The sequence below is a fragment of the Medicago sativa genome, chromosome 8, assembly GCF_051527215.1.
Source record: "Medicago sativa cultivar Bolivia chromosome 8, Bolivia_mono, whole genome shotgun sequence".
Classification (NCBI taxonomy): domain Eukaryota; kingdom Viridiplantae; phylum Streptophyta; class Magnoliopsida; order Fabales; family Fabaceae; genus Medicago; species Medicago sativa.
The window spans coordinates 29,636,350-29,780,528 of record NC_140756.1 but is presented as its reverse complement, the minus strand read 5'-3'; the positions used below and the strand labels follow the sequence as shown (position 1 = coordinate 29,780,528).

Sequence of the window (144,179 nt, the reverse complement as noted above, 5' to 3'; positions counted from 1 at the left end):
CCACCATGCATCTTCGGAAGACAACATACATCCCAACTTACCAAATGAGCTTTACGCCTCTGATCCGAGTCTCCCCACACAAAACCTCTTTGAATTTTTTCAGTCTCATCACATATGATTTTAGGGATCTTAGCATACTGCATGTGATAGTAAGGAATGGAGCTGATGACATATTTTGAAAGAGTGATTCTACCTGCCAAGCTTAAACATTGTTGCTTCCAACCACTTAACTTGTTTTGAATTTTGTTGATAATATGATTGAAATGACCTCTTGAAGTTCTACCTGGTTCTATGTTCGCCCCAAGATATTTACCCAAACTGTTAACCTGGTTAAACCCTGTATGTTGAATAATATCTTCCTGAAGTTGGTTGTCAACATTCTTGGAAAAATACACCTGAGTTTTTTGTCTATTAATTTTTTGCCCCGAAGATTGACAAAACATATCAATGCAATGTAAAACACAATGAGCCTGCTCAATGGATGCTTCTGCAAAAAGAAGAAGATCATCAGCAAAAAGTAAATGAGAAATCGGGGGACCATACCTGCCAGCACGCATAGGTTTCCAGTAATCAGCTTCCACCTGATCAACTATAATATGAGAGAGCCTTTCCATGCAAATGACAAATAAATAAGGGGAAAGAGGATCCCCTTGTCTAATACCTCTAGATGGGTAAAAAGATTCAGTTTTGTCACCATTCCACATTATTTTATAAGATGGAGTAGATATACAATGATGTATGATCTTGATTAGCTTAGGGGGAAACTTACACTCCTTAAGACACTCCTCCACAAAGTTCCAATTAAGACGATCATAAGCTTTTTCTAAGTCAATTTTGATAGCCATGAACGCCTTATTACCTTTCATTTTGGACATAGAATGCACCATCTCTTGAGCTACAATAATATTATGATGGATGCTACGACCCGGAATAAAACTAGATTGAAAAGGTGAGATAATATTATCAAGCAAAGGCTTAATCCTGTTAACAATAACTTTAGAAATAATTTTATAAATAACATTGCACAAAGAAATAGGTCTAAATTGAGAAACAAAATCAGGCTTATCAACTTTAGGTATCATAACAATCAGTGTATTATTAATAGAAGAGATGAGAGAAGGATTTATCCAAACCTGACTAACAAAATTGTATAATGAGCCTGCAATGGAATCCCAACATTTTTGAAAAAACAAAGCAGGGTATCCATCTTCTCCAGGTGCTTTGAGCGGACCCATATTAATAGTCTTTAATATATTTAATTATCTATTAGTGAAAGTTACAAATAAAACTGGTCTTTAATATATTCAATGAAATAATTCAGACAATATCTTATATACCAACATTTGTCTTTATAGTAACAAAAAATATAGTCAAAGTATATTATACGAATAATGCACATAGTTAAATTGAGTCACTCACTATGAGACAGAGTGAGTAATAAAGCGTAAACCCAAGGAACCAAGAATCCAGATTTAAAAATAGATGGACAACGGCCTTGTTTTAGAAAATAATATCATTTTATTTTATCGACGCTTTTGATAAATAATATTTAATTGTTATAATTTTTTAAATATAGAAAATAACTAATAAAAAACTGGTCATCGTCTCATAAGTCCTAAATCAACTAACAAAAAATGCCTAAATTGTTAGGACAGACGCCTTGACTAGGTTCGAACCCCGACACCTCAATTTTGCATGTGTGAGTTTTTTGTGGTGGCCGGGGTTCAAACCTCGAACCTTACATATATTATGCATTGTCCTTACCAATTGAGCTAAGCTCACAGGGACGGCATGTGTGAGTTTATGATATATTTATCATTTCGTCCATCTATAAAAAAACAATTCATTTATTTATTATTCAAGGGCCTTGTTTTTTTTTTTTTTTAGGAATTCAAGAGTCTTGTTATACGGTGCGAAGAATCATTTAATTTGTTGAATTCAACGAATCATGGTGTGACCTTTTTTTTTTTGACAGTTAATAGTGAAAAATTTAAAAAATATACTGATGGGATTCAGCCGAGTACACACGCCGTGGACTCAGGAGCGGAGCTATACGTTGCAGCCAGGGGCTGCAAGTGCACCCCCTCAACTCTTTATTCCTATACCAATTTTTTGCACCAACATCGTGACACTGCATGCTAGCTAGTTGTCCAACCTATAAAGCTTTGTTGAGCACATATTTTATATTATTATGAAAATAGTATAAAATAAAATCAAGAAATTGGCTCCTAAGCCAAACTCATGCCATGCAATTATTTGTTTTATATATTAATGTTACGGTCCAGTTAATTCTTTAGTGTCAACCTTCTAATTTATAGGAGAATGAGTCATGATCTAAAGTTTATCTAGAGTTCGACTAGGAGGTAAGTAACATCTGACCAAAATTTATTTCACTCAAAAATCAAAGACGAACTCTCCCAAACGATTTCACTTTAATCTAAATATATTCAAACATAAATCATTTTACATTAAACTAACTTCTAATAAGAATCAATTACACAAAATCAATTCATTCAGAATTAATTTTTGCCGCCCTAGCACCAAACACATGTTGAACCCCCTGGTCCAGGGTCTTGGCAACGCCACTGGCCGTGGTGGTTTAACGAATTTTCTTTTACCTATTCGACACTTTTCCTTTTCTATTCTAAGAAGGAAATCATTGCATCGTACGGGAAAACACTTAAACGAAAAAAATGACTAAAGAGGTAAATATTAACGGTTGTTTGAGATGTTCAATTTTGCCCTCGTCCTATTTCTATATTACCACACTAGTACACTACCAATGAATAATAAGTGGGTTTTTATGTTCGTCAAATTTCGTTAAAGGGCAAGTTGCACTGCGTAGCCATGTTCTTTTCTTTTTTTAAGGATGTTCTTTTCTTTTTGGAATGTCATTAATCAACATTTTTTTTTTTGGACAAGGTGTCATTAATCAACATAAATAATAAAATTAATATTTTGATTAAAACGGGATGCACTGCCTCTTTCAAGCGTCCCCTTGTTTTTGGGTGTACCACATTTCAAATTTTAATTTCCCACATTTCTTTGCCAAATTGCTACTTATATCTTGCACTAAGAGCATCCACAATGGTGGGTGCTTCACCTATTTAGCACCGAAATTAATAAGCCCCTCCATTGTGGAGAGAAAATGTTTAGTGCTTATAGAGAAGGGTGACTAATATAAGCACCCCCTCTCTTTAATTTTTGTGGGTCATACGTAATAAATTTTACACAAAAGAATAAACTTTGTTGAAATACAATGACATTGAGTTATTAATATGATCTATTTATTAACTTTTTTTCTGAGATGCTGAGTTGGAGAAATTGGGTGCTTATTAAATATTAAGTAATATCATTGAAAATTAAAAAATAGATGATGTGTACATGCATGACCCACTTAAACACCCAAAATGGAGTGCTCTGTTATAGATGGTCTAAAACACATATATAAAGAAACAATTTTATTTGCCCCTTTTGATTCAAAAAAAAAATAATTATTTGCCCCTTAAATATAATTACAACTCAATAAATGTGGGCATTAACTGAAAACCAAAAATAAAGACACAACATTTATTTTTCGAAAATGAGTTTATTACCATGTGAATAAATTTAGGAATGATTTTGGGCATTGAATCCTATAAATAAATAAACCCTTTCCACTCACTTTCACATCACTAACATCACTTCCTCTCCCTCTCTTTGAAGGTTGTTTTCTCTTACATAGAAAAATGACCAAAACTCTAGCATTTTTGCTACTCCTGCTCCAACTAACCTCTTTCAGTGCATTTGCTGAAGACCTTTTTAATTCATTTAATGATATTTTCGATTTTGATGGCTTTGACCCTTTAAGTGCATTTTCTAAAGAGTCTGAAACTCTTCACAAACCATCACATGATCATTCCCTTCACCACAATTCTCCGGTGTCTTCCCCTCACCACCACATTTACTCACCATCACCTTCTCCCTACCCTCATCACCAATCACCTACTCCCTCACCCCACCACCAACATCACTCATCATCACCCGCTCCCTCCCGTCAACACCAATCGCCTCCTTCTTCCCCCCACCATCACTCACTATCACCTGCTCCCTCTCTTCCCCAGCAATCTCCTGCTCCCTCCCCTCACCACCAATCTCCCGCTCCTTCACCTCACCACCACCATCACTCACCATCACCCTCTCCTTCCCCTCACCACCACAATCGCTCCCCATCACCTTCTCCCTTTCCTCACCACCAATCTCCCGCTCCCTCCCCTCACCACCAATCTCCCGTTCCTTCTCCTCACCACCGCCATCACTCACCATCACCCTCTCCTTCCCCTCACCACCACAATCGCTCCCCATCACCTTATCCCTCTCCTCACCACCAATCTCCCGCTCCCTCCCCTCACCACCAATCTCCCGCTCCTTCTCCTCACCACCACCATCACTCACCATCACCCTCTCCTTCCCCTCACCACCACAATCGCTCCCCATCACCTTCTCCCTCTCCTTACCACCAATCTCCCGCTCCGTCCCCTCGCCACCAATTTACCATTGTACCTGCAAAACCCCCAACCCGTCACCACCCTCCCGCTCACTCACCATCGCCATTGCGTCCCTCTCCCGTCCCTAGAAGCGTCATGGTTGTTCGAGGTGTTGTTTATGTCAAATCTTGCAAGTATAGTGGTCTTGACACCCTCAAGGAAGCTACACCGCTTCCTGGTTTGTTTCTAGGCTTTATACTTAAACAACATTTATTTATGCATATGTAGTTTTATGTTTTTGTCTTTTATATTTTACGTAGTGTTTATTTTTTTTAAAATTATATACAATATTTGTTTTTTGTTAAATAGTATATACATTATTTGTTGGTCTTGTTTCATTGGTATGTCAAACTTATGCATCTTTTGTTTTGAAATTGAAGGTGCCGTTGTGAAGCTCGAATGCAACAACACCAAGTACAAGTTGGATGAGACTGATAAAGACGGTCACTTTTCTCTCGTAGGCCCAAAGATCATTACCATTTATACTGCTAAGCAGTGCAACGTTGTTTTGGTCAGTGCACCACATGGCCTAAAACCCTCAAATCTCAATGGTGGTATCAATGGTGCTATTCTTAAGCCAAAGAGACGATTTGTATCTAAGGGTGTTCCCTTTATTCTCTTCGGCACTCTACCACTTGCTTTTGAGCCCAGCTGCCCTCGTTAAGAAAATAATCATTTAAAAATTCCAAGTTTACATAGACCGTTGCATTTTAGATTTGTAGGTTTTGATTTCGCGTTCATGTTAAAATAAAGTGTTAAGAGCTTAAACTATCAATTTTGAAAAGAAAAAAAAGAAAGAGAGCTTGATATAAGATTATGTGTGATTGATGGTTCTTGTAATAATTGAGTACTAAAATAAAGATGTTTATCACCTTTATTTAATTACTTTATTGCAATGATATGTTTATCCTTCGGGTCATGTTAACTTGTGTCCTAAGGCTTGTCAAAAAAAAAAACTTGTGTCCTAAAGGCACGTGTTAAAGAACCTAAAAAGAGTAATTTTGCATTGGAAAACATAATATTTTAACTTTTAAAAAATTGACTACACGACTTTTGATATGTCCATTTCTATAATGAGTTCCTTAACATGTGCCCTTGAAGGCACAAGTTAACATTTGCCTTATCTTTTTATCATGAAAATTGTCACATTTCTCGACATAATAAGTTCTAGATTTTTGCATCCATGAATAAATACTATCTTGCATAGATATGGGCATCATACCTAGTAAAATATGGACACAAGTACACGGATACGACAATTCTCTAAAAACTAAGGTACTCGTGCGTCGTATAACAACGTAACTACAAAAAATAAATACAAAAATTGTTTAATAAATATTCCATTATTATTCTTATTTAATTTAATGGGCAACTTTGGTGCCTTTGGTACTCATATATAAGCATCGGTATCCACTATGCTTGGTTAAAGTCCACATAACAATTAAAAGAAACAAAACTAAAAGAAAAAATAGGAAATGTTCGCTCAAATTAAACTGCTCTTACAAATTACATACTCAAGTAATTTTTCCAAGGATATTTATTTTTATAGATGTATTGACAATGTAAAATAGTTTTTCCACTTACATTCATCCAATGAGCATCTTGGAGTTAGTTGCATGACATTATATAATGATGGTTTTTTATAAAATTATTTTGCATTGCAAGTGCATTCAATTGAACTCTAACATTATCTTTAAAAAATCACTACATTTTATTTTATTTTTAAAAATCTCATATGAAAACACAAAGATTTCTCAATTTGGCTCCCTATATACTCAAAATTTGTCAAAATACACCAACGAAAACTTATGGTAAAATGTAGCATTTTAAAAGAAGATTGAGCAATCATCTAAAATAATTGCATTTTTTTTATTAAAACTTGTAAGATGTCTCTTAAAGATTCAAATTAAAAATCAACACGTCAGACCACACAAAAGCCCCACAATCAAACTCCAACCACAGCTAATTGCATTTTAGCTTAAAAAAAAATACATTTGATCACACTATTTAAAAGCTATAGAGTATTGGTCCCTTATTTTTAAAAAAAAAAAACATTTTTTTTTTGTTTTCCTATATTTTACGATTTTTGTAATTATGATCTCTCATTTCATTTTAGGATCATTTTTTGATGACATAGGCTATTCGCTTATGACATAACAACAATTATTTTGCTGACGTGGATATTCAATGTGGCCTCACAAATACTACCGCGTCATAAATAAATATGACACATCTTCAAAAATAATTCAAATATGACACATTCTCTGTGATGCAACTCTCACTGCGCATCAGCCTGCAACAGTGGAAGCAACCCCTCTGGTTGCTCCAAAAACTCACGCCAAATCTCAACACTTATAGCTCTTAGTTAGCCATGAAATTCACAGAAGAATTCGACTCCCTCATAAAATGCTTTAACTGGACGCTCCAGCTCCTTTGCAATAAATCCTACACATTACTGATAATTGCCACATAATGATGTCAATGATTCACCATGGTTGAAACTAACTGAACAACCAGAGTCGAGTTAGAGTAGCAAATCACATCCCTATATCCTCTTTCCCAAGCTGCTTTCAAGCCATGATATAGAGCTAACAACTCTACGTGTATGATTGTGGAAATACCAACATTTCCAACAAACCCATATAGCCAACTACCATCATTCCTACGAAGAACGCCACAAAAACTAGATATTCTGGGATTTCCAAAACTGCTGCCATCAACATTGAAGACAACTGCCATACTCTCCTCTATATGCCAAGTCACATAACGATCTCTTATATCCATGGATAATGCCAGAGAGAAAACAGAACAAAGAAGGGTTGTCAGAGTGTAAATTTTTACCTTCTAGGAGAAAATAGAAATTATCTCATTCTCAATACAAAGTGAGTTTCGTGAGCACCAAATCGACCAAAGAGCAGTAGAGAATAATTGATTATTTGCGCTAAACACGCCTTGTCTGAGTCAGGTGAATATAGAATTCCCTAAATAGAAGTTAATTTTGTCAAATTTGAGAGCAAGCTAAAAATGCTTAACAAACAGACAATCCTGAAAATAATGCATGATACTTTCACCACTATTGAGGCACCTCGGACAATTATTAGGGTGTAGGATACCTCTGTTTTGCAGCAACAACCTTGTAGGAACAACATCATGGAAAATCGTCAAATATAGAAATTTAATCTTTTCATAAGCAGCTAAACGTCAAATCTACTTCCACGATCCGACCTCATCCTCGCTTGCGTTCCACTTCATAAGCCACTTATACCCAGATTTCACCGAATAAATACCTTCCAGATTACCCTTCTACGTAAAGCCATCCTGAATCCGATCATTGAAACACATTGGGGTGCCACAGATAGCCTCGGCTACAGGGGAAGGAAGTTGGGTATATAAATGACCTAACACCCAAGTATCATCTTGAATCACTTCAGGTATTGTCAAGTGGACATCATGAATATCAACATATAAAACATGTTCGCACAGTTTCCCAAATTTAGTCCATGGCGCATACCAAAAGGAAGAACCCACAGTGATGCCTATGCTTTCATGATAGATTGCCACACAGTGACCTTGGGTTATGACCATATCAAGAAAGAACTTATCACCAACATACTTGTGTCGAATCAGAGAGACCCACAACTTATGAGTTAAATTGAATGTCCCAAACCAGCCCTCCCAGGATAGTCGTATTTTAAACCACCAACTTCCCGCGGCCTAGTGATCTTATCCCATCCCACAATATGGACACCCTTATCCAAAGAGAAATTTCCATCGAGTGATTGCAATCTTCCAGAACAGAAAATTGAACTTCGATTTGAAATTTTTAGGGTTTAAAATTGGTTAAAAACGAGTGAACGGGGAAAGTCAAAATTGGTTTGAAACCCGTCAAAAAATTGGGGAATAGCTTGGGGAGAAATTTGAAAAATCAAATAAAGAGTAAGTACGGCGATGTATGAAGACTAAATTTGGCAATGGAATGTCTTCACTGGTGGACTTTCAATGTTTTTTTTTTTTTTGAATAAAGGTGGACTTTCAATGCTGTTACTCAGTTCCCGTAAAAATGATTAATGGGGAAATTGCTTGATTTTGAAAATTTACAAGGGTGTAACTAGATTATTAAACGGTGTTACTAGGAAAAAAATATTCTCATTAAATAGAATAATATTTAATTATTGATTTTTTCGCAAATCTTTTTTAAAAAATTATGTATAATGACCCATTCACCCAAACCCAAAACAACCCGCTTGGATCGGTTGGAGTTTAATAATAAAACGAATTAAGTGTTTGGCCAAACACATTATTCAAACAAAGTGGAAAACAAACAAAGTGGAAAACAAAGAAAGTGGCCAGAATAGAAACCCACCCCACTTATTCACCTTGAAAAAGGTGAATTTTAGTCACTAGGCTACTTGACCAAAAAAAAAACCCTAACATTCAATACTCTCTTTTCACTCTTTTCTGCAACGGTGACGCGAAGGCAACTGCAAGGCGGTGAACAGACAACAGAGTAGTAAGATGACTGGCAGCTCCGTTCCTGTGAGTGTCGTTAAATTCTGTATGTGTATGATATGAACGTATTTTTTATGTGTCTGAATATCTTGTATTGTATGAATTTCTTTTGATCAATTTCTTTATTTTTTGATCAATATTTCTTGTATTGCATGAATTTATTTTATTGTATTGTTTCTCTTAGTTTGTTATAGCAGCCATACTGCGGTACCCGTTCTACAAAGAAATCTCTTCATTTTATTCTAGAAAATGTTTCAAAGTCTAATTTGATTATTTTCTTTGATGTGGTGGTCATATTATTTGCTCTACCTGTTAATTCTAAACTGGGAACAAGTGTTTCAAGTGCTTATTAGCTCAAGAAGGAATTTTGCATATATGTATAAAGCCATTGAGAATATATTGCAATCTATGGAAATTTATGTTCGAATGAAAAACACGGTTGAACAAGCATGATGAATGCATCCGTGAGCCATGTTGCTTCTCTGTTGATTTGATTATGAATGTCTTTTTCCCTGTTATGCCATAATAAAATTTGTAAGTGATTTTGTTTTCTTTCTGTTGATTTTATCATTGATTAGTATGTTCGAAATTGCGCTGTAGATGCAAATATTCATAAAGATCATGTATGATGGGAAGAGCTTCCCCTTGATGGTTAAAAGTTCAGACACCATACTCGATGTGAAGAAGAAAATTCAAGACAAGGAAGGGATCCCAGTGCACGAGCAACTTCTGTTCTTTGACGGTAAGCTAATAGAGGACCGCCAAACCCTTGCCAATTACAGCATCCAAGCGAAGTCAACCATTGAAATGACTTTGCGTTCTCCTCGAATTTACCTCATGCTCTGCGGCTTGGCGGACTAGATGACCACCACACCTCATTTTCTGCTACCGTTGGCGACCCTATAAGTAGAGAAATAACATTATTGATAACTTAAGAGTGTTTGACTTTTGCATTTCTTAATAAGGATTTGACTTTTGTTCTTTATGTTTTATCTGGAGCTGTATAATGATCTTTTTTACTCGGGATGGTTTTCAGCAATTAAGGTAACATATTTACTTTTCAACACTAGCTCAAATCGCACAATAATTCATTTTGTTTTGTCTTGAGTATGATTCAATTGAGAAGAAAGTGGTGAATTGAATCCATTCCCTGTACTTCAAATAAGAGTGGTGAATGGATAAGAGGGTAGATTTATTTGTGATTCTCTGAGTGAAATAAATTTACATAACCTAAGTAGTCAAAGCATTTACATAACCTGAGTAGTGAAAAGCAAATTGTTAGTGATAGTACATGAAGAGAGAAAGTCTGATTCTAGTGTTTGATTGTATTTAAAGTAGGTGAGTAAAATGAAATACTCTGCAGCATGTGAATGAAGAAATATTTTGATTGTTTTGATTTTATTTTCTATAAAAAAAATATTCTAATTTGTGGTTTTAGTTTGTCAAAAACAAATTAATTGGTTTGTAGGTAACAAGCTTTGCCTAAAGAAAAAAGCAATAAGATTTTATATGTGCTTGCAGCCGTGGTTTTGTGATGACGGTCTTTGTATTATATGGCACATGACTTAACAAGCAAGAATAATATTTGTATGTGAGAATGAAAGTAATAAAGAATAGTCATTTGACTAAAATGTGAAGCTAAGATAAAATCATAGGTTAAGGTTTTATCAAGGAGCAAGTGGAAGAAATAGAATAAATTGGTAGATGAGAGTTTTTGGGGTTAATTTTTTATTGATAATACAAAATCCTCCTCATGTGGGACTCAAAATTTGTATTCGGGAAGAGTTTTGGAAGGTTTATACGAATTTTTTAAATTCAATCTTGGTTGTTATACTATTCTTAATTCTTAAATTTAAAAGGCTTAATTGCACTTTTCCCCCTATCTTTTGCTAATTGTGCGATTTTGCACCCCATCTTTTTTTTATGAGCGATTTTGCACCCCATCTTTTGCCAATTGTGTTTTGTTCAAAATCATCATTAAAAGTGGGGAAAAGGAGCAAAACATAGGGTGCAAAATCGCTCAAGAAGAAGAAGAAGGAGTGAAAAATCGCACAATTAGCAAAAAGATAGGAGACAAAAGTGCAATTGAACACAAATATGGTGTGTAAAATCAAAAAGGGGGCAAAAGGATGGGGTCAAAATCGCTCAAAAAAAAGAGGGGGTGCAAAATCGCACAATTAGCAAAAGATAGGGGGAAAGTGCAATTAAGCCAATTTAAAAATAAAGTAATCATAAACATCAGTTTATCATTCTCTAAAAAATGTAAAAGATTTCTATATTTTTCTGTATATTTCACACCCCTTAAATCCTTCATTCATCTCCTCTCCAAACATCCAAACAAAGCTTAAAAAAGTTTAGCTTGTTAGTCATTTTCACACATGTTTGGGTGAGCTTAGTCTCGTAGCTGCAGTCAGATAATGATCTTTGTAGGCCACATGCTCATGGATAATAGGATTTTGGGCTCAAGGTCTAATTTTTCTATAAATACCATTTGTAAAACTTCATACTAGATACTCCCTCCGTTTCAAAATGAGTGTCGCTTTAACCAATTGCACACAAATTAAGGAATGAAATGAAATAATTATTAGACATAACACTTTTACTAAACTGCCTTTACTTTACAAGAAAAAGACAAACTTTTTTTTTGAAGGAAAAGAAAAAGACAAACTTAAAGTTGCATTGAAAATTGTGTGAGAGAAAAGTTGAAGTATTTATTGAGGGTAAAGTTGGAAGAAAAAAATTAAAGTTGTATTGAAAATGTAAAGTGACATTCATTTTAAAACAAATTTTTTTGGCTAAAGTGATACTTATTTTGAAACGGATGGAGTATTTTGTAATTTAAATGTATCTTTTCTACTTCACTCATTTTGAAACGGAGAGAGTATTTTGCAATTTAAATGTATATTTTCTGCTTCTAACTTTTACAGCATTTTAGTTCTCAAAAATACTTTGTCACACTTAATACTATTTATAGGAGGTAAGAAATCCACAATCGAGAGAGAAAATTCGTTCATTGACGTAATCGTTTGAAGAAAAAAAAATCATATTGTTGAAAGGTATTAGTAAAATTCTAATAACTTTCTGGTTTGACAACAAAATCATTGTGTAATTTAAATAGTAATCAGGACTGGTTTAACTGTGAAGATATTCAAGGTGGATTCAAAATAAGACGTGAATAGCATAAAATTTAATAAGTTAAAATCAAATCAAATTGAATAGTCTTCTAATTTTTCTTCTCAACTCTTTAGTAAAGTAATTCACCAATGATCATGTTTTTTATTTAATATCAATATAATTTTCTTCTCCACTCTTGAAAAACATAAATATACATAATAATTTTTCTATTCGACTGTTTATATTCTGAAAACATTGAATGCTTCTTTCCTCATCCGATTGTTGATAACACCACAATACATTTTCCATATAGCAACGGCGAAAAACCGTCGCTAAAGGTCCAAGAATTGTTGGTATCCTTATTTATTAATTTTGTTAGGTCTACAACAATTTAACCTAATATTTTCTCGCTAATTTGCTGTATTAGGTTAGCAGTAATTTAACCTAACAAATTTCATCTAAAAAAATGCATCGCACCAATTTCATTCCTATCCTTTTGCCTTTTTATTTTTGACAATATTTTTTACACTTATTTAATGCTAAAAAAATGCATTGCACCAATTTCATGCGTTTTTTTTTATGAGCTTTTCATTCCTATCCTGTTGTGTCATCGTTTGTATATATTTATTGTTTCTGTAGACTTTTTTTTTTTGACAAGTTGTTGTACACTTATTTAATACGTTTACAAACAGAATGCCCTAATTTCCATGCAAACTCGGCTACCCTAATTTTTGCAACAACTAAACCTAGAAAATTCCCTCCAAATGATTCACATTAATTGCTAAGTGCTAACCCTAATTATGTACTATTTCCTTCCACACTTCTTCAATTTGAAATTCAAAAAATTTTGTTAGGAACCATGAATTGCATTAAATTACATCTATTGCTATACCCTTTGGAAAATACATAGCTCTTCAACCAAGCACACATCTTCAAAATAATTAATCCATTGTATAAGATCTCTTCTATTTGGTTGGATATGATATGTATTTGGTTGGAAAAATATATTATTACTTTTAGTAAATATCAAAGTGTAATTATTCTTTTTAGAGTTGTACGTGTAATTTAGAAATTGTATTAATTGAAGTGACTTTGTTTTTCATGTTAGTAGAAATTTAAGACAATTATTACAAGTCAATTTTTGATGTTTAACTATAAAAGTAATAAATAAAATTGACCCGTGCAACAATATAATATTGTATTCTTTTTATGTTTTTCTTTATAATTTTTAAAAAAAATGAGAAGATAATGCCCCAATAATATATTGTGATAAAATGAAATAACATTCTTTAATTGATTAGTTTTTCAAAACTAAAATGTAAAATTTGATAAGATTCAAGTGTCATTGAAGGACATGGTAAAACAAATTTGATCGAAATATTGTATCTCTAATATCCTAATTTGCGTTTATTAATCAATCCATGATCTTACGGAATAAAGATTATTCATTGGTCTCTATTATAGTCGACAAGACCCGTGCGTCACACGGGTCAAAAGTCTAGTAAGTCATAAATCCTATACTAACATATGCTTGTTGCCGTCAAATAAAATTCGCTATACCAACGACAAAATGTCGTCCCAATAGCTTATACCAACGGTAAATTTAGGATCATATCTAATAGTTTTACCCACCACGTATATCCACTTGATCAAAATGAGGTACGTGACAATTTAGTCCTCATTATTTAAAAAGAAAATAATTTAAACAGAAAAAGTAAAAGGAATATTGGGGAAAATGTATTTGAAGGAAAAACTAGGGGTGTTCACGGGTCAGGGATAACCCGTTCATCCAACCTTACATGCACTTTACCTAGACTTATTCAAGTTTAGGTCCAATCCAAACCAACCCATCAAACCCGAAGTTGATTGGTCCGGATAACAATGGTACGATTTCAAATTCATGTCCCGCGATACCAAGAGATTAAAAAATGTTAAATTTTAATGCTTTTTAATATTTCTAAAGACTTTTATTTGGTAATAATCTTGTAGTGTTTCAATTAAATTCAAATGTTAACTTTTTTCGGGGGTAAGAAGAAAAGGGTTCACGTAGAAGAATAAGAAGAAAAGAAAAAAGATAAGTGTTGGAAAAATGTAGCGCCTTTGTTTAGCCCTACGCTTCTTTTCAGTTATGTGGGGTATTGACAAGGGTTGTTCTTGGCTTTTCAAAAAGGTGATTTGCCAGGGGTTTGACAGGCCAGCTCCTGGCAAATTTTCCAGGGATTTGTGTCCTGGAAAATATCCCTGTGAAATCAACTTATTTCTTGTAGTGAAAGAGGGCCGAACCCTCAAACATTAATTTTTCTTTTTTTAAGGAAAGCTTATATCATTTCATTACTTAAAATGTGTTCAATACAATTTGGTATTTCTACCAGAATCTGAAAACTAGTCGAAGATGTGGCCTCCTTGCTAATCTATGGGCTGCCTTATTTGCTTATCTCCTTACAAAGTCAACACTAGAGTTGACATAATATTGTTCAAAGATAGTTTTACAATTATGGATAATCATCCAAAATTCTGCAACATCCTGACGTGCAGATGAAAAATTATCCCCCACTTTTTTGGCATCAAGCTCAAAATCGATAGGTCCCAAGTGTAATTGATGAACCCATTCCATAGCTGATAACAATCCAAGAGCTTCGCAAACATGTACCTCACATACTGGAGTAAACCATTCAGTTTTTGCCAAAACGAAAGTGCCTGTATCATCCCTTATACAGACTCCTATTCCCACTCTATTAGAAAGCTGTGAGAAAGAAGCATCAATATTGCACTTAAATCTTCCTTCAGCTGGTTTGATCCATTTAACATTTCCTTCTTGTCGCGGTTGTGCACAAGATGTATTACGAAACCTACGTGCATCTTGCCAATCATGAAGCATAGCTTTTGCTCTCTCCAACATAGACTTTAGTATCAATTACCTCATTCCACACTTCGTTGTTTCTTTGTTTCCATATACTCCACAACACACAACAAAATAAATCCGCATCTTCATTAGATAAATCCTGTAATGCTTTGAAAATAATATTCTTGTTATCCATATCTTGTTGTAGCAAAATAGAAATAGAAGAAAAGAAAGGAAGCATACTCCAAACATTTAAGCTACTTGGGCATTGAAAAAATAAATGAAGTGTATCCCTGAAGGTGAGAAAAACTAAAGAAGGGGGGTTGAATTGTGTTTTGAAAAATTCTTCGTTTCTCCTAAACAACTGAATACACTGATCAGAAGCTAAGTGAGACAGCTTCTGAAGTGATGATCAGAATCTAAATGCAGCGGAATAAATCAGAGAGAGAGAGAAGAAGAACGACACAAAGCAATTATACTGGTTCCTTCCACAATCCGGAAGTAGTCCAGTCCCCCTTGCACTTCCAAGGAGATTTCACTAAGAGTAATATCTGATTACAATTGCTCAAGCACACAAGCAAGAGACTTCCTTTGCTCAAGCACACAAGCAAGAGACTTCCTTTGCTCAAGAACACAATCAAGAGACTTCCTGCTCAAGCACAATTGCAAGAGACTTCCTAAATAAACAAAATTACACAGAAAATTGTTTAAGGTTGAACACTTGATATACAATCAGAGGTGCTCACAATACAAATCAGATACAGACTCAATGGACTTAAGAATTTCTAAGATATGACTTTAAGACACAGAAATTCTAAGTGAATGCAGAACAATTTCAGCAGAGGTTTGGCACTTGTAAAATGTTGTGAGTCTTTCGTTCAGCGTTCTTGCATTACCAAATCTCTAGTGAAGGTGAGAAAAACACAAGAAGGGGGGTTGAATTGTGTTTTAGAAAAATTCTTCGTTTCTCCTAAAAACTGAACACACTGATCAGAAGCTAAGTGAGACAGCTTCTGAAGTGATAATCAGAATCTAAATGCAGCGGAATAAAACAGAGAGAAAGAGAGAAGAAGAACGACACAAAGCAATTATACTGGTTCCTTCCACAAACCGGAAGTAGTCCAGTCCCCCTTGCACTTCCAAGGAGATTTCACTATGAGTAATATCTGATTACAAATGCTCAAGCACACAAGCAAGAGACTTCCAATGCTCAAGCACACAAGCAAGAGACTTCCAATGCTCAAGAACACAATCAAGAGACTTCCTGCTCAAGCACAACTGCAAGAGACTTCTTAACTAAACAAAATTACACAGAAAATTGTTTAAGGTTGAACACTTGATATACAATCAGAGGTGCTCACAATACAAATCAGATACAGACTCAATGGACTTAAGAATTTCTAAGATATGACTTGAGACACAGAAATTCTAAGTGAATGCAGAACAATTTCAGCAGAGGTTTGGTACTTGTGAAAATCTTGTGAGTCTTTCGTTCAGCGTTCTTGCATTACCAAATCTCTAGGTCTTCACTCCTTTATATAGAGGTGTGAAAGAGACGTTGTGAAATTGCCAGCGCACCAAAGAGTCGTTGTTGAAGCTTGATCTTTCACCAATGATATATTGCCTGATTTGGTTGTTGTCCTATGAAGAACAAATTTGAAATCCATTCCTTATCCAAAGGAACATCTATGCAGGCGAAACCGTATTCTGGAGCTGTTTTCTTGTCCTGTAGCGTGGACACAAAACAGAGTAGTGGAGAACGTGGTTGTACAATTCGTACAAAGTACAATGTCAACGCTTTCGTCCAAATTGCAAACACACGCCTTCAAACACCTTTGAAATGACCGTTGCAAACTCCACTAATCCTTTGTTTGTGTTTTCGAATCCAATAGACAGCTTTTGCATTGATAATTCTTCAATTCTTGATTCTTTGCAAATCCAGTTGATATTCAGCTTCTGGTGAAATGGCTTCTGATGAGGCAGCTTCTGATGATGCAGCTTCTGATGATATGACTTCTGCAGCTTCTGATGACGCAGCTTCTGATGATGTGGCTTCTGGACCTCTTGTCTTCAGAAGCACTATTCTTCAGGAGCAGCTTACTTCAGGAGCGCTATTTCTTCAGGAGCAGCTTGACTTCAGGAGCGCTTTTTCTCTTCAGTAGCAAGTTGCCTTCAGGAGCGTCCAAGCTTCAAATTTTTGTTGTTTCCATAGCTCTTTATTTGCTCATTCAGAACCAATGATGATGTAACTTTATAATTATGGTCCTGTACACTTGAACAAATATTAGCTAGTCCAATTTACAATTTTTAATACCTTGTTATCATCAAAACCCTTTAAGGTTCATTGTTAAACACATTTTGTTCCAACAATCTCCCCCTTTTTGATGATGACAAACAAAAGTATTTAAAATTGATCAATTGTTGTTAATCTAATTAACAAGTTGACTTTGGGGTTCTGAGGTTTGTAAGCTCAAACTCTCCCTGAGTCTGATAGTTTTTAAGGTGAGGTTTGTAAGCTCCCCCTAAGTTCTATCCAGGTTAATTAAATTCATTTTTCGCGCAATAAAATTATCAGAGCTTAAAAACAAAATTGAATCATTGAAAGAATTAACTTAGATAAGAAGAATGGTTCAATTAATTTTACTTGAATTTTGATACTCCTTCGTTCGTTCATAGCTTATACCAATAAGGTAAGAAAAAATGATAGAAGTTTTTCAAAAATTTCAAATGCCATTAATGGGGCTCAGAGCCTTTAAATACTTGTCACATATACTCCCCCTTTTGTCATTATCAAAAAAAATTAAAATAAGCATAAAAGACAAAAAGATTTGAGAAAAACTCAAACAAAAGAGAGTATACAAGAAATTAATCAGATCAAAAATAAATGAACATGAATATCTAAAATATCAGAAGCAGCTAAACAGTCAGAATCAGTAAGCATTCAGAAGCAAAGAGAATTAAAACAGAATGGTTTCAGAAGCAAGGACTAGGAATTTAAAACAAACAACAAACAAAAAGAAAAACACAAGGGTGTGCAACTAAGGGTTGGTTTGATGTTGTTTCTTCATCTCCTCCATTTCTTCAATCTTCTTCTGCAACAGTTCTTCAAGCTGTTGTTGCCTCTGGAGAAGAGCCTGTTCCCTTTCCTTAGCTTCTTGCTGCTGCTGTGCCATCTGTTTCTTTAGAAGCTTACACAACCTGGCTTCTCTGGTCAAGTAGTCCGTTTCTGAGAAGAAAGGCTGGTTTGCCAGGAGCAGTGTAGAACTTCTTACTCTGAGACTCTGATTCAGATGCTCCATTAACTTCCTGACAGAAGCTTCCTTGCTTCTGATGCACTTAGCCCTTATGCTTTCAATTAGCTCAGTTGCCCGGTTCTGAAGAGATGCCCAGGAGTCATCATATGCACTTGTGAGATCAATTGTCCTTCGTTGATCCACAAGATTATGCAACTGACTCAGGATTGAGAGAAGCTCAGAATTAATATATCCAGATTCCAGGATGTTTGAGGGTGGTTGTTCAAGGATTTCAAGATCAGAATCACTGATTTCCAAATCTTGAACAGGGTTAGGAACTGGAATGGTAAAGTGTGTTTGTGTGTTTGAAGATGAAGGCTGGTCAGAGGCAATGTGAGTGGTAGAGGTTGAGGCTTGAACATTGACTAGAGAGATGTCAACATCCATGGGAGTTGGTTCTGGGGAGTGTTCAGGTAAAGGTTGAAATTCAGTTTCAGTTGGTGGTTGTTGTGGTGAAGATGATGTTTGAGTGTTGAGTTGGGGGTCAATGGTAGCTGTTGGTGATTGTGGAGGTGTTGTGGGTTTATGTGGTTCAGGTGTTTGTTGATGGGGGTTTTCTGAAACAACATTTTCAGAAGCAGCTGCTTCTGGAGTTGCTTCAGAGGCCTTTTCTGAGGTAAATTTGTCTATGGGTAACTCACCTGAGTAGTGGAGAGCAAGATTGTCTAAGACAGAAGTGTCTTCTATTGGTTCAGGTGCTGATGGTGAAGAGGGTGAAATGGGGAGAGAGGTGACTGGAATCTGAATTACCTGATCTGCAGGGCCAGCTTCAGAAGTGATCTTTTGTGGATCAGCAGCTTGAGGAACTACTTCTGAAGTTCCCTCTTCTGGAGCATTTTCAAAAATGAGCATCATATCGTCTTCCTCATTGTCTTCAGTAGGCTTACCAGCAATGGCTCTTACTTCAGCCAATTTATCTTTGTAGAACCTATCACAATCTTCCAATCCCAAGGCCTTGAGCTTTTCATCTCTTTGATGAATGTATTGTGCTTTTTGTTCCTTTCTGTCTGATATAAGATCAGAAGCACGTTCATCTGCCATCCTTTTCCTTATTGGAGTCATCTCAACCATAGGACTCACAAGTTGAAGGGGAGCCTTCTTCTTCTTCAGCTTGGGATCAGCCTCTTCTTTCTCCATTTCTTCAAGAGCTTCCTCCAGCTGCTCTTGGGTGATTACCAAATCTGCCTTACCTTTTCTTCTTTTCTGAGGAATAGAGGCAGCACCAACCTTCTGCATCTTTCCTTTTTCCTTGATAGAAACAGGTTTAGCAGCTTCTGACTCAGTACTAGTTCTGGCCTTCTTTCCTTTAGTAGGAGCAGCATCAGATTCAGAACTAGTTCTGGCCCTTTTCCCTTTAGGTGCATCAGAAACAGCAGCTTCTGACACAGCAACTGCTTTGGCCTTCTTGCCTTTCCCTTTAGCAAGAGCAGCTTCCTCCTGAGACCTCGCATCTTCCTCGAAGACGTACTCAGCTACTAATCTAGCTAAGTGTTCAGGATTACTTTCCTTAACTATGGAAGGAAAGTCCCTGATAATCTCAGATTCTTCTGTGGTCAACTCCAACCATTTCTCATCTTTAGGAGCTGTCTTGAAAAAGTGCATTGAATGCAAAGTCTTGCTACTGATAGTCTTCTCTGCAGTAGAAACTTCGAAGCATTTATCAGAAGCATCCCTTGTTCTTCTCAACAAATCCAGCACCTTCCCTTGATAAAAGATCTCAGAGAGCAATCTTCCATAGGGCACTTGTTTCCTTCCTTTGACTGTGCTTTCATTAATAGCCCAGCAGAGATGATCCAATACATATCTTGGAAAGTTTATCTTTTCCAGATTGGTCATGAAGTAGATTGCTAGCTTCTGTTGGTTGTTGGGTTGATCAGACCCACCTGCTCTTTGAAAGAAGCAATCGTTGCTGAATTTCACCAACATTCTATTGTGAATCTCCATTTCAGAAGGCTTAGCATCTTTGTTACCACCCAGAAGAGTGTTGTAGTAGTTTTGCAGCAGGACATCATCCTTCTTAACAATTTCTTGAAACCTCCCTTCTGCATCCATTCTACAAGCTTTAGCAACAATCTCCTCTGTGATGATTACGGGAATACCCATCACTTCAGACCTTATCTCAAGGCTACTGAAGGAAGTGGGATTCAACTCAATCTCCTTCTTTCCTTTCTTCGACCCAGCTGGTTTATCTGGTGCCTTCACAGACTTTCTATTGACAATTTCAGCCCTTAACCAGAAATCTTTGACCAAGTTCACATATGTTGGCCCATTTAGCATGTTGAAGTAGCCAGACAGTTTCTGAGTTTCTACGTAGCCTTCCATGTCCACTTCGTACTTCTTGAGTGAAGTGAAGTCCACTGGTGATTCTACTTGGACGATTAAGGATTTCCATGGAATATCCATAGTCTTCTCTTTGTAGATGGACCCAGATTCTGATACGCTTTGCTTGTTTGATGTAGATTCTGAAACTTTTGAGCTTGATGATGCCATTTGATGATTTACGAAGATTTGAAGAAGATGAAGATTTTAGGGTTCTAAGGTTGAGAGAATGCGCTTACTTCGCAAGAGGTTTGAGAGCAAATGTGTTTGTTGTGAGTGAGTAGTGTGTGAATTGACAAATTGTTAAAAGTAAAACGATTGCAATTCAAAAGAGACAAACAAACATAACATTAATGACAAAATTGGGGGCGCGTGAAAAGTACTTTCAAAGCTTTTAAATCATCATTGCCCTTTTAGTTATACACCAACACATACAGGCCACGTAAGAAGTTCACAGAGTAACTACCAAGTTAGTGGGCCAGAAGTTACTTTTTAAAAGGTAACTTCCAACGTTTCCACTAATTCAACTATTCAGAAGCAACAAATCCAGCTTCTGGACTTCAGATGCTGACGTCATCATCAGAAGCGAGTTTTCCTCAGAACCTCAATAAAGAGCTTCTGATGGACTACCGCTTCTGAACTAACTTCAGAACCTAAAATCCTATTCAGGAGCAAGCAAGCATTTAATCAGATACAAAGTGCATGTTCAAATTTTTCTTTATAAAATCAAATCTTTCAACAGTTAAAGGCTTAGTAAATATATCAGCCCATTGATTTTCAGTATCAATGAATTGTATATCTAAAATTCCTTTTTGAACATAATCTCTGATAAAATGGTGTTTGATTTCAATGTGCTTCGCTCTTGAATGCAAAATTGGATTTTTAGACAAACAAATAGCAGCAGTATTATCACAATAAATGGGAATACTGTTAGCAGTTATCTGATAATCTTCCAACTGATGTTTCATCCAAAGTAGTTGTGTACAACAACTTGCAGCTGAAATGTATTCTGCTTCTGCTGTAGACATAGCAATAGTTGTTTGTCTTTTGCTAGCCCAGGATATAAGATTATCACCCAGAAATTGACAATTGCCACTGGTTGACTTTCTTTCAATCCTATCACCAGCATAATCAGCATCACAGAATCCAATTAGCTTATAATCTAAGGATTTCCTATAAAGGAGTCCAAGATTGGTCGTTCCTTTCAAATACCTGAAGATTCTCTTGACAGCAGTCATATGAGATTCTCTAGGATCTGATTGGAATCTTGCACACAAGCATACACTGAATAAAATATCTGGCCTAGATGCAGTGAGGTATAACAAAGAACCAATCATACCTCTATACAGCTTCTGATCTACTTTAGCTCCTTCATCTTCTTTGCTTAAGGTGCACGTAGGGTGCATTGGAGTGTTCATCACTTTACAATCTTCAAGTTTGAACTTCTTCAGAAGCTCCTTTGTGTACTTTGATTGATGAACATAGACTCCATCTTTGCATTGATTGATTTGAATGCCCAGGAAGAACTTCAGCTCTCCCATCATGCTCATTTCAAATTCATCCTGCATTAACTCAGAAAATTCCTTGCAAAGAGATGCATTAGTAGAACCAAATATTATATCATCAACATATATTTGCACAACAAGAATATCTTTCTCAAGGGTCCTTCTGAAGAGTGTAGTATCAACCTGTCCTCTTTTAAAATCATTTTTGATTAAGAAATTACTTAGTCTATCATACCAAGCTCTGGGAGCTTGTTTCAAGCCATATAGTGATTTCTTCAGTTTAAAAACATGGTCAGGATATTTAATATCCTCAAATCCAGGAGGTTGCTTGACATACACTTCTTCTTCTATGACACCATTTAGAAATGCACTCTTGACATCCATTTGATATAATATTATGCCATGATTAACTGCATAGGAAAGAAGTAACCTGATTGCTTCCAATCTTGCAACTGGAGCAAACGTTTCAGTGTAATCAATGCCTTCTTGTTGACTATACCCTTGTGCAACAAGTCTGGCTTTGTTTCTTGTTACTTCACCTTGCTCATTCAGCTTGTTTCTGAATACCCATTTTGTTCCAATAATGTTCTTGTGCTGAGGTTTGGGTACCAGATCCCACACATCATTTCTTTGAAATTGATTCAACTCTTCTTGCATAGCTAGGATCCATCCATCATCTGAAAGTGCTTCATCAACTGTTGTAGGTTCAATCATTGAGATTAGTCCAATCATTGACTCTTCTTGTCTGAAATGTGATCTTGTTCTTCTTGGACTATCTTTGTTTCCAATGATTAGCTCTTCAGGATGTGAAGACTTGTGTTTGAATGTGTTTCTGGGAGGATCTGCTTGATGTGAGCCATCTTGTGCTTCATCAGAAGCAGCTTCATCTTGTGCTTCTGATGTGGGTTCAGCTTCTGAACTATCTTCAGATTCAGCTATCTGATCAGGTTCTGGAGTAGCTTCAGGAACCTGTATCTCTGCAGAACTTTCACCTTGCTTTGAAGTTTTATCTTCAAGCTCCTTGTCATCAAATTTAACGTGCATAGATTCTTCAACACAAAGTGTTTCTGAATTATACACTCTGTATGCCTTTGACCTTTCAGAGTAACCTAAAAAGATTCCTCTTTGGGCCTTGGCATCAAATTTCTTTAGGTAGAGCTTGTTGTTCAGAATGTAACATGTACATCCAAATTGATGAAAGTAAGAGATATTGGGTTTTCTTCCTTTAAAGAGTTCATATGCTGTTTTCTCCAAAATAGGTCTAATATAGATCCTGTTTTGAACATAGCATGCTGTATTCACTGCTTCTGCCCAAAAATGTTTTGGTAAATTGTTTTCATGAATCATGGTTCTGGCCATTTCTTGTAAGGTTCTATTCTTTCTCTCTACAACCCCATTTTTTTGTGGTGTTCTAGGAGAAGAGAACTCATGGAAAATTCCATGTTTTTCACAAAAAGCTTCAAATGGCTCATTTTCAAATTCTCCACCATGATCACTTCTGACTTTCAAAATTTTTGATTCTTTTTCAGATTGAATTTGAGTGCAGAAGCTACTGAATACATCACACGCAACATCTTTACTCTTTATGAATTTCACCCAAGTCCATCTGCTGTAATCATCAACAATGACTAATCCATATCTACTTCCATATAGGGATGCAGTACTCACTGGTCCAAATAAATCAATATGGAGTAATTCTAAAGGTCTTGAGGTTGAAACAATGTCTTTGGTTTTAAAAGATGATTTCACAATTTTCCCTCTCTGACATGCACCACAGAGTGCATCTGAATGATAGTCAATGTCTGGTAGCCCTTTCACAAGTTGTAACTTACTAAGCTTAGAGATTAACCTCCAGTTAGCATGTCCCAACCTTCTGTGCCACATCCATTTCTTATCATTCACTGATAGTAGGCACATCACCTTCTGATCAGCCAGTTCAGAAAAATTGATTTTATAGACATTGTCAACTCTCTTTCCTTTGAACACAATGGATTTGTCTTCCTTGTTGATTACTGTACAGTTGGGTTTTTCAAAAAGCACATCATAACCATTATCACAAAATTGACTAATGCTCAAAAGGTTATGTTCAAGACCATCTACCAACCATACATTATTAATTGAGGTAGAGGAGTTACCAATAGTTCCTGTACCTATGATCTTGCCTGACTGGTTGCCTCCAAATTTCACATTTCCTCCCTCTTTCATTGTTAGGCTGAGGAACATGGACTTGTCTCCTGTCATGTGTCTTGAGCAACCACTGTCTAGGTACCATGATCTTTGCTTTGGCACTGCTCTTAGACATACCTGCATCATTGACATTTTTAGATTTAGGTACCCATTGTTCTATGGGTCCTGGAAGGTTAGTACTTAAGGCTTTACTCTTCACTTCTTGTACCTTGTGCTGTGAGTTGGGTTGCTTCTGATTAACCATCACCTTAGGTTTTGGTACTTCAGAAGCAGTAACTGTCTTCTTCTGAAACTTAGACTTCAGAACCCCAGATTTTGGTTTCACCAGACTCTGAGGAATAGGTTCTGATCTTTTCAGGATCCTAACCTTTGAAGTTTTGGAATCAGATTTGATCATAGCCTTTGACTTAGAGTTCTTTGGCTTTGAAGTAATCTTAGCCTTAGAACTAGAAGCTTCAGGTTCTGATTGAACAACAGTTTCCAACTCAGCCCCTTCTGGTACAAAGAATGTTTTCAGACCTTCCTTGATGCATTCACAACAAGACTTTAGATTGGTTTTCTCCAGTTTCACTTCTGGAAAGCCAATTCCTCTGCCATTGTTCTTGTAAATGCTATAAATCATAGAAGCCACTCTGCTTCTGTCAATGCCAGATATAATAAAATCTTCAAGAGCAATTTCATGGTTACTTAAAGGTTTTTCATTACACTTTTCTTGTAGCTTCTGACATAAGAACCTGAGCTGATCTTCATATGTTTTACACATGAAGTCAAAGCCCCTAAGTCCTTGTTCAGAAGCTTTCAGATCCAATAAAGTTGATTTTTGCTGTTGTACCAAATCAGCATATTTTTCTTTTAAATCCTTCAACTCATTGGTTCTTACTTCAAAATGTGTAAGAAGTTCTTTAAGTGACTCAACAAGTTCATCTCTGGGAATTTTGGAATATACCTCGTTTTCATCTTCTGAGTCTGAATCTGACCCAGCTTCTGAAGTTGCTGTTGCTACCAACCCAACAGCTACCTTTGCATCTTCATCAGCTTCCTCTTTATCAGATCCAGATTCACTACCCAAATCATCCCAGGTTGCCATTAAACTCTGCTTAATCTGCTTCTTGAATTTGCTTGGTTTGAATGTAGACCTCTTTGACTTGTCCTTTGACTTTTCTCTTTGAAGATCAGGGCATTCAGCAATGAAGTGACCTGGCTTCTTACAGTTGAAGCATCCCTTCTGATCTTCTTTCCTTGAGCTTCTGGAGTTACCCCTTCTGGAGAGAAACTTTCTGTTCTTCTTGGCCAGATATTGAAGTCTGTTTGAGAGCATGGCCATTTCTGCAGCATCTGGTTCAGAATCTGAACTTGACTGTTCTTCCTCTTCAGATTCAACCACTTTGAGAGCTTTTGATGACTTGCCTTTGGATGGAAGAGCTATTGATTTACTATTCTTAGTAGACTCATGTTCATTAAGACTTAACTCATGAACTTTGAGAGAACTAACAAGATCTTCGACACTTAAAGTGTTTAAATCTTTAGCTTCCTCAATGGCAGTCACCTTCGGTCTCCATCTGGCAGGTAAGCTTCTGAGAATCTTGCTTACATGATCAGAAGCAACATAGCTCTTCTTTAGAATCTGTAGACCAGAAACTAAGGTTTGAAACCTTGAGTACATCTCCTCAATAGTTTCATCATCCTTCATTTTGAATAACTCATACTGATGTACAAGCAGGAGAGCCTTTGCTTCTTTGACCTTCTTGCTCCCTTCATAATTTGAACAGAGAGAAGCAAACATAGCTTTAGCAGTGGATTTGTCACTCATCTTCATGTATTCTGCTTTGGGTATGGCAGTGACAAGAGCTCCTCTGATAATATGATGCTTCTTGTAAAGTTTCCTCAGTTCTGGAGTATGTTTCTTTCTATCCACAGCAGCTCCTTCTTCATCAAGGACTAAATCACCAACACCATCTTCCAGAATATCCCATAATTCTTCATCTAGGCTCATGATGTAACTGTAAAAGTTGGTCTTCCACCAAGAGAACTCTTCAGCATCTCCATTGAACTTTGGAACTTTTCCAATACTGGTTTTCTTACTATCACTATAATCATGTGAAACATTTTTATAGCTAGTATCACTAGAACCAGAACCATTAGGAGGAGGAGTAGTCATGTTTTTCTCAGATCTTTGACTGTTGCACGGTTAAGTGTTACACAACAGACCAAGACTCTAGATACCAATTGAAGGTGAGAAAAACACAAGAAGGGGGGTTGAATTGTGTTTTAGAAAAATTCTTCGTTTCTCCTAAAAACTGAACACACTGATCAGAAGCTAAGTGAGACAGCTTCTGAAGTGATAATCAGAATCTAAATGCAGCGGAATAAAACAGAGAGAAAGAGAGAAGAAGAACGACACAAAGCAATTATACTGGTTCCTTCCACAAACCGGAAGTAGTCCAGTCCCCCTTGCACTTCCAAGGAGATTTCACTATGAGTAATATCTGATTACAAATGCTCAAGCACACAAGCAAGAGACTTCCAATGCTCAAGCACACAAGCAAGAGACTTCCAATGCTCAAGAACACAATCAAGAGACTTCCTGCTCAAGCACAACTGCAAGAGACTTCTTAACTAAACAAAATTACACAGAAAATTGTTTAAGGTTGAACACTTGATATACAATCAGAGGTGCTCACAATACAAATCAGATACAGACTCAATGGACTTAAGAATTTCTAAGATATGACTTGAGACACAGAAATTCTAAGTGAATGCAGAACAATTTCAGCAGAGGTTTGGTACTTGTGAAAATCTTGTGAGTCTTTCGTTCAGCGTTCTTGCATTACCAAATCTCTAGGTCTTCACTCCTTTATATAGAGGTGTGAAAGAGACGTTGTGAAATTGCCAGCGCACCAAAGAGTCGTTGTTGAAGCTTGATCTTTCACCAATGATATATTGCCTGATTTGGTTGTTGTCCTATGAAGAACAAATTTGAAATCCATTCCTTATCCAAAGGAACATCTATGCAGGCGAAACCGTATTCTGGAGTTGTTTTCTTGTCCTGTAGCGTGGACACAAAACAGAGTAGTGGAGAACGTGGTTGTACAATTCGTACAAAGTACAATGTCAACGCTTTCGTCCAAATTGCAAACACACGCCTTCAAACACCTTTGAAATGACCGTTGCAAACTCCACTAATCCTTTGTTTGTGTTTTCGAATCCAATAGACAGCTTTTGCATTGATAATTCTTCAATTCTTGATTCTTTGCAAATCCAGTTGATATTCAGCTTCTGGTGAAATGGCTTCTGATGAGGCAGCTTCTGATGATGCAGCTTCTGATGATATGACTTCTGCAGCTTCTGATGACGCAGCTTCTGATGATGTGGCTTCTGGACCTCTTGTCTTCAGAAGCACTATTCTTCAGGAGCAGCTTACTTCAGGAGCGCTATTTCTTCAGGAGCAGCTTGACTTCAGGAGCGCTTTTTCTCTTCAGTAGCAAGTTGCCTTCAGGAGCGTCCAAGCTTCAAATTTTTGTTGTTTCCATAGCTCTTTATTTGCTCATTCAGAACCAATGATGATGTAACTTTATAATTATGGTCCTGTACACTTGAACAAATATTAGCTAGTCCAATTTACAATTTTTAATACCTTGTTATCATCAAAACCCTTTAAGGTTCATTGTTAAACACATTTTGTTCCAACATCTAGGTCTTCACTCCTTTATATAGAGGTGTGAAAGAGACGTTGTGAAATTGCCAGCACACCAAAGAGTCGTTGTTGAAGCTTGATCTTTCCCCAATGATCTTTTGCCTGATTTGGTTGTTGTCCTATGAAGAACCAATTTGAAATCCATTCCTTATCCAAAGGAACATCTATGCAGGCGAAGCTGTATTCTGGAGCTGTTTTCTTGTCTTGTAGCGTGGACACAAAACAGAGTAGTGGAGAACGTGGTTGTACAATTCGTACAAAGTACAATGTCAACGCTTTCGTCCAAATTGCAAGCACATGCCTTCAAACACCTTTGAAATGACCGTTGCAATGTTCCACTAATTTTCTGCTGTGTTTTCGAATCCAATAGACAGCTTTTGCAATGTAGATTCTTCAATCTTTGAATCTTTTGCAAATCTAGTTGATCTTCAGCTTCTTGTGAAATGACTTCTGATGAGGCAGCTTCTGATGATGCAGCTTCTGATGAAGCAACTACTGCAGCTTCTGATGGTGCAGCTTCTTCAGCTTCTGATTTCTGATAAAGTGGCTTCTGGACCTCTTGTCTTCAGGAGCACTATTCTTCAGAAGCGCTATTTCTTCAGGATCAGCTTGACTTCAGGAGCGTATTGCCTTCAGAATCACCTAAGCTTCATTTTCTTTTGCTCTTTATTTGCTCATTCAGAACCAATTAATGATGTAACTTTTTAACTGTGGTCCTGTACACTCGAACAAATATTAGCTAGTCCAATTTACAATTTTTAATACCTTGTTATCATCAAAACTCTTTAAGGTTCATTGTTAAACATATTTTGTTCCAACAATCTACCCCTTTTTGATGATGACAAACAATAGTATTTAAAAATTGATCAATTGTTGTTAATCTAATTAACAAGTTGACCTTGGGGTTCTGAGGTTTGTAAGCTCAGAGTCTGAGGTTTGTAAGCTCTAACTCCCCCTGAGTCTGATAGTCTTTAAGGTGAGGTTTGTAAGCTCCCCCTAAGTTCTATCCAGGTTAATTAAATTCATTTTTCGCACAATAATATCAGAGCTTAAAAAAAATAATTGAAAGAATTGACTTATAGATAAGAAGAATGGTTCAATTAATTGTTATTTGAAATTTGATACTCCCCCTTTTTGATACACCGATAAAAAGAGATAGAAGTTTTCAAAATTTTCAACCATTAATTAATGGGGCTCAGAGCCTTTAAATACTATCACATATACTCCCCCTTTTGTCATTAGCAAAAAGACATAAACAAAAAGAAGAGATGAGAAAAACATAAGATTAAAGGTTCAGAGCATAATTTAAATCATTTTAAAGCATATCAACCATCTTCAAAGATTAACTGAACAAGCATAACAAGCATTATTATCAAAGCAAATAATAACACACAAGGTATAAACAGTTAATGATAATCAGAAGCAGGAAGAACGGAAATATCAGAAGCTTATAATATCAGAAGCAAAAAGAATTAAATCAGAAGCAGAATTGAACAAAGAATGTTAAAAAAAAAGACAGAAAAAAAAAAGCTAAAAGTGTGCAACTAAGGGTTTGGCTTATTTCTCTAAAATCTTTTTCAGAAGCTCTTGAACATCAGCATACTTCTTGTCCATATCTCTTCTGTAGTTGTCTTCTCTGATCTTGGCTTCTTGCATGTCAGCTTCCAACTTTGATATCTTCAGCTTCTGCTCTAATAGCTCTGTTTCCAGCCTCTCTTTTTCTTCTTTCAGCACTTTGTTCTCCTGAGCTAGAGCCAGGTTAGGTGCATTAATCTTCTCTAGGATCTCAGAAGGAATACTCAGATGCAGTTCATTAGGCAGGAATTCATCAGGTGCTTTGCCTCTGATACTGAGTGGAGTCTTCACCCAAGTACCAAGAACTTCAACATCTCCAGTATTCTCTTCTATGCCATTCAACCAATCTTCCAGCTTCTGCTTGGCTTGCTCTTGAGCCTCAATACAGGAGTCATGCAGCGCTGAAATTAGGTTGACGACCCTTTCCTTGATCCTTCTCCATTGCTTCTGATAGCTTATTGTATGAACCAGATCATTTCTGCTTGCTATCAGTCTGAGAACTTCAGAAGCAATATCTTCCCACACATCCTTTAGAACTTGAGAATCCAGGTATATGGTGGGAGGTGAAGGTTGTTTAGAGGGTTTTGGAGGGGCTAGGTGAATAATTGGTAGATTTGGTGATGATTGGTCATTTGTAGTTACGGATTGGCTGGTTGATGGTTGGTCAGGAGTGGGGTCAACTACCATATCAGAGGCATGATCATTTTGATCATCCTCAGAGGTTAGCTCAGGAACAATGTGTTCAGTAGCGGCAGTTTCAGGTTCAGGTTCAGGAGTGGGTTTAGTAACTGGTTGTTCAGGAACAGAATGTTCAGGAACGGTCTTTTGAGGAGTGACTTGTTCAGGAACAGATAGTTCAGGAACAGTTGGTTGTTGTTGTGGGGTTGATGAGGTTGTAGGGGGTGAAGATTGAGGGGGTGAAAAGGCTTTTACTGGTGAAGGTTTTTGTTGAGGGGGGTTTTCTGAAACAACGTTATCAGAAGCAGCTGCTTCTGGAGTTGTCTCAGAGGCTTTCTCTGAGGTTGTCTCAACATTTTCTGGTATAATCATGTTGAGGGGTTGAATGTTAAGAGGTTGAGGGTTAAGGCGAAAGATATTGTTGATGACTCTATCTCTCTGCACAGCCAATTTAGTCAACTTCTCATTGATTATATGACCAACTGGTTCATAAGTGTTTGACTGAGATGGCTTTGTGTTGGTATTGGCTGATGTTGACTGGCGTTTTACTGGTTTTCTAACAAGTTGAGCTAAGGGTACATCATCATCAGAATCTGAAGATGATGATGAGGATTTTGAAGAATATGAAGGAGAGTCACTGGATATCTCATGTACTACAGGTTCTGAGTGTGTGAAAATATTACCTGTAGTAGAGGGTTCTGAACAATCAGCTGACTTCCTTTGATCATCTTCAGCTTTGTCAGGAATATTAAGAAGTTCTGATGCTTCGGTTATTACCCTCTCTTGAAGCTCAGAAGCAATCTCCATAGCTTTTCCAATAACTTCTGACACATTAGTAGCAGCTTCAGTCTTCTTAGAAACATGAGGAAAGTTCTTGGTCCTCCTTACTGCTTGCTTCCTTTTCTTCTTTGGTATTGCAGGTTGATCAAGAGTAACGCCAACATCCATGATCATCCTGGAATCCATGTCTTCAATAGCTTCTTCAATTGATGGTACTGATGATCCACCAATCTTGAGCTTGTCAGAAGCAACTCTTGCCTTCTTAACAGTCCTTTCAACCTCCAGATATTCTTCTGCAGTTATTTTCCTATTTGTCCTTCTGCCTTTTGCTAGAGGCACAGCACCACCAAACATTTCTTCAGGTACTTCATCCAACCTGATTATCTTGTTGGTTGCCTCATAGTGTTCCTTGATGTATCTCATCTGCACTTCAATAGGATCCTGTTTGCAGATGGGTGGAAAATCTCTCATAAGATCAGATACAACAAGAGATTCACTTAGATCAGTTTTAAGCTTGGTGACCTTGGTGATCAGCTTCATATTCTTGAGAGTTTGAGCATTTATGAATGCTCCAGTCTTTGTATCCAGCAACTGATCTGTGTAGCCTTGAGTTCTGTTCAAACAATCCAAGATACCTCCTTGATAGAAAATCTCTGATAAGAGTCTTCCATAAGGAACCAAAGGTTTATCCAGTAGCTGACTCTGTTTTAGACATTCTATGAGGTACTTGAACATGTATTTGGGCACGTTCACCTTTTCCTTCTTGATGAAGTGCTGGAGAAGGACCTTCTGAGCCAAATTTGGTTTCACACTGTCACCACATGGAAACAGGTTCTCATGCTGAATCTTCAGAAGCATCTTAGTTTCCATGCTCAATTCAGCATATTTCTTCTCCTTCTCAGAATTGTATATCACCAAGTTGGCTTGCTTTTTCCAAATGCGTTTTTCAGCAGCACTTGAAAGATCAATTCCAGAGTAATATCCAGAAGCTTCAGCCTTAAGAACAGACTCAATGTGCCATTGTGCAATTCTCACTGGAATACCGCAGATGCTTGATCTGATTTCATCTTCAACAAACGGCGCAAGACCCATTTCTTCTCTTGATTTTCCTTCCAGTTCTGGATAGAGCAGAACCATATGACTTTCTTCAGCTATGGATGCAGCTTTGTTATAAATTTTTGCTCTAACCCAGAAGTTCCTGACCAATGCTTCATATGTTGGTCCATTCAACATTTTGAAGTAATGCAAGAGTCCTTGCTCTTCATAGAAATCCCTAATCCAACACTTATGAAAAGTCAGAGAACTGAAATCCACTGGATTCTCTATCTGAACTTGTAGTTCCCATTCTTTCAATTTCATGCTTCTTCCTTTGTAGTCATATTCAGGGACCATCCGTGAAGACGATACTGAAACTTCTCGTTGCGAGCTTGATGATGCCATTTGATGATGATTGAAGAAGATTTAGAGAATTTAGGGTTCTAAGGTTTTTGCGCTTACTTCGCAAGAGGTTTGAGAGCAAAATGTGTTTTTTGTGAGTGAGTAGTGTGTGAATTGACAAAGTGCTAAAAGTAAAACGATTGCAATTCAAAAGAGACAAACAAACACAGCATTAATGACAAAATTGGGGGCGCGTGAAAAGTACTTTCAAAGCTATTAAATCATCATTGCCCATTTAGTTATACACCAACACATACAGGCCACGTAAGAAGTTCACAGAGTAACTACCAAGTTAGTGGGCCAGAAGTTACTTTTAAAAAGTAACTCCCAACGTTTCCACTAATTCAACTATTTGAAAGCAATAAATCCAGCTTCTGGACTTCAGATTCTGACGTCATCATCAGAAGCGAGTTTTCCTCAGAACCTCAATAAAGAGCTTCTGATGGACTACTGCTTCTGAACTAACTTCAGAACCTAAAATCCTATTCAGGAGCAAGCAAACATCTAATCAGACACGTAGTGCATGTTCAAATTTTTCTTTATAAAATCAAATCTTTCAACAGTTAAAGGCTTAGTAAATATATCAGCCCATTGATTTTCAGTATCAATGAATTGTATATCTAAAATTCCTTTTTGAACATAATCTCTGATAAAATGGTGTTTGATTTCAATGTGCTTAGCTCTTGAATGCAAAATTGGATTTTTAGACAAACAAATAGCAGCAGTATTATCACAATAAATGGGAATACTGTTAGCAGTTATCTGATAATCTTCCAACTGATGTTTCATCCAAAGTAGTTGTGTACAACAACTTGCAGCTGAAATGTATTCTGCTTCTGCTGTAGACATAGCAATAGTTGTTTGTCTTTTGCTAGCCCAGGATATAAGATTATCACCCAGAAATTGACAGTTGCCACTGGTTGACTTTCTTTCAATCCTATCACCAGCATAATCAGCATCACAGAATCCAATTAGCTTATAATCTAAGGATTTCCTATAAAGGAGTCCAAGATTAGTTGTTCCCTTCAAATACTTGAAGATTCTCTTGACAGCAGTCATATGAGATTCTCTAGGATCTGATTGGAATCTTGCACACAAGCATACACTGAATAAAATATCTGGCCTAGATGCAGTGAGGTATAACAAAGAACCAATCATACCTCTATACAGCTTCTGATCTACTTTAGCTCCTTCATCTTCTTTGCTTAAGGTGCACGTAGGGTGCATTGGAGTGTTCATCACTTTACAATCTTCAAGTTTGAACTTCTTCAGAAGCTCCTTTGTGTACTTTGATTGATGAACATAGACTCCATCTTTGCATTGATTGATTTGAATGCCAAGGAAGAACTTCAGCTCTCCCATCATGCTCATTTCAAATTCATCCTGCATTAACTCATAAAATTCCTTGCAAAGAGATGCATTAGTAGAACCAAATATTATATCATCAACATATATTTGCACAACAAGAATATCTTTCCCAAGGGTCCTTCTGAAGAGTGTAGTGTCAACCTGTCCTCTTTTAAAATCATTCTTGATTAAGAAATTACTTAGTCTATCATACCAAGCTCTGGGAGCTTGTTTCAAGCCATATAGTGATTTCTTCAGTTTAAAAACATGGTCAGGATATTTAATATCCTCAAATCCAGGAGGTTGCTTGACATACACTTCTTCTTCTATGACACCATTGAGAAATGCACTCTTGACATCCATCTGATATAATATTATGCCATGATTAACTGCATAGGAAAGAAGTAACCTGATTGCTTCCAATCTTGCAACTGGAGCAAACGTTTCAGTGTAATCAATGCCTTCTTGTTGACTATACCCTTGTGCAACAAGCCTGGCTTTGTTTCTTGTTACTTCACCTTGCTCATTCAGCTTGTTTCTGAATACCCATTTTGTTCCAATAATGTTCTTGTGCTGAGGTTTGGGTACCAGATCCCACACATCATTTCTTTGAAATTGATTCAACTCTTCTTGCATAGCTAGGATCCATCCATCATCTGACAGTGCTTCATCAACTGTTGTAGGTTCAATCATTGAGATTAGTCCAATCATTGACTCTTCTTGTCTGAAATGTGATCTTGTTCTTCTTGGACTATCTTTGTTTCCAATGATTAGCTCCTCAGGATGTGAAGACTTGTGTTTGAATGTGTTTCTGAGAGGATCTGCTTGATGTGAGCCATCTTGTGCTTCATCAGAAGCAGCTTCATCTTGCGCTTCTGATGTGGGTTCAGCTTCTGGACTCTCTTCAGACTCAGCTATCTGATCAGGTTCTGGAGTAGCTTCAGGAACCTGTATCTCTGCAAAACTTTCATCTTGCTTTGAAGTTTTATCTTCAAGCTCCTTGTCATTAAATTTAACGTGCATAGATTCTTCAACACAGAGTGTTTCTGAATTATACACTCTGTATGCCTTTGACCTTTCAGAGTAACCTAAAAAGATTCCTCTTTGGGCCTTGGCATCAAATTTCTTTAGGTAGAGCTTGTTGTTCAGAATGTAACATGTACATCCAAATTGATGAAAGTAAGAGATATTGGGTTTTCTTCCTTTAAAGAGTTCATATGCTGTTTTCTCCAAAATAGGTCTAATATAGATCCTGTTTTGAACATAGCATGCTGTATTCACTGCTTCTGCCCAAAAATGTTTTGGTAAATTGTTTTCATGAATCATGGTCCTGGCCATTTCTTGTAAAGTTCTATTCTTTCTCTCTACAACCCCATTTTGTTGTGGTGTTCTAGGAGAAGAGAATTCATGGAAAATTCCATGTTTTTCACAAAAAGCTTCAAATGGCTCATTTTCAAATTCTCCACCATGATCACTTCTAACTTTCAAAATTTTTGATTCTTTTTCAGATTGAATTTGAGTGCATAAGCTACTGAATACATCACACGCAACATCTTTACTCTTTATGAATTTCACCTAAGTCCATCTGCTGTAATCATCAACAATGACTAATCCATATTTACTTCCATATAAGGATGCAGTACTCACTGGTCCAAATAAATCAATATGGAGTAATTCTAGAGGTCTTGAGGTTGAAACAATGTCTTTGGTTTTAAAAGATGATTTCACAATTTTCCCTCTCTGACATGCACCACAGAGTGCATCTGAATGATAGTCAATGTCTGGTAGCCCTTTCACAAGTTGTAACTTACTAAGCTTAGAGATTAACCTCCAGTTAGCATGTCCCAACCTTCTGTGCCATATCCATTTCTTATCATTCACTGATAGTAGGCAAATCACCTTCTGATCAGCCAGTTCAGAAAAATTGATTTTATAGACATTGTCAACTCTCTTTCCTTTGAACACAATGGATTTGTCTTCCTTGTTGATTACTGTACAGTTGGGTTTTTCAAAAAGCACATCATAACCATTATCACAAAATTGACTAATGCTCAAAAGGTTATGTTCAAGACCATCTACCAACCATACATTATTAATTGAGGTAGAGGAATTACCAATAGTTCCTGTACCTATGATCTTGCCTGACTGGTTGCCTCCAAATTTCACATTTCCTCCCTCTTTCATTGTTAGGCTGAGGAACATGGACTTGTCTCCTGTCATGTGTCTTGAGCAACCGCTGTCTAGGTACCATGATCTTTGCTTTGGCACTGCTCTTAGACATACCTCGTTTTCATCTTCTGAGTCTGAATCTGATCCAACTTCTGAAGTTGCTGTTGCTACCAACCCAACAGCTACCTTTGCATCTTCATCAGCTTCCTCTTTATCAGATCCGGATTCACTACCCAAATCATCCCAGGTTGCCATTAAACTCTGCTTAATCTGCTTCTTGAATTTGCTTGGTTTGAATGTAGACCTCTTTGACTTGTCCTTTGACTTTTCTCTTTGAAGATCAGGGCATTCAGCAATGAAGTGTCCCGGCTTCTTACAGTTGAAGCATCCCTTCTGATCTTCTTTCCTTGAGCTTCTGGAGTTACCCCTTTTGGCGAGAAACTTTCCGTTCTTCTTGGCCAGATATTGAAGTCTGTTTGAGAGCATGGCCATTTCAGCAGCATCTGGTTCAGAATCTGAACTTGACTGTTCTTCCTCTTCAGATTCAACCACTTTGAGAGCTTTTGATGACTTGCCTTTGGATGGAAGAGCTATTGATTTACTCTTCTTAGTAGACTCATGTTCATTAAGACTTAACTCATGAACTTTGAGAGAACTAACAAGATCTTCGACACTTAAAGTGTTTAAATCTTTAGCTTCCTCAATGGCAGTCACCTTCGGTCTCCATCTGGCAGGTAAGCTTATGAGAATCTTGCTTACATGATCAGAAGCAACATAGCTCTTCTTTAGAATCTGTAGCCCAGAAACTAAGGTTTGAAACCTTGAGTACATCTCCTCAATAGTTTCATCATCCTTCATCTTGAATAACTCATACTGATGTACAAGCAGAAGAGCCTTTGCTTCTTTGACCTTCTTGCTCCCTTCATAATTTGAACAGAGAGAAGCAAACATAGCTTTAGCAGTGGATTTGTCACTCATCTTCATGTACTCTGCTTTGGGTATGGCAGTGACAAGAGCTCCTCTGATAATATGATGCTTCTTGTAGAGTTTCCTCAGTTCTGGAGTATGTTTCTTTCTATCCACAGCAGCTCCTTCTTCATCAAGGACTAAATCACCAACACCATCTTCCAGAATATCCCATAATTTTTCATCTAGGCTCATGATGTAACTGTAAAAATTGGTCTTCCACCAAGAGAACTCTTCAGCATCTCCATTGAACTTTGGAACTTTTCCAACACTGGTTTTCTTACTATCACTATAATCATGTGAGACATTTTTATAGCTAGTATCACCAGAACCATTAGGAGGAGGAGTAGACATGTTTTTCTCAGATCTTTGACTGTTGCACGGTTAAGTGTTACACAACAAACCAAGGTTCTAGATACCAATTGAAGGTGAGAAAAACACAAGAAGGGGGGTTGAATTGTGTTTTGAAAAATTCTTCGTTTCTCCTAAACAACTGAATACAGTGATCAGAAGCTAAGTGAGACAGCTTCTGATGTGATGATCAGAATCTAAATGCAGCGGAATAATTCAGAGAGAGAGAAGAAGAACGACACAAAGCAATTATACTGGTTCCTTCCACAATCCGGAAGTAGTCCAGTCCCCCTTGCACTTCCAAGGAGATTTCACTAAGAGTAATATCTGATTACAATTGCTCAAGCACACAAGCAAGAGACTTCCTTTGCTCAAGAACACAATCAAGAGACTTCCTGCTCAAGCACAATTGCAAGAGACTTCCTAACTAAACAAAATTACACAGAAAATTGTTTAAGGTTGAACACTTGATATACAATCAGAGGTGCTCACAATACAAATCAGATACAGACTCAATGGACTTAAGAATTTCTAAGATATGACTTTAAGACACAGAAATTCTAAGTGAATGCAGAACAATTTCAGCAGAGGTTTGGCACTTGTAAAATGTTGTGAGTCTTTCGTTCAGCGTTCTTGCATTACCAAATCTCTAGGTCTTCACTCCTTTATATAGAGGTGTGAAAGAGACGTTGTGAAATTACCAGCACACCAAAGAGTCGTTGTTGAAGCTTGATCTTTCACCAATGATCTTTTGCCTGATTTGGTTGTTGTCCTATGAAGAACCAATTTGAAATCCATTCCTTATCTAAAGGAACATCTATGCAGGCGAAGCTGTATTCTGGAGCTGTTTTCTTGTCTTGTAGCGTGGACACAAAACAGAGTAGTGGAGAACGTGGTTGTACAATTCGTACAAAGTACAATGTCAATGCTTTCGTCCAAATTGCAAGCACATGCCTTCAAATACCTTTGAAATGACCGTTGCAATGTTCCACTAATTTTCTGCTGTGTTTTCGAATCCAATAGACAGCTTTTGCAATGTAGATTCTTCAATCTTTGAATCTTTTGCAAATCTAGTTGATCTTCAGCTTCTGGTGAAATGACTTCTGATGAGGCAGCTTCTGATGATGCAGCTTCTGATGAAGCAACTACTGCAACTTCTGATGGTGCAGCTTCTTCAGCTTCTGATTTCTGATAAAGTGGCTTCTAGACCTCTTGTCTTCAGGAGCACTATTCTTCAGAAGCGCTATTTCTTCAGGATCAGCTTGACTTCAGGAGCGTATTGCCTTCAGAATCACCTAAGCTTCATTTTCTTTTGCTCTTTATTTGCTCATTCAGAACCAATTAATGATGTAACTTTTTAACTGTGGTCCTGTACACTCGAACAAATATTAGCTAGTCCAATTTACAATTTTTAATACCTTGTTATCATCAAAACTCTTTAAGGTTCATTGTTAAACATATTTTGTTCCAACAATCCCCACTTCCCACCGTACACAGTATACAATCCATAGGACATGTGACTACTTTATCTTTTAGACGTACACGAGTTGGTAAGCAATTCCTACAGATTCGCCACATAAAGTTTTTTACCTTTGGGGGAATCCTGAGCTTCCAGATTAGATTCCAAGAGCCTTGTACCTTGAAATGAGATGTGTCAAGTAACTCTTGCACACAAAAACGGTATGCACTACGAACAGAGTATTCACCATGATTTTCTTTTTTCCAGATGAGTCGATCTTCCGTCACTGATGGGTAGAGCTGTGTGTTCACTATATTTTCAACTACCTGGTAATCAAAGATTGACTGTAGGAAAGGTAGATTCCATTCCTTGCGGTCATGTAGCATGCAATCTGAGACTCTTAGATCAGCTAGAGGAAAATCTCCATTAGCATGTGGAATAAGTGTAATATCATTTGTAAACCACTTGTTATACCAAACTGAGATATCCTCACCATCACCTATCCTCCATCTGCTTCCAACTTTGAGAATAAATTTAGAATTACATATGCTTCACCATACAAAAGCTAGGCTTATGTCCCAAAATTGACCCAAAGAAATTGCACCTAGGATAGTATTTTGCCTTATAAAGTCGAGCACCAATGAACCAGGATTTGTCGTAAGTCTCCAGCCCAGTTTTCCTAACATGGCTTGATTAAAGGTAGGTAGATTTCAATTTCATCACAAAGAGAGACAGGGAGAGTGAACAAACTCATAAAATAGGTAGGGATAGATTGAAGCACGGATTTCATGAGAACTTCACGACCGGCTTTTGATAGACTTTTACTACTCCATGAATTGATCTTCTTCCAAATTCTATCTTTGATAAAGCTGAAAGTGGATTTTTTGCTCCTTCCTATCATAGAAGGAAGCCCCAAATATTTGTCAGTACCTAGAACAACCTGCACGCCCAAAATGCTTGCAATATTATTATGATATATAGTTAAAACATTTCTACTACAATAAATCTCCGATTTTTGGAGGTTTACTGCTGATAAATGCCAAGAAGTGTTAAATTCATGTTATATTTTAAGCACTTTTTGTTGCTTGCTTTGCAAGTAATTGAAGGAAAAGTCGAGAAATAAGCGTTAAATGCCTTATTACGCTTTACTTATCATTACTCTATCCTTTTGTGCAGAAATTAGCCTCAAGACAGAGCTTAAAGACCAAAACCATGAAAAAACACTATTTGGGTAGAAGCTGATCCAGGAGAGATGCAGCTCGCACTCAAACTCGCAACTGCTAGTAGCAGATGCGAGAAACTCGCAACTGCTAGCTCCCTTACACGCAACTGCGAGTTAGGGCGGTTTGACCTCCTCATTTATGTCGTGGCAGCTTACCATTGGTCCAGAGAAGCAACTCGCATCTGCGAGTGATGTAGCTCGCATCTACGAGTTCAGGCAGGGCAGAGGCAATAAAACACCCACTTGCTATTCCTTGAAGAAATATATGTTGGGATCTTAGCTAGATATTTTCTTAGGTTTTAGCTTTAGATATTTTAGAGAGAAGTAAGGTAGATCATATAGAGTGAGAGTGGTTTTGGGAGTTGGATGCTTACTCCTTAGTTGAGACATCACAAGGTGTAATGGTTCCTTCCTTTTCAAGCCATCCTTGCAAGGCTTCCATGATGATGTGTAGCTAAATACTCTTTGTTGGGAAGAGAGGTACTTGATCTTGCTAAACATGTAATCCTTTTGATCTTGCAATATATGGTTCTAGCAATTTATATTCAATATTGTTGTTACTCTTGTGTTAATGCTTTCAATGAGATTCAAGATGCTTTGGACACAAACTCTTGAATCTTGAGCTAGAGTAGCAATATATCTTAGGTTAACTTACTTGACATCTTTGTTAATCTTGTGATAATCACCATAATCAAGAGTTAAATGCTTTCGGATACTTAATCAGGCTGGACACGGTCGATTAGGTTATTCGATCGACTTTGTTATCGTTTAATGGATTTGGACACGAATGTTTAAACGATACCTTAGAGCTAATTATATCGCTTTGGACACGAAGGATAATTTAGAATTGATTGTGATAATGTTGTTTATAAAGCTAGAATTCGTATGGATCATTAGGTTACGTGTGACGCTTGGTTAAGGAACGCTACTCCTAACAAGTTTCAATCCTTATTAATCTCAACTTTTACTTTTGCAATTTAGTTTACCTAGAGTAAAAATTCAAACAAATATGTACTCTTAATACTTGGAATGATAATTGATATTGAAATGTCCTTGATAACGCACTATTCCCTGTGGAGACGATACAAAAATACTTATCTTGTTTGATGCAAAACTACATTCATCAACTGCCTGATTAGAAGCTCAATCATATATAGATAAAATGACTTGCATTTTATTTGTTAAATCCACATTGACTCTAAAAAAGAGGAAACAATCATCAGCAAACAAGAGGTGAAATATAATTGGTGCATTATTAAGGGCAGAGCCAAGTGCACTTGAGGGTGTGCAGCTGCCCTGAGATCTTAAATTTTATATTAATTATATTGTTTTATTATATTTTGCATACCCAGGAATTTTTGGGTTGCACTTGCATTGCACCGCATGTCCTTCGGTTCTTACCTAACAGTAAAGTTTTGCACCTCACCAACTGCCCGATTATCCTTTTCATTTCACATTCTGATACATGTTATCATTTACATTATGTATAAATCTTAAGGCTAAAATGTAGAACTTGGGAAGGGAATCAAACACAATTTCTACAAGTAGCAAATAATACATCTATACTATATATAAAGAAAACTACCCCTTTCAGCACATTTTTGGGTTGGAATTTTCTTTCCAAAAATACCCTTAATTTTAAATACAAATAGCCAATTATAAAATAACACGTGGATTAATAGTCAATGTCACTAATCGTCATCGTTAACCTTCTTTTACCACCTTTAACCACAAATCAAACTCACAAAAAGTTTAAAAATTATATTTGCATTCTTTATGTCTCTTCTCATGAATTCATCATAGTACATCTCATCACCTCTAAAAAATTAGAAAGTTTCAAGGCTCAAGAACTTGATTAATGCTTCTGAAGCACCAATGAATGGAATATCTTTAAGGTCCACTTCATGAATTGAATATCTTTCTATTATATCCTTCGAGCAATTTACTTTCCGCCAACATTACAATTCAAGCTTTATTTTTACTTTTTTTTTAGAAGAATGAATGAATCAGAATTTGAGAAAATCAGAGGTGGACAATAATCACTTATGCAAAAAAAAAAAAAAATCCAAAGTTTACGTTTTTTCCTGCTTTATTTCTCACAACTCTATGAGTTTTTTTAATTATTTTTTAAATAAAAATAATAGCCGATGAGGATTGGACTATAAATCTTCTAAAAAAAGATTAGTAACAAACGTGAGCAAAAAACATTATTAAAGATTGGACTTTAAATCCTCTAAAAAACCATTAGTAACAAACGTGAACAAAATATTAGGATTCAAAATCTTTTAGAAAAAGATTTGTTAGTACTATATTAAATGCACAATAAATCCTCTAAAAAAAAGATTAGTAACAAACGTGAGCAAAAAATATTGTTTAAGATTGGACTTTAAATCCTCTAAAAAAAAGATTAGTAACAAACATGAGCAAAAAATAATGTTAAAGATTAGACTTTAAATCCTCTAATAAAAGATTAGTAACAAATGTGAGCAAAAAAAAATATTAGTAACAAACATGAGCAAAAAATAATGTTAAAAATTGGACTTTAAATCCTCTGTTAAAAATATTAGTAACAAACGTGAGCAAAATATGTTGAGTTCATAAATAATTGGTATATGCCTTGACAATATTTTGTTTATAAATCAAATATCAATAATTTTCATTAACATTTTAAAATTTAAATCAAAATTATAAAAATAAACATAATAAAATAATCACATGCGTTAGCGCAGTAGAAAGAGCGGACAGACGGGCACGATAGTGCCCGTCTTTCCGCTAGTTACCAGTAAGCCAAATTCACCCAAATTGAAAGTTATGTGTTTGATCTTTGAAAACACAATATATAACTACTCAATAATTCATATTTTTTTTAAGTATATGATCAATTGATACCCCAAAGTCAAATTTAATATATGACACATTCGATAATTCTTTACCACATGATCATATTACAAATTTCTTTGTTGAATTGAAAGCTGTTAAAAAATTTGACATTAAATATTGTTTGATATGTCAACGACTTATATCAAATGATATCCGAGTAATGTCAAATTTTGCACACATAATCCATGTGATAATAACTTTCAATGCAACGATGAATTTTATAATATGGTTATGTGGTAAAGAATTATGTGAAGTGTCGTGTATTAAGTTTGACACCGTTGTGTCGATCATAACCTTATTTCGAATACTTTTTTTTTTCTTTCAGTCTCTCTCTTTTTTTTTTTTTAATATTTTGTATGTTTTAAAATGGTATAGTTTTTACCTTTTCAACGTGATTTTTAATTATTTCTTTTCTCCCCTTTAATTTTTACCTCTAAAATGATAGTTGCATTGATTTTAATAATAACATGAGTTTTATTTAAGTGTTGGTTCGTGTTAAAATGATTAGTTGTGTTGATATTATTTTTTTTTATTCAACTTAGTTGCGCTGATTTTAATGATGGAATAAGAAGAAAAATCACTACTTTAAAACTTGGTCTCTCTCTCTCTCACACACAAATATATATAAAATTATTAATGAGGTCAAAATTTTGCACCCCCTGATCCAGGGTCCTGGATCCGCCACTAATTATTACAAATTTTGACACAATTAATTTCACCCATCGCTTCAGCTTTTTGAATAAGCTCAGAAAAAATGGCCTCCTTGAATTCATCTATTACAAAAGGTGCTGTCAACAAAGTGTTGTCTTCCAAAGTGTTACCGCTGCGGTGTTTTTGGTCATTTCCATGTGTTTCTAGGAAAGAATGTATGTCAAAAAAACAATTTTCTATTTTTTTTAACCATCGTAAGTTTGATCGGGCAGGATAACGACTTTAACCAAAACCAATTTAACCCAGTCCATAAACAAACAAAAACAAAGGGGCCAGAATAGAAAACCTAACATTCAAATTCACTATTGTCTTCTGTCTTCCCTGCGACGGCCGTGAAGAAAGGACTGAGTAGCAAGATGACAAGCAGCTCCGTTTCGGTATGTGATTAATATGAATTTCTTGTATTGTTTCCCTAGATTTTGATATAGCGCCCATACTGCGCTACCTGCTGTGCTAAGCCATTAAGAATAAATTACGTATGTCTTTTTGATTTGATCATGAATTTCTTTTGCCCTGTTATGCTATAATATATCTCTTTTACCCTTGATTTGGATTTTGTATTCTTTTTTCATTGATTAATGCGTTGGCAATTGCGGCACAGATGCAAATATTCATAAAGATCATGTATGGAAACAAGAGGTTCCCCCTCATGGTTAAGATTTCAGACACGATACTCGATGTGAAGAAGAAAATTCAAGACCAGAAAGGGATCCCAGTGCACCAGCAGCATCTATTCTTTGACGGTAAGCCAACAAAGGACCGCCAGACTCTTGCCAATTACAACATCCAGGAGAACTCAACCGTTGACATTGGAAATTTCGCTAGAAGACAATCATTATTTGACCTCATATTCCGCGGACTCGCAGACTAGATGACCACCACACCTCATCGGCTACCCTATAAGTAGATAAATAAAACATTATTGATAACTTAAGAGTGTTTGACTTTTGCATTTCTTAGTAAGGATTTGACTTTTGTTCTTTGTGTTTTGTCTGGAGCTGTATAATGATCTTTTTCAGCAATTAAGGAAACCTATTTACCTTTCAACACTAGCTGAAATCGCACAATAATTCTTTTTGTTTTGTCTTGAGTATGATTCAATTGAAAAGAGAGTGGTGAATTGAATCCATTCCCTGTACTTCAAATAAGAGTGGTGAATGGATAAGAGGGTAGATTTATTTGTGATTCTCTGAGTGAAATAAATTTACATAACCTAAGTAGTGAAAGTATTTACATAACCTGAGTAGTGAAAAGCAACTTGTTAGTGATAGTACATGAAGAGAGAAAGTCTGATTCTAGTGTTTGATTGTATTTAAAGTTGGTGAGTGGAATGAAATACTCTGCAGCATGTGAATGAAGAAATATTTTTATTGTTTTGATTTATTTTCTATAAAAAAATATTCTAATTTGTGATTTTAGTTTGTCAAAAACAAATTAACTGGTTTGTAATAACGAGCTTTGCCTAAAGAAAAAAGCAAATATTTTGAATGTGCTTGCACCCGTGGTTTTGTGAGGACGGTCTTTGTATTATATGGCACATGACTTATCAAGCAAGAATAATATTTGTATGTGAGAATGAAAGTAATAAAGAATAGTCATTTGACTAAAATGTGAACCTGAGATAAAATCATAGGTTAAGGTTTTGTCAAGGAGCAAGTAGAAGAAATAGAATAAATTTATAGGTGAGGGTTTTTGAAGTTAATTTTTTATTGATAATACAAAATCCTCCTCACGTGGGACTCAAAACACCACAAGAAAGCACTAAAATTCCGAGGCACAAAATTCCTTGGAAATCGTCAAAATCTCCTCGGAATACCAACTTTTTCCGAGGAACTCATGTCCTGGAAAAATATTTGGTTGCAATCCAAATACCGAGGAAATTTCCGAGGAACTTTTGTTTCCGAGGAAACATGTCCTCGGAATTAAGATGTGACGGCAGAAACCCAGACTGACGCACATGCTGTGGCTGACATAGAAGTGACTAGCATTTCCGAGGAACTTTGTCCTCGGAATGTATTATATTTAAAAAAATATTAAAATTATAATTATTTTCCTGTGTTTCAAAATTTTAAATTTTAAAAAGCACCAAATATTTTAAAATTTCAAAAAAGCGCCAAGTTTTAAATTTCGAATTTCAAAAAAAGCGCCAAATATTTTAAAATTTAAAAAACCAAAACCTTCCGACGAAAAAGTTCCTTGGTATTCATTTTAATTAAAAACGAAATTTAATTAAAAAAAGTAAATAAATTAATTTTGAAATGAATGAATTAATTTTTTTTTTAAACATCTATATTTTATTAAGCTGATCTAGGTGTAAGGCACAAATTAGAACGCACGGAACAATAACAAAAACAGCAGGTTCCGAGACAAACACGGAAAGCCCCTAAAAAACTAAACATACAAAAAGAGACTGCTGCTCTAACAACTAACAAAGCTTGTCAATAGAAACTGCGCCAAACAGCAAAAACAAGCCTATTACAGTGGTTTTAGCAGCGAAGTTGTTAATGTATATTGTTAGGATTACAAATATGTTGACAAGAGACATTGTTATTTGATTGCAAAGAGAAACATATCAAATACAAATACTAATACAAAAACAACTTAATTAGTTCTAACTAGCATTAATCCTAACTAACATATGCAGAGTCTCAAAGCAGTAGCACCAAATCATCAAACTTATGATGATTCAAAAAGAGAAAAGCTCATACCAATGTTATGAAATCTACTCCTCCAACACAGCGGTTAATTTCTTCTGATGAACATGAATCCTAAAGATGCATTCCTTTATCCTTTTTGACATCTGAAGGGATACAAGAGAGAATTAAATCTTTTAACATTTCATCAAGCCTTAAAATAAACACTACAAATAAACAGCATCACGGTAAAGCAACGTAACAACTTAACAAATAATATGCAAAAATTTAATTGAATGCAATGGTTTCATGCCAACCAATTTGTGAATCCAGTATAGTTACAAAATCACAGCAAAATGTATGAAAAAGAATGATTTATACCTTCATGCATTTTCTGAGTCCTCATCATCATCATCATCACCACCATCTTTTGAGGAAAGAGATTCATTATTTCCAGAGTCTTGTTGAGGCAAGAGTCGGCGGCGTCTAAGGTCCCGTCTATCAACCCTCCTTTCCATCGTTTCTACCAACTCTCTGTTACGCCGAATTTCTTGCATGAAAAAGTCTTGTTGTTGTTTTAACTGAGTCCTCATCTCTTCAAGCTCTTTTTGACTTTGAGTCCTCACTTGTTCAAGCTCTTGATTTCGAGTCTGCATCTCTTGACTCAATTGTTGTATCAGTGTCACCATTTCAGGGGTCATCTCCACATTACGAGAACCACCTTCTCCATCAATAGATCGTTCATAAATACATCTATTGTGTACCAAGTTGGAGGACATGGTTCCAGCACCATAATATTTGCTACTTTTTCCACGTCCGACTGTTTCCTTCCAAATGGTTTGTGCAGTAGAATGATCAAGTGAACGCATTGTACCCGTCGGAGATGAGCCATCAGATTGAGATAATACCTTTTTAACCCTCTCATCAAACCCCTCCTGTATGGTAAATGAATAAACCAGACATCAAATTGGATTACTAATTAGATAATTAACTAATCATCAACTAATATATACATGAGTTCTAATATTATTGAGTGTGGGTTAGTGTTTTCTGGTCTATCTGGGCTGCTAGCTAGATACAGGAGGATCTTTTCTGGTTAGGAGCAAGAGATTTCAACATTTTTTTTGAAGAAGCGTATTCATTAATAGCCACGCACCAGAAGTGCAAACGGTAAGAAAAATACAAAGGGGCCAAGACAGACTATACCAAACTAATGCCAACAAGAGCACAATATGGAATATAACAGTCCCAGCAAAAAGAAATAAAAGCCCCTGATACAATAAACAGCCAGAACCGCAAAAAACTCCCTCCCAGCCGAAATAGACTTAGCGGAACAGGCACAACATATGTGTGTTATTGCATATATAAACTATTATAAAATTGTAAATTTACCTGAGTGATTTTAGCACGAGAATCAACATATTCACGTTTGCCTTTTTTCATGTACCGTTCTTTGTGCAATTCATTAATAAATGGAAGTCGCCCGAGGGTGCGTTTCTAATTTAGCACGACATAAAATTAATTATAAGTGGTCAAAAATAAAGTTAGTTAGAATTTGTGAGTAACTAAATATATACAAATATATAAAATTAAGAATTAAATGTATTTTTACCATGCGTTGACTGGTTGTATAAGCACTTGCAGAACCACCTGCGTGCAGGCAACCTCCCTTCTCTGACGCTCGGTTAACTTTTCCAATTTGTGAACGTTTTTTAAATGTTGGATCTGTAGCCCAATGATCTACTAAGCGAGGCCAAATGTCTACTCCTATAAACTTTGGAAACCAATCAGGTTTTTTAGCATGCTTTCGTCTAAATGTTGACATCATATCTGAGAAACGGTTTTGAGCTCGGTAATGAAAATTCTTCTTAACCTGAGCATCATAGCGAGACTCCCAAACACATTTTTTCTGCAAAACATCCAATCTGTAATCGATTTATTATCGAGCCTATTGATCGAGGGTAAGTATTAACAAATTAATTTTATATTTATATTTTGACTTAACTTTTATTAATTTTTGAATTTAACAATTTAATTCATATATTTCAAATTTTTATTTAGGTTGGAGCCCAATGCGGTCGTAGCCAAATACATTTTTACCAAATGTGTTTCCTCCATAGTCCAAAGTAAACGCCTTTGTCTTCTCCATACAATGAGGGCAAGCAAGTCTACCATGAGTACTCCAACCAGACAACATCCCATATGCGGGAAAGTCGTTGATAGTCCACATCAAAGCCGCCCTCATATTGAAATTCTCCCTCTTTGCAATATCATATGTCAATTGACCAATCCACAACCTCTTTAGATCATCAATCAAGGGTTGTAAAAACACATCAATGCCATCAAGTGGACTCGATGGTCCCGGTATAATACAAGTCAAGAACATGTAAGGTTTTGACATACACATCTCAGGAGGGAGGTTATACGGGGTAACAATAATTGGCCAACAAGAATAAGGCGTTGCAGATGCTTGGATATATGGTGTAAAGCCATCAGAGCATAATCCCAATCTCACATTTCGTGGATCTTATGCAAAATCATGATGAACACGGTCAAAATGCTTCCATGCCTCAGCGTCACAAGGATGCCGCATCTCAGGTGGATTTGACTTATTGTAGTAATGCCAGGTCATTTTACCAGCAGTTTGCATTGATGCATACAACCTTTGCAGTCTTGGTATTATTGGCAGGTAAAACATTGACTTAACCGGGATTCGTTTGTGATTACGGTGAACATCATCATTGCGAACAACATACCTCGGTTCATTGCAAAATTTACACTCCTCTAGTGCACCATCATTTGTACCGAATTCATTATCATAGAACAACATGCACCCATTACTACAACAATCAATCCTTTTAGATTCTAATCCCAACTTCGACACTAATCTCTTGGCCTCATAATAACTTTTCGGAAGATTGTCTTTGATGGGAGTAGCATCCAAAAGCATATTCACAAAATGCTCCAAGCACTTATCAGGTACATTCCAATTTGACTTGGCAGCTAAAAGTCTCGCGCACATGGATAATTTAGAGTCATTTGATCCTTCAAACAACGGTTCATTTATCTTTTCCAACAGGTTGTAAAAATCTTGTGCTTTCTTGTTCGGGGGTAGCTCCTCTTCAACCGGCTCATCATAAGACATGTTCACTCCAAGAGCGTCACCAATCATATCATCCATCATGTCAAACTGTTCAACATTCTCTGTATGTGTTCCATGATAACACGCAAAATACATTGTCTAAATAATTTAATTTTTATTTATTTTAGGGTCGTTTATTATGTTTTGTATGTCTTCTGGTTAGTATTTCGTTGTGTTTCAGGTAACAAGGGTGTTAAAAGTAAAAGAATCAAGAAGGAGGTGAAAAGAGCAACTTGAGTTAGTGATGACATCATGCTGATGTCACACCCAACCCAAGACAGATCAGCCAAGAAACATTCCCCTAAATTGTGCAGCAAAACATTCCATTTTTTCAGCTTTCTTGTCTGCTGCTCCAAAAGAAGAAAAAAAAAAGACTTGGACTCTATAAAAAGAACAAGGAACGCACAAGAAAAAAAGGAGAGCTTCATGTTGTTTAGCTCCTAGTTTATGATTCAGCTCTAGCTTTTACAAATTGGAGAATACAATTTGTTGTTTATTGTAATTTAAAGCTTTGAGTACTTTGTTCATTTGCAATTTCAATTCAACCGTATAAGCACATATAATTTCCATTACCATTGTTGTCATTCCCTTCATTTCAAGTGCTGCTACTTAATATTCCAATCCCAATTACTCTATATGTGTGTGCTGTGCATATCTACTTTAATGGAGAATTGTTATTGTCCTATTATCCACATATTTTCATTGCTTGAATCACTGTTCGGTTTCAATTCCATTTAATAATTGCTTGCTGCCTGCTGCCTGGTGTGCGCCGTACTCTCTCTCTCTCTCTATATATTTCTCCATTTACTTGGGTACTATATATTTTCTGTTTGGCTACTGTAGGTACAAGCATCTCACCGTGTTTGTGCCTAGTTATTATTTGTTTGTTTGTTTAGTCCATTATTTTGCAGTACGGTACTAAAATATGCAGTCTGCATAGAATTGTTCGAGGGAATTTATACTCAATTAAAGTGGCCAGATTTTAACAGGTATAAATTATTTGCTTTTAGTATGAATAAATTAACACCTTGTATGTTTAATATAACTATGTGTGAGTAGATTTTTATAGAGTCCGGAATGTGATGAACGTCGTATCAATGGTACTCTGTTAAATTGTATGATTATAAATTGTAACAGGAATTATTTTTAAGTCTGAAAATTCTGATTTTTAACGATTAATATTTACAGCGAAAGTTGAAATAAAGGGATACCGATTTCATATCGAAAGAGTGAAACCTGTATCTGACCGTAGAATTTTTAGGAATTGATTTTGAAATACAGCGAAAGCGTTTTCTTTAATTAATTTAGAAATTTCTAATTTTCAAAAAGGCTATTTTAAACTTATGGTCGTACACGCGAAAGCTGGCGCTTGTGAGTTTAAAATACGGTACCGGACGCGCGAAAGCCGACGATACCTTTGAATTAAAATTTCAACTAAAAATAACTTTTCGCGCGTAAATTGATTAGTTTTCAAACGGAGTTTTGAAGTTGTAAGGCGTACACGCGAAAGCGGTCGAATAGATTACAAATTCAAAATTCGGTGTCGTACACGCGAAAGCTGGCGACCCCTTTAATTTAATTCTTTTTACGCGCGAAAATATTGTCCTGTTACAATAATAAAATATAACTTAACGAGTACTCACGGTCGACGCGAATTATATTCCGGGCTCTCGTCATTAAAATTAATTAAAACTGTTATTTTCCCAATATTGCAACCAAATTAATTAGCATCGCCTTAGATAAACAACGTGACAATAGATAACGGTACTTGACATTGGTCTCTGTGGGATTCGACATCTTTTATACTAAAACCGATATTTCCGTGCACTTGCGGAGGATACCAAGTTTTTGGCGCCGCTGCCGGGGACCAATTTAGGCAATATTGTAACTCCGTTGTCACACCGTATAGACTAAGGCATTTTTTTTATTTGTTTTTCTTTTTAAAAAAAAAAAAAACTTTGCATGCGAAAAACTCGAAGTGCTGGAAATCTAGTCGGCTACATTGACGAAATCGAGCGCTACTTTCGAGCTAGACGCCGATTGTTCTCTCATACCCCGTCGCAGTCTGAGACTCAATCAGAAATGGGAGACAACAACAACGATAACCGGCCACTGAAAGAATTCGCTGTGCCCTCTGATGAGGAGCCTCATACGAGCATTGTACGTCCCGCGATTGCGGCGAACAATTTCGAACTCAAACCTTCTCTGCTGCAAATAGTACAGCAGAACCAATTTTCCGGAAACCCGACGGAGGATCCGAACTTGCACCTTTCTGTCTTCGTACAGTTCTCAGATACGCTAAAGGCGAATGGCGTCGACCCTGAAGCCATTCGTTTACGCCTATTCCCATTCTCCCTAAGGGACCGAGCCAGAGCGTGGCTACAATCCCTACCGTCCAATTCCATTACAACATGGAATGAGCTTAAGAAGGCGTTCCTAGCTAGATACTTTCCGCCAAGCAAAACAGCTCAACTCAGGAACCAAATCACCTGCTTTAGGCAGACAGATGGTGAATCGCTTTTCGAAGCATGGGAGAGATACAAGGAATTAATGAGAGCTTGCCCACACCATGGACTAGAAAAGTGGCTCATAATTCATACCTTCTACAATGGTCTATTGTATAACACAAGAATGACCCTTGATGCCGCTGCAGGAGGTGCTCTCATGAACAAACCATTTAATGACGCCTATGCCCTTATTGAAGACATGGCGCAAAATCATTACTAGTGGGGGAGCGAACGCGCTCAAGGGGATAAAACACAACCCAAAGCAGGAATGTACGAAGTTAGCAACCTTGACCACATGAATGCTAGAGTAGATGTGTTGTACCATAAGCTTGACAACCTGTCCCTCACGCCACCAGCTACTGCTGCTGCTGTAACTCCAAATTGTGAAATTTGTGGAGTCCTTGGACACATCGCTGCCGAGTGTCAACTGCTAGCTGAAACTAATCACGTAAACTATGCGCAAGGTAACCCGTACTCTAACATGTACAACCCTGGATTGAGAAACCACCCTAACTTTTCCTACAAGAATAACAATCCTACCTTTGCGCCCAGTCCTGCACCAACAAATCCACCTGGTTTTCAAGGCCAAAGAGGAGCCCCTGTTGCTCCTGCTGCTCCAAAAATGTCAAACCTGGAACTTATGATGGAAAACTTCGTTTTGGCTCAAACTCAGCAAAATAAAGAGTTCATGAATCAAAACATTCATACCAATGAACTGATTAAGCAGATGGCTAACAAAGTTGATGCTATGGCCACCCATAACAAAATGCTAGAAACGCAGATATCCCAAGTGGCCCAACAACAGGCAACTACAACTGCCCCAGCCGAAACATTTCCAGGCCAACCGCAACCAAACCCCAAGGGACACGCTAACGCTATAACGCTGCGAAGCGGGACAGAGTTAGAAGATCCCATTGCTGTGAGAGTTAGAGCCGAAAACAAAGGGAAAGGTATAGTCCCTGACAAAAACATTGAGAGTGAACCCGTTGACCATGGGCAAACATCCAAGCCTAAGGTGGTAGTGGAGAATGAAAAGGAAAAACCTTATGAACCCCCTCCTCCATACAAACCTCCAATCCCTTACCCTCAAAGACTCACAAAATCTAAAACAGAAGGTCAGTTTAAGAAGTTCGTAGAGCTTCTAAAGACGCTTCACCTCAGTATTCCTTTCTCAGAGGCGATAACTCAAATGCCTTCCTATGCTAAGTATTTAAAGGAAATACTGACTAACAAGAGGAAGATCGATGAAGATGGTACTGTAGCACTCACTGAGGAGTGCAGCGCCATCATCCAAAATAAGATGCCGCCAAAGCTAAAAGATCCAGGGAGTTTTTCAATTCCTTGCGTCATCGGTAACCATATCATCGATAAAGCTTTGTGTGATTTAGGTGCTAGCGTGAGTCTGATACCCCTGTCTATTTGTAAGAGGCTAAATCTAGGAGAGTTGAAACCAACCAAAATGTCCTTACAATTAGCTGACCGTTCCATAAAATACCCAGTTGGAATACTGGAAGACGTTCCTTTAAGAATCGGTCAGTTGTACATTCCCACTGACTTTGTTGTCATGGACATAAGTGAAGACTCTCACACCCAAATGCTCCTAGGAAGACCCTTTCTAGCCACTGCTGGTGCTATTATTGATGTAAAGAGAGGAAAGCTTACCTTTGAGGTTGGCGAAGAAAAGATTGAGTTCATACTGTCTAAATTCATGAAATGCCCTGCCATAAATGACACATGTTGCTTTGTTGACATAATTGATGAATGCATCAAGGAACTGTCATCGGAAGCTCCACCAACTGAGATGATGGTTGCGACTTCGACAGAGGAAGTAAAGGAAAACGAGGATGAGATTTCTCAACTACTAGAATGCCTCAACCTTACTCCTGACCCGATGCCTGAACCAGAGCAACCAAAGATAGAGCTCAAAGAACTTCCCCAAAGCCTTAGATATGAGTTTTTAGACAGTGAATTGAATCACCCAGTAATTTCTCAACTACTAGAATGCCTCAACCTTACTCCTGACCCGATGCCTGAACCAGAGCAACCAAAGATAGAGCTCAAAGAACTTCCCCAAAGCCTTAGATATGAGTTTTTAGACAGTGAATTGAATCACCCAGTAATAGTTAATGCTGACCTAGGAAAAGAGGAAACAAAGAAACTCCTTGATGTATTAAGAAGATATCCCAAAGCAATAGGTTACACAATTAATGATCTTACGGGAATCAGTCCCTCTGTATGTATGCACATGATTATGCTGGAAGAGGATTCTAAAACCTCTAGAGAGCATCAGAGGAGATTAAATCCTAACATGAGCGAAGTGGTAAAGAAAGAAATAATAAAGCTTCTTGATGCCGGGATTATCTATCCTATATCTGATAGCAAGTGGGTTAGTCCGGTGCACGTGGTGCCAAAGAAAGGTGGCATGACTGTGGTGCAGAATGATAAAGGAGACTCAGTCGCCAAACGCACAGTAACAGGATGGAGAATGTGCATTGATTATAGAAAGTTAAACAAAGCAACCAGAAAAGATCATTTTCCTCTCCCGTTCATAGACCAGATGCTTGAGCGTTTAGCTAAGCACTCATATTTTTGCTACCTGGACGGTTATTCGGGATTCTTTCAAATACCAATCCACCCGGATGACCAAGAGAAAACTACTTTCACATGCCCCTATGGTACATTTGCCTATCGGCGAATGCCTTTCGGACTGTGCAACGCACCTGCAACTTTTCAGAGATGCATGATGGCAATCTTTGCCGACTTCCTAGAAGACATTATGGAAGTTTTCATGGATGATTTTTCTGTTTGCGGTTCGAGTTTTGAAAACTGTTTAGCCAACTTGGAGAAAGTATTGGAGAGGTGTGTAAAGGTCAACCTCGTGTTAAACTGGGAAAAGTGCCACTTTATGGTAAATGAAGGCATAGTCCTTGGCCATGTGGTGTCCAACAGAGGGATCGAGGTTGACAAAGCAAAAATTGAAGTTATTGAGAATTTACAACCTCCCACAACTGTAAGAGAGGTCCGAAGCTTTTTGGGACACGCTGGTTTCTACCGGCGGTTCATCAAAGACTTCTCAAAAATCACCAAGCCATTGACTGGCCTTCTTATGAAAGATGCTGAGTTCATTTTTGATGAACAATGCCTTGAGTCTTTCCAACTGCTGAAACGTGCATTGATCTCTGCCCCAATAATGCAACCTCCGGATTGGAGCCAACCCTTCCAGTTTAGTAACAAATGTTTGTTCAAGTGATATTCCAAAAGTTCAAAAGGAGGAGTGACTTTTGATTTCAAAGGCGAAGTGTACGGCAGTTAAAGATAGGTAGTCACAACTCCCAGATATCATAACTGTAAGGTTCATGGCCAAATTTTATTTTTCCAATTTACTTATATAGAGTGTTCCATGCATTTACATTTCTAGAACTTGCAATTTTTCTCTACTGTTGATTGATCTTTGTCATTAGCACACTGAGGCAAAAGTGCTTGGTCATGTGAGCTTTTTTGAAGCCTACCCTGATTTTAATTGTTATATTTTATCCTTTTCTTAGCCAAATTGAGCCGGTAGGTTTAAAACTTTTTGTTCGGTGACAAACTACATTACAAGCTTAGAGACTTTTAGGACTTGTCCCATATTGTTTTTCTGAGTTAGGCATTGTAAAATGTTGCTAAACAATAAGTTTAGGGTTGCTATTAATTAAGTTTGGGGTGGGGGTACTAGAGAACAAAGAAAGAACATTATCATAAAAAAATACACACAAATGGTGTATCAAAAAAAAAATAGAATGAAAAAAAGGGACAAAACATTGAAAATCCGAGTAACTTTAAACTCGATTGTCCCAAAAGTTACAAGTATTCTCTAGTACCTTTGCAAGTATTGTTGTTCCAAAAGGTGATTGAATGATGGATTGAATTTTGTGCTTAACTTCCGTAGGAATGCCTAACTCAAATCTTGTGTAGCCTACTTATCCAAATATTATCCCACCTTCACCTAAGCCCCGTTATAACCCTTAAAGACCTCAAAGTGTGCATTGATATTGATTTTGATTGACGTTTAGAAACTTTTCAAGCATATGGTAATATGTAGATTGCATGTCGACTGTGTGTGAACCATTTTTATATTGTTGCGTGGAGTTGTGAATTGGTGGATGTGTACAAGTCAAACTAGCTCATCTTTAGCTAGTATGGTGTTGAACTTTTGGGTACTATCACTTGATCAGGTAATTGTTATCTTACTGTCGAATGTCAGCTTTGCAAGTAAATTGCTTGAGGACAAGCAATGATTCAAGTGTAGGGGAGTTTGATAACACGCAAAATACATTGTCTAAATAATTTAATTTTTATTTATTTTAGGGTCGTTTATTATGTTTTGTATGTCTTCTGGTTAGTATTTCGTTGTGTTTCAGGTAACAAGGGTGTTAAAAGTAAAAGAATCAAGAAGGAGGTGAAAAGAGCAACTTGAGTTAGTGATGACATCATGCTGATGTCACACCCAACCCAAGACAGATCAGCCAAGAAACATTCCCCTAAATTGTGCAGCAAAACATTCCATTTTTTCAGCTTTCTTGTCTGCTGCTCCAAAAGAAAAAAAAAAAGACTTGGACTCTATAAAAAGAACAAGGAACGCACAAGAAAAAAAGGAGAGCTTCATGTTGTTTAGCTCCTAGTTTATGATTCAGCTCTAGCTTTTACAAATTGGAGAATACAATTTGTTGTTTATTGTAATTTAAAGCTTTGAGTACTTTGTTCATTTGCAATTTCAATTCAACCGTATAAGCACATATAATTTCCATTACCATTGTTGTCATTCCCTTCATTTCAAGTGCTGCTACTTAATATTCCAATCCCAATTACTCTATATGTGTGTGCTGTGCATATCTACTTTAATGGAGAATTGTTATTGTCCTATTATCCATATATTTTCATTGCTTGAATCACTGTTCGGTTTCAATTCCATTTAATAATTGCTTGCTGCCTGCTGCCTGGTGTGCGCCGTACTCTCTCTCTCTCTCTCTATATATATTTCTCCATTTACTTGGGTACTATATATTTTCTGTTTGGCTACTGTAGGTACAAGCATCTCACCGTGTTTGTGCCTAGTTATTATTTGTTTGTTTGTTTAGTCCATTATTTTGCAGTACGGTACTAAAATATGCAGTCTGCATAAAATTGTTCGAGGGAATTTATACTCAATTAAAGTGGCCAGATTTTAACAGGTATAAATTATTTGCTTTTAGTATGAATAAATTAACACCTTGTATGTTTAATATAACTATGTGTGAGTAGATTTTTATAGAGTCCGGAATGTGATGAACGTCGTATCAATGGTACTCTGTTAAATTGTATGATTATAAATTGTAACAGGAATTATTTTTAAGTCTGAAAATTCTGATTTTTAACGATTAATATTTACAGCGAAAGTTGAAATAAAGGGATACCGATTTCATATCGAAAGAGTGAAACCTGTATCTGACCGTAGAATTTTTAGGAATTGATTTTGAAATACAGCGAAAGCGTTTTCTTTAATTAATTTAGAAATTTCTAATTTTCAAAAAGGCTATTTTAAACTTATGGTCGTACACGCGAAAGCTGGCGCTTGTGAGTTTAAAATACGGTACCGGACGCGCGAAAGCCGACGATACCTTTAAATTAAAATTTCTACTAAAAATAACTTTTCGCGCGTAAATTGATTAGTTTTCAAACGGAGTTTTGAAGTTGTAAGGCGTACACGCGAAAGCGGTCGAATAGATTACAAATTCAAAATTCGGTGTCGTACACGCGAAAGCTGGCGACCCCTTTAATTTAATTCTTTTTACGCGCGAAAATATTGTCCTGTTACAATAATAAAATATAACTTAACGAGTACTCACGGTCGACGCGAATTATATTCCGGGCTCTCGTCATTAAAATTAATTAAAACTGTTATTTTCCCAATATTGCAACCAAATTAATTAGCATCGCCTTAGATAAACAACGTGACAATAGATAACGGTACTTGACATTGGTCTCTGTGGGATTCGACATCTTTTATACTAAAACCGATATTTCCGTGCACTTGCGGAGGATACCATTCCACTGCATGAAGCATGTGTGTTCACATTGAACCCAGTATTAATAGGCGGCATTTGTTCACCATGATTAGTCCACACCCAATAGGAATCCATAAAGCCAACTTTTTTTAAATGTTTGATGACATCTTCTCCGCTCTGTATCAATCTACACGTACAATTAAGACACGGACATCTTATCCCTCCCTCCCTCTCATAAATGTCTTGTGACATGGCGAAAGCAACAAATCCATGAATTCCTTCCTCAAACTGCGGTTTAAGTTTGGTTCTCCCCGGAAATGTTCTATCGTACATCCAACTTCGGTAGTAATAATATTGATCCATCTTCTGCACTGTTAACATTTGGTTAAATTCTATTTAAAAAATAAAACTATTTATGCATTTCTTAAAACAAAAACTAATATTTATGCATATTAATTTTTTTATACCAATATCCATGCATATTTAATCAATAAAGTTATATATAAATAAATTTAAAATTTAAAATACATATGTAATAATATTAAATTAATTTAAGAAACTAACCTGATCAAGTTGTAATCCGATGAAAAATATCCAGAAAAATCAACAGCGGCAACAACGACAACATGCACGTCTAACGACAAAAAAACTATCAAATTAGTTATTTACAATTTACATGAATCACACACATTATATGTCACATGTATATAATAAAATTTATGAACTAAGATTTTTGTTACTAAGATTTTTACTAACTAGCATTTTTATTACTACCTATTTACCAACTAACAATTTCTGTAATTAAGTAACGACGTTTTTATTACTAACAAATTTTTTTCACAACATTTTAATCACTAACTAACATTTTTATTAACTAATATTTTTATTAATTTTTTAAAGAAGCTAATATTTTAAAACTACTTAACTTTTTACTAACATTTTTTTTACCAACACAATTTCTTTTTACAAATTAACATTTTTACTACTAATTAACCTTACATTTAAAAAACTAAAAATAAATAAATTAAGCAATAAATAGAAAAAATTAAGCATCAACAAGAAATTGACAGTGAGATTACAAATAACTATGATCAAAAGTATATAACTAATTAATGATAGTGAGATTATAAATAAATTGATAAATTAACATTGTACAAAAAAACTAAATCAACAACATACATAAAATAAAAATACATTTGTAAAACTTACCAATAACAATGATTTGATGCTAAATTTCAGATGATTTAAGTGAAAATGATTTTTAGAGAATGAAGAAGTTCTTGAAAAAGTTTAGAATCCTTGTTTATAGATGAAAGCATTACAAGAAACGGTTTGTATGGAGGATGGGGACTACACGCTTTGAAAAGAGGGAGGTAGGTAATATAATTAAAAATTTGTTGTAAAAATTACTGAGGGAAATTATTACAAGCTAGCTGCCTCCTAGTAAAATCCTTGTTTAATACATTACAACGGTCATACACGCTTTGAAAAGAATTTAATAATGACAACATGTTTTCCGAGGAACATTTTCCTCGGTATTTAACTTGGAAAAGCGCGTTTGCAGGAGGTGGGGGCAGGGATTCTGACTTGTACATACCGAGGAAAAAGTTCCTCGGAAATCCTTAATTTTAGCAAGAAACCATTGTTCCTCGGATATTTTTGGTCGGAATACACAAGCTTTCTTGTAGTGAAAATTGTATTGGAGAAGGGTTTTGGAAGGTTTATATGAATTTTTTAAATTCAATCTTGGTTGTTATACTATTCTTAAATTTAAAAATAAAGTAATCATAAACACCAGTTTATCATTCTCTAAAAAATGTAAAAGATTTCTATATTTTTCTGTATATTTCACACCCCTAAAATCTTTCATTCATCTCCTCTCCAAACATCCAAACAAAGCTTAAAAAAGTTTAGCTTGTTAGTCATTTTCACACATTTTTATCTACAAGTTCTTATATAAAGTGGCTTAATTGTGCATCTTGAATAAAACTTTAATTCACTTTTAATCATGAGTCATGCAAATGTCTCAACATTTTCAGAAATCGTGGAAGATTCTTTGAACAATGAAAATGATACACAAAGTGGTGAAGATTCTATGAATACAGAAGATGGTGAAGATTCTATGAATACAGAAGATGGTGAAGACTTGGCTGATATCACGTCTTTACCACATGGAAGAGCACCACTTGATATAGATTTTCGAGCCGATTGTGGATTCGATTTGAACAAGTTTCCCGACGAAGAAGATGACAGTACAATGAAAATGAAGTCAAAGGGGAAGTTAGGAAATTATTGAAGGCGTGGCTTCAAAAGTTTTATGAAAGATACAAAATATAAACGAGATGAAGGCGAAGCTTGAGAGACCCACTATCTTGTTTGGTGTTGATTATATGTAACTGAGGACTCATTGTTGGGAAGGCGTGTCTCTTTTCTTTTTGAATCAATATGAATAAAGCCTTAATTAATTATCGAATAAAAAGGGAGTACTCATTGCTAGATATTTTGGAATTTTATTTTATGGACGTTCATTCATGCAAGGATATGCCAAGTTGATAAACAATGCTATTTCAACAGTGACGTGAACATCAAACACCACTAAATAACACTTCAAATTTTAACATATGAAGATAAAACTTAATTATTTAAATATTGAAGAACATAAACTTCTGGTGTGCTCTGTCCGGCTGTGCTTTGCTGTTGTTGGAAGCCTGCTGTGTCTGGTTGTGGTGTGTTTGATTGGGTGCGCAGCGAGAGTAGCTTTTGGGGGAGGGGAGCGGTCTTTTCATGCTGTTTTATGGCATAGGTGATGAAGCTGTGATATTCATGTGGCTTCCTATAGCATGTATAGTGCAGCATCATTATTTGGTGTGTTGATTGTATTCTTTTTTGGGTGGTTTTTTAGGGGTTTTTGTTCGAGCCCGTATCTAATGGCAACCTATTTCCCCTTGTATGTTTTTTTTTCCCACCCGAGCTTATTAGTGCACCTCACACGGGCTTGTTGGTTAAAAATATTGAAGAACATCTTGCACCAATGAGATATCACAGGACCGAACCACCGGTAATTCGTTTCGGCTTTCTAATGCAGCTTTCTTCATATGTCGAGTCTCATAGTCGTGACTACCACCTACTTTCATGATTTCTATCATGCAAGATTACAATGATAAAAATATACGATTTGCTCGAATAGTGTCAAATGCATCATATGATTTCACAACTGCACCCACAAGCTCCTCAATAGATTTAGGCAACTCCATATGTTGTAAGGACTGAATTCAACTAAAAAAACCAAGAATTAAAACATTTATATCAGGTTAGTTTGCTGGTTGACGCATCAAACGGATATTAAACTCATCTTCTGAAGCTACTCGACCAAATTCTGCATCATCACAACTGATATGTACTTTTGCACTATCCTCCTCAATAAATATTGGTTGACCTCTTTCTTCTATTGTCCATTTTTCCTTGATGGAAAACATGACTTTCTCAAGGAAGCATGTCCTGATGGTTTCTTTATTAACCGAGATTAATGACTTGGTCTCAAGTGCACCCGTGGGTATATTTACACTAGACCTTTTAGCAGCCTCCATTTTTATGAAAGGAAATATACCTATTTTTCCAGAGAATGTTTCATTTCCTTGCGCATCAAACCTCGGTCTAGCTTGCGCAGCTAAAAATATGACTTTTTGATTCTCCCTGATGCCAGTTTGAGTGAGCTAATTTAGCTTTTTCAAAGAAATAATTTTTAGACTTTTTGGTCATATAAAACCACTTCTCATCGATGTGAATGATGTTATACATTCCTTTAAAACCTGGATCATGTGATAAACCATAGCTATTAAACATTGATATGCAAATTTGCAGTCTATTTCTCTTGTTTTCTTCGGTTAGAGATGGTTTAATTGCATTTGAGTGGCTTCTTATTCTTTTTGCCTTAAGAAGTCTTCTCAACGTGCCAATACTCACATTCAATGCAGCAAAAAGAGATGGCATATTTGTTCTTTAATTCAAAAGAATACCACGTATTTGATTAAGGTCTACTTGAATTTTCTTGCGTCCACACTTTCCTACCCTTTTATTTGACACGACAACATGAACTCATTTATTATCAGCAAGTTTCCAGATATGTTGCACAATGCGCATATTAACGGGAAATTGTGACGCCGCAATTTTGGTCGTACCTAGTTTTGGTTTTCCATTTACACTCTTTTCTAATAAAGCCTCATATATGATCCTTCTCTCAGAATCGGACAACATAATTCTTTTTTTTCGCACATTCGGTAGTTCTGAATTTGTTGCACTGTTACTATCTTCTGTATCAAGAGGAACCATAGACTACATCACATTATAATCATAGATTAAATAATGAAATTAAAATAGTAACAAAATATGTAAATATGATAGTACCAAATTCTGAACTAGTAATATCTTCCTGCTCGTTTTTACCAGTTTTAACTCTGTGTCCTTCAAGTGGTTGTCTATCTAAATCTAAATATTGATATTAATTAGGATTAAAATACTTACTCATATAAAGGCTATATGTCCAGCAAGAAACAAAAAAAAAAATATGAAAAATTATAGATGTAACATACCAATGTTGTTCCCAGTGGTGGTTTCATACAAATTTTGGTGCATACTAGTATTATCAATGTTATTTTGTCAAAAAAAAAAAAAAAAGTTATCAATATTATTTTCTTCAAGCGGTTGGCTGTCCACATCTAAACATGGATAGAAAATATGAACAAAAAAAATAACACTGTAAAAATATTTTCTTATATTATAGATTATGTCCACAAAGAAATAAAATTAACAGTGAAAAATTACACAAGTAACATACCAATATTGTATCCAGCGGTGTTTGCATTCAAATCTGAATGAGGTGGTTGCATATTTATATCAAATATACATTCATCTCCAAATGATAACACGGGAGAGTTTGGAATATTTTTTTTGAATCAGCAATAATATATATGAAGGAGAACTGTCCACAAAACATGGAAAGAACTCACAGTACAATTACAAGGGGAGCGCTACAGCTGCCCCAACACCCCAAAAAAGAAAAACCTGCCAGCCTAAACAGAACAACACGGCAACAGCAGCACCTAAACCCCACAAAACAAATACAACTGAGCAATCCAACACCTATAAGCACCCCCTATCTTATCTAGAAAGACACTCTCTTGGGTTCCAACACCACTCATAAAATAAACAAGTCGGTATTTTCACCCTATTCATACACCAATGCCAAGATATGACCTTGACTTGTTCCACCATTTCGTCAATCCCCGAAATTACATTATTAAAAATTCGACCATTCCGCATCTTCCAAACAATCCAAATCACTGCATTCCAAATCACCAACAACCCTTTTCTTGATTTCTTAGGGTACAAAGCACTTGTTGAGATCAATTACAAAATTTTCTGCAATATTGACATTTAAATCTGGCAAATGGTGCATTTCATTTCCATTTTGTTTATGATTTGAGGCCATATTGATGTGTGGTTTTTTCAGTCTAAACATGTACATACATATATATAGGGCTGGCAATGAACTGAACCAACTCGAATATAGTTCGGAATTCGACTCGACAATTAACTCATTGAGCTTGGTTCATGAACCAAATGAGCTGAACTTGAGTTGAAAATTAAGTTCGTTAAATAAATGAGCCGAACGTGAGTTATATGTAGTTCGACACGATTGGTTCATGAGTTGGCTCGATAATATATATATATATATATATATATATATATATATATATATATATAATAGTTTAGAAGTGAATAGAGTATTTTGAGGATATTCTCAATTTTAATTCCTGAATTTTATTGGATTTTGTCTCTCTTATATGCACTAGTTTGTTGGCTGGTAGTACGTTCTAATAATAATTTTAAGTCTTTTTTAATTAAATAATAAATTACATACCAACATAAACAGGAAATATGTCCAACAACTAACAATAATAAAATAAGAGTTGTCTCATTTGATAATAAAAAATGGTAAAAAAAAGTTCCACAGGTTAAGAACATATGCAGTCAATAGTTTAAGCTTTTAGAAGTTAAAATAGTCCCACATCGGTGGGTTTAAAAGAATAGATATGAGATTAGCTATATAAAAAGCAGGAAGTGTGTAGTAGAGTTTCATAGTAGTAACACTCTACAGTAACTTGCTATGTTACATGCAAAGTGCTGTTTTACCTTGGGTACCCAAGGACAAATCTGTGTGCTATAGCCTTTAATTTATTTATTAAAAATTGGCATTTTAATTATTTGATTTGAATTGACGAGTTGAACCTAACGAGTCGAGCCGAACTGTTTGTGAATTTTAAACGAGCCGAACTCGAACTCAATAAAAGGTTCGTATCGAACTCGAGTCGAGTTTCGAGCCGAACCAATTCTTATCGAGTCGAGCTCAGGCGAGTTCGGTTCGACTCGACTCATTTCCAACCCTACATATACACACACACACACACACACACACACACACACACACACACACACACATATATGGAGGGTGTATCAAGTGAGAGGACTTTTATAATGAGAGGATGAGAGGATTGAATAAAAACCCTTGGATTAAGTTTAATGGTTGTGATTAATTTGCTCATTGAAAATCATGTTGTACGTTATCCTTTTACCATCTTTTCATTTCAGCCTTTCCACGACTCTTCAGTTCTCCCCTCAGCCCAAAACGCCATCGCCTTCATTTTCTTGTGCCCTTCTGCTCTGCAACTTCTTCTTCAAGACCACAACCGTTTCTACCCACAAAGGCGTTTAAATCCTCATCTTTATACTATAATTTCATATATTTTATCTCTACAATTTCTGGAATTTTTAACGTAAAACTAATTTTTTGTTTCATGCCCCAATTTTTCTTACCATCGATTTCAATTCTAAACCATCAAATTGCTTAAATATATTCTCTACCTTTTTATCCTTGTGGTACCATTGCTAAAACCTCTAACTTATATTAAACCCAATTGCAGAAATCCCTAACATGTATTGAAAACAACACTTTGAATTAAAGGTATGAAATTGATGTTCATTTGGCAAGTGAAATTGGGAGCAAAAGGAATTTTTTATTCTTGAGGAACAACTATTACACGGGCATGAGTATAGATGATGTAGGGAGATAAGAGCATGGGAGCCTAGGAGGAAGATAACAAATTTATTAACTACAGACAGAACATGAGATTTTTCCAATGAGCAAATTAATCACAACCATTAAACTTAATCCAAAGGTTCTTATTCAATCCTCTCATCCTCTCATTATAAAAGTCCTCTCACTTGATACACCCTCTATATATATATATATATATATATATATATATATACATATATATATATATATATATATATATATATATATATACACACACACACACATATATATATATATATATACACATATATATATATATATATATACACATATATATATTATATATATATATATATGTGTGTGTATATATATCTATATATGTGTATATATATATCTATATATATGTATGTATATATACATATATATACATAGATATATACATACATATATATACATAGATATATACATACATATATATACATATATATATATATATATATATATATACACTGAAATTATTTGGCAATTGAAATATTTATAGGGAACACAAATTTTCAGCCAATTCATTTTGGTGGCAATTCATTTAAACTTTGGTGGCAATTATTTTTAGCCAATTCATTTTAGAATGCATAGTGAAAAAACAATTATTTTTAGGCAATTATTTTAGAATTCATTTTAGCCAATTGATTTATGATTTGTTTTTAGAGAGAAATTCAATTGATTTTTGGTAAATTTTAATGGCAATGAACTGAAGAGAAACAGGTACAGTAAACCGAGAGAAGTGTCTCGTTTGGATCGCATGGAGGATGGAGAGAGAAAGTGGTTTATGTCGTAAGTGTCTTAAATAAGCTTTTAGGGTAATAGTCACTTTGGTCCCTGAATGTGCATCAAGTAGTCACAATAGTCCTTAAATATTGTATCAAAATTTTAAAATAGTCTCTGATTGTCCACTTTGTTAGTCAAAATAGTCCATAAAGCTTAAATAATCCCTTAATACTCACAATAACCATTTTGATATAGAGACTAAAATGACAATAAGTAAGTATGTATAAGGACTAATATGACAATAAGTAAGTCTACTGAAGGACTAATATGACAATATTAACGAAATATTTTAATATCAAGGACTATTTTGACTAACAAAGTGCACAATCAGAGACTATTTTGCAATTTCGACACATCGAGGGACTATTGTGACTACTCGTCACTCATTCAGGGACCAAAGTGACTATTTCCCCTAAGTTTTGAGTAAATGGCAACTTTAATCCCTGACTCTGCGCCTCGCTGTCACAAAGGTCCCTGACTCAGAATTAACTGCAGAGTAGTCACTGAATGTGCACTTCTGTTATCAGGTTAGTCTTTGGCTTTAAAAACTTATGTTAACGGATGAGATGACAATTGTTTTATGCTAATTTCTTTTTTGGGATTAAATTGTTTCCAGTAATTTTGAATGACAAGGAAAATGGGCTCCCTTGTTCTTGTCTTCCATTACTTCTCCAAAACGGCTGTCTCCCATCCTCACCATGTGTGGCTGGGTAGGCAGCATATATATAAAGGAATGGTGAACAAAGTTGTCCGTATAGAGACAAAAAAAAACATACGCAGAAAAGGAGAAGGATGCATAATAAATGTGGTACAGTAGTAAAGATTGTGAGATGATGATGAATAAGTGTTTGGAGATAATGGTTATATTTGAGGAATAGCTTTTGCTTATTTTAAATGCTTATACGTGTCTAATAAAATAATATTCTGTCTTAACCTTCCGACTCTATGAGAAAAGAGGTTGGCAATCCGGAGTCTGATTGAGAGGTAAGTAAAATTTAGTGACAAATTTTTATTCAGCCAATGTTCAAACTTGGGTTCTTCCTAGCAGTTCGTCTTTTACTAGGGCTCATCATCCAGTTGACCACAATAATTTGGATCATGTTTCCTTCTATTTTTGAGCTTCCATATATGTGTGGCAGGAACAACTATATTATTGTTACTACTTCCCTAAACTTTGATGTAACTAGCAACCATACTACAACCTTCTTATAGTTCTTATAGCGTATTGGGGGCCGAATGATGTCCCCTGTTAAGTAGATTTATATTGGTTATACTTTTGACTGCAAAACATAGCCTTTCTTAAAAATATTTTGTTTTGTTCTAGTAATGGTTTAGGATGTAATTTGATGAGTTTCTTTTTTTTGCAATTCAGTGTGATAACGGTCATGTTGTTTGCTCTACGTGTGGTCCTAAGCTTGATAACAAGTGTCACAACTGCTCCAAATACGTTAGCTTAAAACGTTGTATAGCCTTTAACAATCTGTTGCGATCTCTGGGAACACCATGCCCGAATGAAAAATACGGTTGCAAAGAGATAATAAGTTATGGTGGAAACAACCATGAAAAAGAATGCATCTATGTGCCATGTCACTGCCCCTTTTCCAGCTGTGACTTTGTTGCCTCGTCTGAAATGTTGTTCAACCATTTCAGCCATACACACAAAGATTCTCTAGTCGAATTTTCTTATGGTAACTCCTTCATTGTGCCCTTGAAGTCTAATGATGAAATTGTTGTTCTTCAAGAGGAAAATGATGAAAAACTGTTTATTCTCAATAATAGTACTATGTTGTTAGGAAATGCAGTCAATATTAGTTGCATTGATCATAAATCTTCCAAGTCAAGGTATAGTTATGATATATTAGTTCGATCCAAGAGAGACAAAGTGAAATTACAATCTTTTGCGAAGTACGTCCAACAGGCCACTGCAACTCTTTTATCCGAGTTCCTTGTGATTCCAATTGGTTCTTCTGAACCTTTCAAGCTAGAAATTTGCATAACCCCCATGGTACTTCATATCTTTTCTCTGCTTTTCTTTTCCAATTAAAGTTTTGTTATTTTCTTTTATGTTTTGAATTTATATTCTATCATTTTATCTCAAATTCATCATATTTACAAATGCCAAAGCTAAGGTTGTTAGTTTTTTCTATTTTTGGATTAATTCTTGAAATAGCAGTATCAAGTTTTCTTTTATTGATTTGATGGTAATTGTTGTGCAGATGCAAATTTTTGTAAAGGATATGACTGGAGAAATGATACCTCTCGTGGTTGAGAGTTCAGACACAATAGCCGATGTGAAGGAGAAGATGCTTGACATAAATGGGATACCAGTGCAGGACCAAATTCTGTTCTATGGCGGTGAGCTTACTAACGACCTGAGTACCCTTGCCGATTATGACATCGAAGAGAATTCAACCCTCGTCTACTTCATCCGCCAAATTAGGGACTAGATGTTCACTCTCGAACACTACATCCAGAAGCAGGCAACCATCCACCTCATTGGGCGGCGACAACCCTTATCATGAAGATAGTCTCCCAATAAGTAGAGAAATTATACATTATTGCTAAAATAGAGTCTTTGGCTTTTGCATTTTTTATTAAGGATATGTCTGTTGTTATTTTTGTTTTATCTAGACCTGTATGATGATTTTCAGGAAATTAAGAAACATATTTACTTTTTAACAATAGCTGAAATGGTCTAGTAATTCTCACAGTCACTACTTTTCTTTGAAATAAAAGATTTATATGATTCTCAGAGTGAGACAAATTTACAGAACCTGAGCTTGAGACAAATTTGCATAACCTGAGCTAGAGTCAAGTCTGATTGTTAGTGATAGTACATAAAGAGGGAAGAACCATACCGAGGAAATAGTTAACAATGATGAAATTTAGTAAACCAAGCAGCTCTGCTAAATGCAATGTGGTACAGAAATTTATAGGTTAGTTAATTCATTCATTCATGCAAGAGTATGTACGCCAAAAATTGATTTAGAGGTTGGTTTGCCTATGAGCTATCTAAACAAAGGAGTACTCAAACGAGTGGCTTGTTTGTCCGTTGGTTGAAATTGAAACATCAACACCAGTAGTACTAGTACTTTCAGGGTCCCTATGAAACTAAGTTCCAATAAGGGTGGAGTCCTAAAAACCTTATTCAGAGTTGTAGGGGTGAAAAGGTGTATGTAAACATCAACGACAAATCACCAATACATAATTTTTTATTTTTTTTTGAAAATTAACTAATCAATAATACTTTTAATCATATGAAAACATCAATATTAATTCTCGTAGCTATACAATGTTCAGTAAAAAATTCTCATAGCCGTATTTGTCCTCAAACTAAATTGGGACAGAATGGGTAATCTGAGGGGCAACCCGAACCTGTTCCTTGTTTCAATTGTGCCCTTTTCGTCTCACTTATTTTCGTCCATATTTTTTTTTTTTTACCAGATCAAACCCTGTACATTGCGTTTGAGACATGAGGGGTTGGAAAACTGAGTCGGATTTTGTACACGCCTAAAGAGTTGTCACTGATGTAGACTTTAGGAATCTAAATTTAACATGATAGATTGTACACACAAGTTGCAAAAGAAAACATGTTTTGTGTTTGAAGTTTCAGAGAGTTGCGGGGAGCGGTGGTTCCTATTTTGAAAGTAGGTGAGTGAAATACTCTGCAGGATGTGAATGAAAAAATATATATGTTGATTGTTTTGATTTTATTTTGTATCAAAAAAATATTCTATCTCTAAGTAGTGGCTTTGACAAATTAATGGGTTTGTAAGTAAGAGATTTGCCTAAAAGTACCAGCAAGATTTTAAATGCGCATGCACCTGTGTGTTCATGAGGACAGACTTTATATCATACAACACGGCGCAGGGCATATCGAGTGAGAATGACATTTGTATGTGAGAATGAAAATAATGAATAATGGTCATTTGATTAAAATGTGAAGCTGAGATTAGAACATAGGTTAAGTGAATCATTTGCAATTCACATGTACCTTTCTCATGCGCATTCTCTTTCCCCCAACAGTTCACGTCCCCATTCACGCGTTATCTATCTTCGTTCCTCTCTTCATGTCTCAAAGATAACCATCTCAATGACGGTGTCCATCAACGCCGGTGATTTCAGCCATCACTATGTGTCCTCTCCTTGACGTTTCTTAGTTAGTCCGCTCATCATCCTCCCTTTTGTCATTCTTGTTCGCCGGCTTGAGCATCGGGTCGCCTCGTTACATATGTCATTCAAACTCGATATTCCCTATATTATTCAAAAATAATTCGAGTTATTTTACCCTTCAAAAATGTGAATCGAAATAAACAGGAGGTTTGAACCATAGAATGATTCGTATTATTTTTTCCTACGAAAAAAATAGTTCGTATCATTTTGTACATTGAATGACATGATTCGAATCATAGTAATAGAAGTGGATGATTTCTGAAAAATAATATATGATTTGAATCTTGTTGGTATGATACGAATCATACTTAAAAGAAAAATTGTTTTCAGATGTTTGCTTATAAGTGACTAATTTTTATCCAATTTTATTTAATATTAATAAGGGACAAATAATTGTTTTATTTTATTTTGACAGAGTGAACACAACCGCGTGATGTTTGTTTTTATAAGTTGGCGTTGAAATTGATTAATTAGTGTTTTGGATTACAGGAATGCTATATGTCACGAAGACATATGCTCCCGAAAAATTCACGAAAAGTTATTTTCATCCTTCTTTCTTAAAAGTATTATAAAATAATAGAGCCACAAGTCCAGCATAGCTTCTAATATCAATTGATACTCTTCTGAACTAGACACAACTATTCTACCATGATTGGTTGGGACTGTGGCACTTGATTGTAAACTTTGTGATGAAAAGTTGGTGAAGAGGCAATTTTTGTCGCTACTGATGAATGTTATGGAAAGGGTGAAGGTTGTAGAAGAAAAAAGAGTGCTAAATAACAGAGTGATGAAAGTGGTAGAAAAAAGGGACATAAAAAAACGCAAGAGTGCCCATACCATATCAATCGGGATGCTCTCGGGAAGCATTTTTTCGGGACATGTAGCATTTTTCTTTGGATTAAATTAAATAGAAAAGTAGAACACTAGTTTTTTGAATGGATTTTTGTCAAAAAAAAAAAAAAAGTTTTTTGAATGGATTGATGGTTGAAAACGCACGACAATTTTCTCAATGGATTGATAGTTTAAAATGAGTTAGGTGTCACAATTTAAAATTAATGAAAAAGCATTTAGTTGTGAATTAAGTGACGATTAATTTTCTGAAGTCTATATTAGACTCAAATTAGTATATTATATTTATTCTCGTTGTTTATTCAAAAAAATATTCTCATTTTTATTTATATTCAAAAAATTATTCAAAAAAGTATTCTCATTTTTAATTTGGATCCCTAACAAAATAATATTGGGTTTTGTGAGGTTTCGGTTTTAATTTGGATTGTTTTTAATTGATTTAAAGTAGAGGTGTTCAAAACTGAACCAATTCAATAGAAAAACTGCAAACCGGACCGATCCAAACCGAAACTGCAAAAAACGCATTTGATTCGGATGTATTCAGATCAATTTTTTACTCAACCGCATGGTTTGGTTCGGTTTGCGGTTTTGATTTTACCAACCGAATCATTCCTAACCAAATCACAATATAGGAAAAACACTAATAAAATATATATCACCTAGATCGGTGCTCATATAAACTCAATAGAAACTTTAATAAAATGACATATTTTTCTCTAGTTAAGTTGCTTCTCTGCTTTTTCTTTCAAAAATGTATTTACGTGCTACTTGAACTCTGAGAGAATGATACAAAATTTAGTCTTTTGTATTTCTTACAAAGTTGGATTACTTTTTGTCCACGTTTTCATTTGGTCTACGTAGTTGAGAACATTGTTAGATGAAAATAAAATTGTAATGTTGGATGAAATTTAAAACATTACCAAAAATATGTTGTGTTTTAGCTTTTTAATTTGATGTATTTGAAACAAAAAAAATTATTGTTTAAAAAACTGCACCACGGATCTAATCCAAACCGCATTGGTTTTGATTTAGTTTGGTTCGAATTTTATTTTAAAAGTCACAACCAAACCATACTAAATCGCGAACATCTCTAGTTTAAAAAGGACCACCGAAGACCAAAACGACAAAACTTCAAGTCAACAATTTCTCTCTCTCTCTCTGAGTGTTTTGTTCAACGTAATTTTAAGCAGCGACTTGATTAATAATTTTTCTACTAGAACAAATTGATTTGGATTATATAAAGTTGTAATGGTTTTTTAATAAATTTAGATTAGTCTTCGCTCAAAAAATTTTGATTAGTCAAAACGTGTAATGGAGCGTCTGATGATTTCCAAACCTAAATTGCTGGATTGCTCAAAATGTTTTCATCGCTTAACTATTCCCGTCTTTCAGGTATGCATTTGCTTTTCTTTTTTCTTTCATAAATAAATGATTTATTACAAGAGCCATATATGCAATATGTTTCAAGTTCTGTATTCAATAATCAATAGTGTCTGCTATACACTTCGCCCTTAAGAAGAGGTCTAGGCAATGGTAGTGAGTGATATTGAAAGAAGAGAGCATACAAGTCATTTTAATATTTGAGGGAGTGGTTCCATTCCATACCTCCCGATTTGGGGGAATAAAAATTGGGGGAAATAATTAATGGAAAAGGATGGAATACATTCCTCAATGTTCATTCCATTCCATTCCATCTTTATTTTTTAAATCCAAACAAAGGAATGTTATATCATTTAATCTCATTCCGTTCCATCCCATACCACCAATCCAAACACAACCTTAGCGAGAAACGGAGATAGATGCTTTACAAATGAGGTCTAGTAGTGAAGAGAGTGAGCATGACGATGATGAATAAGTTGTTAGAGATAGCGATTCTACTTAAGGAATCACTTTTGTTTATTTTAAAAGCATCCATAGGTTATTTTAATCCTAAGAGACTGACACTTATATGCTTTACTTGGGTTCGAATATTAGTTACAATGAAATTTGATTAACAATTGTGAATGTCTTTAATTTTGTATATCCTTCTTTCTACTGTTGGGTTTTTATATGTGTATCGTATGAACATCTTGTATTGTTGCCCTAAACTTTGATATAACAATCATACCGCTACTAGCTATACCGCTATAATGTTTTGGAGGCTATTTGCAATCCGTCATTGAGTACATACTTTTGAGAATAATATATTGAGAATGATTACCTTTATGGTGGTTATACTTTTGATTTCATAACTTGCTATCAAGCCTTACAAAGAAATCTCTTATTTTATTTTATTCTAACAAATGGTTCAAAGTCTAATTTGATGATTTTCTTTTATGTTGCAATACATTTCAGTGTGATAATGGTCATATTGTTTGCTCTACCTGCCGTCCTAAACTCAGGGACAAGTGTCCCAGGTGCTCATTGCCCATTAGCTCAAAACATTGTAAAGCCATTGAGAATCTAATTAATGCTATCTATTGAAATGTCATGTCCGAATGCAGAACATGGTTGTAGAGTAAAAAAAAGTTACATCGGAGATCAGAAGCATGAAGACAAATGCATCTACGTACCATGTTACTGCCCCATTTCAGGCTGTGGCTTTGCTGCATCAGCAGAAGTGTTGTCCAACCATTTCAGCCGAAAACACGGGTTCTCAAATCAAATTTTCTTATGGTGACTCCTTCATTGTCTCCTTGAAGTTTAATGATGAAACCATTGTTCTTCAAGCGAAAAACGATGGCAAACTATTTATTCTCAATAATAGTACTCTGCTTTTAGGAAATGCAGTCAATATTTGCTGCCTTGGTCCTAACTCTTCTGAGCCTGAATATAGATATGATATATTGGTTGCAGTCTTTTGCGAAGGATGTCCAGCGTGTTAGTTTCGGAACTCTTTCATCAGAGTTCCTTTTGATTCCAGTTGGTTCTTCTAAAGCTCTCGAGCTAGAAATTTGCATAACTTGCATATACCCCATGGTACCTCCTATCTCCTTTTCTTTTATTTCTTTATTTTTTCTTCCTATTAATGTCTTATTATTTTCTTTTAAGTTTTGAATTTATACTCTAGCGTTTTATGTGAAATTCGTCCGTTTTTCAAATGCAAAAATAGCTTGTTAGTGTTTTCTATTTTTGTATCAGTCTCAAATTTCTTTTATTGATTTGATCTTGAATTTCCTTTTCCCTGTTTTGTTGTAATAAACTTTGCAAGGGTTTTGTTTTCTTTCTTCTGTTTTTATCATTGATTAATGTGTTAGCAATTGCGGTGCAGATAGAAATTTTTATAATGACCTTGACTAGAAGGAGTATCTCCCTGAGGGTTAATAGTTCTGCCAACATAGTCAATGTGAAGGAGAAGATTTTTTACAAGGAAGGGATCCCAGTGCATCAGCAACATCTGATATTTAATGGTAAGCTACTAGAGGACAACCTGACCCTTGCCAATTACAACATCCAAGAGAAGTCAAGCATCAACCTTGTCCTCCGCCTCATTGGGAGCTAGATGACCAACCGTCCACCTCATTGTCCGCCGTCGTCGGCAACCCTTATCATGAAGGAAATCACCCTATAAGTAGAGAGATCGGGTATTATTGATAACAAAGTCTTTGACTTTTGCTTTTTGTATTAAGAATTTGAGTTATTCTTTTTGTTTTGTCTTGAGTTGTATAATGATTTTCAGCATTTGAAGAATCCTTTTTACTTTTCAACATGAGTTGAATTTTTATAGAAATTCTCACATAGATACGTGCAATGACTCCTGCTTTAGAGTCCTCAGGCCTCAAAACCTTGATCAAGCTTCTGAATTGTTGTTTCTAGCTCTTAGATATTTTCATGATCCTTAATTTTCCTGAATGATCTACCTGAAAACCCTGAGAAGGTTGTGTAAAATGAAAAATTAACTATCTTTTGGTCTCAAAATAATATCCATTCCTGCCTTTTAAGTCCTGATGAAGCATTGATAACAAATTAGAGAAAGAATCTTATATTATTAGCCTTATGTTACTGATTATATATGTTCATGGTTAGCTTCTATTATTTTCTTGTATATTCAAAAAAGCCGATTTTGCATAAAGTCATAGCAGCTTTTATTATTTATAATACTTCTTTCGAATGTTGGACCAACTTATTGCATTAGTTGCAATATTTTGCAGAGTAACCTGCAACATTTCCCCTTTTTTTTACAATAACAACAACCTCATCTCATTTTACAACTACTTGGGGTCCTCACTCTTTTCTCATTCCCAAACCCTAACTATCACCACTTTTCTTCTTGATTTACCAAAGAGGAGTGATTTAGGGTCTATTTAGACCCATTCCTCCATATTCTTTCCTTTCTCTTTCAGATAAATAAGTCATTTTCACATATTTCCAAACTTCTTTCGTTTGTTTTTTGATTTCGCCATCTTAACAAGACTCAATTTGATTTTATTATCCGTCTTTGTACGATGTATTTTTTCCATCTTTTTTTAATAAACCGAACTAGCACACCAAAATTGGTACCGAAAAGAATTGAACCTTAGATCTTGAGAGGAGCACACTTCAATGTCTTAAGCCAACACAATGGCCAACCTAAGTGGGTTAGTAAATAATTTTTTATTTCCCGTCTTACTACGGTGTTTATTTGATTTAAGTTAAAACTTTGCTTTGATCAAGTGTAAAACCAATCAATAAATTTTGACGTTGTCAACGTTGCAAATCCATGGACATGAATATTCCAGAGATTTAAATATACAGTCATATTTGTAAGCAAATTTTTGGCTCAAATTATAATCAGATATGTTGTGGCTCAGACAAGCTCCAAATTATGTCTGGATCAGATTACGTTCCAAATGGATGGCCCACGCGACGCCAAGACGAGTCCGGTTCTAGCCCTCAAATAGGGTATTTAGCCGGTTATCAGAGCGAATGATTTCGGGGTTACTCCACTCGGATCCACTCCGTAAAATGAACTAAGATAATAATTGTTTGTACAACGCTAACATTCTAACTTAATTATGAATATGTTTATGACAGAAATTATGATATTATATAGTTAGCGATCCTAGTTTTCCCCCGATCGCTAAGTTATGCAAAATAGAATAGTAAATCCTAAATTAGGTAAATGTACAGACAAATGGCGATCTTAGGTTCCCTGAGATCGCCTACAACCTAGGATAGGTGGAACTCACTGAGACATCCTGTCTCACCCCAATCCTTTTTATTTTCTTTTAGATAAGCAGGTTGATCGTGACAAGAAGAGGCAAACATGAAGCTAGATGATTTACCATCATATACACATTTCGTATCAGCTATAGATGATTTCTTATGTATTCAAACATGTATTTGACAGATGTTATTTAATCATATGTACGAACTTGTAATGATGTTTATAGTCATTCGAACAAATTCTGTTGTAATTTTAATGCATTCAGTATCAAGTTTAATAGGCATGCTAGATATTCTAGACAGTTTAGTATAAGTGTTACGTATTACATAAAGCTTTGTATGGATTGAAGGAAGCTCCAAGAGCTTGGACCAAAAGACTGACCACTTTCTGGTTCAACAAAAGTTTGTCAAATAGTAAAGTTGAATATGGAGTGTATGTGAAAAATAGCAAAGGTAACATACTTCTTTATATGTTGATGATGTAGTGGTCACAGTGAGAAATTTAACTGAGATAGAAGAATTCAAAACACAGATGATGAAAGAATTTTACAAGGCTGACTTGGGAAAGTTAACATACTTCTTTGGAATGGAGTTCACAGATTAATTATGCACCAAAAGAAATATGTAATAAACATATTAAACAGGTTCAATATGATGAGTTGTAATCGTGCTTTGAAGTGAATATAAAATTTGTAAATAATGAAGACGGAGAGCTAGTTGACCCTACATTGTTCATACAAATTGTAGGCTCACTGCGATAAGTGAACCTAAAAGTTCTCACTTGTTTGCAGCCAAAAGCTTGATGAGATACATCAAAGAAACCTTGAAATATGGTATATTGTTCCCTGCAAATGCAAAAGAAACCAATATGAATTTAGTAGCTTACTCTGGTGTAAATTGGTATGGAGATAAACAAGATAAAAAAAAACACTTTTGGATGCTTTCTTACGTTCCTTGATGTTCAAATATCCTGGTGTACGAAAAAACAACCAGTAGTTGCTTTATCATCTTGTGAATCTGAGTACGTAGCATATTGCTTAACAACATGTCAAGCAATATGGTTAGATTTTGTGTTGAAGGAATTACAAATTGAAGTCAGCGAACCCATTGCATTGCTCATTGACAACAAATCAGATGTTGATTTGGCTAAGAATCCAATGTTGTTTGGTAGAAGTAAGCATATAGAAGAAATACATTTATGTTAATCTATTTAGAAGATGTTGGAACAAAATGTGTTTAACAATGAACCTTAAATAGTTTTGATGATAACAAGGTATTAAAAATTGTAAATTGGACTAGATAATATTTGTTCAAGTGTACATGACCATAGTTAAACATTTACATCATGTAAAGGTTCTGAAGAACAAAAAGAGAGCTAAGGAATCAAGAAAAGGAAGCTTGAAAGCATCTGAAGAAAAGTGCATCTGAACACAAAAGTGCATCTGAAGACAAGTGTGCTCCTGGAGAATGATGATGTCATCAGAAGCTGAACTTCATCAGAAGCTGAAAGTCATCAGAAGGTGAAAGTCATCAGAAGCGGAAAAGTCATCAGAAGCGGATAGTTCAGAAGCAACTTCATCAGAAGCTGAAGCTCATCAGAAGCTGATTATCACCACAAGCTAAAGATTCAAGGATCAACAATTCAAAAGCTGTCTATTGGATTCGAAAACACTGCAGAAGACTAGTGGAAATTTGCAACGGTCATTTTGGTGAAGATTTGAAGGCATTGGAAGCTTATCTTCAATAAGCGTTGACATTGTACTAAGTACAAACTGTACAACCACCTTCTCCACTACTCTGTTTTGTGTCTACGCTACAGGACAAGAAAACAACTCCAAAATAACAGTTATGCCTACAAAGATGTTCCTTCACAATGGGAATGGATTTCAAATTGGTTCTTCATAGGACAACAACCAAATCAGGCAAAAGATTATTGGTGAAGATCAAGCTTCAACAACGACTCTTTTGATGCGCTGGCAATTTCACAACGTCTCTCTCACACCTCTTTATAAAGGAGTGAAGACTTAGAGTTTTGGCAATGCTGAACGAAAGACTCTCAACATTTTTACAAGTGCCAAACCTCTGCTGGAATTGTTCTGCATTCACTTAGAATTTCTGTGTCTCAAAGTCATATCTTAGAAATTCTTAAGTCTTAGAGTCTGTATCTGATTTGTATTGTGAGCACCTCTGATTGTATATCAAGTGTTCAACCTTAAACAATTTTCTGTGTAATTTTGTTTAGTTAGAAGTCTCTTGCAGTTGTGCTTGAGCAAAGAAGTCTCTTGATTGTGTTCTTGAGCATAGGAAGACTCTTGCAAAGTGTGCTTGAGCAAAGGAAGTCTCTTGTTGTGTGCTTGAGCAATTGTAATCAGATATTACATTATAGTGAAATCTCCTTGGAAGTGCAAGGGGGACTGGACTACTTCCGGATTGTGGAAGGAACCAGTATAATTGCTTTGTGTCTTTCTTCTTCTCTCTCTGTTTTATTCCGCTGTGTTCAGATTCTGTTTATCAATTCAGAAGCTGTTTCACTTAGCTTCTGATCAGTGTGTTCAGTTTTTAGGAGAATTGAAGAATTTTTCAAAACACAATTCAACCCCCACTTCTTGTGTTTTTCTCACCATCAGAAGAAATATGGTATTCCATATATTATTTTAACTCTACCAAAAAAAAATCCATATATTATTTTGGCAATCTATTTATGTCATTTTTTAAATACACATTTTTTTCAATCATAATTTCCTTTCATTTTTTTCCTGTACCAAATTACTAAATAAACTATTCTTTTCACTTTCTTTTCTTTTCCCTATCTTGTCTTCATCAATCAAACAATAAAGAGGGAAGAGACCTATGCTGCATAGCTACGGGTACGTAATACGGAAAATTTTAAAAAATGAAGGTACACGTTGGTATAAAACATTACAAAAAATAAAAAATTCAAGTGAATTATTACACTTCTATCATCATGCTGCTTGAGAGTTTTTTTTTTTGTGCATCCCCTGTACTATTTTCATCAAAAGCAAGATAATTTTGGTTATTTTTTTAACGCCCGTACATTTTTGCTGCACCAACTATGACGAAATAACTAAGTAAAAATAGGTACGGTTCAGTACTAATTACAAGTACCATACGCACACCTGGTACGGGTGCGTACCTGGTACCAGTACTTCTCCATGTTTGGAGTACCTATGCTTCAGAGGTAGAGACTAACTTGTCCTGGTTTATTTTTCTCTCGGACTAAAAGTTGATTTCATTTTTTCAGAGACCGAACTGGGTCTTGTAACTTTTCTCAAGGACAAAAATGGGCCTCACTCTTTTTTATAATCTATTAACAAATTCAACTGGTGTTGATGTTTTAGGTCGCAAAGTGAATGTTCATTGCTTCATTATCGAGCTCACCTGCATCTAAAAATTGCAATATTGCAGATAGATTTAATAAAATAGGTTTACCAATTAAAAAAATAGGTCTTCGCTCTTTTTTTTAACATATAATAATAATCTATTAACAAATTGAACTGTTACAGATGTGTTGGGTTGCACAATGTATGTTCATTGCTTCATTTTTTGGCAAGTGATGGTGTTTTTTTTCATTCATGATTGTATTTATTGACCCTTCTGGGTTGCTTAATACTACTTTTGATCTAAGTTGACAGTCTGTTATACTCGTTGGAGATGACTCCACTTTTGTGTGGTTTCACCAGGTCAAATTCGTCCCCCGCTCGGTCCTTTGTCATTCTCTTTTTATTTTATCTACTTTATGTTGCTTGAAAGAAATTCAACTAAAACTTTTGCCCTGCGCCCTAGACTTCTTCACTCCGACAAATCATAAGAAATTTCAATTTTATCTTATTTGTTATTTGACTTCACCTCCACAAAATATTTTCACATGTAAAAGTTTTTTGGAATTGAATAAATTTCGGAAAAACTTTAGTTTAATTTTCGTAACCAAAATTTTAAACCTAAATTAGTAAAAAAAATAAAAATAAAGAGTAAACATTCATTTTGATCCTTCAAAATATTTGTGTGGACCAATTCAGCCCGTAATAAAAGCAAAACTCAAATTAATCCCTGACATTCTCAAACTTGGGACAAATTAGTCATTCTGTGTTATACTAAGTCAGATTAATTAATTTGTCCCCAATGCAAAAAATGCTAAAGATTTGTTTGGGTTTTATTGTTGTAAGGGATTAAATTGACATGCACGAAAATTGTGAATGGCCAAAATGAGTTTTCAATCAAACTAAAAAAATGTAAACTAGGAAAGTTTGTAAGGGTGAAAGTATTATGTGTACGCGCTAAACCCTAGATCCAACATAAGGGTCAATATCAACTGTTAATTAAAAAAATTAAAGATTTATCATAGGTACATTTTAGCCTCACCTCTCTGCCGCCTGAAACAAATGCTCTTTTTGGTCACATTTATAAACAAAAAACAATTTTATAGGTTCATTATATAACTAATGTATTTGGACACATTTATAGATCTAATACATTAATTATTCAATAAACTTAAAAAAATTGTTTTTTATTTATAAATGTGAACAAACTTTTGAAGCATTCTCTCACATACTTTTTCAAACCCTCTCTTTTCGGGAGCACATAAAAACACAAGACGAAAGACACTACACAGAGGAGAAGACTCAACATCTCATTCTCTGAAGATTTCAAATCGTCATGCTTTTGATTGTTCCATTTGTTTATCATTCTTGACTATCCCTGTCTTTGCGGTATGCATGTCAATTGATATACTTATTTATTTTAATTATTTTCTGTCATTAAGATAGTCATTTAGTTGTCACATTCCATGCAGCTCTAAGATATTTTACGTCAGGTGATTCAATAAATTTGTGCATTGTCTTCTTTTTGTGTATTTTGTTGCCAAATAAAAATAATATTTTGATTTTTGTCAAAAAAAATAATAATAACAATAATTATTTTGATGCCTAAAAAACCCACCTATATAATCTTTCCAAGCAAATGCTTGAGAACCTAATTTAATGATTTTGTTTTATTTTGCAATTCAGTGTGATAGATTGAAAACCTAATTTGATGATTTTTGTTTTTTTTTTTTATTTTCTAATTCAGTGTGATAGATTGAAAACCTAATTTGATGATTTTGTTTTATTTTGCAATTCAATGTGATAGATTGAGAACCTAATTTGATGATTTTGATTTATTTTGCAATTCAGTGTGATAGATTGAGAACCTAATTTGATGATTTTGTTTTATTTTGCAATTCAGTGTGATAGATTGAGAACCTAATTTGATGATTTTGTTTTATTTTGCAAACCTAATTTGATGATTTTGTTTTATTTTGCAATTCAGTGTGATAGATTGAAAACCTAATTTGATGATTTTGTTTTATTTTGCAATTCAGTGTGATAGATTGAGAACCTAATTTGAGAACCTAATTTGATGATTTTGATTTATTTTGCAATTCAGTGTGATAGATTGAGAACCTAATTTGATGATTTTGTTTTATTTTGCAAACCTAATTTGATGATTTTGTTTTATTTTGCAATTCAGTGTGATAGATTGAAAACCTAATTTGATGATTTTGTTTTATTTTGCAATTCAGTGTGATAGATTGAGAACCTAATTTGATGATTTTGTTTTATTTTGCAATTCAGTGTGATAATGGTCATCTTGTTTGCTATAAATGCTGTTGTAAATTTGGGAACGAGTGTCATTTACATTGTTCAAAACGCGTTACCTTAAAGCGTTGTATAGCCATTGAGAATCTATTGCAGTATATCGAAAAACCTGGAAAGAGGAAGCGTGAAGAAGAAAGCATAACCCCCAAGGTACATCCTATCTCCTCCTTTTCATTGCTTTGGTTCTTTTTCCAATTAAAGTCTTATTATTTTCTTTTATGTTTTGAATTTATACGCTAGCATTTTTTCGCGAGTTCATTAGTTTTTCAAAAGCCAAAATTAAGGTTGTTAGTATCTTTTGTTTTTCAATTTTGGATAAGTAGTTCTTCAAATATCAGTCTCAAAACTTGCTTTTATTGATTTAATGACGATTTTGGTGCAGATGCAAATCTACATAATAGGCCTGCATAAAGATATGATCATGAGTGTCGAGAGTTCAGACACGATACTCAATGTGAAGGCGAAGATTCTTGCCAAGATTGGAATCCCAGTGCACCACCAATTTCTGAAATCTGCGGGTAAGGATCTAGATGATGACTGCCGGACTCTTGCCAGTTACAACATCCAAGATAAGTCAACCCTCGACATCCGTATCCGCTTCATTGGGGACTAGATGACCAGCGCATTATCGCTGAATACTGCATCCAAGAGCAGACAACCGTCCACCCTATAAGCAGAGAAGTCATGCATTATTGATAACATATAGTCTTTGACTTTTGCTTTTCTTATTAAGGATTTGACTTTTGTTCTTCATGTTTTGTCTTGAGTTTGTAATGACTTTTTTATTTTACTTGGGATGATTTTCAGCAATTGAAGAAACAGATTTAATTTTCAACACTAGTTTATTGAATCACCAGACATAAAGTGGTGACTGTGAGTCTCTTTTCTGATGTCTTCTTTTCTGTATAAACTAATTTTCAACACTTGTGGTGATTCAATAAAGTTCAGCAATGTCTTCTTTTCTGTATAATAGTAATTCTCAGATAGATACATGCAGTAGAATCTGATTTAATTGAAAAAAGTCGATTAATTTGAATGTTAAATATACTCCCTTTTGAAAAAAGTCGATTTAATTGAAAAGAAGTTAGATTTATACGTTTTTCTGAGATAGACAAGTTTAGGGACCTACATCGCATGTTGCAAATGCATCACACAATAGTCTATCCCGGCCATAGAAATTAAAACGACCCAACGATTCAAATTTACACAATAGTTTGGCCAATGTTCACACATTTGGATCTCAGCCGTTCATTTCTGATCAAACTGTCGGCAGCCGTTACTGCGTGACACAGTAACTCCTTGGAATCCATTAATTAGTGAAGCATAGGAGAACTCATACAAGTAACTTGTTCTCTTAGTGGATACTGAATCACCCCAAACTAGTACTTTCAGCATCCCAATGGAACTAAATTCCAATGAGAGTTGTACTGACTGATGGCTTAGGCATCAAAACCGTAACTTATTTATATTTTACTTTCCATTTTGAATATATTTTAACTCTTTACATATTCTGGTCTTATTTTTTTTTTTTCTACTTTCTAACGCATAATTTGTGTCTTTGACTCCAGTAGGTATTCCCATTACTTGGATTCTTTGGGTCTGTTATTGTACTAATACTTGAGTTGGCAGAATAAATCCGTTTTTTTGTTAACAAGCGATTGAACTTTATTCCACATGAGTCACTCACAGAATCAAACTCATTCTACCTCTCTCCAAGTTCATCATAGTTTCTCTCCAAGCTCTCTTGGCTTCTCACTTGGTACAGATTTTACTTGCTTGGGTTCTCTTTTAGTCGACTCTGTTGTTGGTCGTTGTGCTTTGGTCCTCATCAACTTTTTCACCACTGGATTTTTGTATATGTTTTTCCTATTTTGTCTCTGTCAAACGCACTTTGTTGTAGTTGATGATGCAGCCACCGTTGACTTGACCATGGTTTTCGATATCCTGAGTTCTTCACATACCACTATGGTGAGACTCTCTTCCTGTATGTGGCGAATGAGATGCCCATTCTTCCCACCACGGTGGACGGGCAACATTAACATTTTTAACACTACCATCTCAACAGATGAGCAGTACTTTCATGTAGAGCATGGTCCATATCAAAATCACCGTGGCTATTTTTGGTTTGAAAGTATTTATGCTGCCTTGTTTAAGATATTTTGTTTGTATGCTTGTTGATGTCTACAAGGTTCTCCTGTTTGAGGTCCTGTTTTAAATTTTATTTTTATGTTTCTAAAAATGCAACTTTTAATTAAAATAGATGATTCTTTGGAGCAACTATACAGCATTGGTATTATATTTCATTTCAATTTAATTGGACATTTAATTTAAAACAGGAGAGCGTCGTTTATCAATGAGTTGCATTTTTTCAACCCAAATTCAAGTAGAATAACACATGATAGTAATAAAATGAGAAAAACACGACCAAACATTTCTCCTATGCTGAAATAAATAGTAATCTGCTTTTTGCCGGAGGCTAACCCTTGTCGTAAAGTGTGGGGTGCACCTCGAAAAGTCTCTATCAAAAGTTTGATAGTAATTAAAAGTTTGAATTATTTTTGTTATTAGAAAATAGTCTTGTTTTGTTCATCACAGAATATAAAGGAAAAAAGTTGCATGGCACCATTTATATACTCTCAGGAACCATTGTTGATTAACAAGCCAAAAGATAAACTAATTTGACTTATTACACAACTTGGAACTAGTTCCATATCATGTGGATAAAAATGTGCTCATGTTGGGATGAAACAGTAGACACGTTTTCTACCCTTCCACACACAAGTAGGGAAGTTTAGGCTACATTTCACCGTTTTGGCTTTTAATGTTTACTTTCATTTATACCAAGCATACACTAAAGCTGTTCTTACTTAAAGTGAAAATGAAAAAGTGCAAATTATGCAAGACAATGTAGATTTTATTATTAGAATAGGAAATATTCTTAGTCAATTTTTGTATTGAAGAAGTTCCTCGGAATGTTCATTCATAAAAATTCAGATTTTTTCTATATAATACCCACTCTTTATATAATTAGTTTTTTCATCTATCATTTTTCTCATAACATTTTCATTTCTACTCCTCCTCTTCATTCTCATCCTCCTCCTCCTCCTTCTTCTTATTTTTCTTCATTATCTTCTTCTTCAATAATATCATCATCAACAATTACTTCATCTCTACATTAAATTCTTCTTTGTTTACCTTTGTCTATTTCGTTTCTTATTTAACATCATATCTACCAATGTTTATTTTTTCATTATAGTTCACCATCATCTTTTTCATACAATAATCCTTTCTTTTTTTTTCATCTCTTAATTTAACTTTTTCTACTTAATTAGTTTCTCATTTCATACTCATTTACTCATGGATTATGAATGATTAATGATGATAGGTGGTATAAAGAGGTGTTAGGCGCTCTAACATATTGCGGTATTGGTCATGCACCACCGGATAAGTGGATGACCACGCCGGATATGGGTTTCATCATTGCACGGAGATACAACCACGTCGTTGTTCTATTGTCCATTGAGAAAGGGCGATCTGAAACCTTCTTCCCTCTATGCGGTGAACCGCCACATACAGAGCGATTGATGTGTATGACACATGTCAATGACAACCATTTCATGATCATATATTTGAGGATAATTGTCATATTCCTCCCACTTGCCCGCTATGGAGACAACATTGTCGTGATGATGCTGAAAGCTGACCTGATAGATATATCAGTCGGATGGTTGACTACAATGAACTATGTCGGGCGACGGGTGTTGAAGTCATAGGAGATGACCAAGATTTGTACATTATTGAAAATCTTGATCCAGAAGATAAGATTGTTGTTGGGAAGAAGGCTGAAGATGGTGTGAAGATTGAAAAGGAAGATAGCTTTAATCTTGATGATGTTGACATAGATCTTGGGACGGTTTATATTAAATGTATATCATTTGTTAAAATGTATATCATTAGTTGAAATGTATATCATTAGGTAAAATATATAATGATATAAATTCAATTTTTTGGGTATAATGATATATATATATATATATATATATAATGATTTTTTCCTATAATTCTATCATAATTGTCTTTTACATAATTTTATATCTTAAAGAGATCATACGGACATAAAGATACATTCAATTACTTGTGATTCAATTTAAATGAGTCAAGTAACTTGAATCCACTCTCTGTAATTTGAAATAAAAATGGTGAATTGAAATAAACTATTTTGAAGTCAAAGAACCGGATCATGATGTCAAGAGTTGGGGCTTCCGGTTGCCTCTTTCTTACTAATTATATAACACTATATTAATTTCATTTCAGAAAATTGTTCTTCTCACTTTTAAAATTGCTTATTCATACCCGAAAATTACCATAATAAGTTAACTGCTGCTCAATGGGTGTGAATGAGCAATTTTAAAAGTGAGCAATTTTATAGGGCCACAATGTCTGCACAATTTAAAGGACATAAATGGAAGTCTTCATTTGAGCCATCTTGATGAAATAAAAAGGTGTCGAGCTGACGTTTATTGCGAAGCACCTCAGTTTTCTTATCCTTAACGTTTTAATTATGTGATTTTAGTGTGTTTCCAGATGTGTAATACACCCTCCGGTCACTAATATAAGCAAAAAATCACTTTTTAGATACATTCAATTAATAATGTATGTGACATATAATAAAGACCACATACATCATTAATTGAATGTAACTAAAAAGTAGAATTTTGCTTATATTAGTGACCGGAGGGTGTATAGTATAGGTAATTAATATTTTTGAAAAGTGGGAGGGAATACAAAGAATCTAGAAAAATTTCAAACTCAAAGGTCAACACTCTGCCTCGATTCTCTAAGCAATGACTTGTTCGCCTAAAGAGTGGAGGAAAAAAGTTTTAGCCAATCAAAGGCCTTCTAGTCCAGAAATCATGGAGGTGATGGGTGTAATATAGGAAATGTATTTAGCAGAAAAACAGTGAAATTCTCGATATCCAATTCCTCGCTATACATATCATTTCCCATCACAGAAACTGAAAGTGACATTCATTTTGAAACAAATTTTTTTGGCTAAAACGACACTCATTTTGAAACTGGCTAAAGCGACACTCATTTTGAAACGGAGGGAGTATATAAATGCATGCATGTATAACATAACTCTTGGCCATTTGAGCATCACCGGGATAAATCTCCTTTTCTTATGAAAAGAATTTATCTTGAAAATCATTGTGTGAAGAAATTGGAATATGATAAAACTTTTCGTAACTTCAATCTAAGATGCATGGTATCAATTAAATGTTATAAATTATAATGCATTGCAAAATAAGAAAAAGAGAAGCTTTGGTCTTGAAATTCAACAAACTGATTCTTTCCGGAATAGGATGATTCACGAGGCAAAACTGCCCTACAATATTTATATACTTTTACATTATAGTCTTAGACTTTTTAACACATTATAATTATGGTCTATGCTTATGAGTTCTAACTCGTGGTAAAAATATCGAAATTGTTATCAGGGTTCGAACCCCGACTACTCCACTTATGGATGTGAGTTTCCAATGACTATTGTCATTTCGTCTGTCTTCCCAAAAAAATTATGGTCTTTGAGTATGCTACTAGACTAATCATTGAGTTTGAATGAATCGAATTCATATTCTTTTCATGAGAGAGGGTCATGTTTGTTTAGAGTCCTGTTAAATACCATATTATGTTAACCATACGGTTGAGAAAGGAAGGAGATGTGATTATGGCTGTGTTTGGTAACACAAATAAGCTAGCTTATAGTTTGTTGGACTAGCTTATAAGCTTGCTGGATGAAAATGTGGTATGTTTGGTAACAAGCTATTCTCATGAGCTTATAGCTTTTTTTGAAAAGCTATTTCAAGTAGCTTTTTAGCTTATAGCTGATAGCTTTTTACATTTTCTTCCACTTTTAACCTTTAATATTATTTTTTATAAAAATAAATTGCCCACTACAAAGGAAAAAACTGCCCACGTTCCTTTTTTTTGTTGTTGTAGAAAACAGCGCACTTAGCTACCACTCTATTATTCATTTTTCTTTAATTCTCTTTTTTTCCGTTGATTTTTATTTTTTTAACTCTAGTTCTTTTTTTTTTTTAGGATTAATTCTAGTTCTTTGAAATATTGTTCCAAAAGGCACACATTCTATTGAACTTATATATTCATATTATCATTTTTTTTCTTTTGACTTATTTACTGATTCAAATAAAAAGAAAAAATCATTAAAAAAAATATAAAAATGAAGTCAGACAAGATTTGTTAAAAAGATATATCAATTAAATTCATAAATCACAATTTTCATTTTGAAGATAAAAAATACTTTGAAATAAATTAAATATTTAAGATAAATATATAAGTTTTTTTTTTGTTTTGAAGGAAGATAAATATATAAGTTGAAAATATTTATAAATGTAATTTATAAAAAAATAAAGATGCATGTACTTTTATGTCATTTTATATTTATCGCTCATTTTAAAAGTTAATTTTACCAAACACTTTAATTTCAAACAGCTAGCTTTTCAGCTATAAGCTTTCAGCTATCAGTCATCAGCTATAAGCTAGCTTTTCAGCTATCAGCTAGCTTATCAGCTATCAGCTAGCTTATAGCTTGTTTTTATCAAACAGAGCCTAAGACACGTTAGTCCTTTGTATTTTTTTCGTCTGGCATGGTGACGTGTTCGTTAAATGTTCACATGACACTGATAGAGTGTTTCATGGATAGTGACACGTCATAAGCGGTATTTGTACATTTTTTGAAAAAACTATTTGTTTTTTTGAAATCAGATTTGGCAAGGGATACCTTTTTTTCCTCTACCATATAACCTTCATCTTCTTCCTCACCTACACAAAAATAGAAAGAGTAAATTACACTCCACTCCCCTCAAAGATGCTTGAATTACATTTCTCTCCCCTCTTATATTAAAATATACACTTCTCTCCCTACTTATTCAAAACATTATAATTTTTTTTTTTAATATGTTTTGAATAAGAGAGGAGAGAAGTGTATATTTTAACATAAGAGGGGAGTGGAGTGTAATTCAAGCATCTTTGAGGAAAGGGGAGTGTAATTTACTCAAATAAAAATGATGGGAGGTAGAGTTGTATATTCAAATCAATGGACACAAGATAAACCAATAATTCATGTGTGAAATCAAGAAATAGGTAATTCTAAAATTTCATTATGAAAGGATTGCAATTATTAGAGTTGCTAGAACTAATGCTAATTTTGGAAGAGAACTCATCTTTTGCCCTTTGTCAAAAGGTAATTGAATTGCTATTTTGGTTTCCCCCCAATTTTCCCAAATTCATTTTCTCCAAATTTTTAGTATTTACCCCCAAATTTTATTTTAGGTTTATTAAATTGCTGAGTTCTTGATGTTTGGATTTGCAAGATCATAACTATAATTGAAATTTCTTTATCAAGACGTTTGGAAGGTTGGACCGGTGAGGAAGAAGGACAATAAGAAGATAAGTCCATGTAAGGTGAAGGAACAAATTGCATCATTAGATCAAGATGCGAAAATTGGTGGCGATGATATTTGAATAGCAAGGGTAATGATAGAGAAATCGCATTGTTTAGCCCATGACAAAATCAAAGAAGATGTGTGAAAGACAAGGTTAATGGATAAATTCAAACTAAGTATGTATGTATTGTTGGTCTAAAATGATTATGTATCATTGAATGAAAACGAATGTATGAGGTAAATCATGTGTGTCAATATGTAAGTTTTCGTGATGATCGAGTTTAGACAAAACCCCTTTGAAGTTTTTGTGAATTTGTGGGATCCATGAAGAATTGATATTAAACATCATATTGAATAATTTCAATATTGTGGAGATGAGACCAACTCATATTGAATGAACCATAATGGCTCTCTTGATTCAATCTTCTCTACTCTCATGTCTTTTATTTTTTTTATATATAGATCAGAAGTATATCAAACACATACATAATTTTCTTTTCATTTAGATACATATTTCAGGTTCATTTGAAAATATAACTTCTTATCATTTCAGATCAATTGATTTATGCATAAATTTTTTTTTTCAGATAGTCTAGTGACTAGAATTCACCTTTTTCATGGTGAATAAGTAGGGTGTCCGGAGTTCGAACCCCAACCTCTATATATAACAATGCATGTCCATGTCAACTGAGCTATGCATAATTTATATTGTACATGAATATGACACAATTTATTATTATTTTTTCATTTGAAAATATAACTTCTTCTCATTTGGGATCAAGTGATTTATCATTATCGGTGCTGACCCATATAAACATCTGAAACGAATATGTCGGTGCTTTTTAGGATGAATATGACACAGTATTAAAAATAAAAATAAAATATGATACACTTTAATATATAAAAAAACTATTTTGGCCAATACAAAATTTAATTTTTACTTCTTTCAAAAACAAAATTTAAATTTTTACTTTTTAGGTGTCTCGTCTTTAATCGTATTAACTGTTGCCTACATAAAAAAAAAGTATCAACTGTTTACTTTTTATTTTTTTATTTTTTTTAGGGAAACTGTTTACTTTTTATTCTTCTTAAAGAAAAACTGTTTCCTTTTTATTTAATTTTGTATAAATATTAACTGTTTCTTTTTTATGACCTAATTATATATACACACCCAATTTCATAGAAAAAGTATTAATTGTCTCGTCTTTTTTTTTTTTGAGGAATATAATACAACTGTCTTGTCTTTAACAATACTATTCTAAAAAAAAAACAATAGTATTAACCGTTTCCTATATGTATGTTTTATCTAAATATATATACATATTATAAGGAAAACAATTAAAAATTGTTGACCTTCTTTCAAAAAAAAAATTAAAAATTGTTGACCTTTCAAAAAAAAAAAGTTGTTCGCATTCTTCCAAAAAGCATCTCCCACTGACTATTTATATCTTCATAAAAGTCTTTATAATTCAACCATTGTTTTATTTTATTTTTTTGTGGTGGCCGAGGTTCGAACCCCGGACCTTTGCATATTTTATGTATTGTCCATACCAACAGAACTAAGCTCACGAGGACATTTCACACTAACTCTTGATAAAAAAGATTTAGATTTTATATTCTTAAAAAGATATATACATTCAGATTTTACATATTAATATATAAGGTCTAATAATTCGAATTTCACCTTAACGATTTAGGTTTTTATAATTTAAAAAAGACCGTATTAAAAAGTGTGTTTTCATTAAAGAGTACGTTGCTATTACTTCTCTACTATAAAATTGTAATCACGGATTGGGAAAAAGCAACAATTAAATTTCAAACAATATAATCTTAAGAAAATGTTTAGATATTGTTAAAAAAAAAAAAATGTTTAGACAAATAAGGTAGATTTTCTTGATGTATTGAGGGTTTTGGTTTTGTCCCCCCTCTCTTTTGGTTTTTAATATATTTTTGTGGGGGTTGCTTTCTTGGCAAGTTTCCTTTTCCCTTAAAAAAAAGAAAAAAAGAAAAAACAAGTTTAAAGAAAAATAAAAAGAATAAATGTAACTGGAACAAAATATATAACATCCAACCAATAAAATATAATGCATGTTTTATTATGAATTCATGAAGTAACGAGTTTACATTCAATATGGCTTGGTACAATCAACAGGCTTAAATGTAACAGTATTTTGAACAAGATTATTACCAACCAACAAGTTCTGTTGAGCCACGTTTCCAAAGATGGCTCTTTGAGATGGGATAAAAGCCAAGCAAGCAATCCCATCAGCAACTTTAATAAAGGTACTAATAGAATACAATTTAATATCTGCACCTTTAAAATGTGCAGTGATTAAAGGAGCTTCAAATCCATGATACGCAACATTATAGCAAAGTTTAAATGTACCATTTGGATCCTCAACATGCTCCAGATTAATATATTCTGCTACTGCTGATTCAAATCTATAATAAACATCATAGGGCAAAAATGTAAATGTTGTACCAGAATCAATTATAATGTTACCCTCATTATTACCACCATATGTAGGTCCTCCAAATTCTATTAATTTGCCTCCCACAGTAAATGATTCCAATGTTAAGTAGTAACCACTTTGTGCATATTTTTTTACTATAGGAGTTGTCATAGCCTCATCACCATAAACCACCGCGGCATCACCGAAATTGAGTTTACTCGTTGAGTTAGACAACCATGGACCCAAACAATAAGAGAATTTTCCACCAATTGATGTACCCAATTGAGATGGAAGAGACATAGGTCCGCTTCCAAGGCCAACTATACCAGAGCTTGGGCCATGAAACGTCCCTGTATTTCTGTATCCACATCCTATCATTGTTTTGGGAAATGAAACTGAGTAGCCGGTGGTGGAATCTAATGTAAGAGTCTCCACACTAAGATATCCACTACAAAAAATTGCGTGAATTGCGGCGGCTAAAAATCGTTTATTGCGGCGGTTTTAGCCGCCGCTATATACCACACTGGCAGTTTCTAAACTGCCGAAATTTTTCCTGCCACAAAGTTTAAAACGGCAGTTTAATACGGACCGCCATGCAGACTGCCGCAATACGCATTGAATATAATGGCGGCTAATTGTTGGTTAATACGGCGGTTTAAACCGCCAGAATATACACTTTTCACAACAAAAGAAAGTGCGCATAGTGGCAGTTTGAACTGCCATAATAGCCATTTTAAAAATAAAAAAAATTACAAATAGTGGCAGTTTGAGCCGCCACAATTGCCTTTTTTATAAAAAAAAAATAAAAATAAATAAAGACCTGAACAAATCACCTAAATAACAATTATTAGAACTAGTATAAATTATTTTTATACATAAATTGTAATATTACAATGTGTAACACAGTCCAGCAACCTCATGAACGTTTATAAAATAAACTTAAGCTCTTTAATTATGTTGTAGAGTTTATCTCTGATCTCTTCCATGTATGTGTGGTCCTCCTTATTTCCCTAATTTTATGCTCTCCTTCAAGTTCTCTTCTACATGCACACACATACATATAGATCAAATAAGGTTCACATAATGCTATTTCACAAAACAACAATAGCAACTTGATAAAAAATAATGTATTAAAAGAGGAACTAGAGTTTCAAAATCAGCCTCTCATTGATCAGTTGTCTTTCTATCAATAACTCCCCAAAAGGAAAGAGATGCAAAACTATATAGACTATATAACAGGATGGTAATACATAACACATAACTGAAAAGCAAGACTAAGTGAAGAATAGAAAAACACCAATTACTAAACCAGAACAAGAGCTGCCATCAGAGAAATCAAATTATATGAAATAATGTTTGGTGAGTCTTTCTGATTAGATGTTTAGATAATAGAATGAGATCTTCTAAAAAAAAAAGGATAATAGAATGAGATGAAAAAAAGGAAAACAAACCTGATTAGTTGAGCTTGATGCTTTTGAAATAATAGCACATGCCTACATGACAATAAAATATTTAATGGCAATATCAGGAGTCAAGACCATTGATTCTAACTATAACAATATGAGGAAAGCTAATCTAACACGCACATCAGGTTTCTCAAGGAAATAGATAATGCCAAATGAGCCACCTAAGTATGGTACCTACAATAGTGAACTTTTATCATGGAAATGCAGGTAATGAAATTTTAAGCAAGCCATATAAGCATATAAATTTGTATAAGGGCACTGTAAAAGTACATGATGCATAGTAAAAGTAAAACTTGATATAGAAAGTTATCAATTTTACTTACCCAAGGTGCCCATGCTAATCCAGAAAGCCAAGCCTGCACCAAAATATATTATGAAGAGAGCTTATAGACATTAGGAAGCATGTAATAAGAAGTAAAAGAAAGATAACTTACATATGTTGTTGATGCAAGTGAGGCTGAGCATAGAATCACTTTCTCTCCAACCAAAGTATTAAGTATTGGAGGCAACACAATCTAGAAAGCCAGCTTATTATAGTAGGTACTTCAAACTAGAAACTCAACCTAACCATAACCAGCTTATCAAACATTAAAAGAAGCCAGATTAAACTCTAAAATGAAAAAACTGATATAGAGCAAAGAAAAAGAGACCAATATGATTATGGAAAGAAAGGTACATTCAATTCAACCTAGATTTATTATGAGAAAATTTTGTTATACACTTATCCTTATAAAGAAGAATCGCAGAACAAACTAGCTAGCTTTCTTTAACTATAATCATTACAATCATTAGTATGGAAGGATCAAAGGAAAGAAATTTCTTCTGAGAATTATTATACCTCAGAAAAGATTGAACCAATTTCGACCATCATCAGAAGTTCTGAGAACCGATTTTTGTTAAAGCCAAAAACAATTTTCAAATAGTACTGCATATGAATTATGAGTCTGTTAATTAAACTATGGAATTAAGGTAAAAGAAATTACTCAATTAAGTACAAGCTTTGAAAATAAGAAATAACAGAACTAATATAATTGTTTAGGATTCATCAATACAAGTTCAAAAAAGTATTGATACTTAACATGAGAAATCAACCTGAAGATTACTATTTCCGCGACATTCATTATAGATTTGTATCTTCGGTTAAGAACATAAAAAACTCTAGTACAGAAGCCTAACTCTTTGTTCATTGTTGAAGTCCATTTCACAATTTCAGCTAGGAAGAATTGCAAATAAAGTGGACAAAAGGTTAGTACAGAAGCCTAACTCTAGTGCTATTGAAACCTGAAACCAATAAACCATAATTAAGATTCATAACCGAACAGAAAGTATAATACATGTCAAACATAAAACAGTCCATTCACAATTACAAAACCCCAATACATAAAATAAATACTGGAGCTTTCAGCTATGCAAAACCCAAAAATATAAAAATAACATACAATTCAAAGTTAGTACAAAATAAACATATAACCCAAGTTTTAATTGAGAAGGCCTTATTTCCAGAATGAAAAGAACACCACACATTTAGAATATAAATGTTAAAATTCAAAACAACAAAAAGCAACATGAAAACCCAAAATATTGCACAGCCTAGAATCTCAAAACTGATAAATCTTTCAGGTTTAACTGAATGAGCAAACAGAAAAAAATCATAAAAAGAAAATGAAGTACCGTATCTGGTGGAGATGGCCATGAAGTTAATTGAAGTAAACATATTCAATGGTAGATTGCAGAGTAAACAAAAGCCCCAACCTGATTCAGAAATTAAACAAAACAATTAACAAGAACAAATTTCAAATCTAAGGAAGAGATAAAGAATAGAATAAATTTCCAAAATAGATATAGATAAGAGATAGAATTATATATTTTAGAAATTGCACACCCCTGATTAGATCTGCGACAGAGGTTGGCTGACATGCAGAGATGGCGGCGAGCGGAGGTGCTTGGATCCGAGAACAGGAAAAGGTTTGAGAAATCACAAAGAGGGTCGTTTGTTTGAGGGGTGATCGTTGAGGGTTTGTGGGCATGTGAGTGGAGAGGTTGAGGGTTTGTTCAGATCGAGGGTTTTTGTGTGTGTGTATGAGAGAGAGAGAGAGAGAGAGAGAGAGAGAGAGAGAGAGAGAGAGAGAGAGGAAATTGCAAATTTAGAGGGTTGGTGAAAAATTTAGGGGGAAAAAAATATTGAATGAATTTAAGAAAAAGTGAGGGAAGAAAAGAGAGGGATAAGTTCACCAAAAGGGGAAGAGGGAAACTAAATTTAGATCGTGAATCTAAAAAAACATAATCTGGCGAATACTGGTAGGTGAAACTGCCATAATGCGCGATGTGAATTGTCAAACAAAATTTTGTCTATAACGGCGGGTCAAACCGCCGGAATATACCGTAAATAGTGGCGGCTTCAAAAACTGCCGTTATATACGGTTTAAAGTGGCAGTTTTAGTTGACCGCCGTAATAAACCCGCCGCTATTTCCCAGATTTTTTGTAGTGATCCTAGTGAAATTGATCCATCCATATACTTAGAAGTATATTCACAAAAACCTAGTGCATCACAAGAGGTAGTTCTCATTGATTGACATGTGTCCGACAAGCAAGGTATGTTTTGGTAACTTGATGATAATGAAGGGTCAAATATAGGTGTGATTTGGGGGTAACATTGTTCACAATGCTCACATTGAAGCCAAACAAGGTCACTACCTGTATCAACAATGCCAAATACCTTAAATGGTGGGGTACCAATCGAATAACTCATGAGATACTCACCTTTATCAGAGTTTACGGTTGATTGAGGTGTACTAGTGAGAGAATATTTGTAGAAATGGTTGACACGGTTGATGGAACGACGCACAGCGTTGGCAACACTTTCGTATTTGTTTTGTGTAGGTTGGTAGAATGGTGATTTTGATGAGTCACGATGGATGAGTTCAAGAGTGAAACCATTGTTTAGAGCATGAGAAAGAGAAATAATGAAACAAAAAATGGTAAAGAAAAGAAGTGTAAGAAATGAATGTGCACTCATTGTTGAATTGTGAAAATTTGTTATCACTTTTATTTTGTGCAAACTATCTACGTTCTAATTTATGATCTATAACTTAAGTTTGTGTTTATGTATGTTCTTCAGAACGTTTTTATAAGACTCTTTGTGAGATTGTATTGCTGGAATCACGTAGGAAATAGTAAAAATATGGTAAAATGTTTATGAAGCTTTATTATAATTCCTATCTAACATTAATGTGATTTTATTTAAAATTCTACCAAATTTGATTAAAGGTGGTAAAATTTCATTCAATGAAATTACTTTTTGATTGTATTAATTGATTAAATTCAACTTTTAATACTACTTTGTTATCTCCATAAATGTTTTTTTGAAAGGCTATTTTCGTAAATATAATGTTAAGGTAAATGGTACCGCACTACTAATTTTAAGAAACACATTTTAAACATTATTTTAGACCATCTCTCGTCAAATGTGAGACTCTTTAACACACTCTCTTAGGTGACAGGTAGCTCGATAACGGAAACATAATAATAGATGGTTTAATAAAATCATGGAGAGCCTCTGATACCATTTTAAAATATGTAGTTGGGTCAAATACAAGTTCATAAAACTGGTTTATAAGATGATGATTGCTCGCATTTATAAACATATCTTCAAGTCATTTCACATCCAATACGGGACTCTTACACTACTAAATATGATAATTTTATTGTTGGTTTCTTGGCCACAATGGTTGTTAATTGTGGCAGGTGAAACTTAATTCTTAGTGGTAAGGTATTTATGCCTAGTTTGTCTTTTGATTTCAATGCCCGGTGGAGTAATCCATCTCTTTGTATTGGTTATTCCACGAGACAATGCCGCTTGTTGGCTTTATTTCTTTGCATGGTTTTATTTTATTTGTACTTTGACTTTTTCTTTTAATTCCTTGATATACACACCTTGTGTTTAGCTTGGTCTCATTGGTTTCATCCTTAATATATTTCTTTTGGCTTCTTCAAAAAAATAATTGTGGCGGGTTCGGATGAACTTCATAAATTTAATACTCCCTCCGTTTCAAAATGAGTGTCGCTTTAGCCAAAAAAATTTGTTTCAAAATGAATGTCACTTTCAGTTTCCAATGCAATAATAACTTTTTCTTTTCAATTGTACTCTCCAATTAATACTCAGCACACTACTTCCAAAATATTACTTTTAAAACTAACCAATAGTTAATAAAGATAATTTGGTAAAATAACCATTCTCTTTCTTTTAATCATTGCATTTCTTAATATGTGTGTAAACACCTAAAACGACACTCATTTTGAAACGGAGGGAGTATATATTATTATAATAGTCTCATAATTAAAAAAATATTAATCATAAACATTAATTTATCATTTTCTAAAAAATAATTATTTGAAATATTAATTTCTTCTCACCCCTCCCACCAAATACTTTCTCTCCCCTCAAAACTTCCAAGTAGAACTTATAAGACGGTAAGTCAATCTTATCCAACTTTACCTTCATAATAATAGCGATTTTAAATTGGAAGCATCGAGTTAAGATCATCTCCGGTTTATACTCATTCCATTTGTTCCATTATCGAAGTTTTGGTGTATAAATATTCGACTTATGTCTTCAATTATAAAACTATGCCCATTTATATCATTTATTTACTTCAAAACAACAACAATGAACATTTTCATTTTATTTACAAAATGAAGAAGATCTCAACCCAAAGGATTACTGACATTGATTTTGGCTTGAGACGGATATGAAATTGTTGTAAAAGTAAAATAAGATATCATACAATGGAATATACTAATAAATTTAATATATTCCATTGTATGATATTTTATTTTCAACCATGTTTACAACCATGTTTTTATGAATAAAGGAAGAAAAACACATCTGGTTACATTTGTTTTTATGAAATTGTATGATATTTTATTTTCAACCATGTTTACATTTGAACTAGATGTCAATTTTTTTTTATGAATAAAGGAAAAAAAAACTCATCTGGTTTATATTTTCTTTAAACTTTTCAATCTTGTTTAATGATTATACGTAATCTTATTTTGAGTATGTACATGAAAACTCAATTTAAGTAGACTATGTAAATTAAGTTTACATATGTACCTACTTAAACTGAATTTAAGTTAACCTCAACAATGTTAATTAACGTTAATGCGTGCGCGCTGCACCATCAAATAACCATCTTGTAGAGTTCATAACATATCAACGTTGCACAAGAACAAAATAGAAACTCTAGCATCATTGAACAAAAAGAAGAAATTCACTTACTTATATGCAATAGGGTATGGATGAAAGATGTTTTGATTCACACTTTAATCTTTTATAGAGATTGATTGAACATCCATGATTGTTTGTGGTGAAAGAGGGTGAAATTTTAGAGTAACTATGAATGAAATCAAGGTTTAAGAAAATTTATATAAAAGAGCGATTTTGATATTATTGTAAAATTTTAAGTAAATTTGGGTATAATCAGAAATACATAGATGTTGTTGTTAGGGGTTTCAACGGATGTGATGGGTTTTTCGGAGTGGATTTGGTGTGAGAAGCAGACGATAGATGTTTGTATTTTGTTTATGTGGTCATTCACGATGGAGTGAGGTTTTGGCTCAATTTTTGGTTTATGTTGGTTAGTGGGGTTTTAGCTTTGGTTTTGGCGTGTTGATTTGGTTTTGGAGGTTTGTTTTTTATTGGCGTTTAAGATGTACAGTATATGCATTTCCTTTTGGGGGTTCCGTCTATATACGACGTCCTTGCTTTGTAGTTTTTGTTTGACCGGTCTCTATTTGTCTTGTGCAAGGACTTGGTTATTAATAAATTTTACCATTAAAAAAAAAAATTAAGTTATGCACATCGTCACCCCTTAAGCATTTCTTTCATGATATGCTTGTCTTTCAAATGCCAATAGGAATTGGCCCCGCCTGTTTCTCCCTACTTTCATTCTTCATTGATGCAATTATATGCACCACCATGTTATTTTCTGTCTTTTTTTATTTTTATTTTTTAGCGATACCATGTTTCTCTCATGATCATGAATATTCATTATGAGTGTTGCTATTGACCGGGGCATATTTTATCAAGAATTTATCACGAACAGGTTTTAGCCAATTAAATTTTTTCTTGGCCGGAAATCAAGGTAATTGATATAATTTAAAAAAGGTATTTAGCAATTAGACGGTCGGGAAATTTTCACGATACTATCTTTCGCTACAGTCTACAACTATTTTTTCCCATTCATTATTCATGGATGCAATTTATGTTTTTTATTTATGTCCAAATATGCTCATTAATTTCCCATCATTGTGTTTAAACCATTTTTACATGTTTGGCTTCTTTTTTATTTTATTTATATCCTATAGGTACATGGGTAATGATTGGAAAATTCTACTGTTGAGAGTTTAAAAGACCATGAGATAGTTGATATTGTGTCTAATGATTTAGAAACAAATTTGGAAAGTTCTAAGTCACATGAAACTACTTAAAGTTTATGAGCATCAAAATATTTGTCCTGCTGTTGGTATGGAATTCGACTCCATTGAAGGATGTGAAAGAATTCTACACATCGTTTGCCAAGAAAGAATGTTTTGGAGTTCATATTCGTTAGACTAAGCAAAATATGTGTATGTTTGTATGCGCTAATGAAGGTAAACATATACACCCTCCAGTCACTATTATAAGCAAAAATCTATATTTTAGATTCATTCATTTAACGATGCACATGGTCTTTATTATAGACCACATACATCATTAAATGATTGAACCTAAAATGTAGTTTTTTGCTTATATTAGTGACCGGAGGGTGTAGTTAAAAATGAAAATGAAGAAGAATCCAATAATTGTATGGGAAAAGTAAGAAAAAACATGTAAGAGAAGTAAATGGGTTATAAAAAGTATAAGCAATATTGTTCATAGTTATGCAATGATTAGTCCTAAGAGCGTGACTTATTTGTGGTGTCATAAAAAAATGAGTGTTACTAAGAACCTTTTTGAGAATTTGATGAAAAGGAATACCTGCAGGGAAAGTTGCCAATGTTTCATGGTGGAGATAATGCTTTTTTCTGGTGGGGACTGCTGGAATATCTTAGACATCTTAGAAGAAAACATTTTGATGTGGGAAATGCTCAAGCTGTCTTTAAGTACCTGCAGGTTTTTTGAGTGGTCCATATTGCACCGACAGTTTCTATATGCTCCACGACGCACATAAACTTCTATAAATAAGTCTGCTTGGTTCAGTTGTTGTAAAACACAACAAAAAACTTTGAAAAATCTTCCGAAAGATATGAACATCAAGAGGTTGCTATGAGCTAGATCTTGATGACCTGGCAATATATCTTTGTCAGTTGGCCAGGCAGCAAGATCTATCTCAAAACAATCCTCTTGAAACATCTTGTCTTTCATCATTATGTTGCAGATCTAATTCGGAAGAGATTCTTATGAACTTGATCCAGGTGACCTGCCTATCGAAATATGTCAGTTGGCAGGCCAGCTGAATCAAGTACAAAAGCACCTCTTCGAACACCTTCCAGAATATTCATCACTTTTGTTATTGTATAGTTTTAAGTTGTTTAATTACTTTTGTTTAATTACTTTTGTACCTTTTTCAAAAAAATTCCTATGTCATTCGCCATGAAAATCTACCAAAAATGAAACTTAAGTACAATTGGTGCTATTCAGATTACACAATCTGAAAATATTTAGACAGGTCGAATTGTATTATTTAAAAACTCTCAGACTAGGTGGATTGTGGCGTTTTATCCAAGATTTGGACGGTTTGTGGTGTGTTTAATGCATTTTTGTTCAGTTGGACCATGAAAAATGTTTCCTTTGACTATAGTTATGGTCTAGGACTGGTTTAAGGCTATAAATAGCCTTGCAAGCTTCATCAATTGCATTCATTCTTCACTTTTTATCTTTTCTTACGTTTTCTTAAAAAAAAAATAGTTTTAGGAGCGTTTATGATGTCATGGTCACTGCTACCCGTTCATAGAATCTCTGTCAATGCTTAATAATTTATGCAGGGATTCTACGACGATCAGCAGAGACCTTTTCCATCAAATTAAACATAAAATATATAGTTCGTGTTTTTTTTTTATTCTAAAATCTGAATTCCCTTAACAATCTAGTTCAGATTGTAAAATCCAAACCAGAGGTATTTTGAAAAAAAATATAGGGCGCGGCGAAAGGTAGTTGGGTGGAAAAAGTAATAGTTTTTTTTTTTTTTTTTTTATGGTTTTGTGTGTGTGGCCAAATATATTTATTTAGATTTGTACACAAGTAAATATACCTTAGCATGGTTTCCATATTATTTTGACCCATTAAGCTCACATATCCATATTCATCCCAAAATATCCCAGGATATTCCCATGCTGCAAACCTTTTATCCACCTTTATATTTATTTTCCAACAACCTTCCTTCATTTTTATCTATTGAAGATTGCTTAAGTTTTAATTGAGCACAGTAAATCTAGATTAGGTGAATGCATTAAAAGTTTCAATATGAGTGTCATTTTAGCAATAAAAAAAAAGTTTCAAAATGAATGTCATTTTTCAGTTTTCAATGCAATGTTAATACTACCTCCGTTTCTTTTTAAGTGTCACTTTTTAATATTTTACACAAACCAAGACACTCAATAAATGTTATTTTTTCTTATACAATAATCTATACTTTTACTATAATAGCCTTAGTCATTTAATATCTTATTTCATATATTTCTCTCTCCACAATAAATAATTAAGGGTAATGTTGGTAAAACAACATTTATTGTTGCATTGAACTTTGAAAGTGACAGTTAAATAGGAACAAAAAATTTCTCCAAAAGTGACACTTAAAAAGGAACGGAGGGAGTATTTTTTAGGCTAAACTGCACTTTTCACCCCCTAAGTTTCAAAATGTTGTGATTTTGGCCCCCTATTAAAAAAAATTAAAATTTGGCCCCTTGCGTTTCAAAATTGCTGAGAAGACGCCACGTGTCCCAAAAAAGGGGCCATAATCGCACCTATTTGTAAAGATAAGGGGTCAAAAAGCATATTTCCCTTATGTTAGGGGGTTAAAAGAGTATATTTCCCTAAACATGGAGGGTCACTTTTTAATTTTTTTTAATAGGGGGCCAAAATCGCAACATTGTCAAAGTTAGGGGGTCAAAACTACAGTTTAGCCTATTTTTTATTACAATTATATCCTCCAATTAATACTATGTACACTTTTTTCGAAGCATTACTTTTACTTTAATCGAAAACAAACCAATTGTTAATAAGCATCTGGTATCACCATGGTCTTATATTTGTCGTTACATTTTCATGTGTTTGGATTAAGAGTTTAGGAAGGGAGGAAAAAAGAGGTGAAGTTTACTTTTCTTTTTTAAATTACAGACAATATAAATATATATTTTTAAATAAATTAAATGTGATTGAAATATTATATGATCATTTATCATGTTTTCATTTCAATTTTTTTAAGAACATTCCATAATGCCCGTAATTTAAAAAAGAAAAGTAAGCCATCACCCTCCCCTCCCCTCCCAAACTCTCCATCTAAACACACACTAATATCTTGTTTCTCCCATGATTAAGTACTTTCATTATTCATTGATGCAATTATATGCACCGCCATGTTATTTTCTCTTTTTTTTTTTTTTTTGATAGAAATGAGGGCGTAAGCCCTTTTCTCTTTTTATTTTTATTGATGCCCTGTTTCTCTCATTCTCATTAATCATTATCATGAATATTCATTATTCGTGGATACAATTATACGTTTTTCTAGTTCTTTTATTTATGTCCAAATATGCGTATTATAATTTCCCGTCATTGTGTTTAAACCATTTTTACATGTTTAGCTTTGGCTTATGTTTTTTTTTTTTTTTTTCTTTTCATATCCTATAGATACATGGTTGATGAGTGTGTGAAAAACTCTACTGTTGAGCTTTTAGATATTGTGTCTAACGATTTAGAAACAAATTGGAAAGTTCTAAGTCACATGGAGCTAAAGTTGATAAGCATCAAAATATTTGTCCTACTGTTGGTGTGGTATGGAATTCGACTCGTTTGGGAAAAATTTCGGTAAGTATACCAAATCGTTATCAAGTAATAAAATGATAAATGAATGTTGCATCCACATGGATTATCGTTTTAACTAGACAACTAGTGTTACTTATTGATTTTTTTTTTTGACAAATAGTGTTACTTATTGATGAAACTATGTTTTATGAGAAAATTTTCAACCATGGAGATAGTAAAACAAAATAAAAAGAAATTAAACAAACTTGGAAGAAAAATTATCCCGATTTTTAACAAATCTCCGGCAACAGCACCAAAAACTTAATATACCGCAACTGCATGATTTTATCGTCGTAATAAAAATATCGATCCAACAGGAAATGTGAATCTCAAGACTATCTTGTTCCCCTCAGGATGCAAATAAAAACTAGTATTTTTGGTTTTTATGAGATGAATGATTGGAAAATATTTTAGAGATATGCATTGATAAAAATGCCTTGGAATCATTGAAGTTCATCGTTATAACTAGCATTCCAAATTATATTCCATTCTTTTGCCTTCAAAATGCAGGCCTAAGGATGAGATATATCTTTTGTATCATTTACCCTATTTTTAGCAATAAAAAAGTGTCTCACCAACATGTCTCCCCATTCTCATGTCTCATGGTTTCCATGCTATTTTGACCCATTAAGCTCACATATCCATATTCATCCCAAAATGTCCCAGACTATTCTCATGCTTCAAACTCTTTATCTAGCTTTATATTTCCAATTTCCAGCAACCTTCCTTAATTTTTATTTATTGGAAGATTGCCTAAGTTATTATTAAACATAATAAATCTAGATTAGGTGAATGCACTTCTTAAACATATTTAAACATAAGAAAGAAATTGGGATTATGGAAATGTTGTCATAAGACTTCTTTTCATGATCCTTTATTCGTCATAAGAATGAGCTACCTAAACAAAAAAAAATATATATAAACAAAGTAAAAAAAACAAGACAACTTTTTAAAATTAAAATTCAAGTACAATAGCTTTTTGGTGGTCACTGATGTCAATCCAAAGCAAGATTAAGCCTATTTACAGGCAAGAGATTACAATATTTATGCATAACTCAATGGTTACATATTTAATACTACAATTACACAATGATCATTCAAGTGCCAAAAGAAAAACCACAAAAATTGAAGTCATTGGGTTGTTCCGGCTGTAGCCACTCACTACGGCTGGCCATAACAGTTTGAGATTTTATGGCTTGATCAATTGTCTTCCCCCGTCATTTGGTAATGGTTTTAGAACTTAACGTTGTGAAATCAGAAGTGTTGCTAAGTTAAAATCCACATCGAAGGGTTTAACATAAATCTCTTGTATTTACCTATTTATTCAAAAGAAAATAAAATATAGTAAAATACAAATAAAACTCAAATAAATTTTTTAATTTATATAATAAAAAACATAACTGAATGTATTGTAAATTATTGAGTTATTACACTGACACACGCACACACCAATGTGGGGTATCATCTAGGTTGTATTGACAAGGTTGATTTAGGTGTTTTCTTTGCAATCCATATCTGATGGACACTGTGCTCAAGTTTTATTAAATGCACTCTTTCATAGTTCTTGGCTAAACATTAAGAGTTGTTGTTGAATTCTTGTTGTTGCATCACTTGAGGATGATAACCTAGAAATATGTTGGTTATTACCATTGACTTTACCCTTATTTTAGTCATTCTTTGGGCGGATGCATGACCTATTCCTTCTTATCTGTGTATAATGTAGTCTTTTGTTGTTTCAGTCATCTTTTGATTTTTTAATCAAGTCTTAGAAGCCTTTTTGCTGGTTAGTCTTGATTGGTATTTATGAAGGAAATTGACAAATGCACCAAATCGTAACAAGTAATAATGTAGTAAGTTTATCGTTCTTCACAGGGATTGTCGTTCAACTTAGAAATTACGAAATCTTATTTTAAAGAGTGGAATTAAAAGATATTTGAATAGGTTTGCGGTTTAATTTCCCTACTCAATGCGAGATTAATTAGGTTTATGATTCAGATATTTAATGGCAGTTAGGGAATCCTTGAATCCCCTTCCGTCTTTGTTGGAATTAACTTAAAAAACAATCAGCTATGTGGTACCAACGCAACAATAACCGTCCCCTATTTGATGTTATGGGGACGGTTATTGAGAGTTGCTTAAAATAGTGTTGCCTAAACCTTAAATTGTTGTAGTGGGTGTCTACTGATGATTTATGAAACTGGTATTTAAAACTCCATTAAAGATCTTATGACAATTTGTTAAATAACTCCATTAAAGGAGTTATTACACTGACACACGCACACACCAATGTGTCGTTCCCCAAAGAAGAGAGTATAAACCTTATATTTCAACATAAATTTCATTAACATAATTGATAAATAAGTAATTGGTACTGTTAGGAATGGATAAAGAATTTCCGGTTGTTAACCCTACTTTTCATCTACGGAAAAATTTTCAAGATTACTGATGCAGATTTTCAATTGAAAAAGCATTAAGAGCGGTACAAATTTATTAAATCGGTCACAAGAAAAACATAACTGAATGAAAACTTCATTAATTGAATCCAACAAATATGAAGGGATTCATCTCAGAACGCTAATCAAAGAGGTTTAGTTTCAAATGGCAACATATCATAACAAAACAATAGAAAAACATACCCTAGAGAAAACAAGAGGAGGATTGAGATCCTCTGCCTTGGAACTCTGATGTTTGACCATTGTCTTGAACCGCTAGCTTTTTGAATGAAAAATAATGTGTTTAAGAGTCTCTATTTATAGCAATGATTACTTATGGTTTTAGAGAATAAAAGTGAGCTTTTTCCACTATTTTAGCTTGAAAAACAAGTTGCTGACAATTTTTGCCCGCAGTTGTGCGCAGATGGCACATATAAAGGTGTAAGAGGTGCATGGCCTATGCGCAGGAGGCGCATGGGGCAGTCTCTGTGTGCGAAATCTTGTGTTTTCGTCCCGTTTTCGACCGTTCTTCCGTTTGGAAACTCCTAGGAACTTGAAATGAATTTTCTTCACTTTGTATTGTCGTATCTTCTTAGAATGTGACACTTTTAGTTATTCCATTCTTTCCAATTATTTTAGAAACTCCTAGCTTAAATATGTTTTTAGTCTCTATCATAAGTATACCAATTGGAAAGAATGGAATAACTAATGGAAACTCCTAGCTTAGTTCTTTAAATGTTGTATCTTCTTAAACTATCATTCTTGTACTTGTAATTATTTTAGAAAGCTTTTCTTGAAATGTAAGTTAGTCGAAATTATTTTATTTCAAGTTAAAATTTTAAAGTATTTTCCCCAAGTCAATTTCCGTTTGAGAAGAAAGTATTTAAACTCTTATCATTCAAAATTAGAACGTTACATCTAAAAAAAAACCAATTGGTATACTTATGATAGAGACTAAAAACATATTTAAGCCTCATCATCATCATATTTTCTTGTAGTGTCGTATTCTAAAATGGAGCATAATAATATTGGAAGATATTGTTTGCTACATAGAGTCCATGCATGCTATTTACATCATAAAACATGCAATCTTTTTACTCATCAATACGGATATAATATATCCACTATAAAAAAAAATTACATGGCTAAAGAATGGGCTTTCCAACTATATTACACTTCAAGGAAGGAGAATATGCGTTGATTATTTAGCCAAACTTGTAATAAGGTTTACTAATGATCTTTCAGCAGATCTTCGATTGCTGCTTATGGCGGATATCATGGATGTTGGTTATCATCGGGGACAATGATAATTAATTTTTATGTTTTTCTTTAGTCTTTTATCTTGTAAGCAAAAAATATTAATAATCGAAGTAATGGTGTGTTAGTTATAGAAAATTTTAATTCTTTTAAGTTTTGACGATATAATATGCTTTCTTATTTAGATATATATTTTTTTTAATATTTGTCGTTCAAAGAATAAATAACATTTCTGTGAGTGTGTAGTGATGCCTCTATTCTGACCTTCAATGTATTTTATTAATACATCAAATAACATGCAGATTATTCTATTTTAAATTCAAGTAGGGAAAGTAAACAAAGTCTACAAAAGTCATCACATTTTGGTACAATCACTAGGTTTAAAGGACACAGTTTTTTGCTGAAGATCATAACCAACCAACAAATTTTGCTGAGCCAAATTTCCAAAGATGACGCCAATTTGAGATGGGGCAAAAGCCAAGCAATTAACACCATCAGCAACTGGAACAAATGTGCTAATAGGGTGCAAATTCACATCCGCACCTTTAAAATGTGCGGTGATTAGAGGAAAATCATATCCCCCAGCTTTAACACTATAGCAAAGGTCATATGTTTGACTGGGATCGTCAACACGTTCTAATTTCACCAAATCTACCACAACAGATTTCAAATTAGAGTAATCATCATTTGTTAAAAGTGTCAATGTTGTACCTGAATCAATAATGATGTTACCCTCATTTGAAGGTCCTCCAATTTCTACTCTTTTATTTCCAATACTAAATGCTTCCAATGTCAAATAGTAAAAGGTTATTGGGTCTTTTTTCACTATAGGAGTTGTCACAACCCCGTCACCAGATACCACAGCCGCATCTCCAAAATTGAGCTTGCTCGTCGTGTTTGACTCAGTGTTTGTCACAAAAAACAATGGAGTTAAACAATAAGAGAATTTACCACCAATTGAGGATCCCAATTGAGTGATAAAAGATGCGGCTCCACCTCCAAGGCCAACTATGCCAGAGTTTATGCCTTCATAAGACATAATATTGTTAGTTCCACATCCTATCACAATATTAGAAAATGAAACTGTAAGTCCATTGGTGGATTCCAATGTAAGAGTATCAACACTAAGATCTCCCTCTGAATGTGAATTATCCCCATAATAAGTAATATTCACAATAATTTTTGTCATTACACGAGGTATCTTCCACAGATTGACATAGCTTTGATGGGCAAGGAATATTTTTGTAACTTGACGATTTGGACGGATTAAACATAGGACTGGTTTGGTTGTAACATTGTTGACAAGGCTCACATTGAAGCCAAACAATATCACTACCGGTATCAGCAATACCATATAACTTAAATGGTGGAGTACCAACTGAATAGGTCATGAGATACTCGCCGTCATCAGGGATTACAGTAGATTGAGGCCTATTTGCAAGGGAAACTTTGTAGTAATGATTGGCACGGTTGATGGAACGACGTGCGGCATTGACAAAATATTGGTATTTGTTTTGAGTAGGTTTATAGAGTGGTGATTTTAAAGTGTCGCGGTGGATGAGTTCAACACTAAAACCATTCTTTTGAGTATGAGAAAAAGAAATAATGAAACAAATGGAAAATAATAGAAGGGTAAGAAATGAACGTTTGCTCATTGTTGCTGTAATTAATGTATAGAGAAATAATGATATCAAAATTTTGTTACAATATTTATGTTTTTCGGTGCCTTTTTATAGACTATCCGAAGGAAATGAAAATTAAGTAGACAGAATTGTTAATTGATCTAAAACTATCTACATTTAATGGGATTTAACATAATGCTAATAAAATGGGTCGCAAAGAGCCACTAGTAACAAGAACATGAAAGACACACCAACAACAAGAATTACAAAATGAATCTCATGCAAGCTAAGGGATTTCGCCACCAATCATGATAATTAAAAGAAAAATTAACCATCTTTGTCTTTAACCACAAAAATGATTGCAACATAACTTTGTCGAGCATGTGATGCAAGTCAATTGAATTTTGGAAATTTTATGAAACACAATGTAAAATTTATTGAAGATGTATTCGAATCTCACATTATTAAGATTTTCAAGTTGTTGCAGGTATTAGAGTCTAGTTAAGAATGACGACATAGGATTTTGACCCAAGACTCATGCTAGACATGAGTGTGGATAGTGAGATGTATCCGAGTCTGACATTGCTAAAATTCTCAATTTGATGTATATATGTGGTTGTTACAATCATTTATTAGGCACGTTTGATTTCTAAAGAACATTGGATTTGACAACTTTTTTTTTTTTTTTACCCTATTTGATTTAGAGACTGATCATGAAACCGGACAAAACATTGTCTTTCGTGTCCCTTACTAAAGCATGAGGCAATTTTCATGCATAGTATAAACTATCAAAATATCGAAATACCATTTTTTTATTTTCCAACATATATGCCTCTAGACATATATGTCTTGTCATGTACTATTATGTCGTGTCCAATACTTACTGTTTCGCAAATAAAATGCACCCTCAATGTCTTGGCATTCTACTTTTAGTTTTGTTTTGTTGCGGTGAGGTGTCATATATGAGTCGAGAGGATCTAGAATATCTTAGTTGATAGCTTTGTAATTGCCTCAGGAAGATAGCAAAATTAATCATCTTGAATGAAGATAACTCACATTTCTATATTACTCGTCATCACCGGAACTCATTCAACCATTGATTTCCTTGTGTTTGAGCACGTAGTTTCTCGGTTAATCCTTGGAAATCAATTTTCACGTCCCAATGGGTATCACTATCAGCCCTTCCACAGGGTACTTACCCGTGGAGGTTGAGATGTATGATCCATAATAAATTGAAGCACTAGAGTGTCGTATGCTACCAAACATGGCTGCATCGCGATAAAAAATGTTGTCTCTAAAAATAATTCTCATACCAGACTTCAATGTAATCAAAATAATTCTCAGAAATTGATTGCAAGTCATGGGTTCCAAAAACCTACCCTCTAATTTTTTTTAGGGAAACATGCTTATAACATTTCATTAATAATAAGAGTTTCAATACAATTAGGTATATCAAAATAAACGGCGGGACTATAAAGACGTGGCTTCTCTTGCAAGAGCATGAACAATCGTGTTGGCTTGTCGCCTAACAAACTCCACCCTAGAGTTAAAACAGAAAGTGCTAAACAACGAACGACAAGAAGAAATAATGCAACCAAACTCGGACAAGTCGTTCCTGGTAGAGAGGAAGGCATCAAATGTTTGGTTAGAGTCTGTTTCAAAATCCACGTTGTCAAACTGCATGTCACTCAACCATTGCAGAGCGGAGTGCAACCCTAAAGCTTCACCCACATCCACCGAAACTATACAAGGATATGCAATAGTCTTAGCCAGGACAAAAGTACCTTCTGAATCACGAACACAAATACCAATACATGTGCGGTAGAGGTGAGAAGAGAAAGTCGCATCGATATACATTTGTATCTTCCTGACATAGGAGGCTGCCACGTGGTTCTATATTATGTTGATGCGAGGTGGAGGCCCCCATATCAAGGGACGTTGTTGGTTGATGAGTCGAAATCGATGCAAGGACATCCGGAGCATTAGCCAAATTCCAATCTGCAACCATGTTCCTAGCACGCTCCACAACCGTGTCACTTGTTTCTGTTACATCATCCCAAACTCTGAGATTGCGGTGTTTCCAAATGCTCCATATTACAGTTGATAGACGTTGTGTTAATTCAACAGACAAATTCTCTAACAGAGAAAAGATAGCATTCGTAGCTGAAGCAGTATTGGAGAGGGCGTGTTGCACAAAACCCCAAAGACCGGTCCTATTCCAAACTTGTATAGCAAAAGGACAATAAAAAAAGACATGCATATGATCTTCATGGTTGGATGTGTAACTAGCACAGTTAGTGGGGCAAACAACACCTTTGTCCAACAAACGGACACGAGTCGGTAGACAACCACGACACATGCGCCAAACTAAGTTCTTGACCTTCGGTGGAACCTTAAGATTCCAAATACCAGACCAGTACCCCGGACGCCAGATATGAGAGGAGTCAACTAACTTTGTTACACATAACCTGTAAGCACAACGGACAGAGTAACGACCGTGCCTTTCCGCTTTCCAAATAATTCTATCCTCCTCAACTTGAGAAAGAGTAGCGTATGGAGTATTTTGTCGCAATATCATCACTAAAAACCTGTCTAACCACCTGTTCATTCAAGCTTTTGTCATATAAATTCATCAAACTATTAATGGTAAAATTGTGAACAAAGTGAGCACCTAGAATATCACTACCGATAAACTCCCCATTTGGCAAAACCTACCCTCTAATTGTTTAATCAAATTTCCACGAAGAATATAAAAGACACATTGTTGAACAAACAATCAAGTATAATAAAGTTAGTTCCACGAATATATCTTCAAGTTGGAGCGATGTCTTCATTAAAAGCTTCAGCTCCACGAATATATCTCCCACTGTCCCACAAGATCCTTTCAACATAAAAAGTTTAAGGCTTAATTGCACTTTTGGCCCCCTATCTTTCCAAAAGTTGCGGTTACATCCCCCTAACTAATTTAAATACAAAACAGCCCCCCTAAGTATTGATTCTATAGCAGTTTTGGCCCCTTGGTCCATTTTTGACTTGGTCTCTGATGACGTGGCACCCAAACCCCTTATGTTTGGTGCCACGTGGATATTTGTTTTTTTTTTTTTAAATATTGCAGGCTTTTTTAGCTTTTTTAAATTGGAGGAAATTTTTAAAAAAAAAGGAAAAAGAAAATAGAAATCACGTGCCCCAATTTCCCAAAATCTTCAACGGTTAGATATTAGGGTTTAAAAACCCCCAATTTCCCAAATCTGCAAATCGACCTCAATCCACCTTCTTCTTCAACCTCAAATCGATTTCCTCCTTCTTCTTCTCCAATCGTTGTGCGTGTTTCTTTCTTCTTAAATCGATTTCGATTTCGATTTCGTTCTGGGCTTCTGTTTGTTCATCTGAATCACATAACTACACAGTTTTTGCTGGAAACCAAAAATGATTGAATATTCATCTTCATCGGTTAGTGGCTCAACATTGAAGCACAGAACCAAGTTGGTTTGTTATTGTGGTGTTGATTCACCATTGGTGACTGCTTGGACTGATGAGAATCCAGGGAGAAGGTTTCACGGCTGTGGAAGGTATTTTGTCAGAAGAAAATGCAATTTTTTTAGGTGGTATGATCCTGAGGTACCTGATAGGCAGAAGAAAATAATTCGAGCACTGTTGAGGAAGAATGATGAATTGAAGAAGAAAGAAAGAAGTTTTGTAATTGTCATAGTTGTGTTAGGAATGATGATGTTCATGTTTGGCCTTTTAGCTCTAGGGTTAGCTATGAAACAAGGTTGATTGTTGTTCTGATGTTGTTAAGTTTTAAGTTGTTTTTTATTGTAAAGAAGCTGAATGATGTTGAATGTTTGTAACCTTTGATTTCAGTAAGTTAATGAAAATGTTTGTAACCATTGATTTTGGCAAGTGAATGAAAAATGTTTGTGGTTATGAGCTTCTAACATATGCAAGATAATGACATGAAAATATGACATAGAGGACAGAGTAGAACACATAACAAAAAGTCTGATATTATGTCGCAAAATATCATATCCAAAGTAACAGAACTTAAACTAATGTGTTCCAAAATAACACAACATCAAGTTTCAAAACTTCACTATTACAACCCAAAATATAATGCCAACAAAACAGTACTTAAATTGCATTACACTCTAAAATATAGAATAGGTCTCGACAGGCATATCAAATAAGTGGCACTACTTCTTGTTTACTAACTGTTGTGTTCCAATAGGCTCCATTTCATCAGGCTTTCTCTTCACACCAATGTTCCTGCACTTCTTAGGCACCATGAGTATGTTGTCCCCCACTATTTCTGCCTTTACAATTGGCACAGAGTTGCTTTGCACAGAGTTGCTCAAAATCTTCTTTGGGTCAGTTTTGGTGACAATGTTGCTTGCAGATGGCACATTGTTGCTTGCAAGTGGTTTGTTGATGACAGTGTTCAAGCAAGTTGATGGTGGTCCAGAATTGGTTGCAACAGGTGGTGCAGCAGTTGGTCCAGTCTTGGTTGCAGCTTATGTTGCTTCTGTTGTGGTGCTTGCAGTTGGTCCAGTCTTGGTTGCAGCTTGTGTTGCTTGCTTCTGTTGTGGCCCAGCCTTTTTCCTTGGTCCTTTCTTCTTAGCTGGCCTTTTATTCTTGGGTGCAGGTGGTGCTTGAGGTTGCTGAACAGTTTGATTGGTCTGAAATATGCATAATACAAGTTAAATACATATGACAGTTGCATATTTAACACATTACAGTAAAACACATTACATTTTGTACCTGATTCTCCCCTGGTGCAAGCATCCTGTCACCAAGTTGTTTACCATAGCATGTCCTAGCATTATGACCAAGCTCACCACATCTTCCACACTTGGGACTGTGTTGATTTCTTTTGGGCACATATTTACTACTACCAGCACCTGATTGAGAATGTTTAACCTTCTCATCATTACCTTTTTTTCTTTGTTTTTTGGGCCTACCTGGTGCCCTTCTGACATATGGTGGCAAGATGGGTGGAAGGTCAAGTTTTGGCCATAATTTTGGTCCATTACAAGGCAGTATGAGGTTGTTGTAAGTATCCAAAAAAGTAGATTTCCTATATAATTTCAAGTTAAATTGTAAGCCCTTTCTAATGTGTTTTATAAACTAAAATAAAGTAAAAGCTAGAGTAAGTGTACTAACCTGTACCAATGAGCCACATAGTTATCTGGATTTTTCTGATTATACCATATGCAAGCAATTGCATGTGGACAAGGTATGCCAGACAGATCCCATTTCCTGCAGCCACATGAATTTTCTCCAAGATTCACAACATATGAGTCAGTGTCATTATAAACTGTAAATCTAGCATAATTATTATCTCCACTCCAATTTGGAGACCAGCCCTCAGCTTCCTTCTTACACCTATCCAACAACTTGTTAATCATTGGACAAATTTCACCATCATACCTCAACATATAGTCTCTAAGTTTTACTATCCTATCTGTGATATACATTTTCAGCCCATCAACAAGAGATATAACAACATTCTCTCTTATATCAACTATTGCAGTATTAAATGCCTCACACATACTGTTTACTTGTAGATCACAACAAGTGTAAGTACTAAACCCAGCCCTTGACCAACTACCTACAACATGCTCACTCATCTCCTTCCAAGCAGCTTCATTAATGTTCTTCAAATTCTCCATTGCCTTGTCATAGGTTATAGTGGATGAAGTCTTTCTACGGTTAGAAGACAAAATCACTTTAGAAATGATGAAACGAACTAACCAAACAAGTTTACTGTGAATTAGGATAAATTTGTCGTGTCTTGTCTTCTTTTGAATAACAAAATAAATTTTATAATAAATTCTCCGCAAGTTTTAAAAAAAATTATTAGTTTATAGTTTTCTTGAATAAAATGTTTATAATTTTTAGGATAAATTACATTTTTGGTCCCTTAACTATTTAGGTAGTATCGCTTTGGTCCCTTAATTAAAATTCGATTTATTTTGGCCCCTTAACTTCTCACTGTTACACATTTTGGTCATTTCCGTTAGTTTTAATTCAAAAACGTTAGGTTTTCTTCATTTTCTTCTGAATTTTTTCTGAGATTCTTGTTGTTGAAGGTTGATGGAGATGATATGAACAGGGAGGGAGCTAAGTGTGTTAGATATGGGGCTGTCACCACCCTTAAAATATACAATATTATAGTAACCCCTAATGTATATAACTCTTCGCACCCTGTATATTTATCCAAAAAAAAAGTGTTCGCCCCTATTATATATATGATATACCAATTAATAACTAATAATAATAATTATTGTAAATTTGTCAAAAATAATAATAATTATTATTGTAAAAAAAAACTAATAATAATAATTATTACATTGCAGTTCTATTAAGCAAACACAATATTAACCAATTTGCTCTCTAACAATCTCACCCCTTGACAGGTACTCGCGATAAATGGTCATTGTAAAGTTAAGTCAATTTAGCTTGTTCTATAAAAAGAGAAATGTTAAAGAGTGCTCCCAAAACACTTGAACCTGTTTTTCGAAAATGGAAATGTTAATGAGTATCTTTGAGAAACTTTTGAAGCATCTTAAATAATAAGTCTTTTATGAAAATTTGTGTATTCAAGCATTAGACCTTGAAGTATTTGACTTTTTTAAGGAATGATTTCTTAATTTAGAATCATTAAAAAGTACTATAAGGACACTCGTTAACAAGACCCTTATGAAAAAGACTAAACACTTGCTCACTTAATTTTTTGACATATTATGTATTTGATCTTTAAGTTTGACAGTCATTTTTGATTGGTTTTTAAGTTTTTTTTCTTATAAACTGGTCTCTTACATTGCAATCTGTTTGCACCGTTAAGATTTAAGTTATATTTCACTATTATATGTTCTCTTAGTTAGAGGCAAAACGAGTCGGTTTGAATTTATTTTATGTGAAAAAAATTCGAACCAATCAAAATTGATAATAATAGGCTGGTTTAATAAAAAAAATTCCCATTTTATTAATTAAAAATAGGATGGTTTGATTCGACCAATTGGATTGATATAGAAAAATTAATATATTATTTTTTTATTTTATACAATTATCAATAGCATAAGTTTTTTTTCTAAGGTGTAGTAACATAAGTTATTTATTATTGACATTATTTTATTTATCGTGTGTCATATTTTCGCCACCCTTAATAATTTTTTCTAGCTCCGTCCCTGAATATGAATATGAAAAAGATGAGACTTTGGGTAGAAGGCGGTTACCATCCACAAAGAGGAATTTGTTTTACCTTTGTTACTTATGTCCTCCACATCTAGCAGTTGTAGCTTGTTCATCTTTGTGGATGGTAACCGCCTTCTACCCAAAGTCTCCTCTTTTTCATCTTCATATTCATATTCAGGGACGCGGAGCTAGAAAAAATTATTAAGGGTGGCGAAAATATGACACACGATAAATAAAATAATGTCAATAATAAATAACTTATGTTACTACACCTTAGAAAAAAAAACTTATGCTACTGATAATTGTATAAAATAAAAAAATCATATATTAATTTTTCTATATCAATCCAATTGGTCGAATCAAACCATCCTATTTTTTTTTTTTTAATAAAATGGGTATTTTTTTTATTAAACCAGCCTATTATTATCAATTTTGATTGGTTCGAATTTTTTTCACATAAAATAAATTCAAACCGACTCGTTTCGCCTCTAACTAAGAGAACATATAATAGTGAAATATAACTTAAATCTTAACGGTGCAAACAGATTGCAACGTAAGAGACCAGTTTAGAAAAAAAAAAACTTAAAAACCAATCAAAAATGACTGTCAAACTTAAAGATCAAATACATAATATGTCAAAAAATTAAGTGAGCAAGTGTTTAGTCTTTTTCATAAGGGTCTTGTTAACGAGTGTCCTTAGAGTACTTTTTAATGATTCTAAATTAAGAAATCATTCCTTAAAAAAGTCAAATACTTCAACGTCTAATGCTCGAATACACAAATTTTCATAAAAGACTTATTATTTAAGATGCTTCAAGAGTTTCTCAAAGATACTCATTAACATTTCCATTTTCGAAAAGCAGGTTCAAGTGTTTTGGGAGCACTCTTTAACATTTCTCTTTTTATAGAACAAGCTAAATTGACTTAACTTTACAATGACCATTTATCGCGAGTACCTGTCAAGGGGTGAGATTGTTAGAGAGCAAATTGGTTAATATTGTGTTTGCTTAATAGAACTGCAATGTAATAATAATTATTATTAGTTTTTTTTTACAATAATAATTATTATTATTTTTGACAAATTTACAATAATTATTATTATTAGTTATTAATTGGTATATCATATATATAATAGGGGCGAACACTTTTTTTTTGGATAAATATACAGGGTGCGAAGAGTTATATACATTAGGGGTTACTATAATATTGTATATTTTAAGGGTGGTGACAGCCCCATATCTAACACACTTAGCTCCCTCCCTGTTCATATCATCTCCATCAACCTTCAACAACAAGAATCTCAGAAAAAATTCAGAAGAAAATGAAGAAAACCTAACGTTTTTGAATTAAAACTAACGGAAATGACCAAAATGTGTAACGGTGAGAAGTTAAGGGGCCAAAATAAATCGAATTTTAATTAAGGGACCAAAGCGATACTACTTAAATAGTTAAGGGACCAAAAATGTAATTTATCCTAAAATTATAAACATTTTATTCAAGAAAAACTATAAACTAATAATTTTTTTTAAAACTTGCGGAGAATTTATTATAAAATTTATTTTGTTATTCAAAAGAAGACAAGACACGACAAATTTATCCTAATTCACAGTAAACTTGTTTGGTTAGTTCGTTCCATCATTTCTAAAGTGATTTTGTCTTCTAACCGTAGAAAGACTTCATCCACTATAACCTATGATTATAGTACTCAAGGTTTCCAGTCCAAGATTTCACAAACCATCAATCTTTTCTAAGTCTAATACTCCCATCATTTACCCGGTTAGCCAACTTGATGAGTTACCCAACAATGACCGTGACATCTCACACATGTGAGGATCTAGTGTTTAGAGTCCCTACAAACTATCCCCAGTGTTAGGAAAGTCAACTATATTCTATGATTCTTGTTGTTATGAGAGTTAGTTGTATCCCATGATTCTAGCTGTAAATATGGTATCAGTTATAATAGTCAAATTAGAATAGCTTGATTGTAGGAATAGATTGCTGAGTTATAATAGCATAATCATCACATTAGAGATATGTATCTGTGTATATATTGCTTCTACGTTTCTGAATAAAATCACAACCAAATTATTTTCATCTTCTCTTTTCATTTTACATGGTATCAGAGCTCATGTTCCCCTTGCAGCCTTGAGTGACTATGTGTGTAACCAAGTGTTCTCCCGAATCATTGTCTTTCTCTTCATCTTTCCAAGTAAAGGTACACGATATCCTTTCTGCAATTTTATATCATATGATTGTTACTCACCACAACACAGATCCTTCATATCTACTATTACTTATGATGTTGAACCTACATGTTATGAACAAGCTGCCTCCCAGTCTCATTGGCAAATAGCAATGCAATCTGAGTTGGATGCTTTAGAGTCCAATAATACTTGGTCTCTCACACTTCTCCCTCCTAGAAAGCAAGCTATTGGTTGTCGTTGGGTGTACAAAATCAAGCGCAAATCAGATGGTTCTCTTGAATGCTATAAAGCACGGTTAGTAGCAAAAGGTTACACACAACTTGAAGGGGTTGATTACCATGACACTTTTTCGCCTACTGCTAAAATGGTTACAATTCGTTGTTTATTAGCTTTGACTGCTGCTCAAAATTGGTCACTTCATCAACTCGATGTCCACAATGCATTTCTTCACGGAGATCTTTCTGAAGAAATTTATATGTCTCTTCCTCCTGGTTTTCAGCGACAGGGGGAGAACCTTTTGTGTCGCCTCAATAAATCCTTATATGGATTAAAACAAGCCTCTCGCCAATGGTTTGCCAAGTTCTTTACAACTATTCAAGGTGCTATGGATTTATTCAATCAAAGGCAGATTACTCATTGTTTACATGTAAGAAAGGAAAATCATTTACTGCCTTACTGATCTATGTTGATGACATCCTCATAACTGGTAATGATCCCAATGCCATAACTGTTCTGAAACAGTTTTTGCATAATCAATTTCGGATTAAAGATTTGGGTGACTTGAAGTTTTTTTTGGGCATGGAGGTTTCTCGGTCAAAGAAAGCTATATTCATTTCGCAAAGGAAATGTGCTTTGGAAATTCGAAAAGATGGAGGATGTTTGGGAGCTAAGCATGTGAACTTTCCCATGGAGCAAAATGTCAAATTGTCAGATGAAGGAGAATTGTTGAAAGATCCATCCTCATATAGGAGACTTGTAGGACGCCTAATTTATTTGACTGTTACTCATCCAGATATCACCTACTCAGTGCACATATTGAGTAGATTCATGCATGCTCCTCGCAAACCTCGTATGGAAGCTGCCATACGAATATTGCGGTATCTAAAGAACAATCCAGGTCAAGGTTTATTTTTCTCTTCCCAAAATGATTTATCTTTGCGTGCCTTTTGTGATTAATTCGGATTGGGGAGGTTACCCAATATCCAGAAAATCAACTACAAGGTATTGTGTTTTTTTGGGATCCTCTCTAATTTCTTGGCGAACAAAAAGACAAAAAACAGTTTCTCTATCATCAGCTGAAGCAGAATATAGAGCTATGACAGGCACATGTTGTGAGTTGTCTTGGCTACATTCATTGTTGAAGGATTTGGAGATACTGCACTCAAAGGCAGCACTGTTGTATTGTGACAACAAAGGACCTCTTCACATTGCGTTCAATCCGGTATTTCATGAAAGAACTCGACATATAGAGATTGATTGTCATTTTATTCGTGACAAAATTCAAGATGGTTCAATTGCAACTGAGTATGTTCCTTCAGCAGAACAAGTTCCCGATGTGTTCACTAAACCACTAGGGAAGGAATCCTTTCTTACAATGAAGCGCAAGTTGGGAGTTCTTGATATCCACTCTCCAACTTGAGGGGGAGTGTTAGGAAAGTCAACTATATTCTATGATTCTTGTTGTTATGAGAGTTAATTGTATCACATGATTCTAGCTGTAAATATGGTAACAGTTATATTAGTCAAATTAGAATAGCTTGATTGTAGGAATAAATTACTGAGTTATAACAGCATAATCATCACATTAGAGATATGTATCTGTGTATATATTGCTTCTACGTTTCTGAATAAAATCACAACCAAATTATTTTCATCTTCTCTTTTCATTTTACACCCAGGTGTTTAAAGTCTCTTGATGGACGAAAGATGTAAATATTGGCAAGTGCACCAAATCGTAACAAGTAATAAAGTAATAAATTTATGGTATCCACAAGGATTGTCGTTCAACTTGGTAATTAGCGGAACGTATTAGAGAGAAAATAAAAGTAAAAGAGAATAAAGGGGTTGCAAGGTTAGATTGCCCTTCCCAATACGAGATTAGGTTGGTTTGATTCAGAGTGTAATGACGATTAGGGAATCCTTGTATCCCCCTTTGTCTTTGTTTTAATCAACTCAGTAAATCATTAGTTTATATCGTGTCTATTTGATTTAAGAAAATATCGTTTAAAACTCTGTGATGTATCTGAGGAAGTTTATTTAAATATCCCCACAATTTAACCAATTACAATTGCAGAGTTTCCTTAAGATGAGTTAAAAACCCTAGATTCATACTTATATTCCATGAAAAGAATTTAATAAAGAAAATATAGGAATGCTAACAACACTCTCTTTTGAGCACTCTCTTTAGCACTCACTCTTTTATTGGGTGAAATCAATGTATGTCCCACCACTTTATGTGGGTTCCATTTCCAAAGTGTAAGTCCTACATTGATTTCACCCAATAAAAGAGTGAGTGTTAGAGAGAGTGCTCAAAAGAGAGTATTGCTAGCATTTCTCAAGAAAATATGAAATTTTACTATTGCCAGGATTGGACAAAAGCAAGGGTTGTCAATCTTATCATCCGTCTATAGATCAATTTTCAAGATTACCGATTCAAATTCTCAATTGAAAAAGCATTAGAGACCAGGCATATATGAAATTAAATCTGACAATCGAAACATAAATTGAGTGAAAAACTTTATTAATTGAATCCAACAAATAAGAAGAGGATCATAGTGGAACTCTAATCAAAGAGGTTTAGTTTCACATGGAAACAATAAAAAATCATACCCTAGAGAGAATAAGAGGAGGATGGAGATCTTCTACGCTCTTGATGGTTGACCCTTGCCTTGTACCGTTAGCTTGCTCAATGCTTTTTTGAATCAATAAAAGTGTGTGCAAGGTTTAAAGAAAGAAAACATGGTTTTCCACTGAGAAACAACTTGGAAAACAAGCAAAAGACACCTCATAGCCGTCCCCCTTTCACAGGGCGCATGAGACCTAAAGGAATGTTGTCGCATGCGTATGGGCGCATGGGGCAATAGCTCCATTACAAATTTTGCAATTTTTCATCCCTTTTGAAAAGTGATGTAGTCAATCTTAATTTTTTCGAGTAACACGTTCAATATTTAATTTACAATTGAGTTCTTACTTGTTTTAATTTTTTTAAAAATTGAATATTGTTAGTTTTTAGTTATTTAATTTATTAAAATCCACTCCGACGACTAGATGACAATACTTCCATGTGATTAAAATTTGTCAAACGTATTTCAAATAGGAGAAAAAGAAATAGTGACTACGAACTCATAAATGACGTAAATGTTAGAGGCTAAAATCACACAGTTGAAAATTTGGGGGTTCCTGAACTCATAAATGACGTAAATGTTAGAGGCTAAAATCACACACAGTTGAATATTTGGGGGTTCCAAATCGAATAAATGAAAATGTAGGGAGCAAAAAATGCTTTTAAGCCTATAACACATTAAATTTTGGCTTAATTGCACTTTTTCCCTCTATCTTTTGCTAATTGTGCGATTTTGCACCCCGTCTTTTTTTTGAGCGATTTTGCACGCCATCTTTTTGCCCCCTTTTCTAGTTAGATGGACCTTCTTGTGTTTAATTGCACTTTTGCACCCTATATTTTTGCCAACTGTGCGATTTTGCTCCCCCTCTTCTTTTTTTTGAGCGATTTTGGACCCCTATCATTTGCCCCCTTTCCCCTCTTTTAATGATGATTTTGAAGAAAACACAATTGACAAAAGATGAGGGTGCAAAATCGCTCAAAAAAAAAGAGGAGATGCAAAATCGCACAACTAGGTAAAGATAGGGAGGAAAAATGCAATTAAGCCTTAAATTTTTTAAAGACAGATTGTCTCGTGCTTGGAACAGGTCATTACTCTGCTATTTAATCAAATTTAAGTTGTGTATAACATAGATATGGTATATGTACTAATTATTTAATTTTATTAAGAGTACACTAATTATTTATAATCTTTTATATTTTATGCTTAACTCTACTTATATCCCCTATTTTATCACTCTCACTACAATAGTTCCATCTTTATAAAGTTGAATTTTTTGGTCCTAAAAAGTTGTGATTTATCGCCCCAATTTTAAAAATTGAGATAAAATATCATGCCAACAAATTGATTTGGAAATAAGTACTATTTTCTTTAGTTTGAGAAAATAGGAAGATTGAATTTACGATTAAATCTATATTTATTACACCAGTTCATAACAATAGATATTGTAATGTGTAAAAATTCATATAAGATTTTTAAAGACAACGCAACTTCTGCTTGAAAAGGGCCATGATAGTGGTAATGAACAAAACCAGATGTGAATTAACTTCGATATCAATGAGACTAGACATAAAATGCAAATTATTTTGATTATCAATCCAAGGAGGAAAGTAAACAAAGTCTACAAGACCCATTACACTTTGCTACAATCAGTAGGCTTAAACGACACAATTTTTCGTTGAAGGTCATAACCAACCAACAAATTCTGCTGAGCTAAGTTTCCAAAGATGGAAAGGTCAGAACCAGGGAACCCAGAAGTAACTGCAAAAGCAAAGCAAACAACGCCATCTGCAACTGCAACAAATAAACTAATAGGATGCAACTTAACATCTGCACCTTTAAAATGTGCCGTTATTATAGGAAAATCATATCCATCTGATGTGACACTATAGCAAAGGTTAAATTCTCGGGTTGGATCATCAACACGCTTCAGTTTCACCAATTCCAACACAGCTGATTCCAAATTATTATAAACACCAGTTGGAATAACTGTCAACGTTGTACCTGAATCAATTATGATGTTACCCTCATCACCACCATTTGAAGACCCTTTAAATTCTATTCTTTTGTTACCAACACTAAATGCTTCCAATGTCAAATAGTAGAAAACAATAGGATCCTTTTTCACTATAGGGGTTGACACAACACCATCCCCGGAAACCACAGCGGCATCTCCAAAATTGAGTTTGCTTGTCGTGTTTGACTCAACCGGGTTTGGCAACAAACAATAAGAGAATTTTGAATCAATTGATGATCCCAATTGTGTAATAAGAGACGCTGGTCCACCTCCAAGGCCAACTACACCAGAGCTCGCACCTTCAAATGACATTGTATTGTCAGTTCCACATCCTATCACAGTTTTAGGAAATGAAATAGGACGTCCAGTGGAGGACTCTAATGTAAGAGTATCGACACTAAGATTTCCTTTTGATTGTGACGTATCACCATAAAAAATACTATATTCACAAAAAAAATTGTCATTACAATCGGCACCTTGTTGCACAGATTTACATAGGTCAGGCGAACATGGAATGTTTTTGTAAGTTGACGATTTTGATGGTTTAAACTTAGGAGTGGTTTGATTGTAACATTCTTTGCAAGGCTCGCATTGAAGCCAAACAAGGTCACTACCTGTATCAGCAATGCCATATAACTTAAATGGTGGGGTACCAACTGAATATGTCATGAGATATTCACCATGATCGGGGATTACAGTTGATTGAGGTGTGTTTGTGAGGGCAGTTTTGTAGAAATGATTGGCACGGTTTCTAGAACGGCGTGCGGCATTGACAATATGTTGGTATTTGTTTTGTGTAGGTTGGTATAGTGGTGATTTTGAGGAGTCACGATGGATGAGTTCAACACTAAAACCGTTGTTTAAAGCATGAGAAAGAGAAATAATGAAACAAAGGGAGAAGTAAAAGAGGCTCAGCAAGGAACATGTATTCATCGTTGCTATTGAGAGGTTAGTAAAATTTTGTTACAATGATTATGTTGTTGTCTAGTGCTATTTTATAGACTCTGGTGAGAATGTAGATAGACGCGTACATTCTTTTCGGAGGAACCCTATCCCGAAAAGTGGTCATTGTTCATTTTTATTTTATTTTTTGGTTATCTATTCAATTATTATCAATCATAAAACATAAGGCATTTATGTTGGTTTTTTTTTTGTCAAACATTTATGTTGCTTTATTATCACATTATATGTATTATTATACTAATTTTGACTCATATGTATAAAAGAAAAATGCTAGTTTTGATTTAGTACAATTTCATATCAGGTTTTCAACCGAGTTTGGTTAGTGGTTGTCATACCCCAAATTTTGACCACTTTTCTCTGTTTGTTCCCATTTTTATTCGTATTTTTAAAGCGGTTCAAATTTCTTTTTATTGTTCGTTTTAACCCTTTATCTTGCATTTTAAAGCAATTAGAAAGTTTTGTTCGTATTTTTTAAGCGTTTAAAGCTTTCCCCGTATTTTTATTTGATTAAAATCTTTTTGCACGTATTTGTCCGCGTTCTAAAAACACTGCATTTTCTTTAGTCATATCGGTCGAAATTTCGACAGAGAGGTATTTTAAAATATCTCATTTACCGAAAGGGACAATTTTTTTTAACTTCTTTTAAACTTATTTACTTTATATTTATTATTATTAATTCTCTTCATTTTACTTCCTATTTTACTTCATGTTTGTTTTCTATTCTATTTATTATTTGTTCCTTTTTTTATTATTCATTATTTTTGTTATTTTCTTTAGTCACGTTTCTTGGCCTTTTTCAAATTAATATTCTTTTATTTTTTTTTTAAGTCCAAGAGTAGTCTTTGTTTGGTCCTCTATAGTCTTTTGGTCCTGTACAGGTGTCTTCAGTCTATTAGTCCTTAGGCCCAATTTAACCTAATCTGTCAGTATAAATAGAAGGCCATTTATTGCATCAGTCACCCAATCATTGGCTCAGCCGCAGCCCTCATTTGATAAACCCTAATTTCTATCTTTTCATCTCCTTTTGAATCAAACACAGAAAAATCATCAAAAAGTATGAACACACAAAGAACACCATTAACATTCAAAGTTTTTTAGCAACTCAATTTCATTTTCGGATCCACAACAGAACTGAATTCATCCGCATCAGAAACCCTAATCTTACTCTCTCTTCAAAATCAAACACAAATCATCAATAATGTGAAGAACACATGAATTTCAAAAGCATTTTCCAGAATCATCAATAACCAAGTGTTGTTTCCTTTCAAATCGGACTCAAAGAACACCAAACAAGCTCAAAATCACATAAACCATTTTCTCTTGAAAACTATTTTCGGATCTGCTCTATTCAGTGAAATTTTGAGACAAACAACAACAGTAAGCATCAGATCTACTAACTTCGGGTCTCAATCAAAATCCACAACAACTGGACTCTTACCGACAGTAGCGGATTTGGAGCAAGGAGCAGCAAGGACTTGAAATTTTCTGAAGAACATATTCTCCAGATCTTAATAGGATCCAAAGAGGTAACCACTATTGAACGTAAACTTGTTTGATGCTGTGGATCTATGTTTTGCTTGCTTGCATTTCGTTTGAACCGAGAATAGCTTCCTTTTTTTTTTAGAATTCTCCTTCATGTTTTTCTCTAAAGGAACTCAAGATCTAGAATCAACGAAGGTTTGTTGGTAAAATTCCAGTTTCAAAAAACAGTGAAAATGAAATCGTTGTTCCCGATCTAAAGTCAAATAACATTTTGAGTTAAATTTTTTTTTTTTTCTTTTTCGACAAAACATGAAGGAAAGGTTGATTCGACACTGTCATTGTTGTTGATTCACTGTCGAATTTTTTTTTAGAAGAAGAAAGAAAGAACAATTACAGTGTCGGCATACAAAAGAAGAATAAGTTGTTCTCTATAGCTTGTTACCATGTTTAGAGTTTATGATCTATATGTGTTGCAAAGCTTGTTGTGAAAAACGTTTTAAAAAAAAAAATGAAGGAGATAACAGAAGAGAGAGCCGCGCCGTTTGTGTTAAGGGGAAAAATCTTTTGGAAAATGAAGTGGAAACCCTGAAATTTATTTTATATAGTGATTGACATTGGACCGGTTCGGTTGAACCGCTCCAAGTCCTGAACCGGTCCATGTCCAAGAGGCCTGACCTGCTCCATACTTCCCTAACTTACTCCTGCTCTCTCTCGGCCCAGTTTTAGTAGCTTTCTGCTTTTGTTTGTTTGATTGTTTAATGAACCCCCCTGCATGCTTGTTACACCTTTTGTTTCTTTAGAAATCTTTTACCCGCATTTTGGTTTGCTGCCTAGCATCGTTTAGTCATTTCATAACTCCTCTTTCGTTATATTAACTTTGGAGATGATTACTTGCAGTTTAAATGTGTTAATTTGCGTATCATGCATTTTTGTTCTTTCTCTTTTCTTTCTTAGAATGGTTTAGTGATTTAAAACTCTAGTTTATACATTTTCTTTTAAAAACTCCTACTAACATTTCGACTAGTTTTTCTCATATATATTCTCTGGTATTTTAATGATCATATTTTTTCCTTTCATTTTGTTTTAATGTTTTAAAGCTTCATATTAGCATATGTTTCTCTTTGGGCATGCGAATCCAATATTTCGTCATATCCGGTTTTACACCATCTTTAGCAACTTCTCATGCATCTTTTGGTTAGTGATTTTTTCAATCTGTGTTTTCAAAATTTGCATATGCCCAATGTCATGCGTTTTATTTGATATTTGTTTTCATATGTGATGGTCTTCTAAAACGTGTTGGTTCATGGTCTAATATTTTGGTATGTTTTTACTTTTGCATCATCTTTAGTATAGTCTCATGCATCTTTAATTCTTGCAATTTATCTTCAATTTCCAGTGTGTATAATTAGGTAAATGGATGTATTTTTTTTTTTTTTTACCATTGGTTTGTAGCTTGGTAAAGAGGTCATAGAATGTATCTAGGAATTTTTGTAATAATGTAGGTAACACAAACACCGACACTTGCACCGACACTATCACTTTATTTACCGCTTTACGCTCGCTTTATGTTTCACATTATTACGCTAGCTTTCCGTTAGTTAGAAAAATCATTTTTATCTCAAGAGATCAAATAAGCAAAAGTCAAATTATTTTCTTAATAAACCTTGGATCCAAATCCAAGTTGTTTTCCCTTTTTATTTTCTTAATCAAATTCCTAAATAAATCCTAATTAAACTTAGACTAAATTTCATAAATAAAATGAAACAACCTCACTCATATTTTATTCTTCTATACCTTGAGGTCTCGCAATCCTTCTTAAAATTTCTTTTTCAAAAATAATTAAAAACAACCTAACCCACAAAAATATTTTGAGAGTGAACTACGGTGGTTTTGATCCCTTTTAAGGGTACGTAGGCAGAGGCTTTATTCCTTTCAAATCGATCAAATAAAAATAACCAAAACTCCTACTTCTTCTCCCTCCATTCTTTCACTCATACTTTAATCAATAATTTTTTTCAAATAAAATAAAGTTAGAAAGAGGTTCTCACGGAGTACCGTGAACGACGCGGGTGCCTAACACCTTCCCGAATCGTAACCAACCCCCGGATCCAAAAAGGGTTTTTCAATCTCTTTTTCCCTTCCCAAGAATAAAATCGAGCAAGTCCGGTAGATTGAAGGTTCAAGTCCAATTAATGGCTTGACACCCAAAAATCTTGGTCTACAAAAATGGCGACTTCACTGGGGATCCTAAGCGGGTTTAGCCCACCTTTCTTTCTTTATTACTTTTGCTTTATCTTTTGTATATACTTTGTAAATGTTTATACGTGAGGGGTGAGAAAAGAAGTCCTACTCCCGGACTTGAGTGAAACCTAAGATAGGACGGAGTACGGTCATAGTGCCATACCAGGAGTAGTCCTGCCTATGTGTGCATGTGATATAACTCCACTCAACGTGGGTTCAAGAGTATATATACGTCACCATGAGTAGTCGTGATTGGCGTTATTATTTTTGAAATCCATCAAGCGTTGAGAACCTTTAGATCACCCTTAACCCATCTTGGCCATTTATTAGGACGTAGTGCGGAGACTAAACCAGGAGTAGTCCTGACTTTGGTCGTCACGCGATACTACACTCAAACTAGACTTCCTTACGAATTATTGGTCTAGGAGTTAATCCTACGCACCGAGATATTCATAAGGGTAGTTGTAAGTTGGGAACTTGGTAGAACCCTTGTTACAAGTGCAATTTGAAACCATAGTCCTTACCAAATGGCGTTACCTTCAACACCAATATTGTGAATCTAGCCCCTCGTGTATTCTATGTATTCTAGTATAACCATGCATACATGCATTCATCCATAAACCTTTTTTTCCATCCATTAAAAAAAAATGTTGAAGGACTTAGCCAAGTTTTTTGTAAACATCAAAGGTATGGACCTTGTAAGAATGAACACCAAGCAATACAATTTCAAAAAATCTTAACTAAGCTTTTGCTTTTGTTAAAGAACTTTGTCCTTGGTTTCGTTCTTACATTTTGAAAAAGGAAACCGATTGTAATATCTTTACAATTTTCAAATGAAACCGTGTTCCTCTACAATGTTTACAAATTAGCTTCGATAAGTCCTTCAAAAAAATTTGCATAAGCATATCATGCATCATTTTGCATTCATAGTTTCTAGCATGTGCCTCATACTTTGGTTCTTTCTACAAAAGGTCAATCCATCAGTCTACCCGCATCTACAACACTCGTGCAAATCAGAATGCATCATCTTGAACAAGAGAACCACAAGCTTCGTGAAGAGGTGACAACCCTCCGGGCCGAAAATGAGATTTTGAGGAACTTAGTATCTTTAATGACGGTTGCACAGAGTCAACCATTGTCTCTTCCTATTGGTAGCACTCAAGCTCAGACGGTTGCTTCCACTACCCCAATTTCAACAGTGTTTGCTAGTACTCCTCAACATGCTATGCTGGAAGGTTATCTCTGGAGTACACCTTTAAGTTCTAGTGAAGTATTTCGTCCTTGTGTCTCTAAGGTTCAGGTTCCTTTCATGCAACAGACAAAACATATCCCTCAACTGGGTCATTTGATCCCTCAAGCTGTTCTGACCTACTCAGCTCCTTTGATTCATGCCACTCAGCAGGGCCCTGGGCCAACCTATCACTCAGAAAATGTGGTCGCATACGACCGGATAGCTGAACTGGAAGAAAAGTTTGACAAAATGCAGTTGGAATTGAAAGCTCTTCGTGGGAAAGAACTGTTTGGGAAAAATGCTTATGATCTTTGCTTGGTTCCCAATGTCGTTATACCACCCAAATTCAAAGTCCCTAATTTTGAGAAGTACAAAGGGAACACTTGCCCTGAGCTTCATTTGGTAATGTACGTGAGAAAGATGTCTGCTCAAGTAGGTAATGATGAACTCCTTATCCACTGTTTCCAAGATAGTTTGACTGGTGCTGCACTGATATGGTACATGGGTCTGAGCAAGGATGATATCAAAATTTTCAAGGATTTGTGCGAGGCTTTCGTCCAGCGATATAACTACAACTTGCATTTGGCCCCAGACAGAAAGGAACTGCAGGCCATGACCCAAAATGATAATGAATCATTCAAAGCTTATGCCCAACGATGGAGAGATGTCGCCGAACAAGTCCGTCCACGTCTAGAAGAGAAAGAGTTGACCGAGATTTTCCTGGAAACTCTGGATCCGTTCTATTTTGAGCATATGCTTGCAAGTGCATCTGGCGATTTCGCGGATATGATGACCGCGGGCATGCGTATTGAAGATTGGGTTCGAAAAGGACATTTGATCAAAGAAGTTGTTCCCACTAATGGTTCAGAAGAGGAAGACCAGGAAATGAGTGTGGCAGAAATTCAGCCTCAACAACAGTATCTGGCTTATCATCCTGTGGCCGCTATTATGCCTGTCACAAATGCTCCGCAAAGTTCGGGTTATCAACCCCAGTTTCAGCAATATCCACAACAACCTCGACAACGCATTTCAAGGAAACAGATTGACCCTATTCCCATGACGTATGCAGAGTTGTTTCCAAAGTTGCTTGAAAGGAATTTGGTCTCTCCCAAGGCACCTCTACCAATGCCAGCAAAATTGTCAGCCCGGCATAGGCCCGACCTCTTTTGTGCTTTCCATCAAGGGGCACCAGGTCATGATATTGAGCACTGTTGTGCGTTGCAGAAGATAGTTCAGAAGTTGATCCAGAAAAATCTCATACCTTTTGAAGAGTTTGAATTGGAATATGCAAGTTAATCCGCTATCGGATCTTGGAACCTGATGTTGATGCATTGAATGTTTAGCTGCAATTGGGTCTTTGCTGATGTTTCTTTCTACTACTCATCTGTTTAATTAATATGTTTGTTTGTTGCTTTATGTTTTTCAAAAAAAATCCTTTCGTCCTACCCGAGACGAAAGGGAACTTGTTTAGGGCTTTTTGCTTTATGTATTTTCATCATTAATTAAAAAGTCGCTTTGATCCCGACTTTATTTTTATTTTGTGCTTTTTCTGGAAAAATGGTAATACAAAAAACCAAAAATTATTTTTCTTTAAATCATTTTCACATATCTGCATAATCATAATGTTTATATCAATAATCAAATCATGCATTAATAAACCCGTTGAACACTTTAGCCCGGTACTCTCTCTTGACTTTGAGTTCCCTGTGTCTGAGGCTGAAAAAGGGATCATGAAGAAGTTTCCAATAAGATTTATCGCCTACTGGGGCATCTTGGCCATTGAAGCTACAAATATCAAGAAAGATTGTTCTGAAGAGGACTTTCATAGGCAAAGACTGGCACGAGACGTTTCCATCTGCCTCGCAAGAATATTGTACTTCAAGTGCACACTTTAGCAGGGGCAACCCCCCCACCATCCCTCAGTATGCAGTATAAAGGCAGTGCCCCCACATGGAGGTCAAAGTCCCGTCAACGGAGGCTCCAATGAAAACAAAGCTGGATTGAATTTAAAAGTGTTATTGCAATGTGCCCTGTACAGTTATGTCAAAAGGATAAAGCAAGTATTTGACAAAGAAGGCTCGTCCCCATGAATGTCAAGAAAGTGGCTTTGTGCTCAAAAAAAATATGTTACCTGATTCCAGGAGCAAATGGATACCAAATTACAAAGAATGGTGACAAACTTGTATGTCCTGTGAATACCGATGCAGTCAAGAAATACTTTGTTAAAATGAAAAGCTCGATAAGTCGCAAACTTGAAAAAGTGGCTTAGGCAAAGAAAAAAAAAGCGTCTCGATGGATTGAAAACCCGAAAGGGCGGTCCATGCAAAAGTTAGAGACATAAAAAAAATGAAAATAAAAAAATATGTTTATCCTGATAGGTTGAAACCCGCAAGGGCGACCTATGCAAAAGTTAAGGATTATAACAAAGTAACTGCATCTGGTCGGACATGACTCACTTGGGGCATTCCAGTCGTCAAAAGACTTCCGACTTATGGCAAGGCATCTTCATCAAATCAAGTATGATTCATCTGGGGCATCTTAACTGTCAAAGGACTCCCGATATAAAGCATCTGCAGGTCAAAGACTCGGAACAGTGGAATTCAAAGTTGTTAGGGGGCACAATGGTTATTGTGTTCAACGTACCTTTTCCATATAATTACCATTTTCCAAACTTTTTAAAATCTGTGGAACCACGCCTTTGGCAGGTCACCACTCCTTTACATCTAATTTGAGCCTGTGCCCATTTATTTGAAATTCTCATTTATTCTGTTTGCATAATTTTCTTCTATTTTTGATGTGAATACTTAAAGCAAAAAATAAAAAAAATCTTTTTTAATGTCCTTTGAAAAGCATAAACAACAGGTACATCTTCTTTGAACTTATGAGTAAGAGAAGCATACATCAACATTCGTCCCAAGGACAGTTAAACTCTGCAAGATAGTTATGAACAAGTGCTGTGTGATGACCTCTGTCAAAAAAAAAAAAAGAGAAAAAGAATTAAAAAAAATAAAAGAGCTCGCTAAGTCGAAAACCCGAAAGGGCGGCTTAAGCCAAAAATGAGCGTCCCGGTGGATTGAAAACCCGAAAGGGCGGTCCAGGCAAAAATTAGGGGCATACAAAAAAAAAGTATATTCCCGGTGGATTGAAAACCCGAAAGGGCGATCCAGGCAAAAGTTAGGGATTCAAAAAATATATATACAAAAAAAATGAAAAAGAAAATAAGGACAGAGGCATCACAGTTCAAGTGGGTCGAATGGAAAGAAAGCACTTTGTGTTTGATTACAAATGGCGACTTCTGCCAGAATGATTGATTGATGAGTTTTACCCCGAGAAATGGCGAGTCCTGCCTATGGTTTGATTGACGGTGTCTCCCATCTGTGGTTTGATTAATGTATTTTATCCCTTAGAGATGGCGACTTCTGCCAAGTTCTTGTTTGATGAGTTGTTTCCCCAAGTGGATTGATTATGGGGCATTCTCCCCTCAGCAGTATGATTAATGGGTTGTTACCCGTGCAGCGGTATGATCAATGTGTCATTCTCTCTTCAAGTGGTTTGATTATGGGGCATTCTCCCCTCAGCAGTATAATCAATGGGCGCTTATCCCTTCAAGCGGTTTGATTATGAGGCATTCTCTTTTCAGTAATTGGTTATTGGGCCCTTCCCCCCTTTCAGTAGTTGATTATGGGTCTTGACCCCATCAGTTGGTTTGAATATGAGCTTTACCCCATCAGCTTGGTTTGAATTTGGGTTTTTACCCCATCAATGGTTAAGAATGCGGGCTTTACCCCATGAGTGGTTTGAAGGGCTTTACCCCGTCAGTGTTTGGTTCATCCCCAGTGATGTTATCCCCAATGAAGATTGCCGAGTGTTTGTACTGCGGTGTCAGTCCATCTCTCATCTTACCTATCCTCTCTTGTTTCATCAAGTTCACCTGTCATATACAGTCATACATTCATACATTCATGTACTCATACATTCATTCATACATATATTCATGCATATAAACATTCATGCACATATTGCATGCATACAAAATATCATTGCATTTACCACCTCGTGTCTTATTTCAACTGTATCTCATAAAAGCGTCTACCCTAGTGTGTCTGGTCCAGAGATGTCATTCATTGTAAGCCCGGTGGATTCCGGCGAACTCTTACCAAGCCCGGTGGATTCCGGCAAACTCATCAAAAGCCGAGTGGATTCTCGCAAACCTCTTATCAAAAGCCGAGTGGATTCTCGCAAACCTCTTATCAAAAGCCGAGTGGATTCTCGCAAACCTTTCATCAAAAGCCGAGTGGATTCTCGCAAACCCTTTCATCAAAAGCCGAGTGGATTCTCGCAAACCTCTTATCAAAAGCCGAGTGGATTCTCGCAAACCGTTCATCAAAAGCCGAGTGGATTCTCGCAAACATTTCGTCAAAAGCCGAGTGGATTCTCGCAAACATTTCCTCAAAAGCCGAGTGGATTCTCGCAAACCTTTCATCAAAAGCCGAGTGGATTCTCGCAAACGTTTATTTTGTTTCAAATGGTCAGTCCCAAACCACGGACGGCTCGTGTTTACCTGTCATTCCCTTAATATGTCGTCCCCAGCTTGTGTTCAAGAGACGTCACTAATCCAATACATAAAAAGGTCATCCTCAAGGTGTTTAATTCATAAATGTCACCAATCAATTTGTGTTCAGGTGGTAGATCCCATCCAATAATCACTTTATCAATACTAATCAATATAGACAAGCTTTATCTTCTGTACTTTTGTCTTTACCACGGGCTGTTGGTAATAGACAAGCTTTATTTTCCACCTCAAGTTTTGTTTTCTGTCTCAAGCTTTGCTTTCTGTCTCAAGCTTTACTTTCTGTCTCAAGCTTTATCTTCTGTCTGAGCTTTATCTTCAGTCCAAGCTTTATCTCCCGTCTGAGCTTTATAATCCGTCTGAGCTTTATGTTTCGTTCAAGCTTTATCTTCTGTATGTTCGTCATTACCACGGAAGTCGGTAATAGACAAGCTTTATCTCCCCAGTGATGCTCATCAGTTTGTTCCACAGTCAGTTTATTTTTGTCGTCTTTGCATTCATACTTGTATCGTTTGCATTCATATCTTTATATTCATTGCATTCTCAGCTTTTCAACTGGTCAAAATTCGGTGCACTTAGTATTTAAGTCTCTTCGACCCATCGATTTAAAAGTTTTCTTTCAAATCTTCGTGACGAAGAAACTTAAATAGGGGCATCTGTCATACCCCAAATTTTGACCACTTTTCTCTGTTTGTTCCCATTTTTATTCGTATTTTTAAAGCGGTTCAAATTTCTTTTTATTGTTCGTTTTAACCCTTTATCTTGCATTTTAAAGCAATTAGAAAGTTTTGTTCGTATTTTTTAAGCGTTTAAAGCTTTCCCCGTATTTTTATTTGATTAAAATCTTTTTGCACGTATTTGTCCGCGTTCTAAAAACACTGCATTTTCTTTAGTCATATCGGTCGAAATTTCGACAGAGAGGTATTTTAAAATATCTCATTTACCGAAAGGGACAATTTTTTTTAACTTCTTTTAAACTTATTTACTTTATATTTATTATTATTAATTCTCTTCATTTTACTTCCTATTTTACTTCATGTTTGTTTTCTATTCTATTTATTATTTGTTCCTTTTTTTATTATTCATTATTTTTGTTATTTTCTTTAGTCACGTTTCTTGGCCTTTTTCAAATTAATATTCTTTTATTTTTTTTTTAAGTCCAAGAGTAGTCTTTGTTTGGTCCTCTATAGTCTTTTGGTCCTGTACAGGTGTCTTCAGTCTATTAGTCCTTAGGCCCAATTTAACCTAATCTGTCAGTATAAATAGAAGGCCATTTATTGCATCAGTCACCCAATCATTGGCTCAGCCGCAGCCCTCATTTGATAAACCCTAATTTCTATCTTTTCATCTCCTTTTGAATCAAACACAGAAAAATCATCAAAAAGTATGAACACACAAAGAACACCATTAACATTCAAAGTTTTTTAGCAACTCAATTTCATTTTCGGATCCACAACAGAACTGAATTCATCCGCATCAGAAACCCTAATCTTACTCTCTCTTCAAAATCAAACACAAATCATCAATAATGTGAAGAACACATGAATTTCAAAAGCATTTTCCAGAATCATCAATAACCAAGTGTTGTTTCCTTTCAAATCGGACTCAAAGAACACCAAACAAGCTCAAAATCACATAAACCATTTTCTCTTGAAAACTATTTTCGGATCTGCTCTATTCAGTGAAATTTTGAGACAAACAACAACAGTAAGCATCAGATCTACTAACTTCGGGTCTCAATCAAAATCCACAACAACTGGACTCTTACCGACAGTAGCGGATTTGGAGCAAGGAGCAGCAAGGACTTGAAATTTTCTGAAGAACATATTCTCCAGATCTTAATAGGATCCAAAGAGGTAACCACTATTGAACGTAAACTTGTTTGATGCTGTGGATCTATGTTTTGCTTGCTTGCATTTCGTTTGAACCGAGAATAGCTTCCTTTTTTTTTTAGAATTCTCCTTCATGTTTTTCTCTAAAGGAACTCAAGATCTAGAATCAACGAAGGTTTGTTGGTAAAATTCCAGTTTCAAAAAACAGTGAAAATGAAATCGTTGTTCCCGATCTAAAGTCAAATAACATTTTGAGTTAAATTTTTTTTTTTTTCTTTTTCGACAAAACATGAAGGAAAGGTTGATTCGACACTGTCATTGTTGTTGATTCACTGTCGAATTTTTTTTTAGAAGAAGAAAGAAAGAACAATTACAGTGTCGGCATACAAAAGAAGAATAAGTTGTTCTCTATAGCTTGTTACCATGTTTAGAGTTTATGATCTATATGTGTTGCAAAGCTTGTTGTGAAAAACGTTTTAAAAAAAAAAATGAAGGAGATAACAGAAGAGAGAGCCGCGCCGTTTGTGTTAAGGGGAAAAATCTTTTGGAAAATGAAGTGGAAACCCTGAAATTTATTTTATATAGTGATTGACATTGGACCGGTTCGGTTGAACCGCTCCAAGTCCTGAACCGGTCCATGTCCAAGAGGCCTGACCTGCTCCATACTTCCCTAACTTACTCCTGCTCTCTCTCGGCCCAGTTTTAGTAGCTTTCTGCTTTTGTTTGTTTGATTGTTTAATGAACCCCCCTGCATGCTTGTTACACCTTTTGTTTCTTTAGAAATCTTTTACCCGCATTTTGGTTTGCTGCCTAGCATCGTTTAGTCATTTCATAACTCCTCTTTCGTTATATTAACTTTGGAGATGATTACTTGCAGTTTAAATGTGTTAATTTGCGTATCATGCATTTTTGTTCTTTCTCTTTTCTTTCTTAGAATGGTTTAGTGATTTAAAACTCTAGTTTATACATTTTCTTTTAAAAACTCCTACTAACATTTCGACTAGTTTTTCTCATATATATTCTCTGGTATTTTAATGATCATATTTTTTCCTTTCATTTTGTTTTAATGTTTTAAAGCTTCATATTAGCATATGTTTCTCTTTGGGCATGCGAATCCAATATTTCGTCATATCCGGTTTTACACCATCTTTAGCAACTTCTCATGCATCTTTTGGTTAGTGATTTTTTCAATCTGTGTTTTCAAAATTTGCATATGCCCAATGTCATGCGTTTTATTTGATATTTGTTTTCATATGTGATGGTCTTCTAAAACGTGTTGGTTCATGGTCTAATATTTTGGTATGTTTTTACTTTTGCATCATCTTTAGTATAGTCTCATGCATCTTTAATTCTTGCAATTTATCTTCAATTTCCAGTGTGTATAATTAGGTAAATGGATGTATTTTTTTTTTTTTTTACCATTGGTTTGTAGCTTGGTAAAGAGGTCATAGAATGTATCTAGGAATTTTTGTAATAATGTAGGTAACACAAACACCGACACTTGCACCGACACTATCACTTTATTTACCGCTTTACGCTCGCTTTATGTTTCACATTATTACGCTAGCTTTCCGTTAGTTAGAAAAATCATTTTTATCTCAAGAGATCAAATAAGCAAAAGTCAAATTATTTTCTTAATAAACCTTGGATCCAAATCCAAGTTGTTTTCCCTTTTTATTTTCTTAATCAAATTCCTAAATAAATCCTAATTAAACTTAGACTAAATTTCATAAATAAAATGAAACAACCTCACTCATATTTTATTCTTCTATACCTTGAGGTCTCGCAATCCTTCTTAAAATTTCTTTTTCAAAAATAATTAAAAACAACCTAACCCACAAAAATATTTTGAGAGTGAACTACGGTGGTTTTGATCCCTTTTAAGGGTACGTAGGCAGAGGCTTTATTCCTTTCAAATCGATCAAATAAAAATAACCAAAACTCCTACTTCTTCTCCCTCCATTCTTTCACTCATACTTTAATCAATAATTTTTTTCAAATAAAATAAAGTTAGAAAGAGGTTCTCACGGAGTACCGTGAACGACGCGGGTGCCTAACACCTTCCCGAATCGTAACCAACCCCCGGATCCAAAAAGGGTTTTTCAATCTCTTTTTCCCTTCCCAAGAATAAAATCGAGCAAGTCCGGTAGATTGAAGGTTCAAGTCCAATTAATGGCTTGACACCCGAAAATCTTGGTCTACAGTGGTTATGTAATTTCCATTCCATGCATTTGCATTGAATTTAATTGTATTGTATCAACCCGAGAATAAATATTTTATTATTATAAGCATTATATTCATAATTATATATTGTCCTAGTAAAGACTAGGTATGTGATCTCAACAACAACAAATGGTAAGTGATGAAACTTTGGAATAGTATACGTTTACAAACAGAATATGTTAAACAAGTATCATAGTAAACAACTCCTAAAAAAAAATGTATAATAGTAAACAAATATTTGTTATACGGTGCACAATAACTTTTTAGCAAAAACATCAGTTTACTATATAAAATCCTAATTTTAACTATAATTTGATTTTGATAAATTTTTAAGGTAAAAAATACAATGTCAACCAATCATAAGTTTACATATTATTAAAAACGTTGATTTTAATTCTTTTTTTGATCAACTATTGATTTTAGTTCTTGATATGGATGTTTGTAAAATAAAAAATTTCATATGCATACAGATTTATTTTACACCAGCATCTAATCATAATTCAAATCATACAACCCCACTCGATTTTACGAGTTTAATTTGTATACACTGTTTGTGTACAATTTTTTTACATATGTGTTGACACTTTTGTTGTCAATGCAAAAATACAGCGCGACGCTGTGTTTCCAAATTTTGGTGTGACCTAGGAGTGGGCACGTAGCTAGCGCTATTTTGGTGGCGCGGCACTAATGCATTTTTGCTATATTACTATTTCTTAATTATTTTACTATTTTTACTTATACAAATAACTATTTTTACTCTTCAAAAAACTAATAACTATTTTTTTATTATTTAACAACATGTCTTTCGTTTCACGTCCATTACTATGTTAGGTCACATTTGATGGAAATTGCTCTTCTTCCAAAGGGAATTGCTCACTCACATGTGATCTTTCTAGAATATCAGTCATGTAACTTAAGTCACGTTCGTAGCAACAAAGTTATTCATTCATTTATTCAATGTTAAAAAAAATACACAAATTCAATCAAAGCTGAAATACGCAAAATTAAACAAAAGAACTAATGAAAATGTCATAAAAATGTGCAAAAACGCAAATGTTAATATATCAAAACCCCCGAAATGTCATAAAAACATCTATAAATATACAAATGGATGAAAAACACTAGAATAAGATCATACTCACGTGGACTATGGCTCCTAGCCTTCCTTCGGGGAACCGACTCCTCCTGAAGAATGTGATACTCTGACTGAATGCCCTGCAACACATTGAATAAAGACAGGAGACACAGACACAACATGATACTCCAATGTTGGCTCGACTCTGATTCAAATGTTTGCAATAATCTGAAGTGGACCGGAAACCTATATGGCCCACTGCTACTGAACAATAACCTCCACGTAAGGAGAGACAGAAGCTGTGTACTCAGTAACGGGTGCATGGTCGTTCATAATATAATGAGATACATTATAGAACCAAGTCATGTACCCATCCTCATACCTCTACTACCAAGTTGATGCTATCTGTCGATCTCGAAGCTTCTGTGTAAGGACATTGACCAGAAAATTATGAAAGGCCACAACCACATCCTCTGGCTTAAGAGCCTTAAACATCGTTGGAGATCTGGGAATGGTTTGATAATAATCGTACTGCCTGATAACCCGCTCCGGTAAGTGAAGACACATCGTCCTACTGTTGGCCATGATCCAACCAGAGTACCAGTAGATGTTGTGAAACAGAATAATATCTCGTTGATCCTCGTACAACCTCCAGATGACACCGAAATTCACCATCAGATCAATCAGGTCCGGCACAAGAATCCTGAGCGGTTTCCATCTGGCAGCAAACGGATCAGCACGATTGTAGTCCTGCGCAAGAATCCTCAAAAAGAGCTTCTTGAAATGCTCCAAATCCCATCCCTAAAAACACAAAGAGACACAATAATATCAACACAAGTATCATACAAACAAATATTTCAGCATCACAAACGCATCAACAAACACAATAAAATCGTAAGTCATTTATAATATGTTATAGAAAAGAAAAAATAATACCTCAAGTAGTCATGTAACCGCCAACGACGCCAATCTCTGGGTCGATTGCAAGAAAAAGTTGGGTGTAGAGAAAATCAAGTGTCATCATGTCCCTGAAGGTGAGAAAAACACAAGAAGGGGGGGTTGAATTGTGTTAGCTTTTTCTTCTATTTAACTAAGTCCAAAGTTCAGCTTCTGATATAGTTCAGAACTTGAAGCAATGTTCGGAGTTAAGTGCAGCGGATATAAAAGATATATATATATATATATATATATATATAGAGAGAGAGAGAGAGAGAGAGAGAGAGAGAGAGAGAAGCAATTTATCCTGGTTCCTTCCACAATCTGAAAGTAGTCCAGTCCTCTTGTTACTTACAAGAGATTCTTCACTATAATCACACAAGATTACAATTGCTCAAGCACACAAGCAAAAGACTTCTAACAAACAAATATTACAAAGAAAATTGTTTGGTTTAACACTTGATATACAATCAGAGGTGTTCACAAAATACAACACAGTTCAGACTCTAGGTGTTTGATGCATAATGATTTTGTCAGAGTAATGACACTTGACAAATATTGCAGAGTCTTATTTATCTTCAAGTCTTCAATTCTTTATATAGAGGTTGAAAAGAGACGTTGAAGAGTTACAACGCATGATTAGAGTCGTTAGAGAAGCTTGATCAAGCATCATTGATTTGTTGCTTGATTTGGTTAATGTCCTATGAATGGATGATTTTGAAACCTTTCCTTGATAAGGAATTAACTGTTCTTTTCCAAAGGAGACACATTTGTAGCTTCGTACATTGCACATGGGAATGTTGGAGGTAGTGGTCGTACTATTTTCCTTCATTGTCCTTCAATGAAAATGACATCCATTGACTCTCTGAAACATCAGAACCGTCAATGCTTGAACTTCAGAACAACCACAACTTGACATCCAATACTTCTGCACCTTTTGTCTTAAGCTATATAGAGCCTGGCTTCTAGAGTCTGATGTCCAGCTTCTGGATAATCTTCAGAGTCTGACTACACCAGCTTTTGGGTTGTCACCATATAGTCTGATTCCTTCAGACCTCGTCACCAATGAGCCTCCCAACGATGTGGATGTGTAGAAGACACGCCACATCATCTAGTGTGACAGTCAACTCCCCAACTAGACGAAAGTTGCTGGTCTGTGCATGCCATTTCCCTGACAAGGCGGTGATGAGCCCAGAACTGATGTTTTCGTACCCAGTTTGAATGAGGGGGCAAGACCAGATGCATCCACCCGCAACCAAAACCATACATGTCCCCGTCTCGGAATTGTCAGCTTCTCACTCTTAAGCTTCTTCCCATGCAAGGCAGGGGCCACTTTATGTGTCGTCTGAAATTGAAATACTAAAAATTAAACGAACAACAAACCGTTTAAAATATAAACATTTGAATAACTAAAAAAGACAAAAAAATTAATCATAAAAAAACAATAATTCAAATAATCATTAAACATTATAACATAACAATTAAATCGTAAAATTAACATAAAATAAACAATTAAATTGTCGCGTAATTAAATTGATGCGTAATTAAAATATTTTAACATAATAGTTAAATCATAAAATTAAATTAAAATAAACAATTAAATTGGCGCGTAATTAAAACTTATCGTGGAATCACTCTAAAGCCTCCATGTCACGTGCCTACTAAAATTCGGTAGAAGCGACATGTCAGTGGGGCTCACGGGAAAACCTTGCGGTTCGGCCTCCGATCCTCTTGAGCCTCCTGCTGGGCCTCACCTTCCTGCTGCTGAGTCTGCTCATATTGAGGTTGATACTCCTTTTGCTGCTACTAATGTTGCATGGGGTCCACTAGCTGGGACACACCTACCTGCGACGACGTCCCTTCCACATCATCACTCCTCCTGATCCTAACACCCTGTCTCCTTCGAGGAGGAGGGTACAAAACCGCCTTTTCGGCCTGTACACTCTGTGTCATGCTCTCCCTCCCTGCTCTCAGTCTTTCCGGTATCTCAGACATATCTACACAACATTTTTAAAAGCAAATAGTCAATGATGTTTATAGGGACATTGTGTCATTTCTAACTAAACAACAGAAGTTCAATTTCGGCTGTGTTATTTCAATCTCTAACCTACCACCTTGCACTCAAACTGACTATAATCAACATTAACAATTCAATTTCTAACTAATTTCATCATTAGCAATGCAAAAATCAAACAAATTATCATTGAGACATTTTATAAAACACCTAAAGTTCAACATAAAAACTAACAATTTCTAACTCTAACCTAACTCTAACCTACCACATTTGAGACAAACCTACTCTATTCAACATCTAAACAACAATTTCTAACTTAATTCATCATTAACAATCCTAAAAACTAACAAGTAAATCAAATCCTAAGAACCTAAATATGTGAAATTTCTCCAAAAACAACAAAAAATAAACCATAAATAGCCAATGCAATAGGTTATAGAACACTTAAGTGATTTCGGAGAGAGATTGAAGTTGATTGGCTCAAGAATAAAGAAAATCGCACAAAATGGGACAAAATTAATCCAATGGTCCCTCAACTAATTACCAGTTTTCATTTTGGTCCCATAAGTCTTAAAATCATCATTTTGGTCCCTCAACATTTGCTCCGTTATTCAAAAAAGTCCATAACCGTTAACTTTAACCCCAAATGTCTTTGGTAAACCAACGTTAAGATTGGTCCACCATAGATCCTATTAATTGTTTTAATTTAAACTGTTTGATCTTTTTTTCATTAAAGGAGGGTCATTGGATACTCAGATCTATTTTATCTTACGGTGAGTCAACAACAATTAATTAATATTCATTTTCTTCATCTTCTCCCTCAGTTTTCTTCATCGCATTCATCAACACCATCATCATCTTCATCATTTTTCCAGAAAAATCCAGAAACAACCCAAAAAAAAATTAAAACCCAAAAAAAAAAATCTTTATTTCCTTTCTCTTCCTCAATCACTCTTCTGTTCCCTCTTTCTCCTCCTTTTCCTCGTTACTTATCTCTCTCTACACACACTTTCCTTGTCTTCACTCATTCTCTTCTTCTCGGTCAAATCTAAATCAAAACCAAAACTATAACATCTCAAACCAACCCTAATTCCTTCAATGGGAGCTGTAACCTCATCCATGGCAGGAAACCCTTCTTCTGCTTCTCTTCTCAATTCTTTAGATCCAGATAATATAAGTTTGATAATATATTTTAAAAATCACATTAAAATTGCTACGTAAACCTGAAAATTCTGAAATTGAAAAAAATATCTCCCTTTTGGAAAATCCATGATTTAGCAATGATTTGTTGAATTGATGATGGTGATGATGTTGTTGTTACTATTTGTTGTTGTCTGAGATTTTGAGATTTGCAGTGTGAAACGATGGTTGTGAGCAGACTGTGTATACGTTTACTATACTTATCAGTGAGCTTTTTAGGGTGCATAGGAATGAAGAGGCAGTCAAGATGCGGGCTTGTAAAGTGTTGGACGAGCTTGCACCTATGGGGATTGTTCTTGAAACAACTTATGAAGATATGATTGGAGCGTTGTGTAAAGCTGGCTGCGTGAAGGAGGATGTTGATAATGATGATGATAATTTGTTTTCAGAAATTAGTCATGTTTGTTTTTTGATTCTACAATAAGAAATGAAAAATTCAGATCTGGATTTTGTGATTAGATTGGGTGGTGAATTTTGATGATGAGATGATTATGTTGATGATGTTTGTTTTTTTTTTTAGGAAGATGATGTTTGTTTTTTTGTTTCTGGAAAAAAATTTAGGTTGATGAAGGTTGATGTAGATTTGAGGAAGAAGAAGAGAGAAGATGATGAAAATTGAAAAAAAAATTAAGTGCTGACGGTTCACTATAGATACAATGGACATGCAATCGAATGGTTAAAATCAAATCAAAAAATTTAGACATTAAAGATCTGACGGAGGGGGATCAAATTGAATAACGGAGCAAAAGTTGAGGAACCAAAATGATGATTTTAAGACTTATGGGATTAAAATGAAAACTGGTAATTAGTTAAGGGACCATTGGATTAATTTAGCCAAATTAGTATGGTTTGGTTTGAAAGAATGACTTTCTATTTCTGAATTTGTTGTTCTATAACAACACGCAATGTGACTTAAGTCACGTTGGAATATACCAAGCATGAGTTAACTCATGTTGCCTTCAATGTGACTTAACTCACGTTGACATATACCGAGCATGACTTAAGTCACGTAAGGGTATTTTAGGAAGTTTCTATGGGAATGAGCATTTTTGGTTGTGAGAAGACCAATTTTCATATTTGTTTAGATTGGGCTGACCCATATAAGTATCATTAAATAAAAAAATTGCTTTTCTCCATTTAATTGTTGCTCATTCCCACCCTGATTTTTCCTAAATAACCCTCATGTGAGTTAACTCACGCTAACTCACTTTCGGTACCCAGCGTGAGTTAACATGCGTCGTGTTAAGCAAGCTAACAAAACATCATTTCTTGACAGAGATGTTGTTTTCTTAAGCCCCTAAACGTGTAATGATAATATTCATCATTGGCTATCACTACATTCATTTACCACATTTATTCATTCACAATATCTTTTGTTCCTTTTTTAATTTCCAATCATTCACTACATTTTTTTAAAAACATTCATTTGCTCAATGGTAAGCATGTCTTCGAAAGATAAATTAATTCATTTACAAAATAAATCATAACTAAAAATACACAAGTATGCAAAATCAATTCCAAAATGATAGAATATGACAAATTTATTTAGTTTTAATTTCATCTCTGTTCAAATCGGGCAATAAACAAAGCGTTGTGTTACATTACATTACATTATCCCTAAGGATGTTGTATCATCACGATGTTGGATTAAAATTAAATTCATGGTTGTGTTGCTAAAAATGTTGTCATTAAAGTGTCTTATAATTAGTGCAAAAATTTGCAAGTCTCTTTCAAAACTCAAAAGAATGAAGAAAACACATTTTTTATTCTACCAAATCAACTATATACGTTCTCACATATATTGAATTCT

General features: G+C 34.8%; 9 protein-coding genes, 1 non-coding gene and 5 pseudogenes across 19 annotated transcripts; 6 read left to right on the top strand and 9 right to left on the bottom strand.

The window, feature by feature from the left end:
• The first annotated feature begins 3,728 nt into the window (after positions 1 to 3,728).
• On the top strand, positions 3,729 to 5,190 carry LOC146898245 (uncharacterized). The gene is made up of 3 exons (XM_085736529.1): positions 3,729 to 4,285; positions 4,523 to 4,704; positions 4,907 to 5,190. The coding sequence occupies exons 1-3, from the start codon at positions 3,729 to 3,731 to the stop codon at positions 5,188 to 5,190; spliced, it is 1,023 nt and encodes a 340-aa protein (XP_085592655.1).
• A 9,390-nt stretch (positions 5,191 to 14,580) lies between these two features.
• LOC146898244 (uncharacterized) lies at positions 14,581 to 15,048 on the bottom strand. The gene has a single exon (XM_085736528.1). The coding sequence runs from the start codon at positions 15,046 to 15,048 to the stop codon at positions 14,581 to 14,583; it is 468 nt and encodes a 155-aa protein (XP_085592654.1).
• A 30,978-nt stretch (positions 15,049 to 46,026) lies between these two features.
• On the bottom strand, positions 46,027 to 48,106 carry LOC146898243 (uncharacterized). The gene is made up of 4 exons (XM_085737915.1): positions 47,810 to 48,106; positions 47,590 to 47,694; positions 46,579 to 47,132; positions 46,027 to 46,364 (listed from the first exon to the last, which is right to left on the bottom strand). The coding sequence occupies exons 1-3, from the start codon at positions 48,023 to 48,025 to the stop codon at positions 46,581 to 46,583; spliced, it is 873 nt and encodes a 290-aa protein (XP_085594041.1). The 5' UTR covers positions 48,026 to 48,106; the 3' UTR covers positions 46,027 to 46,364; positions 46,579 to 46,580.
• A 144-nt stretch (positions 48,107 to 48,250) lies between these two features.
• On the bottom strand, positions 48,251 to 49,406 carry LOC146898242 (uncharacterized; annotated as a pseudogene).
• Positions 49,407 to 50,334: 928 nt separating this feature from the next.
• Positions 50,335 to 55,096, top strand: LOC146898240 (uncharacterized). Its single transcript, XM_085736526.1, has one exon. The coding sequence runs from the start codon at positions 52,115 to 52,117 to the stop codon at positions 55,094 to 55,096; it is 2,982 nt and encodes a 993-aa protein (XP_085592652.1). The 5' UTR covers positions 50,335 to 52,114.
• LOC146898241 (small nucleolar RNA R71) lies at positions 51,809 to 51,915 on the bottom strand. The gene has a single exon (XR_015024344.1). It is a non-coding gene; the product is annotated as a small nucleolar RNA R71 (small nucleolar RNA).
• Positions 55,097 to 60,482: 5,386 nt separating the features above from the next.
• Positions 60,483 to 62,755, bottom strand: LOC146898239 (uncharacterized; annotated as a pseudogene).
• A 3,672-nt stretch (positions 62,756 to 66,427) lies between these two features.
• Positions 66,428 to 68,237, top strand: LOC146898238 (putative E3 ubiquitin-protein ligase SINA-like 6). The gene is made up of 3 exons (XM_085736525.1): positions 66,428 to 66,526; positions 67,142 to 67,795; positions 68,007 to 68,237. Exons 1-3 carry the CDS (start codon positions 66,428 to 66,430, stop codon positions 68,235 to 68,237), a joined length of 984 nt encoding a protein of 327 aa, XP_085592651.1.
• A 3,886-nt stretch (positions 68,238 to 72,123) lies between these two features.
• On the top strand, positions 72,124 to 74,293 carry LOC146898237 (E3 ubiquitin-protein ligase SINA-like 10; annotated as a pseudogene).
• Positions 74,294 to 75,595: 1,302 nt separating this feature from the next.
• Positions 75,596 to 82,532, top strand: LOC146898236 (uncharacterized). The gene is made up of 4 exons (XM_085736524.1): positions 75,596 to 75,672; positions 80,492 to 80,663; positions 81,567 to 81,740; positions 81,973 to 82,532. The coding sequence occupies exons 1-4, from the start codon at positions 75,596 to 75,598 to the stop codon at positions 82,201 to 82,203; spliced, it is 654 nt and encodes a 217-aa protein (XP_085592650.1). The 3' UTR covers positions 82,204 to 82,532.
• An 8,650-nt stretch (positions 82,533 to 91,182) lies between these two features.
• On the bottom strand, positions 91,183 to 95,992 carry LOC146898235 (aspartic proteinase CDR1-like). 10 transcript variants are annotated; one of them, XR_015021597.1, is made up of 8 exons: positions 94,858 to 95,443; positions 94,647 to 94,727; positions 94,068 to 94,256; positions 93,814 to 93,900; positions 93,410 to 93,552; positions 93,299 to 93,331; positions 92,961 to 93,149; positions 92,313 to 92,546 (listed from the first exon to the last, which is right to left on the bottom strand). XR_015021597.1 is itself a non-coding variant. In XM_085732992.1 (3 exons), exons 1-3 carry the CDS (start codon positions 95,990 to 95,992, stop codon positions 91,183 to 91,185), a joined length of 1,251 nt encoding a protein of 416 aa, XP_085589118.1. The 10 variants fall into 10 exon arrangements, 2 of the variants coding, with proteins under 2 accessions (XP_085589118.1, XP_085589117.1); XR_015021596.1 differs by having other exon boundaries at positions 92,961 to 93,331; XR_015021598.1 differs by having other exon boundaries at positions 92,961 to 93,331; positions 93,410 to 93,538.
• Positions 95,993 to 106,956: 10,964 nt separating this feature from the next.
• Positions 106,957 to 108,396, bottom strand: LOC146898234 (aspartic proteinase CDR1 pseudogene; annotated as a pseudogene).
• Positions 108,397 to 112,858: 4,462 nt separating this feature from the next.
• Positions 112,859 to 114,016, bottom strand: LOC146898233 (uncharacterized). Its single transcript, XM_085736523.1, has 3 exons — positions 113,508 to 114,016; positions 113,106 to 113,421; positions 112,859 to 113,005 (listed from the first exon to the last, which is right to left on the bottom strand). The coding sequence occupies exons 1-3, from the start codon at positions 114,014 to 114,016 to the stop codon at positions 112,859 to 112,861; spliced, it is 972 nt and encodes a 323-aa protein (XP_085592649.1).
• Positions 114,017 to 122,155: 8,139 nt separating this feature from the next.
• Positions 122,156 to 123,538, bottom strand: LOC146898232 (aspartic proteinase CDR1 pseudogene; annotated as a pseudogene).
• A 985-nt stretch (positions 123,539 to 124,523) lies between these two features.
• On the top strand, positions 124,524 to 130,053 carry LOC146898231 (uncharacterized). Its single transcript, XM_085731239.1, has 2 exons — positions 124,524 to 125,091; positions 128,260 to 130,053. Exon 2 carries the CDS (start codon positions 128,307 to 128,309, stop codon positions 129,813 to 129,815), a length of 1,509 nt encoding a protein of 502 aa, XP_085587365.1. The 5' UTR covers positions 124,524 to 125,091; positions 128,260 to 128,306; the 3' UTR covers positions 129,816 to 130,053.
• Positions 130,054 to 144,179: the final 14,126 nt, after the last annotated feature.

Coding starts and splice junctions, on each gene's coding strand:
- LOC146898244 (XM_085736528.1), bottom strand. CDS start 15,048: ATGTTGGAGAGAGCAAAAGCTATGCTTCATGATTGGCAAGATGCACGT.
- LOC146898240 (XM_085736526.1), top strand. CDS start 52,115: ATGTACGAAGTTAGCAACCTTGACCACATGAATGCTAGAGTAGATGTG.
- LOC146898236 (XM_085736524.1), top strand. CDS start 75,596: ATGTCTGGATCAGATTACGTTCCAAATGGATGGCCCACGCGACGCCAA. Junction 75,673..80,491: donor GGTTCTAGCCCTCAAATAGG/GTATTTAGCCGG, acceptor AAACTTTTGAAG/CATTCTCTCACATACTTTTT. Junction 81,741..81,972: donor AAGAAAGCATAACCCCCAAG/GTACATCCTATC, acceptor ATTTTGGTGCAG/ATGCAAATCTACATAATAGG.
- LOC146898245 (XM_085736529.1), top strand. CDS start 3,729: ATGACCAAAACTCTAGCATTTTTGCTACTCCTGCTCCAACTAACCTCT. Junction 4,286..4,522: donor TCTCCCGTTCCTTCTCCTCA/CCACCGCCATCA, acceptor TCCGTCCCCTCG/CCACCAATTTACCATTGTAC. Junction 4,705..4,906: donor GGAAGCTACACCGCTTCCTG/GTTTGTTTCTAG, acceptor TTGAAATTGAAG/GTGCCGTTGTGAAGCTCGAA.
- LOC146898238 (XM_085736525.1), top strand. CDS start 66,428: ATGGGCTCCCTTGTTCTTGTCTTCCATTACTTCTCCAAAACGGCTGTC. Junction 66,527..67,141: donor AGCATATATATAAAGGAATG/GTGAACAAAGTT, acceptor TAATTTGATGAG/TTTCTTTTTTTTGCAATTCA. Junction 67,796..68,006: donor AAATTTGCATAACCCCCATG/GTACTTCATATC, acceptor ATTGTTGTGCAG/ATGCAAATTTTTGTAAAGGA.
- LOC146898235 (XM_085732991.1), bottom strand. CDS start 95,992: ATGAGTGCACATTCATTTCTTACACTTCTTTTCTTTACCATTTTTTGT. Junction 91,959..95,469: donor TATGGATGGATCAATTTCAC/TAGGATCACTAC, acceptor CAATTTTTTGTA/GTGGATATCTTAGTGTGGAG.
- LOC146898231 (XM_085731239.1), top strand. CDS start 128,307: ATGCATCATCTTGAACAAGAGAACCACAAGCTTCGTGAAGAGGTGACA.
- LOC146898243 (XM_085737915.1), bottom strand. CDS start 48,025: ATGATGTCAACATTTAGACGAAAGCATGCTAAAAAACCTGATTGGTTT. Junction 47,695..47,809: donor ATACAACCAGTCAACGCATG/GTAAAAATACAT, acceptor GTGCTAAATTAG/AAACGCACCCTCGGGCGACT. Junction 47,133..47,589: donor CTCGTGCTAAAATCACTCAG/GTAAATTTACAA, acceptor TTTACCATACAG/GAGGGGTTTGATGAGAGGGT.
- LOC146898233 (XM_085736523.1), bottom strand. CDS start 114,016: ATGGAGAATTTGAAGAACATTAATGAAGCTGCTTGGAAGGAGATGAGT. Junction 113,422..113,507: donor TATGTGGCTCATTGGTACAG/GTTAGTACACTT, acceptor GAAATTATATAG/GAAATCTACTTTTTTGGATA. Junction 113,006..113,105: donor TTGCACCAGGGGAGAATCAG/GTACAAAATGTA, acceptor CAAACTGTTCAG/CAACCTCAAGCACCACCTGC.